The sequence below is a fragment of the Balearica regulorum genome, chromosome 26 (assembly GCF_011004875.1).
Source record: "Balearica regulorum gibbericeps isolate bBalReg1 chromosome 26, bBalReg1.pri, whole genome shotgun sequence".
Lineage (NCBI taxonomy): Eukaryota > Metazoa > Chordata > Aves > Gruiformes > Gruidae > Balearica > Balearica regulorum.
In genome coordinates this window covers 4,587,179-4,703,106 of record NC_046209.1, presented here as the reverse complement: position 1 = coordinate 4,703,106, position 115,928 = coordinate 4,587,179, and the positions used below count along the sequence as shown (strand labels likewise).

The 115,928-nt window shown below is 55.4% G+C and overlaps 8 protein-coding genes and 1 long non-coding RNA gene across 14 annotated transcripts; 3 read left to right on the top strand and 6 right to left on the bottom strand.

The window, feature by feature from the left end:
* Positions 1-15,395: 15,395 nt before the first annotated feature.
* Positions 15,396-19,962, bottom strand: LOC142605296 (uncharacterized). The gene is made up of 3 exons (XR_012838996.1): positions 18,615-19,962; positions 17,333-17,460; positions 15,396-15,753 (listed from the first exon to the last, which is right to left on the bottom strand). It is a non-coding gene; the product is annotated as an uncharacterized LOC142605296 (long non-coding RNA).
* Positions 19,963-22,873: 2,911 nt separating this feature from the next.
* On the bottom strand, positions 22,874-25,879 carry EBI3 (Epstein-Barr virus induced 3). Its single transcript, XM_075776376.1, has 7 exons — positions 25,780-25,879; positions 24,993-25,115; positions 24,227-24,451; positions 24,016-24,133; positions 23,756-23,928; positions 23,308-23,468; positions 22,874-23,187 (listed from the first exon to the last, which is right to left on the bottom strand). Exons 1-7 carry the CDS (start codon positions 25,820-25,822, stop codon positions 23,035-23,037), a joined length of 996 nt encoding a protein of 331 aa, XP_075632491.1. The 5' UTR covers positions 25,823-25,879; the 3' UTR covers positions 22,874-23,034.
* Positions 25,880-26,190: 311 nt separating this feature from the next.
* On the bottom strand, positions 26,191-35,272 carry ANKRD24 (ankyrin repeat domain 24). The gene is made up of 19 exons (XM_075776378.1): positions 35,222-35,272; positions 32,634-32,764; positions 32,457-32,545; positions 32,070-32,134; positions 31,785-31,842; positions 31,634-31,704; positions 31,285-31,391; positions 31,022-31,209; positions 30,417-30,445; positions 30,197-30,289; positions 29,576-29,680; positions 29,413-29,457; positions 29,194-29,292; positions 29,044-29,116; positions 28,802-28,923; positions 27,466-28,725; positions 26,856-26,993; positions 26,691-26,756; positions 26,191-26,488 (listed from the first exon to the last, which is right to left on the bottom strand). The coding sequence occupies exons 1-19, from the start codon at positions 35,255-35,257 to the stop codon at positions 26,411-26,413; spliced, it is 2,853 nt and encodes a 950-aa protein (XP_075632493.1). The 5' UTR covers positions 35,258-35,272; the 3' UTR covers positions 26,191-26,410.
* A 745-nt stretch (positions 35,273-36,017) lies between these two features.
* SIRT6 (sirtuin 6) lies at positions 36,018-43,057 on the top strand. Its single transcript, XM_075776375.1, has 8 exons — positions 36,018-36,175; positions 37,186-37,313; positions 37,682-37,864; positions 40,023-40,082; positions 40,395-40,490; positions 41,332-41,412; positions 41,771-41,894; positions 42,602-43,057. Exons 1-8 carry the CDS (start codon positions 36,110-36,112, stop codon positions 42,935-42,937), a joined length of 1,074 nt encoding a protein of 357 aa, XP_075632490.1. The 5' UTR covers positions 36,018-36,109; the 3' UTR covers positions 42,938-43,057.
* Positions 43,058-43,422: 365 nt separating this feature from the next.
* Positions 43,423-48,190, bottom strand: CREB3L3 (cAMP responsive element binding protein 3 like 3). 4 transcript variants are annotated; one of them, XM_075776372.1, is made up of 10 exons: positions 48,060-48,190; positions 46,622-46,746; positions 46,231-46,477; positions 45,599-45,714; positions 45,229-45,357; positions 45,046-45,152; positions 44,823-44,891; positions 44,625-44,709; positions 44,223-44,319; positions 43,423-44,151 (listed from the first exon to the last, which is right to left on the bottom strand). In XM_075776372.1, the coding sequence occupies exons 2-10, from the start codon at positions 46,742-46,744 to the stop codon at positions 43,808-43,810; spliced, it is 1,317 nt and encodes a 438-aa protein (XP_075632487.1). In that variant the 5' UTR covers positions 46,745-46,746; positions 48,060-48,190; the 3' UTR covers positions 43,423-43,807. The 4 variants fall into 4 exon arrangements, with proteins under 4 accessions (XP_075632487.1, XP_075632486.1, XP_075632489.1 ...); XM_075776371.1 differs by having other exon boundaries at positions 45,229-45,360; positions 48,060-48,174; XM_075776374.1 differs by having other exon boundaries at positions 45,229-45,360; positions 46,344-46,477; positions 48,060-48,174.
* A 1,289-nt stretch (positions 48,191-49,479) lies between these two features.
* On the top strand, positions 49,480-61,791 carry MAP2K2 (mitogen-activated protein kinase kinase 2). 2 transcript variants are annotated; one of them, XM_075776416.1, is made up of 11 exons: positions 49,480-49,662; positions 50,709-50,919; positions 52,369-52,515; positions 53,193-53,270; positions 53,719-53,770; positions 53,866-53,990; positions 55,383-55,596; positions 56,476-56,540; positions 57,376-57,437; positions 58,133-58,178; positions 59,593-61,791. In XM_075776416.1, the coding sequence occupies exons 1-11, from the start codon at positions 49,577-49,579 to the stop codon at positions 59,701-59,703; spliced, it is 1,197 nt and encodes a 398-aa protein (XP_075632531.1). In that variant the 5' UTR covers positions 49,480-49,576; the 3' UTR covers positions 59,704-61,791. The 2 variants fall into 2 exon arrangements, with proteins under 2 accessions (XP_075632531.1, XP_075632532.1); XM_075776417.1 differs by having other exon boundaries at positions 49,574-49,666.
* Positions 61,792-64,169: 2,378 nt separating this feature from the next.
* On the top strand, positions 64,170-85,382 carry ZBTB7A (zinc finger and BTB domain containing 7A). 2 transcript variants are annotated; one of them, XM_075776401.1, is made up of 3 exons: positions 64,170-64,300; positions 79,064-80,268; positions 84,124-85,382. In XM_075776401.1, exons 2-3 carry the CDS (start codon positions 79,079-79,081, stop codon positions 84,575-84,577), a joined length of 1,644 nt encoding a protein of 547 aa, XP_075632516.1. In that variant the 5' UTR covers positions 64,170-64,300; positions 79,064-79,078; the 3' UTR covers positions 84,578-85,382. The 2 variants fall into 2 exon arrangements, with proteins under 2 accessions (XP_075632516.1, XP_075632517.1); XM_075776402.1 differs by lacking the exon at positions 64,170-64,300 and adding an exon at positions 65,880-66,243.
* Positions 85,383-90,066: 4,684 nt separating this feature from the next.
* Positions 90,067-94,239, bottom strand: LOC142605294 (uncharacterized). Its single transcript, XM_075776656.1, has 4 exons — positions 91,457-94,239; positions 90,941-91,113; positions 90,335-90,843; positions 90,067-90,279 (listed from the first exon to the last, which is right to left on the bottom strand). Exons 1-4 carry the CDS (start codon positions 91,733-91,735, stop codon positions 90,131-90,133), a joined length of 1,110 nt encoding a protein of 369 aa, XP_075632771.1. The 5' UTR covers positions 91,736-94,239; the 3' UTR covers positions 90,067-90,130.
* Positions 94,240-94,360: 121 nt separating this feature from the next.
* On the bottom strand, positions 94,361-115,528 carry PIAS4 (protein inhibitor of activated STAT 4). Its single transcript, XM_075776503.1, has 11 exons — positions 115,379-115,528; positions 111,713-112,148; positions 106,284-106,368; positions 104,555-104,596; positions 104,049-104,139; positions 103,522-103,650; positions 103,329-103,434; positions 99,903-99,976; positions 99,581-99,741; positions 95,958-96,088; positions 94,361-95,076 (listed from the first exon to the last, which is right to left on the bottom strand). Exons 1-11 carry the CDS (start codon positions 115,403-115,405, stop codon positions 94,871-94,873), a joined length of 1,488 nt encoding a protein of 495 aa, XP_075632618.1. The 5' UTR covers positions 115,406-115,528; the 3' UTR covers positions 94,361-94,870.
* Positions 115,529-115,928: the final 400 nt, after the last annotated feature.

The following is a 115,928-nucleotide window of genomic DNA, read 5'->3' as shown; positions in this document are numbered from 1 at the left end:
TCCGGCTAATCACTAACAGGCATGGAAAAAACCCCTCACACACCAGAGGAGAACATAAACATCAATGTGATGTGCACAAGCTTATGAAGACAGGACTATGTGAAACACATGGTTCCATTTTAATAAATACTCTTACATTTCCAGTGCCTTTTTTTTTTTTTTTTTAATAACTTGTTACTGAGCTGTGAATAGCAGTGCTTGTTTTGTTGTTATTGTTGTGTTTTATGAGGACAATACCACGTCCATAGCCGCAGACATCAGATATTTTGGTGGGGAAGATAAGCTTCCGGCAAGAGCTCTTGGCTACTGCCCAGGTCTCTATTAACTCCTTCTGGGATTGCTCAGGGGTCTGACAGCTGGGGATGGGCAACAATGGAGTGGTCAAGAAAGCCCATATGCTCTGAAATATTTTATCTAATCTTCCTTTTTAAACAATTTCAGCCCCTACGGTTGGATTCTTCAAAGTCCTTCATGCTTTCTTTGTGCTCACAAGCAATTTCCTGACAGCCTTTGGTGTGCAGGGAAGAGGCTTGTCCACCCGGCTGAGACAAAAGAAGGTGGACGTGTGTAGCATAGAGGCCCCATATAACTCATAAATCTCTGTGAGCACTTGCCTCACTGAAATAGCGTTTGATCAACTGTGAGGGTGGATGGGGGAAAGTAATGGGGAAAAGATAAACTTTTCTCCTCATTCAAACATATGTAACTTCACTAACAGCCTCTGTAGCTACAGGGATGAAGTTTAGAAAGGCAAACTGACACAAGGCAGGACCAGTTGTGTGGGCAGGACTCAACCGCCTGAGCTGCAGCATGGGGGACTTGGTGTCTCCAGGTGTAAGAGTGGTTCTGCTTTGCTGTCCAACACAGCACTTGACATCTTCCTCCTCTACAGGTGTCCCACAGTTTATTGCAGGCACAGGCTAGGACCAGGTTCCTCTGAGCTGACTCCTGGATACCTAGAGACCATGCTGGGAAAGGGAATATGGCAGAAACACGGGCAGAGGCCAGTTCAATTAGTTGGATGAGCAATGAGCAATCTCTTAAACTGAAGGAGGGGAGATGGAGATGAGATCTGAGGAAGAAATTCTTCCCGGTGAGGGTGCTGAGGCCCTGGCACAGGGTGCCCAGAGAAGCTGTGGCTGCCCCTGGCTCCCTGGCAGTGGTCAAGGCCAGGTTGGATGGGGCTTTGGGCAAGCTGGGCTAGTGGAGGGTGTCCCTGCCCATGGCAGGGGGTTGGAACTGGATGGGCTGGGAGGTCCCTTCCAACCCAAACCAGGCTGGGATTCTATGATTGTATGTGCCAGAGTCCACAGCAAGGCAGCTAGAGACAATCCTGCTTGGCTCGTCCCAGTGAACCTTGATCACAAGGCTCAGGATAGTCAAGCCTCTTATTCTCCAAAGCAGAGGAGACACACCTTGTATCGCCTCTGTAGGGAGTCCAGGTCGTCTACTTTCAGGTCACTTGCTTTATCAGGATGTGAACTCTAGATGACATAAATGTATGGACTGTTTTTTGGGGAGGAAGGGAACTCAGCACACCAAAGTTCAGGATGGCTATTTGGGTACAAAGTCATGGGACTGGCCTCCTCTCCTCCTCCCACGCATCTGGCCATGCTGTGTTTGCCAACCTCCTCCATCACAGCAGCATTGTTTCCACTTCAAAAGCCCCACCAAATACAATCCAGCCTGCATGGGCCCTGGTCTACAGCAGAGTGTAAACAGGCAGACCTCCTTCCAGGCAGGGCCAGGAGGACAATTTGTGAAGACATCCCAGGGATAAGGAATCCTGCCTGAGGGCTAAAGCATCCATGGCTGGAGGGGTGGAACCCCAGAAAAGTCACATTCCCCGAAATGCTGTATTAATTGTTGTTGCTTTTAACACTGGGGCATGAAATATTGTCTTTCTGCACTGAGATTAGACAGGAGTTTGCAGATAAAGACCAAAAGGAGAAAGTGGTTATACTCGGTGGAGTAGGACCGTGGGACAGCCAGCCAGTAGCTTTACAAAGGTAAAAAGACAGACGCGCCACCAGCACAGCGGAAGAGGGAATGCAGGGTGCAGAGCCTCGCATATGCCTGATTACAGATTCCTGAACATCCCTCCTTGCCATTTCTTATTTAGCAGCCGGACTCCTACCGTGTGCCCGGGATTCCAGCTGCTTGGTGAAGTGAATGAGCATGGGCGTTCAACAGAAAGAAGTTGAATTCAAACTAGATCTAATCCTACTGCTCCCGGACTGTCTGAAACAGCTCTGCCAGGGGTTTTTAGAGGACCGTGGGTTAATTCTTCATAGTAAAGGCTGAATCCACTTTTCAAACTCTTTATTTATGTATATATATTTCTTGGGGAAAGGAATCAAATTAGGCAAAAAGTAAATATAACAGCATGATTTTAATCTTTCCCAGTGGGTGGATGAAACCTGGACTAACACAGAGAGAATATTCAGATGCCCAGAATATTCTTGGAGATTTCTGCACACTGCCATTCCACTGCGCGCATCTTCTGCAAGACCTTTCACCCCCACCCGCCTCTTTTTCTGCCAAATGCTTTGCACCAATCGTATAGTGTGTCTGCCCAAGTGAAAAAGGAGAAAAACCCCTCAATAAACACTCCTAAGGGTAGGAGCTAGAAAAGGACTCATGTCCTATCACAGCTCTGCTGACTTCTTTTGTATTTTACTGTGCTGCATCACCTCCAGCACTCGCTAGGCTGAGATATGCAACCCTCTCCTCCTGTGCTCCTTTTACAACTGAGCCCCACGCTCTCCCCCTTCTCTCTTCCCTCCCATGTTGGACAGTACTATGTTTATTTTGGTATTAACTAGAAAAGCCTGTTTTCTGCCGGCTGCAAGGAAAGAGGTTTGGTTGAATGAGAGGGAAGGGGATAAAGAGAGGAAAGCATACCTGTTAAATGGGGCGCACTGGGTCTCCTAGCCCTAAACATCATCCAAACACCATGGGCTGCTGTGCCACACTGGCATTTTGAGAGACCGCAGGCAATCTCAAGGGGAAATCAGCTTTTCCAGCTTTCACCAAAATCAGGAGGATTCTGCCCACTTCCTAGAACATTCCTGGAACTGAGGATTGCAGAGGTGCAGTTCTCCAAAGCCGTCACGTTCCATGTGGACAGCTGCCACGGCGTTGAGCTCAGGGCTGCGCTCTGCTCGGAGCCCAGGACTGCTTCCAAGCTCTTGGCCACTTCCCCACTCTGCTCGTTTGGATCTGCTGGGGTTAGTCTAAGCATTTCTCCCTCAGTGCTAGGGACAAAACACAGAAGTCCTGCCTTTTTTTCCAACGCGCCACTGTGACACGGCAAACCAGCTTGCGAGGGATGCACAGCAAGTCCCTTCACAGCTCGGTTAAGGAACCTGTTGTGGCTCAAGGAGCAGCAGCCACAGGTATTGCCGCCTTGCAATGACGCTACACAAACTCTGCAGTGGTGCACGCACACAATCGAGATGGCCGTTCCTGATCCAGCATGACTTCAATTTAAAATAACCCCGTCTTTAATAATTCACACAAGGAGAAGACATCCCGTTGCATATATTGGGAATTTATGAAATACGACAGATATAAATTACAGCCTGACACATCAAGATGTGTTCTGCATTTCTGTTGCTCTGTTGCGCGTACTTGTAGGCACAAATAGGCAGATAGAAAATTCATTCTGTGCCAGTTTGGGGTGCAGAAGGACTTGTTGCATCTATCCAAAATGTTACAAGGTGATCAAAAATTATTTTAGGGTCAATCTCTCTCTTCCTTTGCCGCTTCCACATCTCTTGCATTACTGCATTGGATTTCAGCTTCCATTTGAGCAGGGTCTGGCAGGCAGTTTGCACTCAGCCACTGCACTGTCTCCTTTTTTTATTTTCCTTGAGTCAGATGATGGAAAATTTCCAGCATTAACTCTAGGCACCTCTACCAACCCTGCCTGTAAGGCAACAAGAACATTTAACAGCCAGAGATAACCACAGCCCTGGGCAGGAGCAGAGCACACTAGACAATACGACAACCCTGAACAAAGCAAAGGAAGCTTTAGAAGAACATGTGGGAACAGGGGCCCATGGAAACCACCCTGACAAAGCAGCTGAATTGGCTTCATTTACAGAGTAAAAGCTTAGAAGGGACAAAATGCACTGGGAATCATCTCTCTCCACTTTATTAGTGTTTGATATGGTTCATAGCCTCAGAGAGAAACCACAGAAATACCTACCTACTGCAAGATGGATATGAAAGAAATTAAAAGGGTGAACACAGAGCAATTGTGAATGGGTTGGTGTGATGCCGGGAGAGGGAATCGGGACAATGACACTGCTGGAGGGATCAGAGGATCTTGACAGTTTCAGGTTCACATGCAATAGAGCAACCAAAATCCAGTTGGGTTTAGCGACTGGCTTGGACATCTCCCAGGAATCTCTGGTTTCCGGCAAGTTGGAAATAAAACAAACCATTCTCATGGTATTTAGCTTCTGCATTGAGACAAAACTAAGCAGCAAGGGAGCCTGAATTTGCTATTTGCATAGCAAGCGAGCAGTAGTTTTTCACAGCCCAAGAATGCTGCATTTCTGGTCAAAGCTTATGCCAGTTTTTGGACTATTTATTCTGACGCAAATTATCTATTCCAGCTACCGTGCTGACAGACTCAGTTATTCCCTAGAAGGAAAGGCTGGGATCAAACTCAGGCTGACCCATGGAGGCGATACTGAGAACACAAGACACAGAACCCCACTGCACGCAGCAGAGCTGAGGCATGCCAGAGAAATGGGAGAAGCTGGAGTCTGGGAAAACAGGGTAAGTCATGCCCACCAACCAGGAGTGAAAATAAACCTGATAGTAGCTACTAGCCGTGTGGCCACGACAGCCAGAAACCACCGATTTGGCCACATCTTGCCACTGCACAAAGTAGCTGTCAGACCTGGAAGAAGCGATAACATGAGCAACACATCTCTTCTGCCTGAAGTGTTGCCTTGCTTCATCCTCAGTTCGAGGTTGTCTTCTGATTGACTGCTCACGCTGGTTTTGGCTGGGATTAAGTTAATTTTCTTCATAGTAGCTCACTTATGTTTTGGATTTGTGACTACAACAGTGTTGATAACACACCAATGTTTTAGTTATTGCTGAACAGTGCGTACCCAGCATATCAAGGATGGATTTTTGGTTTTGTATGTGATAACCAGCCATGAGCACTGTTCAGTTCTTCACTTTCCCTGGAATTTCTAAAACACTGAGTCTGTCCAGTTGCAGTTCTAATCTCTTATCAGGACAAATTTTTAAAGTGGCATGGTTTGTTAATCTATGACTGTGGCCTTTCTTTTATTTCTGATATCACTGCTTCTGGTATTGTCGTGGTTTAACCCCAGCCGGCAGCTCAGCCCCACGCAGCCGCTCACTGATTCACCCCACGGTGGGATGGGGAGAGAATCGGAAGAGTGAGAAAACACATGGGTTGAGATAAAGACAGTTTAACAGGTAAAGCAAAAGCTGCGTGCGCAAGCAAAGCAAGACAAGGAATTCATTCCCACTTCCCATGGCAGGCAGGTGTTCAGCCATCCCCAGGAAAGCAGGGCTCCATCAGGCATAACAGTGACTTGGGAAGACAAACGCCATCACTCCGAACGTCCCCCGCTTCCTTCCTCGTCCCCTAGCTTTATACGCTGAGCATGACGCCATATGGTATGGGATATCCCTTTGGTCATTGGGGTCAGCTGTCCCGGCCGTGTCCCCTCCAACTCCTTGTGCACCGCCAGCCTCCTCGCTGGTGGGGTGGGGTGAGGAGCAGAAAAGGCCTTGGCTCTGTGTAAGCACTGCTCAGCAGGAACGAAAACATCTCTGTGCTGTCAACGCTGTTTCCAGCACAAATCCAAAACAGCCCCGTACCGGCTACTGTGAAGAAAATTAACTCTACCCCAGCCAAAACCAGCCCAGGTATCAACTGGCTCACAATGTAAAGTTAACAAGTGTTGGGTTTGCTCTCAAATTGATGGTCCTGCAGTTCCTGATGTTACATTGTTCTTATGAAAAGTCACTGTTCCAAACCTCTCCTGCCTGTGATCCATGCTGTGCACACCTGCACGTCCCAAAGTTATACAAGCCATTGGAGTTCTGTGTATTCACAAATGTTGTCTGGCACTGTCAACTGCAGCGTGATCCATCTGCTATTGACTTTGAGTCACTAATGGGTTTGGTGTTATACCCTTTTTCCCTTCTATACTGGAGTTATCCATCAAGTAAACCAGATCAGAGCGCTGCTCACTCTTTTGCACCGTTAATGTCCATCGGAGAGTTTCGTTTGCATCAATTCTAATGACTTTATTAAATGTCCTCCAGCAGTCACTGGTCTGCTGCCTAAGTCTGGTGTCTAAGGTTCAAGCCATTGTTTAAATTTCCTTCCATCGTCCCTAGACGGCAGTTCTGGCAATGCCTCTACCCATTGCCTTTCTTGACCTAGAGCACTGCTCTAAGTTGCTTCTAATTAAACAGAGTTGTGTTTAATTCAGCAATTGCTCAGCACCTGACAGGGCTTCGCCATTCAATATCTAGGCTCCAGCTCATCTTCATCATGTTTCACGGGTCACTTCACCCCCTAACGACCTGTTCCCAGCTAGAGAGCAACCCGCCCTCCTCAACGGCCAGCTGCAGGGTGGGAGGCTGCAGGGTAACGTGTCCAGACAGTCCTACAAGATGAGGAAATGGTGCTCCCAAGAGGTTCAGATGAGACACACCTTCAGAAATATGTATGAGCAAGACTAAGGTCATGATATATTGTACACCTTAGCAAAAGGCTGATGAAGGAAATTCTTGGCTCACACTTAAGGCACTTTTTCCAAAGCGTTTGTCACTGGCACTCCCATCAACACATATTCAGGGTGGAAAATCTCTCCAGCATATAAAACAACGCTGCCTCCCCTCTCTGTGTTTGTTGTTGTGGCTTGGTCTAATCCTTAAATAATCTCCTCCAGTGAGAGAAGCTTTTATTCAGCTTCTTTTATATATGGAGACCTCTATTCCAAGTGGAGTCCAGATCTTTCAGGAGGGAGAACTCATACTTGACTAACTTGTTTGGAAAAAAAGTAAAAGCTGTAACAGTCTTGGAAATTCTGAAATGCAATCACCACCCACACATATACACAGATGAACACATGCTCTGAACCTCCAATCTGCAGGAAAATAAAGAAATTTTGGAAATAGCACTGGCACTTCCCTTGGTGTCTTTAGTGAAAGCACAATTTTGTTTGAACCTGGTAAAAAAGAAATAAAAGAAAAAGACAGATATGAAAAAACAAGAGTAATAGGTACACAAAAATGACCACACTGAAATCCGCTGAGATCCTCTTACTGATGGCGACGAGATGCCATAGAGAAAGTGCAGAGGGATGATACCCAATGTCTCCTCAGTGCTTCTTTTTTCTAGAAAAAGTTAAATCTGTTCGTGGACCCTCTGAATCTGTAGGTTACACTATTTCCTTACTAAAACCAGCCTCATCCCATGTCCCAGTTGTGTTTTCAGAGCAGTCACCTCTACATTGACTAACAGATGCAATTAAAAACTGCTCAGAAATTATTTTCCAAAATCTCAGCTAAGGGATGGTTACTAATGGCAAAAAGAAACTCAACAGAAATTCGTTACTGGCACCACTCTAAATTCAACTAGGTCCTAGCTCACACATAGAAGGTTGCAGCAACTTGTAACCACAAAGAACAATTTCTGAGTTTCCTAAAATTTTACATTTTAGCTTCAGGAAGCCTGAAAGGAACATTAGAGCGGACAAAGCCCAGGTCTGAGGCCAAGCCACCCAAATTTGGACCTGACTGGACTGAGCTGACATATGTAGCCACATTAGAGGAGCAGAGCCAGTCCTGCAGCCATGTGCCCAAAAAGTCAAGGAAGTCTGTCAGCTTTTTGGGCTCCCTTCTTCTGCCCATGGCCACGTGCAGCACACCCTGGGTCGAGCAGCATGCAGAGCTGAGTGGGGTCCTTGCCCCTTTCCACTGCTTCTCCAGGGTCATCTTGGCCTGTAAGCAACTGAGGCTGCCACTAGAAGAGGGAAAATTCAGCTCAAAGTATGTCAAGACTGAAGGTGGGTGTTGTCAACTATTTCTCTGCTGAACTCCTTTCCAGAGATGTCTGTGCAGGTGAAGTGGGTCCTAAAGAGCTGTTAGCTCTGCTTTTTCTCTTGGTGGAACATTCTGTGCTCTTCCCATCCATCTTCTCTATTTTTCTGCCTTTTAATAAGTAGATGAGCTAATTCCTGCACTAGAAGGAAAAGCCTGGGTGGAAACCTTGCGTCACAGAGCGCTGAACAGAGCAGGAAGGGATGTGGCGTCATTCTTGCTGGTGCTGGACACCCCGTGTGACTTCATGGAGCTGTCCATGTGTTGGAGAAGACTCTGGCTGTGCACTTTAATTCCTCTTTAAATATCAAAACCAGATTAAACAAGCTGAGTCTCATGGCATCCATAAACCTAATCTTGTGAGGGCTGCAGAATTCTCCCGGTGCCCCAGGCAAGGGGCTCCAGGTCTGGTGAGCCCAGCCTTCTACCCAAAATGCACATCAGAATGAACCAAGCCCCAAGGCATTCATCCTCCATCGAGGCTGGGGCAATTACATTTCGATGTGCTGGGTTCAATTCAGAGAGGAAAGTATGCTACTAAAGCCACACAGCCCTTCTGCTCCTTTTGGGACTGAACCAAAAATGTACCTCCCCTCCCCCTGCATTTCCCCCCAACACACCTTTCCTTCCACTGGAACATAACCCCAAATAAGATGTTGGCCTGACATTAAAGTAAAATGTATAAATATTTTTAAAAAGAGAAGAATTCCTGCCTCTCTAACAGTTTGCTCCAACTAATAGGTTTCAGATGTCTCACATACTTCATTCATTCAGCCCCATTCAGTCTCCTAGGAGCCCCCGCTCTATTTATTAAACACAGCAATTGTGGAATGTTCAGCACTTACAGAATAAAACACACCATTTTTTATTTTTTTTTTTTCCAAAAAAGCATAATTAGAAAGCTTTGTGAGTGACCTAAAACTGTCATTCTGGTTCCAATCCCAGTGCCCACTTCAGCATTCTGCAGCTGTCCCAAACGCTGTGCCACAGCTTAACCCTTTCTGGATCATGCAAGCTCTCCAAAAACACATTTAATTTTTTTCCATCCTTAGCAGGATCATTTTGCTGCCTTCCCGGAGCACCTCCTTTTCACAGTGTTATTATTAAGCGTGTACTTTTGGACACTTGGCTCTCAAATACATCTTGTCTCTGCAGTCTCAGTAACTCTTCCCACTGCTGGATGCGAGAGTCAAGCCCTGAAGTCCTGCAGGATGCCAGTGCTAATTTCAGCAGCAAAGAGCTGGAGAACACGAGATCTTTCCTAGAGGGATTCAAATGGAAGCAGACATAATAGAAGAGCCATTTTTCATTACAATGCTGGCAGTAAGAGCAGAGGAGGATGTCTGGATGAGAAGCATTTTAGAGAAGCGATAGATGGACTTTGTTCCAGCAGAAGTAACCTGCCAGCACTGGGTGACTGGTCAGAATGGTTTGCTGGAGTCTGGCATTGTCCCAGCCCTTCTTTGGGGAGAGACACATGAAAAGCAGATCTTTCAGGGTATATGAGGCCCTGAGTCTGGGCTGCGAAAGTCTGGTGGGAGCCAGCAGCAGAGAAATGCTCTTTGCTGAAGGCCACATCCAGTTTCTGTGACCGATGCATTTCTGTCGGGGGTCTTGAGTGCACTAACAGGACTTCATGGCCCCCCACCAGCCTCACCTGGGCCCTCTGGACCAGGAGCTCCATTTCAGCTCAGTCCTGCCCGAGTCATGCTCAAGGTGAGCCTGTCTCCAGTTCTGTCACTGGTGGTCTGAAGTCCGGCAACCATCCCCACCTGGACCCTGGTGGGTGTGGACCCTGCCTGGACATCTGTGCTGTCCTTCTCGCCTACCAGCTCTCTGTACCTTAGGGAGCAGCCAACCCTCTCCCAAGCAATTTGGAGGTGCAGAGGAGGCAGGCTGAAGGGCAGAGCAAGAACCAGGACATGGGAAAGGAGTGAGCATGGCTGGGACGGAGCAAAGCACTCGGCTGAGACTCACTAGACATGGGAAGGCATCAGCAGTGACAAGGGGGCTGTAGGCACTGCCCTAGGAAGGACTCATGGCTATACAGCTTCTGGCTCTTGCTGTTGTCTCCAGACCCCGTGGGACAGAGCGGGATTTTGCCACACCATCAGCAAGACCTGGGGAAGGCAATATGTACAAAAGGATTTAGGATAGCTGCAGTCTCCTCTGCCTGCAAGTTGCTGCCTATGAATGTCCTTGCAGAACTGCGGAAACTGCCTCTCTGCTGTCCTTTGTGTGGCTGGAGGAGAATTCTTCATCCCTTCCATCCCTTTTTATGAGCTCTGATCATCGCATGCTGTGCCACTGCTCTGGGCTTTTCTTCCCCGCAGTGGCAGCAGTATTGCAGTAAAGCCGGGCCCTAACCAAACACATCATGGGAAGACTGACCTCTCCCCGAAGGTGTAATGATTCATTTTTCACCATTTTTTTGACTGAAGAGCTCCACACCCATGCCCACATGGGAGACCCCCTAGTTCATGGGAACTGCGCTGGTGTCACTGTTTCCACATTACTGCCCGCTTCAAAGCCCCCAGAATAAGTCTTGTCCCAGACACGTTCCCAAGGGAGTCATTGGTTTAGTCAGGATCCTTGATTATTAGTCCCACTGCAGGAGGTTATACAGGAATAGATGAATATTAGTGTGCTATAAAATTCACCAAATGTGCTGAGAATCACTTAATGCTTCATTACAGCATTCTCCATGGAAAGTACATCTGTCACAGCTCTCTACCTGGGTAGAAGGACAACTCCTTGCTCTGACCACTTCCAGTACTTTGCTGTACTTTTCACCGTCAGAAGGCAAAACACGCCTGGGAACCCTGGCTTCTGGAGTATTGCATATGCTCTGGCTTGCTCCCTGTCCATCTATCCTGTTTTAGGACTGCCTGGTAGCATCACATCAGCAAACCCTTCATTTCCCCCTCAGCCAGTCCCCTTCACATCATCTTGGAGTGTTCCTTTTCTGAAATTTCACGTGACTGTAAGTCAGATCTCACCTAACCACCACTTGCAGTCAACATAAAGGAATTAGCAGTCCAGATTAATTCTCTGGTGGGCTCAGAGCCTTCCAGAGGCACCCATTTCTACTTATAGAGTGTCCATGCACACCCAGGTGCCTAGCTAAGACTGGGATATCTCAGGTAGCGCCATGTATCGTGCTCTTCCCATCAGTACTCTTATCCCCATTAGATACTGTCTCCTTTCTCCGGGGCTTTGCCTATTTGCAAATAACTCCAGTGGGAGTTATGGTGTAACCTGAAGCAACTCGGTGTAGCTTTATGTGAGTGTAGCCATTGTCCCATGCTCACAGTAAACTCAATTAGCTCATGCTCTGAAAGGTGGAAGTAATGCCACTACTAAGTGCCACAGAAACTAAGCCCTGGAAGAATAAGCTAGGGCTTAAAGAGGTTAAGAAAGCCATAGAGTGCAACATCACTCTGAGGTCCCTGAGTGACAAGGATGGAAACACGCAGCTTGTGACCTGTGGCACGTTGCAGGGAAGAAGCAGCTGGAGTCATGGGTAGAGAGATGGCCTGGGGCTCAGAAGTATTTTCCTCTGGAGACTGGATGAGGCAGGAGAGCAGAGGGTTGGCTCTTTGCAGCTCAAGCCAGAGCAGGGAAGATGTTGCAGAAAGGGTCCTCTTTTAAAGTCAGCTCTCGAAGGACCCTCTTATTTCAGCAGTTCCTCCTCCCATGCTGAGGTAAGGACTGTGTGCAGGGAAGACGCTGGCATGGTTCGTAAGGCAGGTGGTTTCCAGACAGGTGAGATGCACAGACAGGACTGGGGGTAGTTCCCAGCTTCCTCCAGTCTTGTGTTTTTCCCTTCCCGGCTGCTCTGCCTCACTGCCACCAGGACTTGGGAGTCCTGCTCCTTCCAACAAAATGGACTGGAAAATATCAGTCTTTAAAGTCCAAGGTTCCCACACTCAGTTCTCTAGAGATCTTCTGGGGTTTCCACTGAAATTCGGGACCTTCTTAGCTTCCCAGAAGTGGGCTTGGCAGAGAGCTCCAAGAATCTGTCGCCACAGAGCACACAGGCATCTGTCAGAGCCTCCATGCCTGGGGCTCCAAAAGCTGTAGGAAACCCCTGACTAACTTAGGGATCTGAGAGTCTAGATTCAAGAATCTAGAACAGGAACCCATGGAGCAACCCAAAATTCCATCTTCCCATTTCAAAGTTGCTCTATCTTGAATTGTTCCCTGATGCTTCAGTGTCCACTCATCTATGTGTTCATGGCATAGCTACAGATCTCCTGGAGAGATGCCCAGTCCATGAGCTTGAACCAGTGCCCCTGCCCGAGCATCTGACCTTGTATTGGAAAAAACCCCTAAGGAAGATTCCCGCCCATTCCTGAAACTTGGTGCCTCTGGGACAACAATACTCTCCATCCCATTAGGGGTTCCCAGCCTGTTTTGTGAGGCTGGCTAAGCATCTGCTGGTGATTAAGGGTTTTGTCATTTGGAAAGAGCTGACAATTACCTCTAATTGTTCAAACTAGGTCAGGTTCTTCAGTACAAGTTTATGTGATGACTGTTGGCTGGGAATTAGGCTTCCAAACCCCAGTGGTGACTGGACAGCAGAATCCACCTCTCCTCTCTCGCATTCAGGAGAAAATTTCCTCCGATAAATAACAGGTCCTGGTCTCACAAGACTTAACCTGTGTGTGTCCCTGACCTCCTGAGTCAAGTTACCAACCATGCTTTTGTACAAACACTTCAGGTGTTTTGGAGTTCGCCTGTAGAATTACTGGTGAGAACAGATCACAGGCAGCAGGACCCAACAGACAAATGAAGAGCACACGCTTCCTTGTCAACAGGTAAATAGATGGAGAGGTTACGTGTAGCCTGGGCAGGCAGGACGGGAGGTTTCTGCCCAATTTGCTGAATGACTACATGTATCAGGTCTGACTGGGATGGAATTAACTTTCCCCGCAGCAGCCCTCTTAGTGCCGTGCTTTGTATTTGGAGCTAGAAGGGTGTTGATAACGCAGTGATGGTTTGGCCACTGCTGAGCAGTGCTCACAGCATCGAGACTGTTTCTCCAAACCTCCCTTGAGGGCCAAGAGGCTGGGGGTGGGCAAGAGTTTGGGAGGGGACATGGCCAGGACAGCTGACCCCATCTGACCAAAGAGATATGCCATGCCATACGACGTTGTGCTCAGCAATAAAAGCCAAGAAGCTGCTAACGGATCAGCGTTCAACCTCTGAGCACAGGAAAATACGGAAAAGAGTTTTTGCTGCACCCTTTCACTGGGCAGCCGTTGTTACACGTCATTTATCTGCAAGGGAGTCCTGAGCCCCAGCATTTCAGACATTTGTAAGTCTGAGATGACCACAAATCCCTTTGGGGATGAATGTGTGTGCCATGCAGATGTGACTACGAAAGCTCTGCACTGGGACACAGGACACGGACGCTCCGTTCTAAAGGTAAATCAGTTGATTGCACAAAAGAACACTATCTGTGCAGTGTTCTGCGCATACTCACATCTTCACATGAAATTTGGTACCTGGGGCCACAGGAGAAGAATCATCCATGAAACCAAAGTTGTCTCAAAGGATAGCACAGACTGGGGTATCACTTATATTAACCTGTGTGATTGGGTTACCTAGGCCTGGAAATCCCAATGCTTTACAAGATGTCTTTGACTTTCCAGGTAGATCCACCAAAGGACTCAGCACCACGCTGACCCTCAAGGATGCTGCTACCCAAGAGAACTCCCTCCTGCAAGCCTGCACCCCTGACCTGTGTGCCGTGCATGGAGGAGGTGATACCTCAGCATCCTGTGCAGGACAACAAGCCACAGACACTGCCAGTAGGAAAAGGCAAGGAGCAGGGTACGTCCCAGCTCTGTACCTGCCACTGGCTGACCCTCAGGTGTCAAAATGACATCAGTGCAGCACCACTGTCTGGGTCCCTGCGTCCCACACCTGCAGTAGCGGCAGGTCCTGCAGTGCTAGTCCTACCTAGTCTCCTTTGGCTGCACTATCCTGACTTGCTGAATGGACAGATCTTCCTGGTATCAAGCACAAACCAGGGAAATCTTCCACCCTGTTGGTCGCACAGGCTGTTTCGATGCTGTGGTTGCTTTTGAGGCAGCTTATCTGAGGCATTCCTGCTGTGCTTGTTGAGTTACAAGAGAGGTGGTGTCTTCAGAAGCTCCATACACTGCCCTGGGAACTGCAGAACAGGTCTAGTTCTCCAGAACTAGACAAGGGAGTGAAGGGGATTTCCAGGATGCTGGAGGAATTTCAAGGACACTTTTCTCATCAAACTTTCCATGTCAAAATTCCCAACTTGTTTGGAAACGTCCTTTGGGGCCTCAGGTGCAAGGTCAGAGCATGAAAACTGCAGTTTTAACCCCATGTGGGCAAAGGATACCTCATTCCTTTTTTTCAGAGGCTCCTGGTATCTATTGTCCTGGACGGGCTCTGATTTCCGGGAGCTGGGAACTTCTCTTGAGGTGAACAGTGACCATTTAACAGTTCTATTCGCTACAGGGGCCTTGTCAAGCTGCGTGCCCCCTTCTCCTGGGAAAAGAACTCCTGCACAGTAGGATGAGGGAACGGACAGCACAACATCACAGGGGAAGGGTGTTCCTTTGAAAAGCTATGAGCTTTTAGATGCTCCCAGTGCTCATTCAGGGCTCGACATGCCTGAAAAACCTCCTCAGGAACCTTCTGCACAAGAAAAAACACTGGAAGGTGGAGAGAGTTGCAAACCTGAAAGGCCGTTTGGGGCATTGCCTGTCCCAAGCTCTCTCCTCTTCTTTTTTCATTGATTGAGGAAAAGGAGTAATAACTGATAACCAGGTGCCAGCGCTGAACGCAAGGGAAACTCATTGATCCATTTCTAATTGTCATATGAGTGTGATGTTTACTATCCTGCTTGACTGAAAAGCTTTTACTCCATCTTGCTTTCAGACGTGAACAAAGTTCTTCCCAGAAAGGCTATGGCCATTAATTGATCACACTATAGTCTATGACTGTTCCCTCAGAACTCTGGCAGCCCCAGAGAAGTGTATAAGGAGTTCCTTCTACACTTACTCCCCTCAAAAGTCAAGCCGGTGATGCCATTGCGCACAACTGCAGCAACGGTCCAGCACAGGTATCTCATATCCACAGCCCAGGCAGTTTTTAGACAGGTTTTTGGCAATGCTGTCTGCAGAGAAGATTCCTTTGAAGACAGGAGCATGTCACACAAACCCCAACACAGAGCACAACCCCACTTAATGAGATAGTTAAAATGGTACAAACACAACTGGAAAATATGCTGCACTGAAAGGCCAGTATATTCAAATTCCTTCTCCCTAATTACATGTGATTGCTTTTTGGCAAGCGCTCAACCTGCCAGAGCAGTGAGGTTTTACAAACATTCACATAGGCATTAGATCATTGTTTGAATGAGTTATTGGCAGCCCAAATCTGAAGTAAAAACATAGTTTAAAGAAGACCATATTGAACTGGGTGAAGCCGTCTGCTTTCATGTCTCCTGATTGTCTCTGGACACCCAAGACCCCCTCTAGCTTCATGTCGCTCACATCACAACAGCATTCATGGGTACGGATGTCATGCGTTTGTGGTGTTCTGACAAAGACTTGTCACTTGCGCCAACAACAGGCTACAGATGGATTCCTTTGCCTTACTGTAGAGTAGAAATGACAGGTTGGAAATTTATGTTGTGTTTGGGGAGGACGCTGTGTGCACCCAATACTTGAGACGGCTCAGAGTACAAGCGGGGATGGGCAGCGACGACAAGCACGTGCTGATGTATGCTGGTGATCGCTATCTGCCCACATACACTTGCATTATACCAGTGGTATGACCACATTAACACTTAAGTCTTCTCCTTATTGCTAAATATAACGATGCACATATCCTCCAACATCACTCACCACTTTGAGGAGGATGATGGTGCACTTATGGGAAATATCACTGAAAGCAGATGTCATTGTTGGGAAAACAGATTGCTCTGTATCAGACCTTTCCACACGCAAGCATTGCCACAGATTCCAAAAGAGGCCTTTCCCCTCTGTATTTTAATAGAGTCTTTTTGCTTTGCTCTAGCGAAAGACATCAAGTCAGTACCAATGCCTTGAGAAAGCCACCCGAGGGAAGAGGATGGAGGACCCTGAGAGGAAGGAGATTGCAGATCCAGAGGACCAGACTGAACAAGGATAAGCTGACGTTGTACCAGAGCTGGCACCAGAAGAGCTTTGCAGCACAAGGCTTGGGCTCAAGCCTTTCTGTTTGCAGTGTCTGGTCTGTTCCACTACCAGTGCCTGCTGCTGTGATCAGGGCGTCCCTGCGCCACTCAGGAAGAATTAATGCCTGTTGCAGAGGCGAGTCTGCCCTCCACAACACTCAGGTGGTGCAGAGCTTAAGGAAAGCCGCTGGCAGCTTGGCTGGTGGATAAAAATACTCTGAGCTCTGGCAGCTGACCAGCCTGGAGTACTGCATGGTGCGGCCTTCCACCCCAGAGGCCCTTGCAGGACACCCTTGCCTTACATGTGCTTCCTAAATTAGATCTCCTGAGACCAACATCGGCTTTTTAAGAGGGAGGTGAGCTTGTTAGTAACCGACGTTATCCATTAAATGGGAATCAGCAGCTTTTATTAGACTACAAAGTGCTGTAAAAGGAAAAGAGGGAGGGTACAACATCATGAACCCACTCACCTCCCCAGTGGAGCCCCTTTGCCTGGCACGGGGGCGGGGGGTGCAGTCAGGCATTCTTGCAGGTTACCGTAATTGTTAAGTTACCTAATGCTGCTAAGTTACAGCAAACCCCAGACCAAACCCAGGAGTCTTGTGAAGGTGCAGGAAGACAGAGACAAGGTTTGTAAAGGGCAGCTCCCCAGTGGGCCCCTTCTCCTGAGGCCAGAGAAAGAAAAACCCCACACTGGAAAGGAACTATCTGAGGACTGCCAAGCTCTCCACCCAGGAAAGTCAGGGTATGCAGGCTCCTTTCTTACCAAATCATGGTTTTAGTTACACACTCCCTGTCTGCCACCAGCTGGGTTGCTGGCGTACAAAAAACCCAGCTAAATCACACGATGACATAGCAGCAAAAAAACCACACAGACTGTCACAGTGACCCTACTGATTCCCTTCGTGCAGGTCCCTTCCAGAACACGCTCAGGAATAATCTCCTACCAGTTAGAAAAGGATCTTATGAAACTTTGCTCCATGGTTTCATTGACTGAGAGGGTTAGTCTTGTACTTGCCTGTGTTCTCACGTTCCCAGAGAGCTGCCGTTCCAGCTATGGAGATACGATAACCGAGCACACACCAACTGCCTCAGGTCATCTTTCATGTAGGAGCATTGGCTGGACATTTTCAGTTTTGAAGCTGGTAGATGGTGAGAGAGACATAGGGGTCTGTTAGGACTGCCCGGTATTCCAAAAACTCAGCTTCCATACAGAAATTAATACAAGTGGTGTATTTTGGTTACAGAGAAAACTGCAGAAATAGAATCTGAATGTAAATGATGGAGAAACATCTGTGAAAGTTTTGAAAGCTGCCAGGCAACAATAAAAAACTGCCCTGCCAAGGACATTTTTTAATCAGAATCCAAATTCAAAGATTTCTTATTAAGAAGGTATGAAAACAAACAAAAACTACACATGATGTTCAGATGACAGGAACCATCCCGTAAAAGCTCTCATGAATTTGCCATCACATTTTAGAAAGAATGTGGAATTTATGCTGTTTTAAACTGATTTTTAGAACGCAAACCTTGTGTTGCAAGCAATGGTTTTATTAAGATCTGAATCAACAAAAAACTTAAAGCTCTTTTTGAACATTAACTAGTTCTACTCCAGCATCCTCTGAGGTATTAGTTGTTATCGTCATCCTAAAGATATGGAAATTTTGCAGCAATGCTGATGTCCTTCCTAAGGTCAGGCACTGATGCAAGTGACAGAGCGAAGAAGAAAAATAATTGGTCCTGGCTTTTAAGTATTAAGCAACTCTGCCTCCCTGAAATAAGTAGTATGATTTTTTTTTTTAATTGCTCAAACAGCAGAATCCACAAAATGCAAAGAAAATCAGGACTTGGGCTTTTGTCCCCATATGTATCATCAATTTTTGCCATTGCAAGACCTTGTAAACATGCATTCCCAATCTACACACATTACTGAAACAGTAGTTGCTCTAAACTGCACAGACTTCCCATCCCAGAGACCCAATTTCACTCCATACACTGCAGTATTAACTCAAAGGCTGTTTGACTTATACAATTGCACCAGGAAAGCCCAGGTGTTCAGCCCAGCCAGTTTGGTGTCTCTTGTAGTGCGCTTTGGATCACCGATGGACACACAAATGTCTGATTGTCAGCGTGAGGCCAAAGGGAGCTGACACTTTCCCAGAGAAAAATGCCTTTGCTGTGTGTTTGGAAGGTTACACAGCTGTAAGTCAGACACAGAAGGAGCGAAACCCTGGAGGGATTATTGCCTCAAACACACATGTGCTGTGGAAGGAAGCTCTCCTGTGGACTGACATACCATTAACTCCTGCTGGTGGGAGCCCATTCCTATGGCTGGAAACCCTTTACAGCCTCAAACCACTGGTTGCTTGTCCTGCAGATAACTCTTGTCTCATCTCTGACCTAGTGACTTGGCCTGGCTTGTATTTATTTTCTCATTTTATAAGAAACAGGCTCTTCTCTGAACTCATTATTGGTGGGAATACTGGCGTGGTGCGAGGCTGAGACCCACACTGTATAATATCAAATACTCGAGCGGGAGAACTGGGACTTTGTCCAACATGCCGTCTTGTCTTCCTGGGACAAAAATCTCTGCTCTACATGCTCCCAATCGTGCCATCAGCTGGAGCAAGATGGAACTTCACTGCATGCGATCAGTGAGCCCTTCTCCCAGATGCCCTTTAAGGACAGCCTGGGCTCAGACAAAGCCCGGTGAAGGTCCTGGGGCTCTCTGAAGGGCAGAAGGACACTGCCCAGGCCCCTCCAAAGGCTGGCGAAGGTGCCAAGGAACTCTGGAGGGCAGCAGGGCCCTGGCAAAGGACTTGGAGAGCTCTGGAGAGATGCGGGGCTCCTTGCGGGACCTGGCAAAGCGCGGTGAAAGTCGCAGCCCGGGTCCCTGGCAAAGCCCAGAGAAAGCCCTGGGACTTTTCTGGAGGGCAGGACAGCCCTGCCTGGGCTTCGGCTAAACACGGAAAAGGACCCAAGGAATTCTGAAGAGAAGCAGGGCTCCTTGCAGGTACCAGCAAAGTCCAGCAAAGGCCCTGAGGCTCTCTAGATGGAAGCCGGGCCATGCCTGTGCCCTGGCAAAGCCCGGTAAAAGCCCTGGGGTGCACTGGATGTCAGCAGGGCCTCCCGAGCACCCTGGAAAAGGGCTGCGCTGGGGTGAAGGCGCTTGTGGGGCTCTGCACCCGCTCTGCCACCTAACCCTCACCCAGCCCCTCGCCAGAGCCCCACTCCAAAACACAGATCCATGTCACGCAGCAGTGGCCAGGCCTGAAAGCTCTTGGTGGCCCTCACCTTCCCTCGCTTGGGGAAACGAGGAGGATCTGAGCAGGCTACAGATACCATCAGCAGGCAAGCCTAGATAGCATAGGGGATAAAAACTGCTCTGGGGCACAAAAAAATACCTCAGGATGGGGTTCTACGGGAACAAGAGAGATCCAAAAGGAGCTACAGAGGTAACATGGCTGTGGGTCACAAGGAAGAACTCAGCAGGCCTTGTGATGGAAGTAGGGAGGTCCTGAGGGAACAAAATGTGGCTCAGAGAAAAAAAGTGAGGGCTTCGGGAAGGAATCTGAGAGAACAGGAGTCCGAAGAGGGCTAACGCCAAGGACTACATGTCCTGAGGTGGTGTGCAGTGCTTTGGGGGACCCAAGGAGACCGGCCCGGCCGGCGGCTGCGCGGTGCTGCACTGCGCATGCGGGAGCCCGGCGACTGCGGGCCTGGCGCCGCCGGACACAGTGCGCATGCGTCGTACGGAGCGCCTACCATGCCGGACTGTGCTCCGCCGGTAGATGCTGCGCGCATGCGCACACCGCACAGCTGCGGCTCTGGCACCCAACCGCGGGAAGGCAGCGACCGGCACGGGCGGTCACATTGCGCATGCGCGAACAGCGCCCCCCGGCGGCCACACCGCGACGCCCCCGGGGCTTCGGCTGGGCTTAGCCGGGCTCTGCAGGCTGTCCTAACTCCCTACAGACAGCCCCAGGGCTTGGGCTGGGCTTAGCCAGGCTCTGCAGGCTGTCCTAACTCCCTACAGACAGCCCCAGGGCTTGGGCTGGGCTTAGCCGGGCTCTGCAGGCTGTCCTAACTCCCTACAGACAGCCCCAGGGCTTGGGCTGGGCTTAGCCGGGCTCTGCAGGCTGTCCTAACTCCCTACAGACAGCCCCAGGGCTTGGGCTGGGCTTAGCCGGGCTCTGCAGGCTGTCCTAACTCCCTACAGACAGCCCCAGGGCTTGGGCTGGGCTTAGCCGGGCTCTGCAGGCTGTCCTAACTCCCTACAGACAGCCCCAGGGCTTGGGCTGGGCTTAGCCGGGCTCTGCAGGCTGTCCTAACTCCCTACAGACAGCCCCAGGGCTTGGGCTGGGCTTAGCCAGGCTCTGCAGGCTGTCCTAACTCCCTACAGACAGCCCCGGGGCTTGGGCAAGGCTTAGCCAGTGTCTGCAGGCTGTCCTGCAGAGATCCCCGGGGCCTGGGCCGGGCTTTAACCATGGTCTGCAAACTGTCCTGCTGCCCTCCACAGTGCTGCAGGATTTTTTGCCACAGATTCTTTCTTTCCTCCTTTTCCTCCTCCTTCTGCATCATCTTCTCCTCTTCCCCCAAGACTTTCTTGCCAGCTGCAAGCAGCTCTGTGCTCCACGGTCTTCTCAAGATCTAAGGAAAACGCAGGACAGCAACGTCATTGTATCGGGACATCCCAGCACCACTTCCGTAGCTCCAGTTTAATTTCCCAATTAAATTCACATCACGGGACAGACCGACACCCATGTCCCTTCATTCTCCTCCACCTGATACGCTGCTGCACCCTGCCCACGGATGGGCGAGATGCTTTAGCGCTATGAACTGCTACGAAAAGGGAAAAGACACCAAAAAGCGCACGCTCAGACTCAGTCTTTGCTGGAACACCCCTTTCCCGTCAGGTCTGGGTAGACCCATCTGAGTCTGCAGATTGTGCAGCCTCCTCGGAAAACAGGGAAAATACTTCACCTTGGAAGTGATCTCTGCCGGGCACGGCAGAAGCGGAAGATGGGAAGCCACCTCATGCTGAACAGTCTCCTTACAGGCATTTCTTGCCCTTAGAGATGTATTCACTACGTGTCTTGCAACTGAAAAAGAAGAAAGAGAAGTCCTGTAACGCATCAAAGGAAAAGAACAAAAAGACCAATAAAAGTCCAAGTGATTTTCAGGCTGAAGGTTCTGAACAACGGTTATTGTCTCCTTTGGAAATTCAGTACCTACTCTTCAAACAACCCCCAAATCACCCATAGCATCTCCTGCCCCTCCTCACCCCTTTTCTTCTGGTCTCTGTCACTTCTAATGGCTGCTGGCAGAGCTCCCCTGCAATGAACAGGGACAAACGACTCCCAGGCACACGCATTTCTTCAAGAGCCACTTCCTTTGACCAGGACAGCCCCTCTCACCGCAGGCTGAAGGCGGCCATCAGCCGCACCACGTAATTTGGGAGCCCTAAGTCTGTGACTCAGCAGGATCGAAGTCTGGCGGAGAGTACTTCAGCAGGGACCCGCACGTACCCCGAGGAGCGCGAGACGTGGCAGGGAGGCTCCCGCTTGCCTTACCGACCGCAGGCATCAGCTCCACACAGCAAGAGCCAGCGTGCCCCCGCTGACCAGGTACGCTCTCAGGGGCAAACACCCTGTCCGCTGCTCCCTGCCAGACGCAGGCAGCGGTGTCTGCCTGTCTCCGAGCCCTTGGCCCAAGCCCCCCCCCCCAGCCCTCCCATGATTTTAGGGCCTAACCTGCTTGCCCTGCCGGGCATCCCCCAACCCAGCTACCTCCTCTCCCAGTCTGGGCCCCACGATCAGCCTGAGTCTCCCCACACCCCCCAGGAGCCCCTCCCGGCCTGCGGACCCCCTCTCAATCCATCAGGACCCCCCCAAGGCCCACCTCAGCCTGGGGACCCCTCCACAGCCATCAGGAACCTCTCCAAACTGCGAAACGCTGAAGATCCCCTCAGCTTGGGACCCCTCCACTGCGATCGGGGAACACCCCCCCCCAGCACCCCCGGCCTCTGTACACCCATCCACCCCCCTCAGCGACCAGAGAACCCCCCGCAGCTCACGTCCAACCCCCCCCACTCCGCCATGTCCGCACACTCCCCTCAGCCCCGCTGCGACCCACCGCCCGCCACTTCCTGCAAACAGCCCCGCCCTCCTCCACCGCTCATTGGTGAAATTGATCGCAGCCCGGCGAGCTCTCGTCTGCTACTGGCTATCTCTGCCGCCCGTCATCGAAGCTCCGCCCCGTGGCCTCTGTGCCGCCACTAAGAGCCCGCCCTCCCGCCGTGACCCGAAAGGAGGTTCCGGGGTTCAGCGTCGGGCCCCGGGCGGTCGCGGGGGGTGGCTGGGCCCTGGGGGCGTCCTGGGGACCGCGGAGAGGGGCCGCGGGGATCGTACGGGCCTGGAGCGGGCCAGTCTGGGCCGGGGGGGGCGGCCACAGACACCGGCTGAGGCCACAGACACCTCACAACCAGCAAAGGGACCGTCCCGTCGCCGGGGGCTGCCCGGCTGCTCCATGGCGGACTCAGGAAGGGGCCGGGGGTCAGAGCCGCAGGCCGGTTTATTGCCTGTTTCTGGCGGGTCCCCGTCCCCCCCCAGTGCTGGTGGCCCCACGCTGCTGGGGACAGAGCGCGGCTGGGGTCCCTCGGTGGGACAAGGGAGAGGAGCAGGGCGGGGAAGGGGACGCCGGCCCTGCTCTGCCTGTCATGGCTCCATCCAGGGCGTCCCCGAGGCCGGCAGGCTCCAGGCGCTGAACTCCCCGGCGTCTGCGAAGTCCTTGGCGGCCACCTGGATGTGGTGGAGGGTCCCGGGCCGCACCCCCATCAGGGTGTAAGACGTCTGCTCGTATGGCCCGATCTGGGGGGGTAGAGCGGGGTTAGGGGCACCCGTGGGCCGGGGGGGGCAGGACGCAGCCTTGCTCGGGGCGCGTCCCTCAGCCGTGCCTCAGTTTACCCCCGGTGGGAGGGTGGGCAGTACCGTTTGGGTGACAGAGCCCTCCCGGGCGTAGCGGATACGATACTTCAGCGGGAAGTACTCCGGGAAGGGCCAGGACCCTGGCGGGCTCCACTCCAGCAGCAGCTTCTTGGTCTCCCCAGGGATGGGCGAGACCCGCAGGTCCTCGGGGGGATCCGGCTTTACTAACGAAGCAGGGAGACAACGAAGGTGTGAGGTGCTGGCTGGGAGATCCGGCACGGGGCCGCTGGGGACAGCGACGCCGTGTCCGCCAGCCCCCGTTGACTGAGCTGTGCAATCCAGGCTGCAGAGGTGGCCTGAGACCCGGCAAATCATTACACTGATGTTTCTGCATCCCAATTAGGGGAGCAAACTGGAGGAGAAAGGCCCAAAGGAAGCCCCAGGGCTGGATTAGACCCAGGCTTGGGGGGTCTGCGGGGGGAGACGCGGGTGTCGTCCCAGCAGCACTCACTGATGTTCTCCAGGAGGAAGGGCAGGAGGCTGGAGGCAGCGCCCAGGGGGTTCACGGCCGTCACGTTCACCACGTAGGGGGTGAGGGAGAACATCTGCACATCCCCAAAGGAGCAGCTCCGCGGCCCCGTGCGGATGCACTCACCCGGCTCTGTGGCCCCCCAGACGCCGTGCCTGGGGCGGGGGGACAGAGGGGGGAGCTGGGTGAGGGACAGGCATGGCGGGGGGGGGCTTAGCTGGGGCTCGGGGCCCCTCACTGACCTGTACGTGGCCACGAAGTCGGTGTCCAGCAGCGGCTCGGGGGCCAGGACCCAGGAGCAGTTCACTGCCTGCGGGTAGCTGATGGCCCGGCACTCGACGGCAGGCAGTGCCGGGGGATCTGGGGCAGGGGACAGTCATCACCCCGCTGTGGCCTCCCCAGGGGACCCCCAGCCAGCAGCGGGGGCCGGGGCGGGGGGGCAGGGTCACTCACAGCCCAGCCGCAGGCAGATGGTGGCCCAGGTGTCACCGGTGCTGGGGTGGTGGCAGCTGTAGTGGCCCTCGTGGGCCAGGCTGGCGTTGGGGAGGGCCAGCCCCGGTGCAGGATACGTTCCCAGGACAGTCCCCCCCCGGCGCCACTCAACCGGCCCCCCCGCCGCGGCCGGGCACCGCAGCAGCACCTCGGTGCCCAGGGTGCCGTGCTGCAAGGTGCAGCGGCCTGGGGGGCCGTGACAGTGGGCATGGGCTGCACCCCCCGGCGCAGCCCCCCCGTTGCAGGGGGGTGAAGGGGACGTGCCGCGGCAGGGACAGGGAGTGGTAGGGGGTGACGCTGGCTCAGGAAGGGTCTGTGCCTCCCTGGGCTCCCCAACTCTGTTCCCTGGTGCCCCTCCCTCCCCGAAGCCCCCAGCCCCCATGTCCTTGGTCCCCTCATGTCCCCAGCCCCTCCAGTGTCCCTATACCTCTACCCTTAGATGCCCTGTAGTCCTGTCCTCGGTCCCCTCAGTGTCCCCAGTCCCCTCGGTGCCCCTATACCTCCATCCCTGCTCCCTCCATCTCCATGCCCAGCACTCCCAGTCTGCCCAGTCCTGCTGTCCCCAGTCCCCCCCACACCTCCATTCCGGACCCCCAGTCCCCCTGTCCCCAGCCCTCCCGTCCCCCCAGGTCCCCCCATACCTCCATCCCAGCTATCCCAGTCCCTCCATCCCTGGTCCCACATGCCCCCATACCGCTGTCCCCATCGTTCCCGTCCCCCCCCGTACCTCCGTCCCCGGTGCCGCCCGCCGTGCCGTTGTAGGGAACGGCGCAGGCAGGTGCCACAAACGCCATCACCCAAAGCCACTTCATGTCAGGGAGACTCAGCAGGACTGCCCGGTTCCAGGGACCTGTGGGGCAGGCAGGAGAGTCAAACCCCAGGGCAGGGGACAGCAGGGACACCATGGGCACACGTCACCAGGTGGTCCAGGGACATTGCCCTAAAGCCAGGGGTTCAAACCCATCTCTGGGCCACCCCACAGTGCCGTGCCTCAGTTTCCCCTCTGGCCTTGCTGCACAGCCTGGGGACAGGGGATGGTTTCTTGCTGCAATGGCCGGATCCTGCTGCCAGGAAGGAGGAGGGGGTGGAGGCTGGAGCGAAAGCACCCTGGTTTTCCACAGGGACCTGCGGCCGCCCCTCCGGTCCTGTGCCCACAATCAGGGTTTCGGGTCACTCTGGCCTTGGCCAGGGAAGGGGAATGGCCCCCACCTCCCAGGGCATCTGGGCAAGGACTGGCCCCCACAGAGACCTCCCAAAACCCAGCCTGGGGACCGAGCCGAGTTCCCCGCTGTGACCAAGCTCAGCACCGCAGGGACAGATCCTGCCCCTGTCATCGCCCACGCTGGCGGTGGGCTGGCTCGGCCCCAGGGTGGGGACATACCTGGCTTTCCCCATATCATGGGCCAGCGGCTCCCTGTAGTGCCCCCAGCCAGGCGCCGTGGGGCCACCGGTAGCCCCCGATACCCCCCTGTGCCCCCAGCCCCGTGGGGAGCCCTGTCCCCCGTGGTGCTCACCGCAGCGGGGCCAGGCGCCTGGGACCAGAGGCTCTGTCACCATCGGTGCGGGAAGCCGCAGCCCTGACCGGACCTCAGCCCACTTCCTCGCGCAGGAAACACCGTCCCCAGTGGGGACTCGCCGCCCAGCGTGGCTCCACAGGGATTCCTGTGCACGGGGCCTCTGCCTGCCCCGGACCCACAGGAAAGCGGTTTCGGCTCCAGCCAAGAGGGTTTCAACCTTTCCCACGCCACCACCCCGCTTCCTTCATGGTCACCCGCTCCCATCTGGGGACGTGGGGGCTGGAGGAGATGATGGCACCGATCCCCTACTGTCCCCAGCCCTGCCAACCTCCCCCGCAGCCCTCCACGTGCGTGTCCGTGTGGCCACCCTTGTCCCCCCCCAGAGACGAGCCGTCCCGTTGACGTGAGTATAAATACTTTATTGCTGCTGGGCTGGGGTGTGTGGGGCAGCGGGGGGGCCGGCACAGGCCCCCCAGGGCCGGGTGGGTGCAGGGGTGCGTGTGCCAGTGACAGGGTGCTGCCCAGAGAAGCAAAGGGGCACAGAGGGTGCTGTCACGGGCCTGGCCCCCCCAGCTGTCTCACTGGCCATGCCACCGACCCCCCGTGGCACTGCCGTGTTGGCAGGGGCTCATCTGCCCTGCTCCTGCAGCCGCTGCATCCGCAGGATCTGGCACAGGAGTCTCTGCACGTCCGCGTCCATGTGGCCCTGGGGTGGAGGGGACACGAGGGGGGACTGCGGAGGGGATGGCAGGGAGTCCCTGTGCCCAAGCGCCCCTGGGTTGGCGGTCCCTGGATCCAGCCCCTCGCTGCCTCCCACGCGGCTGCGGGCACCGATGCGTGGCTGGCTGGTGCCACGCTCCCCCACACTGATGTCCCCAATTCCCCCACCACCCGTGTCCCCATCTCACCTGCACCGCGTAGAGCAGGTGGCTCCGGTACAGCGTCACCACCTTGCTGTGCCGCATTTCTGTCTCCTGCAAGACAGCGAGCCGGTTGGTTTGAGCACGGGCCCGGGGGCTTGCGGAAGCCCAGAACCCACCAGACGATGGCCACAAGCCCCCCCCGGTACCCACCGCCAGCTTCTCCTCCAGCGCTCGGATCCTGGCCTGGAGCGCGGTAGTGTCGGGGGGTGACTGCGGTGGCCCCCGGGACTCAGGGAGGGCATTCAGGGCTTCCTTCAGCCTGAAGACCTCCTTGGAGAGCTCAGTGATCTGCACGGCGCACAGAGGTTACGGGGACCCCGCAGCCCCGCCTCCCCTGGGGTCCACCCACGGCTGTGCCCCCCCTGACCCCCCCGGGTGGGGGCAGAGCTGGGGCTCCCCCCCCACCCCCTTCTGCCCCCAGTTTCAGTCTCAGCTTAGGGAAGGAAAAAGGGGAACAGCAGGGAGAGCGGCAAGTCTGCACGCACAGTGTATGTGTGTCCGTGTTTGCACTTAGGTGTGCGAGCGTGCATGTGCAGGTGTGTGCAAGCACGTGCACTTGTGTGTGCACTTGCATATACCTGTATGCACATATATGCGTGTACGCGTGTGCACACATCTGTGTACACAAGCACGTGCATGTTTGCAAGCGCGTCCCTCCTGCGACCCGGCCAGCTCAGCTCAGCCGAGCAGACCCCAGGGCACCCCTTCCCTTGCCAGGAGCCCCTCACCACCCCCCTGACCCCTCCTCCCTGTCCCCTACCTTCCTGTCCCTGTCCCTGACCAGCCGGGCCGAGTCCTCAGCGTGGCCGTGGAGGTCCCGCAGCCGCCGCGCCTCGTCCTGCGCCTCCGCCAGCTGCTTCTGCGCGGCGGCCAGACGCTCCTCGGCTGCCTGCCGCTCGCTCTTCATGAAGAGCGCCTGGCGCTGCACCCGGAACACCTCCTCGCACGTCTTCTCGTGCCGCCGCGAGAGCTCGCCCAGCCGCTGGGCCAGCGCTGCCGCCTCGGCACGCAACCCCGCCTGCGCCGCCTCGTGCTCTCCTCGCGGCACCGCCGCCGCCAGCTCGGCCTCCAGCCGGGTGGCCTCGCGCTCCTTGGCCTCCGCCGCCGCCTCCAGCTGTGCCGCCCGCTCCCGCAGCGCCCGCGCCTGCTCCTCCAGTGCCGCCGTAGCCCGGGCGTGCTCCTCCCGCGGCACCCGGCCCTCCGCCTCCGCCTGCGCCTGCCGCAGCCGCGCCAGGGCCTCCTCGTGCTCCCGCCGCCCCACCGGCCGGGCGGCCAGCTGCTCCCGCAGGGTGCCCAGCTCGGCCTCCCTGCGACCCAGCGTCTCCCGCAGCTGCCCCAGCTGGGCCGTCACCTCCTCGTGCTGCCGCACCAGCTCCGCCACCCGTCGCTCCAACATCCCCGGCTCCGGCTCGGGGCCGCCCGCCGCTCGCCAGTCCCGCGCCTTGGCCTCCAGCTCCCGCCGCAGGGCCTCTGCCTCCGCCTCCGCCCGGCCGCAGCGCTCCAGCAAGGCTTCCTTCTCCCTCGACGCCTCCTCCAAGGAGGCCCCCAGGGAGGCCGTCGTCGCTTCCACGGCCTCCGCACCAGCCTCCAAACGGGCCTGCAGCTCCTTCACCCGCTGCTCCCGCTCCTCCAGCGCCGCCTGCGCCTGCCGCAGAGCTGCCCGGGCCTCCGCCAGCTCAGCACCGGCCTCCCGCTCGGCCGTGGAGGAGGAGGTCTGCGTGCGTGGCACCCGCAGCTCGCCCAGGGCCGCCTTGCACTCGCCCCAGGTCCAGGCTGGCTCCTCGGCAAGCTGCTGCACGGCGCTGCCCTCCCCAATTTGCTCCGGGGCTCGCTCCGAGGCACTGGTCTGCCCCTCCGGCTGCCCACCGGCCTCAGCCCTCGCATCCGTGCTCCGCGGTGGCTCCAAGCGCTGCGCCCGCAACCGTTCCAGCTCGCATTGGAGAGCGTTGTAGAGGCTGGCGGGCACGAAGTCCCCGGGGATGGATGGGTTGCTCTCATCCCGCTCGTAGTTTTCCAGCACCTGCAGAGGGGACGGTGAGGCCACCGGGGCCAGGGGACAGACACAGGGAGGGACAGACGGACAGACGGGGACTTGCCTGTATTTTCTCCCGCAGCTCCTTGTTCTGCACGGTGAGGGACTGCACCTGCCCCTGCAGCGTGGCCAGCAGCTCCTCGGCCGAGGGGCTCAGCGTCTTCTTGGAGAGCAGCAGCTCTGCTCCTGCGGGGTACAGGGACTCCGGTGCCATGCTCACCCACGCCCCCGCACCCCGCTGCGGGGTGCCACCTCCCCGAGGGCTGCCCAGCCCCACGGGTCCTTGGGAGGCCAGCAGGGCCCTACCTGGGAACTCAAGCGGGTCTCCCTCCTCGTCCTGCAGTGTCTCGATGTCGTAACTTGTGTTCTCCTTCTCGTTCTGGGGGGTGCAGAGTAGGGACCCTCAGCCCCCGTACACCCCAGCCACTGGCACTGCCAGCTGCTACCCGCACCTACCTCCAGTGAGGACAAGCGGCTCCGCAGAGCCTCCACCTCCTTGCCCAGCCGCTCCTTCTCACCATCCCGCACCGCCAGCCGCTCCTCCAGCTCCTGGATCTGTGGGGCAGGACACGGGCATGGGGTCACCTTTGCTCCCACCGCAGTCCCCGACAGCATCTCCAGCACCAGGACCCCTCAGAGAGCCGAGGCCACCCATGATCTCTTCGCTGGCCTCACCTGCTTCTCCATTGAGCGCCGGGAGCCCTCGTCCAGCTCTGCCCGCTATAAGGACACGGAGAGAAAACAGGGAGGGATAAATGCTGTCCCCAGCCCTCCCAGCCCCTCCGCTCCCTAAGGATGCGGTGGCATCTCCCCCCGCGGCCCTGCGGCTCGCTGGTACCTCCTGTCTCTGCTTCTCCTGCTGCTCCAAGCCCCGGATCTTCTGCAAGAACTGGGCCCGCTCCTGCCGCAGCCGTACAATCTCCTCGTAGGCGTCCCGGTCCTCCTGCAGATGAGCATCCACCAGGCCTCAGTGCAGGGCACTGCCAGCCCCCTCCTGCCCCACGGCTGGGGGGCTGCGGCAGGCTGACCCAGCCAGGCTCAGTGTTGGCTCTTTGGGCACCACGTCCCCCCACGGGCGAGCCACGCTCAGGGGCACACAGGGTGCTTTTTGACACCAGAGAGAGAAGGAAGGGCTCCAGCAGGGCACGGACCCCCCAACGCCAGCACAGCCCCCCAGGTGAGGGGTGTTTTGGGTCTGTGATGGGGAGAGAAAGGGTCTGATGGCCGACGGCAGGGGCTTGGGGCCTGGGGTGCTGCATGCACCCCAGGAGTGGGGACGAAGCCTCTGTTGCAGCTCAGGCCAGCCCCCGAGCGTTGCCTCCACTGCAGGGAGGAGGGTCCCCCCCCCACAGCCCCCCCACAGCCCCCGGGGTGGGCAAAGCTGGAGGACTTTGCCTGAGCAGGCCACGGCTCCGCTACCCCGCGCCGAACGTGGAGCTAAGGGGGACCCCTCCGTCACCTGGCTGGGGGTGCCCAGGGGAGGCAGAGGGGCTTTCCTCTTCCTCGGGGTGCTGTTCTTCTCTCTGACGGACGACTGGCTGGGCGAAGACGTCTGCGGAGACACCAGGGCAGAGGAGACATCGCGTCTAAAGTGGTCTCCCTCCTTCCTGACCCATCGCCGCCTCGGCGAGCCCCAGGGCCAGCCCCGATGCGAGGTGGGCAGCCAGGCAGGCCCTGACCTGGGACGTCTGCTCGGGTGACTCCTCTTCTGTGGGGCAGAGTGGGAGGAAAGAGAAATCGGGGAGGTTTAGAGGATCGTAGGGGTGGGCGCAGCAGGCAGAGCCCGCGTGGACGCAGGGGCACCTCTGAATGTGCTCACAGAGGGGTGGGCACTCGGGGTACACGCACACGTGTGTGCACAGAGGGGCACGTGTGCGCACAAGGGGCACACGCAGACAGACAAACATGGGGATATTTGTGGACGTGTAATTGCAGGGATGCGCACACGCGTGCAGGCATGTGGAGACACGTGCACACAGACATGCACACGCAGACACACGTATAAACACACTGGCTGATAGACACGTGTGAACATGTGTGTGCAAGACACTGAGACAGGCAAACGAGGCTCAGCACCACCTCCCAGCCCTCGGCTGGTGACAGGATGGGCGAAGGCACTCCTGGCGCGTGGGAAAAGGGGGCGCGTGATCCCCAGCCTTGCTCAGCCTCTTCCAGCCGTGGGTTAGACAGCCCTGCCCTGCCCCAAAGCACCCTGTAGGGTCAAACACCCCTGCGGGTCCATCCCCTACGGACAAGGAGCACCAGGGCGGCACGGCTGCCTTACCGCTGGCCCAGGACCGGCGCTGAGCAGCCTCTTGCAGGAAGTGCTGGATGAGAGCGTTGCCCGTGGCCAGGCTGTAGTGCGTGGCATCGTGACCTGTGGAGTCCACCACGGCCACCCGGGCACCGGCGTTGACGAGCACCTCCACCGTCTCCACGCTGCCGTTCTCGCAGGCCAGCATCAAGGCTGTCCTGAGCAGAACGGTGAGAGAAGAGGTGAGGGGGTCCATTCCCTTCCACCCCCAGTCCCCACCAGCGCAGACTCACCTCCCCTGCAGGTCCCGGCTGTTGACAGCCGCCCCGCGGTGCAGCAGGTACCGGCACAGCTCTGAGTGGCTCATCTTAGCAGCAAGGATCAGCGGTGTGAAGCCATCCTGGGCAAGGTCAGGTTGGGTGAGGCTGTGCAGACGAGGCTTGGATCTCCCCATGAGACAACCCGCTCCCGTTATCTCCAGATTTCCACATCCCACTCCACGGTGCGTTTCCGCCCCAGGAACCCCAGGTACTGCCAGCTGCCGCCTTCCGCCCCAGACGCTGCTGCGTTTCAGTGGCAGCCCCAGCCTGGCCCCTCGCTGCTCTGCACAGCGTTGCAGGGCGAGGAGCAGAGCGATCTCACCTTGTCCTTGATGTTCAAGGGAGCCTTGAAATCACAGAGGATCTCGGAGCACGAGATGCAGCCACTGACCGCTGCGGAGAAGGACAGAGGCTGAGCACTCCGCCTCCCGTGGGGACACGAGCAGGACGGAGCTGGCGCCGTCCCCACTCACCTGCGTGGTGCAGCGCTGTTCGGCCGCTGCCGTCGGCCACGTCCACGGGGCAGGAGGCCTGAGGGAGAGAGCCTGGGTTACAGGGGGACAGGGGACAGACAGACAGACTGCTTGAGTGGACGGGGCTCCTTGGCATGGTAGAGGGCCGAGCAGGTGCCGGGCAGAGCTGGGAACCACCGTGCCAACCAGCACCACTGGTGAGGGAAGGGAGATCAAGGACAGAGAGGACACCTCGCTGGCACAGCGCCCTCCCTCCTCGCAGCACCACGCTCCCAGCCCTGGTACCTGCAAGAGCTTGCTGACGCACTGCGGGTGGCCGTGCTTGGACGCCAGGTGCAGGGCAGTGTAACCTGGGGAGAGGGACAGGCGGACGGGTCAGAGAACAGACAATGGGGCTGTGACAGAGGGGACCGGCTGGGTGACAGACGGACGGAGGGGCACACAGGAGGATCTGCTGGGCCGGGGTGGATTGGGAATGGGACATCCCCAGGAGCACCAGCAGTCAGTGCTTGAGTCCCCGTAGGAATTTGGGACAATTTACAGCGCCCACAGGTGTGGCCATCACCTCTGTCCCCTCAACGCCTGCCGGCAGGGTGGGAACAACCAGGGAGCGCCGGTGGCCCTGGCTGGTCCATGGCATTAGCCGGGAGCGCGTGGCGGCCATGCCCTCACCCGAGCTATCCTTGGTCATGGCATCCACGCCGTGAGCCAGCATGGCTTCGAGGCAGTCCACGTTCCCCCGCATGGCGGCCAGGTGGAACCTGCAGCAAGACCAGGGGCTGTCAGACTCACGTCTCTGGCCCCCAGCCTCGTGTCCCTGGTGTCCCGGGGACGTGGGTCAGCACTTACGCAGATTTGCCCTCCGAGTCCAGCTTGGTGGGGACCAGGCCTTTGCGGACGAGGAGAGATGTCACCCTCCCGGCATCGTTGTAGTCCACAGCTTGTAGGAGCTTCTCGTCATTCTTGGTCCAGTCCTGGCTCTGCAGTGATGCCCACAGGAGGCTGTGATGGGTGTGCCATCCCCAGGGACAGGCAGGGTGCTGGGCTGGGTGGGGGTGCCTGTCCTCATCCCCATCCTTGCTATCTTCCACCCAGCTCTGTCCCTTGGGGTGGCCATCTCCGGGCCAACCCCCTTCCCGGGTGCTGTGGTGTCTGGCCCCCAGGTATGGCGGGTATGGAGGGATCCCCTTCAGCCCCCCATCCCCAGTCTGCAGCTCAGAGACCAGGAGATGTACGGAGCTGACCCAGTATAGCTGTGACCGGCCAGGATTTGGGAGCGAGCTGACACTGCCTGCTTGCCCCTGCCCCAGGATTTGCCCCTGCCACCCCAATGACCCTGATGATAAACACAGCCAGCACCCCTGAGGTGCCCCCTGAGCCCCATCTCTGCCCAGGTCTACCCACTGAGCCCCTTTCCAGCCCTGCCTTGCTCCCCCCCAAGGAAGAAACCAAGCCAGGGCGAGCAGAGTTGGCAGCAGGAGCAGGTCCCCCGGGATGGCTCCAGCCTCCCTGGGATCTATGGGGCACATCGCTGTCCCCCCGCCCGCACAGGATTGGGGCTGGATGGGGGGCTTAGTGACCCAGCGGTCCCACATGTCCCCATCCTGAGGGAGTGACCTGCAGCGGGACAGGACCAGCACGGAAAGCCCTGGGCTCACCCTGCAACCCGTGACGACAAACCCGAGCTCGCTGCGGCCGCGGCGGCAGGAAATGGATGTCACCTTTCGGGAGCTGCCTGCATCCTGCCCCTCACCAGCCTGGTGCCCAGTGCCAGGCATGGGGCCCCTGCCGCTGTGCCCGCCTGGTGCCCCTGCAAGCCCCTCCAGCCCTGCGAGGCCGGGGGATCCCGTCTGGGGAATAAACCAGTCTCCCAGGGTTACAGGGCAAACTGGGAGGGTGGTGCCCACTCCCCCCCCCCCTCCTTGTCATGCAAGGACAAAGCAGGTTGGAGAGGACGCAACCGAGCCCCGGGACGGGAATGGGGATGGAGGGGGTCCAGGTGGGGTGGGGGTGACACGGCTTACCCCAGAGGACGGGACCAAAGGGGACCGGAGATGGAGGACAGGGACGTACCGCGAAGGAGGCAGCGGCACAGAGGCAGATCTGCTTCATGGTGTTGAGGAGGAGGTGGCGGGCAGCCATGCATCCCTTGCCCCCCGCCTGGGCGAGGGCAGGCTGGGGCTCCAGGCCGTGGACCCCAGACCCCAGCTCGGTCCAGCATCGCTGCCCGGGTGGAGGCCGGGTCCTGCCGCAGTGGGAGCCGGGATCCGCCTCCCTCCATCCCTCCGTCCCTCCTTCTTTCCCTCCTTCCCTCCCTCCTCAGCATCCAGAGCTCCAGACGTCCCTGCATCCCTGCCACCACCGAGCAGGGACCAAGGTCCCAGTTTGAGACCAGCACCCAGGCTGCTTCCAGTTAAACTGGGAGGGGTTGGGGGGGGGGGGGGGCAGCTTTCCCACCCCATGCTCAAGGTGAGGCAGCAATGCACCCCCAAACCAAGGGGATGAGCATCCTCCTGCCACCCAGATCCTGCTCCCCGAGGAGGGGGATGTGGGACCCCCTGCCCTGCCCTGGGGGGCACAGACTTACCTCCCTCCCCAGCCCTGGGCCAAGGGAGGGGCAGGACCCCTTGCCTGCATCTCAGGGGCTCGGGAGTCTCCCCTCAAGGAGGGAACCCCAAAATGCAAAGGGTCCCTGGGCAGCTGTGCTGGAAGAGCCCCGGGGGGGCAGGACAGCAGGAGCTTCTCACCCCTCATCTCTCACAGAAGTGTCCAGGGCAGCGTGGGGAAACTGAGGCACAGAGCACCCTGAGCAGGGCAGGCCCTCAGAGTCCACGTGGGGGGCTACAACTGTGTCCATGTGTCCCCAACCATGTGGTCCTAGTGCACATGTCCACCCGGTGCTGCCATGGGCACTGGGGACAGCACTGTCACCCTCTGCCCGGTGCAGAGGATGGTGAGAGCCTGCGGCACTGTGCCAGGCTGGTGCTGAATAATTGAGCAGCGTCGACATGCTGGCTCCTCCGGCTGTGGCAGCTGGCAAGCTGGCAGCCATCCCCAGGGAGGGGACAGAGGGAGGACCTGGGACCCGCTTCCCTCTCCCTGGCGCTGCCTTTTTTCCCCTTTGCTCTGCCCCCTCCCAACGATGGTGCTGGGAGCACCCTTAGGTGCACAGGAGCTTGATCCCACCGGCCAGGGTAGCAGTGCTGACCTCCATGGGGCCACTGCCCCCGTGGTGAGCAGCCACCCCACGTCCCAGGGCAGGTCCCCATGTCCCTGTGACACTGGGGACATCCTGGGGAAGATCCCCATGTCCTCACGTCCCTGTGAAACTTGGGTCATCCCAAAGCAGGTCCCTGTGTCCCTGTGGACATCCCGTGTCCCCACAGACATCCCGGGGCAGGTCCCTGTGTCCCCACGTCCCTGGGGATGGCACTCACGTCTGCCTTCTTGAACTTGGCCTTCAGGCTCTTCATGGTGGCTCCAGCCTCAGCCCTGTGGCACCTGGACGGGGGACGGCCGTGTCCGAGGGTCTCTCCCCCACCAAGATCAGTTCAGCCACCCCCAGACCTGCCGCTCCCGGAGCCCCGTCCTCGCCTGCCGCATCTCGGCACCAGCTGCGACGCCCGGAGCGGGGGACACCAGACACGAGGGAGTTGGGTTACGGCCTGGCTGCGGCTGCGGTTACAGCTGGCAGCGCTGGGCAGCCGGGGGGGGGGGAACTCCGGCGGGACCAGCCCCGTTTGGGGAGGGGATCTGCTTGCACCCCTGAAATGCCCAGGGAGAGGGAGGTGAGGGGCCAGGCCCAGAGCCGGGGCTGGGGGCAACAGGCCCTGGCCCTCTCGGGTGTCTGGGGGGGGGCAGCGTGGGGCAGGCAACGTGGGGCACGGCTGGGCCCTGACCTTGTGTGGCACCCCCTGACCTTGTGTGGCACCCCGTGACCTTGTGTGGCACCCCCTGACCTTGTGTGGCACCCCCTGACCTTGCCAGCACCCCTGCCCTGGCCTTGCCGGCCTGGTCCCCCCCTGCCCTGCCCTGGCACCTCCTGTCCTTGCAGACAGCCCCTGTCCTTCCTGCCCTCCCCTGCCCTGGCACCCCCAGCCCTGGCACCCCCCTTATCCCAGCCCTGGGCGGGCAGTCGAGGCCTGAGCAAGGTGAGGGCAACCGCCCCCCCACCTTCACCCTTCTCGCCCGGCACAAAGATGGCGGCGGCGGCGCCCTCCCCGGGGTGTGTCCGCCCGCCTGTCCCGCCCGCCGCGGCCTCTCTGCGCGTTTCCGCCCGTCCGCGGGGCTGGCAACAATGCGCGCTCCGGCGGCCGGGGCGGGCCATGGCGGTGAATTACGCGGCCGGGCTCTCGCCGTACTCGGACAAGGGCAAGTGCGGCCTCCCCGAGGTGAGCGCGGCGCGGCGGGATCCCGGCCCCACCCGGGGCCTGCTCCGGCCTGGCGGGTTTCCATGGCAACCGGGGCCTCAACCCCGTGGGTGTCTCCCGTGGGGAGCCCGGCACCAGGGACCCCTTTGTGTGTCCCCGGGCCCACGCACGGCTCCTCCCGTGGCTTCCCCAGCCCCATGGCTCCCTCGGTGCGTGTCCCCAGCCCACCCCGTGGCTCCCTCCTTGTCGTTGTCCTCCAGGCCCGGCACCATCCCCCTGTTCCATGCCCCCCCCAGAGGGGCTCCCAGCCGTATGGGGACCCTTTGTGTTCCCCAGCGGGGGGGTCCCCGCGGTGGGTGCGAGGGGTCTGTCCCGGGTACCGCGGGGGTGATCCCAGCCCCACACCCCCAGCAGTACTCGGGAAGCTTAAAACAGATTTTGGGGTGAGGGGACAGGGACACGCAGGGGCCTGTGCTCGGTCTCTGTCCCCAGGAGATCAGGCTGGAAAAACATCTCACAGAAACAAAATCCTGTGCCCATGCCAGAAAGCCGGGTGGGCGCACGGTCCCGTCCAGCCACAGCGTCCCCGTGTCCCCCACCTCCACGGCTTCCCACGCAGCTCACCGTCCCTCGGCCCTGTCCCGTCCGCAGAGCCGGTGGCTGCGCTGGTGACAGCTGGAGTTGAGCGCACATGGGGTGACACCGGGTTTGCTCCTGGCGTCCCGCTGCCCGGCAGTGCCCTGGAGCCCGGCCGCTTCTTGGGTATCAGCTGCCTGTCAGTGAGAGCAATAAATACCCTCATCTGCGTTAGGTGCTTTAAGCCCTTACCCTGCACAGAGATGGTTTCTACAATGCTGTTTCTCTCTGATTAAATGCTGTTATCATTAAGAAATGTGAAATTTTCTTTCCCGCTCGCAGTTTTTGTCATGGATAGGAAAGAGTTGTGGTTTCCTGGGTCTTTGTGCCAGGAGGGGTGTAGGATCTATCCCGGCATCTCTCCATTCCCACGATGGTTTGTCTCTTCCGCTCAGATTTTTGACCCGCCGGAGGAACTGGAGAGGAAGGTGCGGGAGCTGGCAGACTTGATCAGGAGTTCCTCCAACGTGGTGTTTCACACGGGGGCTGGAATCAGCACCGCCTCGGGGATTCCCGACTTCAGGTAAGGAGGGTGGGCAGCAGGCGAGGGGTTGGGAGGACGGCACCTCCTCCGAGTCCATCTCGCATCTTGTAAAGCTCTGGACTGTGCTCCCTGCCACCCCAGCCGGACCTACTTCATCCCTCCTGTCTGGTCCCGGATCCAGCTGAAAATACCCTTTCCCTCTTGCACGCCCGCGTGATGTTAAGATGTACCCATAGAAGCCCGACATGCGCTCTGCTTGCATCAACAACAGAAATCGCTGGTGATCCAGGACCTTCGTTTAGCAGTGCCTTGCTCACCCTCCGTTGATAGGGCTTGTGGTGTATTTTCACCCGTCTTCTGAGATCCTGAGCTCTCAATTCTCACTCTTTCTGTCCCCATTGCTGCAGGGGGCCCAATGGTGTCTGGACTATGGAAGAGAAGGGGCTCTCCCCAAAATTCGACACCACTTTTGAGAATGCCAGACCCTCCAAGACTCACATGGCGCTGCTGGGGCTGCAGAGAGTCGGCATCCTGAAATTCCTGGTCAGCCAGAACGTGGACGGCCTTCACGTGCGTTCAGGATTCCCACGGTACTGCCTCTCTGCCCTGTCTCTGGGTCCCTCGTGCCTTTCCCCGTGGCTGTTCTTGCTGCCCAATTAACACGGCCTCGCGTGCAAACCTTTGATGCTGGGGCTTGATTTCCAAGGCTGGCTTGGAAGCTGTCTGCCCGCTGATATTGGGAGTGGAAACTGGGATGTGCTGGCGTGGGAAGGGGTGCATCAATCAGCTTGAATTTAGAGCAGAGAGGTTACGGCAATAATTCAGTGGGCGATGAAATTCAGTCAGCCTCAGTCGATGCTCTCTAGATGTACACCGAGAAGTCAGAGAGGTGAACGGACAGGAGAGAGGATGAGAACATCTGAAACTGCTCCTGCAGAGACGCGTGTTACCCTGTTTTACCAGTGTTGCTGGAGCTATCTCGGAACACTGCGTTGTTTTACAGTTTGCTTAAATTGAATTTTGTGAGAGAAAATAAAGGCGGTGCTTCCCCGGTGATGAAACCACGTCTGAGCCCAAGATAGCCTTGAAAAGTATTTTGCCCCTCAATAAATTTGCAAGACTGCAAGGGCAGCAAGACAGAGAGAAAGTCCCGCAGTTGGAACTGGTCTGACTTACTGGCTGTGATCTCTGATTTCCTCGCCCGCTGCGATGAGGTCAGGGATCCCGCGTAGCCGTGTTCCCTCCGCGGGGTGCTGCAACGTGTGGGAGCTGAGGGTACAAGATCCCCGCTCCCTGCGTGGGTGGGGACTGAAGTGCATTTAGCAGCTCAGTGGCCGTTTCGAAGATGTCCTCAAAGGAACCTGCCTTTCCATTAGCACTTGCGGCAACAGGGAAAACTTCAAGAAACTTCAGCCTGTCATAAAACCCATTTCCAGCACTTAAAAACCAGCGAGTGATTGTCTGGTGAGGCAAACTGCTTGGAGCTGTCTGGAAAGGAAAAGGAGAGCAGCCGAATTCAAGTAGGAAAATAAAAGGAAGGGAGTTGGGATGAGAATGAGGAGCGTGAATGGGACCTTGGAGAAGATGTGTCTCACAAATGTCTTCAGCCATCACGGGCTGAGCAGAGAGCTGCCTCCAGGGGGTATTGCCTGTTATTAAAAGCCCTGAGTCCTGGTTCTTGCTCCTAGCACCACGTTTGCCTTTTTAAACTAAACAACCATGTGAAAAAGAATAGGAAATAATGACCAGAACTCAGCTGTGCTCCCTGCAGCCTGGTGCCACTGGCTCCCGCTCTGGTTTAGCACAGGTCTTCCGCCCAAGCGAAGCACGTGCTTAAGTAAACGTCGCTGAACTGGGGCCAAAATGGGGGAAATCGAGTCAGTCCTGTCTCCATCTGCCCTGGAGGAGGTTCCCAGTCACCGTGGGGCTCATAGGAACGTAAGAAGAGCGTGGTCTTGTTTTCTTCTAGCTCCTGTGCTTTGGGGTTCGTGCTGAGCTCGAGGGGAGTTTTAGTCAAAAACAAGTGGCAAAGGGCTGGGATCATGCAAGGGCAGAGAGAAACCCTGAGTGCTGAGAAGAGCAAAGATCCAGGTTACAGGCACCGGGATTTCAGGCTGGGTCAGAGCCGGGGTTAGAGGTGGTGCATTTAAAATTAAAAAGCCAGGACATGCTGTCCCTCGCCTTAGTCCCAACTGTGGTGGCCATAGCATGGTGTTTTCATGATGGAGATAAAACCATGGTGCCTCTCGCCGGGACCTGAACATGTCCTCTGGGTCTCCCCTGCCCCCGCGAGAGGGACAGCTCTGCCCAGACTCCCTTTGAACAGTATTTTTGTGTTAAACGCACAAAGCGGTGCTCAGTGTGCCATAGTTTTGTCAGCGCCCGCTTGCCCTGCGCGCGATGACCACGCTCGGCACGGGGAAGCCCCCACACTCGATGGACAGACCGACGATCTTGTCTGCGGGACCAGCTGCCTCCCTGCAGCAAGGCCAGGTCGTTTTGGGGCACCCAGTGCCCCCAGAACCTGCCTGACGCTGGTGCTTTGCTCTGACGCAGCCATATTTCTCTATACCTAATATAATTCCCCGCAATGCTGCCCCTGTGTTGGGGCACTGTCCCCAGGCCATGGCAGAGGGTCCCTGCCACCCCACGTCAGCCAGCAGAGCGGGGAGGGGGGTTTGGGCAGCTGTCCCTGTTGCCCCCGGGCTCTCCACCCTTTCCCAGCTCCCGTTTTTTTCCCCCCCGCAGGGACAAGTTGGCTGAGCTCCATGGGAACATGTTTGTGGAAGAGTGCGTGAAATGTGGCAAGTACGTGAGCCCTGAGCTTGGGGAGGGGGGCAGCGGGGTGGGGGCTTTGTTGCTGTCACTGGGGAACGATGGAGACCCTGCATGTGCCGTGGGCTGGCTGGCTGGTAGGTCACTAGCACCGTGGGGTCACATACAGGTCTCTCCATGTGGATCCTAAACCCTGTCAAGTGGTGGAAAATGAACATGCTGGGAATTCTCTGTTGTCTGGGAGGATTTTGGCAAATCCTGTGCCCTGTCGGGGTGGGGTGGAGGGGGCATTTCACAACGGGTGCCACTTCCCCGCGTGTTTGAACGGCACCGTTTCTCTCGCAGGCAGTACGTGCGGGACGCGGTCGTGGGCAGCATGGGGCTGAAGCCAACGGGCAGGCTGTGCAGCGTCACCAAAGCCCGAGGGCTGCGAGCCTGCAGGTACGTCTGCTGGGACGCTGGATGGGGGCTCCCCAGGGGATGTGGGGTGACAGGGACCCGTTCACCCCAACGACTGGCTCTGACGTGCGGGCTTGGCTTTGCTGGGCTGAGCTGACAGTCCCTCTGGTTCAGGTGAAGCAGAGGGTGTAGGGGAGATCTCTGGAGGCCCAAGTGGGAGGCCAGCACCCACGTCTCCAAGGAGTCCCAGCCTCCTCGGGGTGGGGCAGTCTCCCCACACGATAATCTGAGCATGTCCTGGTACTGGAGAGTGCCCTGCTGTGGGACAGCTGCTCTGGAGACCCCCTTCCCCTCCAGCAGGACCCGGCCGCTGCCCTGCCCTGGTGCTGCTTGCCTTTGGTAGGGAAGCGTAGACAGTGTTTCCAGCTCTGCAGCTGGAGGTCCCCTGAGGAGATCTGGCATCCCTACACGTTCCACGTGCCCCTCGTGCTTCCTCACCGGGCCCAGCCCAGCTGCTTTTCTCATCCAAGCCGGCTGCAGAGCCAGCAGCGCAGAGCCGGGGGCTCCGGGCGGTGGGGCAGAGCTCTGCTGGCTCAGCACTGACGCTGGGGAGTGAAAGGCGCGTCCCAGCTCTGAGCTGGGACAGCAAAACATTTGTGGCATTGCAGCACCAGCCGCAAAATCCCTCATGCAGGTGAATTCTGTGCCTTCCCTCGCCTGCCAGTGAGTCCCCCCCGGCTTGTCTGGGCTCTCTCTGTCCCTTCGCAGTGCTGGGCCAGGGAGGGTGGGCCAGGATCTGGGTCACTGTCCCCCCTCCCGGGGCAGCTCTGCTGCCTGTTCCCACCTGGCAGGGGAAACCGTGGTCCTTATATGTGTTTTCTAGAGGGAAGTTAAGAGACACCATTCTGGACTGGGAAGATTCCCTGCCTGACCGTGACCTGACGCTGGCGGACGAAGCCTGCAGGTACTGTGCTTGGGCTCTTCACGTCGTGGCGGCTGCTGGCGCCTGCGGCTCACGGTGCCCTGGGAGGCTGCCCGGGCTCCCCGTCCCCTGCCCGCACCGCCGTGGCCCTCGGGCTGACCCTGCCCGGCTTTGTTTGTCGTGTGTTGTGCCCTGCAGCCCTGAGGCTGTACCCACAGCGCAGCAACGCCCAGCCCTCTCCCCAGAAAAGCGGCCAAGAGAAACCACTGCAAATTCTGGCCGCAGCTTTGCTTCCCGGCTGGGAAACCTGTAGAGTCCACACTGGAGCAGAGTAGGAGAAGCAGCCTGCAAATAGCCACGGCTTTTTCTCTGCCCTGGATGTTTTGTCTCCTCCTTGCAGGAAAGCTGATCTCTCCATCACTCTGGGGACCTCTCTGCAGATCAAACCCAGTGGCAACCTCCCACTGATCACGAAGAAGAGAGGAGGGAAGCTGGTCATAGTCAACCTACAAGCAACCAAACACGTGAGTGAGAGCGTCCTCGCCGCTCCGTGCTGCTCCCCTCCCCTTGCGTCACTTGTTTCAGCCCCATCGCAGGTTAGTCCCTGCACACCGTCCCCTCCCAGGTGGCCAGATAGGTGATTGGCCTGGCTTAGCAAGCAAACAGGCTGGGCTTCCCTCGGTGGAGGCCTTAAACCTGCAGCTCCCAAGAAACACCTAGAAATGGAAGGTAACTCTTAAGAGCAGAATAAAACCTCAGCCCAAAGCCTGATGAATTATAGTCCGATGAAATAACTGCGCACACGTAACCCGTACCGCGGGGCTCACGTTCAGCCCTGGTTTTGGTGCCCTAATTGTCCAAAATCTTCTGAACAACCAGAGCTGGGGGGTTTCTGGGATGTCATTAGAGCTCCCTTGTCCCTGTCCCACTCTGACCTGGGCTCGCTAGCCTGGCTCTGCATCCGTTTCCCTGTCCCTGGGCTGTGTTTCAAGGTGGGACTGCCTGCGCACACCCTGATCGAGCCCTGTCAGCCCGCGGTGTAGTGCCAGACAGGGTCAGGGGCTCAGTTCATGTTCCGCCAGGGATGATGTCTCAGGGACGGGAGCCCTGGAGCCCACGTGCAGCTGAGCCATCACCCTGTCCCTGTCCCCACGCGCTCCCTGGGAGGGGACATTTGTCCCCGCACACGGTGTTTGTCCCCTAACGCCATGCTTGCCCTCGCTTGCCCTAGGACAGACAGGCCGACCTACGCATCCACGCCTATGTCGATGATGTCATGACGAAGCTGATGAAGCACTTGGGGCTGGAGGTACCAGAGTGGACGGGGCCGGTGGTGGTGGAAAGCGCTGAGCTCACCAAGCCCGAACAGCTCTTCAAATTTGAGCCCGGGGCTCGCGGGCTGCTGAAGGAGGAGCCCCTCTCCCAGCACAACGGCACGGGGGGGCTCTGCCCTGACCTTGGGACCACGCTGGTGGAGCGCCGTGACAGTCTGAAGCAGGAGTGTCCCAGCCCGGACACGGGGCCAACGACGGTGAAGAAGATGAAGGTGGAGCCTCTCCTCACCTGACCCAGACTGTTCCCTGTCTGTCTAGACACTCGTCTGTGCCGCTTTTCCTACCGACTTTTTTTTATATCCCTTAAACATTGTCCCTTTTTTTATGTAAGTATTAAATACACTTGAATTGCCTGTGTCGGGGGCGGCTGTACCCACCGGCCCTGGAGGGGTGTTGTCTGTTTGAGACGGACCGAGCATCTAATTCCTTCTCTGTGAGGAGATGGTTGTGGCGTCCAGCGGACCACGGAGGGACGAGGGTGCTCAGTGCTGGGACGGTGACGCAGGGGGATCGTTGGGGAAGCGGAAGGGAAGGGGACTGGCCTGGTGCAGGGCTGGGAGCTGTGGGATGGTGCCCCCGTCCCCGCTGCTGTCCCCTCTGCCACGTTCCCAGCTCCGCTGGACCCTGGTTGCCTCATGGCAGCTGGGCTTGAGCTATCCCTGGCCCAAGGGTCTTTAAAACCTTGTGGATCACCCCATATTAAACTAAAACAAGTGGATTTTTTTCCAAAATACCTTTTATTTAGAGATGAAAATAAAGCTTAAAAATAAAAAACAAAACAAAACAAAACCAACCAGTTGCACCATCACTAGCCAACCAGCCCAGGGCCCCTACAGTTCCCTCCTCCCCCATCTTGAGCGACCCCACGTCCCTTCCGCAACTCCTGCTGCACCCAGGGGGCAGGAGCAGCCCCTTCCTTCCCAGTAAGGCCAACAGGGAACTGGTCTCATCTTCCCAGTTCACAGATATAAGCAAAGCCACGTGGGTCCAGCATCTGCCTGTGCCTGGAGGCAGATCCTGGGGGGGCCACCCCGAGGGCTTGTCCCGTAGGGGATGAGGTGCTGAGCCACCCCATCGCATCCCCTGTGGTCCCTGGGTGCTGCTCAAAGCTCCTCAGCCGGCTCCAGCACCGTGGGCCTGCTGCGGTCAGCCTTGCTCCAAGCCAGCGACGCCAGGCCGTGGTGCGGTGCGGCGCCATCCCCAGACACGATGTCGGCTCCGTCCCCGTGGCTCAGCCCTTCCGAGGCAAGCGGCTGCGTGCTGTTACGGGGGGAGACTTTGTCTGGGCGTGGGGTGAACGTGCGGCCGCTGAAGGCTTCGTGCAGGGTCTCGGGGGCTTCGGCCAGGTGCTCCGGCCACAGCGGCTCCGGGGGCTTCTCGTCCCTGGCTTGGGGCTGCGTGTAAGCCACGCGAGAGGCGGCCGCGTTGTGCAGGGACCTGGAGAAAACTGAGCGCGAAGGAGGGTCAGGGCCCACTCGGTGCCCTGAGCTCCCGGAGCAGCCATGGCGCGGCCCTCACCTCGCACGGGTCCGAAGTCGCCGTCTGCCTTGGCCTTGCTGGGGGCGAAGGGGCTGATGGAGGGGAAGACGATGAGCGTGAAAGAGAGCAGCAGGACCTGGGGGCAGAGGGGAGGACGTCACCGTGCGCAGCGTGGGGGGGGACGAGGTTCTGGGACACAGCTCCCAGAGAGGGGGCTGGTGGCAGAGCCGGGGCTGCGTCCCTCTGTCCCTCCCGGTGCGCGTGCCCCTGCCAGCATGCGTGCATCCATCCGTCCCTTCATCCATCCATCCTTGGAGCATTATCCCTCTGCCCTAGCACATGTCCATCCTTCCATCCACCCCTGCCAGCGCGTCTCCGTGGGTCTGAGCCTCCCTCCCTGGAAGCAAGGAGGCCGTGGGGGGGTTTGGGGGCTCCACGCACCGCAATGCACGTTCCTGTCTGCGCTGCCTTGTTGCTTGACTGTACCACTAGGGCCTGGAGCTTCTTCAGCTGCTCCAGGAGGGACCTGGGGACACAGAGCCCATGGGCACCCCCAAGCTCCTCCTGCCCTAAGGGTGGGGGGAGCCCCAGCCCCATCCTGCCCCCCCCTTGTCCCCATTCTGCCCAGGGAACACCTACGAGTTCTGCTTCTCCAGGTGCAGGACTTTCCTCTGCAGCTCCTGGTTCTGGGCCGTGCACGCCGACATCCTGGGGGACAGGGAGAGGGAGGCGAGGTGGGGGGGATGGCTGGGGGGGCTGGCAAGGAGCCGCACACCCATCACTGCCAGCCGGGTGCCCCCAGGGTGCCTGGGGCGAGGGTCGGTGTGCGGCCGTGCCCAGAGCAGGGGCTCGGGGGCCGTACCGGCTCTCCAGCCCGTCGATATACTCCTTCTTCTTCTTGCGGCTCTCCTGAGCTGACTGCTTGTTCCTGATCTTCCGACGGATCTTCTTCAGCACCCGCTCCTCGTACTGAGGGAGACGGGAGAGGGGGTCAGGACCGCTGGGGCTGGGACTCTCCACCCTCCCCAGGTGTGGTGGGACCCACCTTGGTGAGGGGCAGCTGCGTGGGCAGGGACACCCCCTCCTTTGCCAGCAGCTTCTTCTCGTCCTCCGTCAGCACCAGCTCCTGGCCCTGGCCCTGGCTCTGCCTCAGCAGGGAGCTGGGCACCTGTGGCTGCTGCGGGACCGCGGGTGGGTGACGGCCCTGGGCAGCGGGGTCACCCCACGCCTGACCCCAGGGACCACGGTGCGGGGATGAGGATGGGATCGTGGTCCAGGAGGGGACAGGGATGGGACCGCGGTGTGGGAAAAGGGACAGGGGTGGGGCCGGGGCCGGGAATGGGGAGGGGATCGTCGTCCAGGAAGGGACGAGGCTGGGGACAAGGAGGGATGGGGACACCGGGGTGGGGACTCACGGCATCGGAGCTGCCCGAGAGCAGCAGGTCCTTCACGGTGAGGGTGCAGGACGCGGGCGGGGAGACCACGGGCAGGTCCTGGCTCTCCTCCAGGAAGAAGCCGGGGTGCCACATGTCTGGGTGAGGGGAGAGCGGAGGCTGTCAGCGGCCTGTGTCCCCTCTGTCCCCAGTGTCCCCAGTGCAGGACCTTCACCCTTGCCAGGGCTACGGTGACTTGCTGCCACCTACCAGTCCAGTGGCCCCAGACTCTGTCCCCCCAAACCGTCCCTCTGGTCCTGCCCCAGCCCCCCTCCAAACACCCTGCACCACTCAGCCCACCTCGGCACCCCCAGTCCCCCCAAACCTCCCTCCTCTTCCAGTCTCCCCCACCAACACCAGTCTGCCCCATTCACCCCAGTTCCCAGGCTCTCCCCGCTTCCCCACCAGCTTCCCCCCAGGTCCTCCAGACCTCCCAGTTCTCCCCAGTCTGCCCAGTTCCCTCCAGTCCCCCCAGCTCCCCTAATTTCTTCACTATCCCCAACAGGCCCCAGCCCCCCCTGTCCCCCTCAGCTCCCCCGTGTCCCCAGTCCCCCCCCCCAGTCCCTCCAGTGTCCCCAGTCCGGTCCTTTGCCCGGTCTCTCCCTGTGGCTCACCCAGGTCGATGGAGACCTCGGGGTGCAGGACCCCGGCTCCCCCCGGGAGGGGCAGAGCCCGGCAGGGGTTGCTGTAAGGGTACAGGACCTCGCTGGGACCCCTGTCACAGCACCTGGGGGGGCTGTCGGAGGGGGGGTCCTCGGAGACCCCGCTGTCACTGGTGGCCGGGGACCAGCCAGGAGAGTCCGACGCCGAGTCCCCGGAGCCCAGGATGGAGCTGAGGAAGTCCTCACTGTCCTGGGCACGCTGCGGGGACACGGGCGATCGTCACCATGGGGTGCCCATCACCCCGGGGTGCCCACGGGGGGTGCCCGTGCGGCGGGGTGTCCCGGCTGCCAGGCAAGGCGTGGGGATGGGGCTGTCCTGCCAGACCCAGGGATGAGGTCTCACCCTGTCCTCGTGCCAGGCGCCCGGCGGCGTCCCCAGCTCCACACCATGGAGGATCCCATCCTGGCGGTCGAAGAGGAGGTCCAGCAGGTCGAGGCTGTCGAGGCTGCCCACGCCAGAGGCCATGGCTGCGAGGTGACAGGGTCAGGTCCCGAACCCGGTCCCCACGATTGCCTCCCAACTTACCCCCCAACAAGGGGCACCCCGAATCGTGGGGTGGGCGTGGGGCTGCTGAGGGGGAGTGGGGAGCAGGTTTGGGCATGGGCACACGTGTGCGGGACCGTGGAGAGGTGTACCTACACGCGTGTGCACGTGTGTGACCGTGTGGATGTGCGCACGGCTGGATGCGCACATGGCCACGCTGACACACGCGCGTGCAAAGCTGTGCATCTGTGCAGCCACATGACCGTGCAAGGTGCGCGCGTGTGCCCACGCAGACATGGGTGTGTGAACACGGACACACGCACGTGCCGGCACCTGTGTGTGAGCACATGTGGGCACATCTGGCAAAGCCCTACGTGCACGCGTGCGGGAGGGAGAGCACGGGCATGCAGGGCCTCAGGGGCACGGCAGTGGTGCCCCCCTCCACCTCCTTCCGGCAGCTGAAACTCCCAAATCCTCTATTTTTTCACCCGAGAGAACTGTGCAGCCACGGGCTCCCTGCAGGCACCCAGCCCCACCGTGCCCCCCAAGCGCAGGAGCGGGACGAGCACCCAGAGCCGAGGGCTGGGTCAGCTCCGCCGTCCAGCCCTGTTCCATGTGCGTGACCGCTCCAGCAGATCAGGTTAATCATTTTGGGTGGCAAGCGAAGGGGGAGGAGACTGCTGCCACCGGCCGGCCCCAAGGAGGGGACTCAGCCCCGCTCTGCCACTGCCACCCCAGGCGCTGCTCAAGACGGCGGACTCGGAGAAAACCAACGGGCCAACTGACTGGTTGCCCAACTGGCCGATCAGCTGACTGACAACCCAACTAACTGACCAGCTGACCAACCAGTTGACCAACTGACCAACTGGTTGACCAGCCAAACCAATGAACCGATCAAGAAACAGACCAAATGGTCAAACAGTTGGCCAACTGACCAACAGATTGACTGATCTGATGCCCAGCCCACTGACCAACTGACTGACCAGTCTACTCTCTGCTTAATTGATCAACCAACCCACTACCTGACTACCCACCCACCACTCAACCCACCACCCAACTACCCAACCCACTCCACCCAACCAATCACTCAACTGCCCTTCCTGACCCATTAAGCGCCGATTCAAGTGTCCCTTAAGCCAGGTTTGGGGATGGTTGTTGTTACCATGATGTTTTGGCTGGCCAACCCAGGCTTTATTGCACCCCGTCCTTCATCCTCAGTCCTTCCAGTGAGCCCTGATGGCCCCGTAGGACCATCAGGTAGAGGGACCCCACTGAGCACCAGCAGCCAAGGACATACCTGTGTGAGATCTCACTTCCACGGACCCGTCCTGTCTTCTGAATCTCCTCAGTGCACAGGGGGTAAGATGAACACCAAGCTCGGCCACCTCCTCCTTCGTGGTGCCCTGACCCAAGTGGCAAAGTTTAAACTCCAACTACACAGAAATAACGTCCTGGATTGCAAAATCTCCCGTCCCTGATTGGGGATGGCGGTGAGCGACAGCAGGGCCGCCCCGGGGATGGACCTGCTCCGCTCCGTCACTCATTAGCCAAATGTTTTTGTCCTCCTCCGCCGAGCGGGGCAGGAGGGGCCCGGGGCTGGTGAGCGAAGTCCGGGCGCTGCTGCTGGCCGTGAACTTTCACCTATTTTTCGGGATGATTTCCCTTTTTTTCAGACAAGCGTATTGTCGTTGATGACATTTTATAGGTGTTGAGAACAACATCTGGTGCAGACATTGACTTGGACTCTACCAGTTACGGCTTCCTCCACAGCAACCCTTGTTCCCCCTGCTCCCCGTGGGCAGGGCTGGCCCGGACACCGGGGTTCTGCCGCCCGCCCGCCGCTGCCCGCACCCCTCTGCGCCTCCGTTTCCCCCACAGCTGCCTCAGGGGGGGCCGAACACACTACGGTTTGCCGGGGGTTCACCCCCCTCACCGCCATGCCGTCAGGGCGTCACCCCGATGCGCGTCACCCGTGTCGCCCTCCGGATGAGCCGGACGCCTCGTGATCCCCCGCGTGCCCGTGGGGCGGTGTGGGGCGGTGTGGGGTGGTGTGGGACCGGGCCGGGTGAGTCAGACGGCGTGTGGCCGAGGCGTGGCGGGGGACAAGGCCGCGTCCCGCTCCCTGACGCTCGACGCCCTCCGGCCGTGCGGCAGCCCTGTGAGGGCAGCTTGCCGCTCCCCGGTTTATGGCCCGGCGGTGGAGACGGGAGCCCCTGGAACCGAGCAAAGGGCACCGGCCCGCCCGGCGCCACGGGGCTGCTAATTGCCCGGCTTCGTTAAGGGTCTCGAGCGCGCCCCGGGCCTGCTGCCTGGGGTTCAGGTGGGAGGGTGGTGCGGGCAGGCGGTGGGCTGGGCAGAGCAGGGCAGGACAGGCAGGGGCTGGGCAGGACAGGCAGGGGCTGGGGGGGGGCTCCTGCTCGTGGGGTCGCTAATTACTGACAAGGCAATTAGCGCCCGCTCCCTCAGCGCGAGGGAAGGGCTGCCCGCTGCCTCCTCCTCACCCAGGCCCCGCCCCCTCACCCAGGCCCCGCCCCCTCACCCAGGGCCGCCCGCCCCAGCCCCGCCCTTCCCTCAGCCAGCTCTCGCGAGACTCCTCGTCCCCGCCCTCTTCGCCCGCCACTCTCAGACCCCGCCCCTTCTTCTTCCACCCCCCCCTCAAAAACCCCGCCCCTCCCGCGCGTCCCCGCGCCATGCGGCCGCGCCCCCGATAGGCCCCCGCGCGGCCACGCCCCCCTTCTAGCCCCGCCCCCGCGCGCCCCCGCGCCGCGCGGCCGCGCCCCCCGCTAGGCCCCGCAGGCGCGGCCCGGCCCGGCCATGCCGGCCAAGAGGAAGCCGGTGCTGCCGGCCCTCAACATCGCCCCCAGCGCTGCCGAGGGGCCGAGCCCCGACGGCTCCGCCGAGTGAGTGAGTGGCGGCGGGGTCCGCCCAGCCTGACGCCGTTGCCGGGGTTCGGGGCCTGAGGGACAGCGGGCCTGAGGAGAGGGGGGGGGCCCAAGGCAGGGCTGGGGGGGCCCAGCCCGGGGGTGTCGGGGGGAGTGGGGTGCTGGGGGTGGGAGGGTGGCAGGGACGGCAGAGGAGCCTGGGGGAAGGTCTGGGCGCAGCTCGGGCCTGGGGTGCGTGGGGCCCGGGCCTGGGTGCGCAGGCCGGGGCTGGGCTGGGGGCCCTGGGCCTGGGGTGAGGGGGCGGATTTGGGGGGGCGGTCAGCGCTCGGCGGGATGGGATGGGATGGGATGGGATGGGATGTGCGGGGCCGAGGCTGGTGGAGAGGGAGGGGAGCACGGGTCGAGCGTGGCATGGGGGTGCTGAGGGGTGAACCCATCCCAACGCATCGCCCTGGGTGGGAGCGGGTGGTCCGGGGTGGGCAGCAACTGGGGGAGAGCAGCTGGAGCCTGCGCGGGCGGCGGGAGCTCAGCAGCAGGTGCTGGGGGTGCACAGGCACCCCTTTGTGCTCCAGGGGTTTGGGGGATGGCGGGGGGGATGTGACGGAGCGAGGGGCTGCTGGACACCTCGCAAAGCCCTTCTCGTGTTTCGCAGTGAAACCCAAGCTTGGCTTCCCGTGTCGGGAGAGGGAGAGGCGGCTGGTGCTGCCTTTCTCCGTGCGGCCTCTTTAAGGGTTGCAGGATTTTCCCTACTCCTTGGCTTTCCCAAAACAGCTGACTGCACTAAAGCTCCTCTCCAGAGGAGATGTGCGTGTTGGGCAGATATTGCACCATGGGTCTCGCTGTCGGTGTGACCCTGTCAGCACCGGAGCTGAGCCCTGCCTCTCTCCAGAGCTTTGCTTTAGTCTTGTTGCTCTATCAGGGGCTGAGTGCGTGTCAGATGATGGTTTTCAGTTATTTCCCTCCACTTCCCTAAAAAAACCCCAAAAAACAAACCACCCCTCTTTCTCTGGTGCTGCCCTTGCAGTCTCCTGATGGCCCCTCCTGTCTCCTCCTCCCTTCTCCAGGGCAAACCTGGTGGACCTTCAGAAGAAGCTTGAGGAATTGGAGCTGGACGAGCAGCAGAAGAAGCGCCTGGAAGCTTTTCTCACACAGAAAGCCAAAGTGGGCGAGCTGAAGGACGATGACTTTGAGAGGATCTCCGAATTGGGGGCCGGCAATGGCGGTGTGGTCACCAAAGTGCAGCACAAACCCTCAGGGCTCGTTATGGCACGGAAGGTAATGGGGGAGTCGTGCTGGAGAGCGTCTGGCGCTCGCCCCGGCTCTAGGAGAGCTGGTTTCGGTTGGGATCTCTCTGCAGTGACCCATCTGCCCCCTAACCGCCTCGCCTGGGTCAGGACCGCGGCCCCAGCTGCTCCCAGCTAGGTTTTAGGTGGAACCTCTCCTGCTTTGGCGCTGTGAGCGACCTGGCCGCTCTGCCTGTCTCTGGGTCCCCTGGGAGAGGCCACGCTCTCTGCGACACGTCCCTGGGGTTTAGAGCGCCTGGTGTGAAAACATAAGTTTGTTCTTTTTTTTCCAGTGAAGCTGTTTTTTAATGAACTCGGCTAAACTGGGTGGAAGCAGATCTCTTGAGGATCCTAGGTCATGGCTAACGAGGACTGGAAATGGCGGGTGGAGGGACGGGTGGCTGTTCCTCCATAAACAGGAGTTTGATGCACATGTTTCTCGCCTCTCACCACCCGCTTAACAGATCCCCAAGGTAGTTTCAAGCAGCCGTGACATCAGTTCATCTCAAATGTGGGCTTATAGGCGACGTCTTTTACTCTGGTGCCCTGTAATAGAAAACCCTCATCTGCCTATTAGGAAAGGCAGTGCTCGGCGAGGACGGCGCAACCACCTGTCTGGAGGACGTCTTCCTTGGACCTCATCCGCTCTTGGGATGGTTTAATGGGTCTCCATGAGCAAATCCGCTTCTCTAGGTGGCTTCGCTCAGAGCTGAGTTCTCAGAGTCTTCCAGGGCATTCGATTTAATGGGTGTCACTGGGTGGTTTTGAGGTTGATGGGAGCTCCCTGTTCAGAAACCGAAGCGAAGGCGAGCTGCAGCACTGCTGTCCTTCCTGCAGAGACCAGCCTTTGCAGGTCTGCGGGAAGGACAGATGTCCCTGGGGTTGGGTGTCCTAGAGCTTACAGTGACACTGGCTCTTTTTTCTGACCTGCCATTGTATTTTCTAGCCTCTGGCTCCCCTACCCACAGCTGTGTTAACTGACCGCGAGGAGCCCAAGGAATAAAGCAACTGCTCTTTCACATGCAGAATCTTCATGAATTTATTTTTTTTTATTTTTTTTTTTTTCCTTTCTGTGGTTTCCTTGATATCAGAGCACCTCTTCTTACAACACCTACAGAACTTGTGAAAATGTTCCTGTCTGCTGAGTCAGATCTGCATCAAACTTCTGACTTGTCTTTCCGCTCTGTATCCCTGCGATCTCCGCCTGTTACATGGCTGGCAGTTGCTTCAGTCGCTAACAGGCTGCACGGGGCTCTACCTCTCCTTTATCCTTAATGTCAGTCTGCAAATGGTAAAAAGTCTTCAAGGGAAGCTCTGCTTTGATGTAAACTTTGTTTCTTTCCAACACTCAGGACTTGCTCACATGGTTCCTGTAAGTTGTTTTTTCTTTTCCAGGCGTTACACCTTGAATATTTTTTTTTTTCTCTTTCTTTCTTGGCAGCTGATTCATTTAGAAATCAAACCGGCCATCAGAAATCAGATTATCCGAGAGCTGCAGGTGCTGCATGAGTGTAATTCCCCATATATCGTGGGGTTCTATGGAGCTTTCTACAGCGATGGAGAGATTTCCATCTGCATGGAGCACATGGTGAGTCCCTGCTCCTCCTCTGCAAACTGCTGCTCGCAGGACTGTTCTAAATCACGTCTCCCTGGGCCTCGAAACTGCGGGTGAAACAGGGTGCTGGCAGCTGGGACGGCTCCTTGCTCTGGCTGCAGCAAGGCCACTCTGCTCCTGGGAGGAGCTGCAGGCAGGAGCTGCCTGCTTAGGCATCGAAATGACAGAGAGATCAACTTTTTGGAAAGCGGAAGCGGAGGTCTGGGGGTTGGCCAAACGGAAATGTTGTAAACCTGCTGCTCTACGGAGCTCGCTGTGAAGCACGACGTGCGTTCTCTGTTGTCTCTGGCAGAGAATAGTGTTGTCGCTCCTCTGGATCAGTGCTGACAGCATCATCTTTGCATTCCCCTCTGGGGGAAAGGAAGCTGAGAACTAGTAGCAAGAAGTAGAGCTGATAGAAGATAGCATTAAAGCAGTTTTCAGTGAGAAGCTTGAGCTCTGATCACCAGATATCTTTTTTTTTTTTTTTTTTTACCCCTGCTGTAAAAGGAGCGTGCTTGATGCCCAGTTGGTGCAGACAGCTGAGCTGGGATGTTGCGTACTGCTCATATACCGCTCGCCCTCCCTGGGCATGCTTGTCTGTAGAGCCAGCTGCTCTGTTTTCCTGCTGAGGATTGGCGTGTTGATCGCTTCGATGTTCTTTATTTTAGGATGGTGGCTCTCTGGATCAAGTGTTGAAAGAAGCCAAAAGAATTCCCGAGGAAATCTTGGGGAAAGTCAGTATAGCGGTGAGTTACAGTCGCTCTTCAGGCTTCTGGGAAGGATTTTCTGGGCACAGTTTGGGAATAATGCTTGTGTTGCCTGAGGAAGCTTTCTTTGTTTCCCCACGTGCACTTCCCTGTCCTGACCTAGGGCAAGAGGAGGTGGTGTGTGCGAGAGGGGAGGGGGGAAGCATATTCCCAACCGCTTTCCATAGCTCCGACCCCTTGCGCTGCGCTGGCTGGTGTTGCCTTCTCCCGGAGAAGATTTGGGAGAAGCTTTCTCGGGCGGTAAACTCAAGATCTGCGATTGACGTGGTGATAAATTGCAAACCCTGAAACACGTGGACACTGCGGGGTGGCTTTCCTCACCAAGCTGCAGCGTGGCGGCACCCGGAGTTTATGCAACGTGTCCTGCCAAATGGAGAGCACTTCCCTTCCCAGCTCTGATCTCATCCTGCCTTTGGTTTCCTTCTAGGTTCTGAGAGGCTTGGCGTATCTGAGAGAGAAGCACCAAATCATGCACAGAGGTGAGAGGAGGAACCTAAAAATAACTGCCTGCGGTACAGGGGCCCTGTGTTTTACCTAGAGTGGTGTTTACGCTCTTCTCTCTTCCTGTTGTCAGATGTGAAGCCTTCTAACATCCTCGTTAATTCTCGAGGAGAAATTAAGCTGTGTGATTTCGGAGTCAGCGGCCAACTCATTGACTCCATGGCAAATTCTTTTGTGGGAACTCGGTCCTACATGTCTGTAAGTTCCTTTCAACTTTCCCTCTGGGTTTTTTTCTTTTTTCCAATTTAGGTTCAACTCAGCTCTTACAGAATCAACGTGTAGAGTCCATTTCACTCACGGTTTTGCTCTGTGTTTCCATCCTCACCCGGACTGCCCTGTCCCTTGTTCGCATCGGGGGTGAGCCCCGTGCGTCAAGGCACCGTGCTGTGCGGAGAAGCAGACACCTCCACGTCCTCTTGAGGAGTTGGGGTCCTGTTGGCTCCAACCTGTGCCTGGATAGCAGTGGAAGTGCAGAAACTTGCAAAGACATTTCAGATCTTACAAATACTTCCATATTTTTATTTTGGCAAGTGTTTGTGGGTTCAAAAAAAAATCTTTCTGTGTACGAAGCTCCGTCCATGAAACTGAGTGCAGAGGGGACGCAGATGCTGGTACGCTCGCCTCCTCCCGCTCTGACTGCGTGCGCTCGCTGGCAGAATGGGAGTAAAACCAGTCAGGGGCAGGAGAGGTTTGGTGGAGGCTAAGGGGGAATTAAAGCCAGAGTGAACTGCAGGAAGAGCTGGCTGTGCCTCTCCTTTAAATGAGAATAATCATCGTTGTTGGCTCATCTGCAGATAAAGTGGTGTCCACGACAATAAAATTCCCTCCTGGCTGGCTCCGAGTCCCCAGGACCTGCTGGCTGAAAGGCAGAGCCGGGGGGGGAGGGTCTTCTCCCCGCACCGTGTGTGGTCGTGGCTGGGGACGAGCTGGTGGGTTAGTAGGGAAGCTGTCAGGCTACGCTTCTGTGCTTCGGTCTGAGCTGCTCTCGTATTTTGGGAATGGTTATTCCAGTACAGTTATAGTTAGACGGTGGCTATTTAAAAGTAATATCTCCTTTGCACTCAGCCACTGGGTCTGCACAGCTGACTCAAAGCTGCCAGTATGGATGACTTGCATTTGATTTAAATTTTTTTTTTATATATATATTTCTTTAAATTTTTCTTTCAATGGTGAGAGCCCAGAGTAGATTTTCTGCTCCTCAGATTCCTCTTGGGTGTTAACAGGAACGAGTGTGTGTGAGGGGGGAACCAAACAAGGTTAATAAGTCGAGTTCATTAGACCTTGGTGTACAGAGAACTCGATTCCTACTGCGTACTCTGGACTCCTAAGTGTAAGCAGCTGTAAACGCTGCTCCACTGTAGCTGTTGATCAGATGTATACAAGTGCTTTACGTTTGCACGTGATCTTTCTTTTGCATCCCCTTTGCACATGATCCCTGTGGGACAGACCTTTCCCTGGAGGGATGAAGAGCTGAGATGGAAAGGCTGTCAGGATATCGAGTCTTGTCTATTTAATTTCAGTGCGTGATATTTATGACTTCACATCGATTCAGAATATCAATACGTATGTTTCTGGGATCTTTCCTTCCAGCCCGAGCGGTTGCAGGGCACCCACTACTCGGTCCAGTCCGACATCTGGAGCATGGGTCTGTCGTTAGTGGAGCTGTCTATCGGAAGGTACCCAATCCCCCCGCCAGACTCCAAGGAACTGGAAGCAATATTTGGCCGTCCTGTGGTAGACGGGGCAGAGGGAGAATCTCACAGCATCTCGCCGCGGGCCAGGCCCCCAGGACGCCCCGTCAGTGGTAGGGGCTGTCGTATACATTGGAAACAACGTGCAGACGTGGGGGAGAAGGGGTCGGGTTTTGTTCGGTCCGGCTGGGTTAGCCAAAGGTCGTTTTGGATGAGGTTGTGGAGGGGAGTCGAGTGCTTGTAGGGAGGCCCCTCTCTGCCGAGCAGCTGGAGCAATGTCAATGCTCCGGCAGAATCCACTCTACCGTGGAGGTTTGATTCCTAATGAGCACCGGCGGGAGGCTGGTCTTGCACAGGGAGGTGAGGAGATGGCTCTTGGGATGCCAACCAGGGTCTCTTAAGATTTTTAAGAGCTCAGTTTATCTGCCTTTAGATCCCGCTGTGTCCCACGAGAAGGCTCGAGTCACGCAGCAAAGCACCCCGTGCTGGGGACGTCATAGGCTGTTGGCACTTGGACCCCTTGGAGGAGATCCTTTGAGGGACACCGTCACAGCCCGCGTGGCTCCTCAGGCTCTGCCCATGCTCCCAACAGGTTCCTTGCAAGCTGGGGACAGCTTTTTGGGAACGGCTTTGCTGGGAGCTCTCGTAGAAGCGCCAAACTGGCACGGGTGTTTGAAGGAGGCTCCGCTTGAGCCATTTGCTTGGAAGCAGAAGGCTCTAGAAGTGCTGCCAGCCTGCCACAGCAGATGGTCTGGTACTATGCTCCAAGCTAAGAAATAAATCTGGACTATAGGCACGATGAAAGAAATCTGAAATTTTGGAATGTGTTTTGGTTATTTTTTTTATTTTTTTTTTAATCTCGAGTCAGTTCCCAAGTGGGTTGCCTCTGCCTCTCCCAGCAAAAGTCCCACACATGCTTTTCACACGAAATGAAGCCCTTCGCTGTCCCTGAACAGCCTCTCACCGCTGTTTTTGTCATCTTAACCATGCAGGCCATGGGATGGACAGCCGGCCTGCGATGGCCATCTTTGAACTGCTGGATTATATAGTTAATGAGGTGGGTATTTCTTTACCGTTGGCTCTGCTGGGCTTCTCTGAGGTACCACAGTGTCGTGTCCGCCCTGCTGAGTCAGGGTGGGCTCCAGAACTTTTGCTTTAACGGGCTTTTGGATAGCCCCTCTGAGCTGCCCTAATGTCCTTTCCTTCTTCCTCCATTCCCTCTTCCCATCTCTTTGTATTGCAAAAGCATCTCTGGTTTTGAAGTAAGGCTCTGCGGGGGGGAAGTTCATAAATCCTTGAAAGAGGAGAGCGGTGAGGGGAGCTCTTGAGCTCTGTAACGACCAGCTCCTCTGCGCAGATGCTGAGGTCGCGCACGTTTTCTCTGATGATGCCCTTTGGACGAGGGTGACCAGTGCTAAATTCCCAGGCTGAAATGTCCTACCAGACTTGCAAGGTTGGGTCCATCCCACCAGCAAGTGGAAAGAGCGGTTTCCCCTTCCGAGGCGATGGGAGCTGACCCCCCAGTTATCATTTCCGGATTGGCTTCGTCCGCCGTGGGCGTTGCCAGGGCTGGGATTTGCGAGGTTGGATCCTGAACTGTCACGCTGCAGTTTCGGTCTCCGGAGTTTTGGCAGTGATTCAGCCTGGGGTCCCCCCAGCCGCACGCGGTGCTGGGGCAGCAGTTTGCTGCCAGCCTCGTGATGTGCTGAGAAATGGCAGGGAGCAGTTCCCTGGCTGCAAAGGACAGCTTGGAGGAGGAGGATGGCTGTAGGGCACAGCTTTTCTGCAGCTCATCAAAGACTGGAGGTGCCACTGATTGGGTGGGTTTTGGGGGTTTTTTTTGACCCATTAACACACAGTGATGCAGAAAACCCTTCTCCTTTTCTCTGCAGCCACCTCCCAAGCTACCGAATGGAGTTTTCACGCAAGATTTCCAGGAGTTTGTAAATAAATGGTAAGGATTCCTGCTTATGGCTGAAGGTGGAGGCCTGTACCGTGCTCCCTGACAGCTCTGCAAGGCTGCCTGCCGCTCCACCCAAAACGTTGAGCGTAACGCAGTATTCTCCACGCTCTGTAGGTGATCCCTCCCTGGCTGCAGTGTCATCCTGCATTGTGCTGGGAACTCCTGCCTTGGAAAGGGATGGAATAAAAGCGGTTTATTTGTGGTGACGCTCAGCGGTATCGCAGCACCTTCTAAATATGAGCCTGGCAGGGGGATGGTGGAGCAGATTGCCGGGGCTGTGAGTCACGCCACAGCCTCGTAGGCACCAGGCGTGCACCATCGACTTCCAGACCTTCCCATGCAGTGGGGGGGACACCTGAAGATGCTGTCGCAGCTCCCGTTAAATCACAGAGATTGGGCATTACAAAAATCACTAACGCCTGCCAAACGTTGGGTCCTCCTTCTCCATTTGCGGGGCGCAGTTCGTCCACACGGTCTAGAAGAGACGGATCCTGCAGCTCTCGCTAGGAGCTGGGCTGTTGGAGATGATGTTTCCGAGCCGTTTCCGTGCTGCCAGGCTCCTGGGGAAAGCAGCCGGGAGGCCAAGTGGCTTTCGGTGAAGCCGGAGACCTCTTCGGCTAGATAACCGGTTTCCCACAAGAAAATGTCTCAGCGTTGGTTTTGCTCTCTTGTTCTTCTCATTTCAGCTTAATTAAAAATCCAGCAGAACGGGCAGATCTGAAGATGCTGATGGTAAGTGCGGAGAGTAATTTTCTTTCTGCAGTGGGATTGCGCTGGATCTGCAAACTCCTGCCCCGTCCCTCTGTGCTTCTCTTGCTCAAAAGGCTGGAAGCTCCCAGGCTGAGCTTAAGATGAGCTAAATAGAGCCCGGGAGTGACTCACCTTTGATTCAAAGGCAGCGATCGTATCTAACCCATGCGGAGCCTGGGATGGGAACCACCCGGCTGTCCCGGGTCTGCGGAGGTGCCTGGGACAAACATTTGCCTCCTGAGTTGGGCAGACGAACGTATGGGCTGAATGTGAGCTGGCGATGTGCGCTCGCAGCCCAGAAAGCCAACCGTGTCCTGGGCCGCATCCGAAGCGGCGTGACCAGCAGGTCGAGGGAGGGGATTCTCCTCCTCTACTTTGGTGAGACTACCTGGAGTACTGCGTCCAGCTCTGGGGTTCCCAGCATAAGACAGATGTGGACTTGCTCAAGCCACGAAGATGATCCGAGGGCTGGAGCGCTTCTGCTGTGGAGACAGGCTGAGAGAGTTGGGGTTGTTCAGCCTGGAGAAGAGAAGGCTCTGGGCTTAGAGCCCCTTCCAGTCCCTGCAGGGGCTCCAGGAAAGCTGGAGAGGGGCTGGTGACAAGGGCAGGGAGTGACAGGACAAGGGGGAATGGCCTGAAGCTGCAGGAGGGGAGATGGGGATGAGATCTGAGGCAGAAATTCTTGCCTGTGAGGGTGCTGAGGCCCTGGCACAGGGTGCCCAGAGAAGCTGTGGCTGCCCCTGGCTCCCTGGCAGTGTTCAAGGCCAGGTTGGATGGGGCTTCGGGCAACCTGGGCTAGTGGAGGGTGTCCCTGCCCATGGCAGGGGTGGCACTGGATGGGCTGGGAGGTCCCTTCCAACCCACAGCAGTCTGTGAGCCCAGTTTAACCACGCTGACCTCAGCTTTCCCCCTTGCATCGGGCAGAGCCCCTGAGCTACGTCCGGGTGCTCCCGCACAGCCCTTGCGAAGGAGGTGGCCTGTGGCCCCCTGCCCCTGTGCGAAGCTTGTCCTGTCCTGCCTGTGCTTCTCCGTTACCTTCTGCCCCTGGGGGAGCAGGGTTTGCTGTGCAGGGGCAAGCGAGGACCCCGGGGAGCTGCAGCATCTTCCTCTGCCTGCCCGTACGGAGCAGCGTTTTGGTCTGGGGGCCGCGCAGGCTCTGCTCTTCTTTAAACCTTCCTTACTCCCGTGCCTGTGTTGACTACGTGGCTTAAAAACCACAGGGCTACAAGAACCAAATGCTATCTCAAAATCTGCTTTCGCTACCTGAGAGCAGCCTGAGCCGTCGCACCAGGATCTTCTTGCTTCTCCGGGGTCTAGCCCAACAGAACGGGGTCGGGTTTTGGGAGCCGGGGAGCAGCCGGCGATGCTCCTAATCCTTTTTTCCCTTCGCTTTCAGAGTCACACCTTCATCAAACGCTCCGAAGTGGAGGAGGTGGATTTCGCCGGCTGGCTGTGCAAAACGCTGCGGTTGAACCAGCCCAGCACGCCCACCCGCGCTGCCATGTGAGGGCCGAGCCGACCGCCTGGTGTCAGTACATCTGCCTCTGTCACCATTTCCTCCCCTTCAGTAAATGACAGAACTGCCCTCCTTCCTTCTCCCCGGCCCCTTCTCGCCTCGCGTCCCAGCGGCAAAGCACCGTCCCCTCAGAAGCGTCTCTTATCGGCCGACCCCCAGCCAAAGCAGGGTTGGTTTCTTTTGATGTGGGGGTGTTCCAGGCCTCTGCTCCAGCTCTGGAGCTCCTGACACTTGGGAAATGTGGTGCTGCTTATGTTAATTTTTCTTTTTTTTTTTTGTTTTTTTTTTTTTGAAACATGTTCACTTGGGTTTAAAAAAAAAAAAAAAAGAAAAGAACGGGGTGTGTGTGTGCACGCTTGCATGTGTGTGTGTGAGACGGTGGACCTGCACGGCAGATGTTTTTGCCTCCTCCCTGGTTTTCACGTGGGCTCCGGGGCGGAGAAATCGGTGGGGCCAGGAATGGAGAAACCCTATCTAGGGTGGCCCAAAACGGTGTCACCGTCTTGCCCGGGGCGGCCGGGGACGAGGTGGGCACCCTGCCGATGTGGGCAGGAGCTCTGCGGGGTGATTTACGGCTGAGCCAGAGAAGACCGTAGCGGTGAGCTCCCTTCTAGCCAGTCCCCGGGTGGAGGAGAGGAGAGATTTGTGTTTTTCTTTCTTTTCTTTTGAAACGGTTGGTTTTTTTTAAAGCCTCTTCTTGCTGCGCACTGGATATTTAGCGAAGGGTCTTGATGGGTTGAGCGCAGGCCGAGCTCTCGGCTGGCGGTGGGAGCTGCGGGGTGGGCGCCTGAGCGGCGTTCCCAGGACTGCGGCCCCTCCACCCCTGGGTGCCAGGGGGAGAGCACGGCCTTCCCTTCCCCGGCTCCTGCCCGAGCAGAGAGGTTGGGGGGTTGGAGCCCGGTTGCCCACCGTGGTCAGGGCAGAGCCGGGCTAACCCGGGACTGGGGTCCCTCTCCTGACCCCACCATCTCCTGGGGAAGGGTGAAACCCCTCCAGGCTGCCGGTTTTCCCTCTCCAGCTCCTCTCGCCCATCCCAGGAGCGGCCTCGGCCATCGTGGCTGTAGCAGAGCCCCGGGGCCCCCCGTTGGAGCCCCCCCGCTCCCCTCACCGCACCGGGTGCCTGGGCTGGGCGTCGCAGGGAGGGGATGAACCCACCCAGCGAGACCCGCGTTGTGCCGAGGCCCACGCGTTTTCCAAAGGCCACCTGCGGCCTGACGGTCCCTCCCTGCCCCGCACCTCCCCGTCGTGTCCCCTCCTGCCCGGGAAGGACCTCGCAAAGGTGCTGTGGGGGCTGAGCCCCGGTGGAGTGGCCGGATCCGTCCCCGCCGGCACCGGTTGTGCAGTGGGGATGGCGGCTCCCCGCTGTCACCTCCCTTTCCGCCACATTTGTGGATTTTCAGGTGATTCGCTCCCCCGTCCCCCCCCCCCCCCCCCACATGGGAGTCTGTGGTCCCCAAGCCCCCCCTACGAGGAGATGATTTTTGGAAGCTTGGTAGGATTTTTCTTTTTGTGTTTTCCATCTTTTCGGGCTGGGTTTTGGTTTTTTTTTTTTTGCCCCGTTGGGCTGGCGGCTGACATCCCCTCTGCCTGTGCTCGGGTCCCGCCATGACAGCCCCCCCCCAGAAGTAAGCTCCCTGATTTGGTAACCCCAAACTCCTCGTACCTTTTCCTTTCCCCTTCCCCAGCAAAGGGCGAAGGCGCTGCCCTGCTTGGGGCAAGCGCCGGGGGGCGGCTGCGTCGTCGTCCCCCCACCACCAAGGCAAACCCCGGGGGGAGACCCCAAATTTGGGGGGGGGGGGTGTGTGTCTGTGCTTGCTGGCTCAGCTCATGCGTGGGCAAAGCACCCTGGAGCCGCGGGGGTGCTCGTCGTTACGGTTTTAATTGAAATGGGAGATGGGGAACGGGGACAGTTCATAAAGCTTTAGGATATTTTCAGTTGGTTTTGGTGCTGGGTTTTGGAGGAGGAGGAGAAAGCGTATCGAGCGTTTTGTTGGTGCAATTTTTATTTTTTTTTTTTTTAACTCGGTATTTTCATCATGGGGGGGGAAAAAAAAAAAAATAAATGGCACTTTACATTTACAGGCCTTTTCTCTTCTTGGTTGTGCCCCGAGTGGCTTTAACCTCTGCAGAGATGGAACCCCGACGTCACTGACCGTGCTTGGGGACGAGGCCGTGCCGGTGGCTCTCGCCACGCTGCCCATCGGCTGCCTCCAGAGGAAGCAGGCGATGATGGAATTATCTTGGCACGAGGCAGCCCCGGCCGGACAGGATGCGAGGTCTGAGCACGAGGTCCGAGCACGGTGCGATGCCTGAAATCCCGCCCCAGGGGAGTCGGGGTCGGCTCTGAAATACTTGGGGGGAAATAGTTGCAGCTTTTAAATATTTGGGGTGAAAAGAAGCAGGGAGAGGTGAAGCTGGGCTCTGCCAGCCCGAGGCAGCCTTAACCAAATCTGTATCATGCCCAGAATTGAAAATTAACTTTATTTTGCAGAGTTCTTGTGCCGTTAGCCGTGCCAGGGCTCTGGGGAGGTGACGCTGAGCACCCATCTTGCTGCTGGGTCGTGTCGTCCCCCCCCATGGGGTCCCTGATGCAAAGCTCCTGCGGTGGCACTTTGGGGGGGGGGGGGGGGGGGGTGTCCTGGCTTTGCTTCTCGTGGTGCTGTGGGGTCCCCCGGGGGTCTGGGTGGTCCTGCAGAGACCAGGATAAACTCACTGCACCCATGGGAGCCGCAGCAGGTTTCGGTGATGGTGGCTGCGCATCTCGGTGGGGGTCCCGCGGGGTCCCTGGGCCCGGCACGAGCACAGCCCCTGTGGCAGGGTGGGGTTTTGGGGTGCAGGGAGGAAGGAAGGGGCCCAGGCAGGGCTGGAGGAAGGGGTACCCCCAGCCCCGCGGCTTTTGGTGGGACGGGATGGGGGGGGTTGGGGTCTTGCGCCCCCCCCCCCCCCCCGACATATGTAGGTGCTCTCCGTGTCTGTGTTGTAGGTGGTTTTGGGGTGACCCCGGTGTGGGGAGGACCTTTGGGGGGGCCGGAGGGGCCATGCTGGGGCTTCATCTCTAGGCGGGGGGGCTCTGGGCGTGCCCCCGGCTGCGGCGGGGGAAAACGAAAGCAGCCGGCGACCGGGCGGCTGCCGGCGCGTGGCAGGGCCCAGCCCTGGGGTGCAGCCTGGGCCCCCCCCCCTCCCCCCAGCACCCACCCCATCCCCCTGCACCCCCCCTCCTGCCCCCCCCCCCCCCCCCCGTCTGTGTGTGGTGTTCCCCCCTCAGTCCCCACTGCCAGCCGGGTTTCCCCGTCCTGCCTCAGTTTCCCCACCTGCAGAACAGGGTAATGAGACCAACCCCCGCCCCCCCCGAAAACCCTCTGGGCCCCCCCAGGGCTCCCACTGGCTGGGGGCGGGGGGGGGAGGTGGGGGGTGAGGGGCCTCTCTGAGGGGCTGAGCTGGGTTATTTAAGGAAAAAAAGGGGAGAAATGGGGAAATCCCAGGGGTGCTGGGCTGCCGGGCTGGAGCAGAGGCCCCTGGGAGCCCCGGGGGGGTCTGTTGATCAAAGGCGTTTCTTTTCTTTCTGTCTCTTCCTTTAATTTTTTTAATTTTTTTTTTTAAATTATTATTAATTCAAAATCTTCCCTAAAATCTTGCCGGGCTGGGTGCCCCACGGCAGCCGGCGTTCCGTGCGGATGAACCTGGCAACCCGCAGGGAACCGTTCTGAAGGGGCTGTTCACTCTGGAGCGTAATGGTGGGTGTTTAGAAGTGATCCGCCGCTCTGGTCGTGGGTGGGGGACGACAACGATGACAACCCCGGGGTGGGGGGGTGGTGGTGGTGGTGGCTCTGGCGGGTTTGTCCTGTCCCCTGTCCCTGCCCCGCTGGCTCCCAGCCCACCGCTGACCTTGGCACCGTCCCCTTCCCAGCGTGGGCGGGTGGGGGGGGGTCAGGGGACAGTGGGGGGATCCTGAGGGACATGGCGGGGGGGGGGGGGAGGAGGGGTGACGTGCTGGGGTGATGGCTGGGGGAGGAGGCGGGTGACACGGGTGGGTTTGGGATCGTGGGGAGGTGCCCTATGGGGTGACACGGCGGGGAGATAGCTTCTGGGGTGACACGGGTGGGTGCGGGGAGGTGGCCCGGGGGGGGGGTGTGTGTGTGTGTGTGACACGGCGAGACCCGGGGAGGAGCCCCGTGGGGTGACAGGCGGGGGGGGGGGGGGGTGACACGGGTGACGGGGCCGCGGGGAGCGGCCCACACCGCGCGGGGCAGGGGCCGAGGGGCCCCGGGGGGGCTCTTAAAGGGCCCTCGCGCCCTCCGCCCTCCCCACGCCAGGAACCGCGCGCTGCGGGGGGCGCCCCCCCCCCGGCTGGGAGGCTGCGCCCCGAGGCGGCGGGTGCGCGGGGGGGGGCGGCGGGCGGGCGGGGGGGGGGGCGGCGCGCGGCCCCTTTAAGAGCGGGGCGGCCCCGGCCGGAGCAGGAAGGAGCCGCATACGGGCCTCGGCGAGCAGCTCCCGCGGGGCGGCCAGAGCCTGCTCCGCCCGCACGGCTCGGCCCGGCTCGGCACGGCGCGGCCCGCTCCGCTCGCTCGGACCGCTCGGCCCCCGCCCGGTACGGAACGGGGGGGGGGGGAACGGGAGGGGGGGGGGGGGTGTGGGCGGGCGGGGGTCGGGTCCGAGCGGGGCGAGGGGGGGGGAAATGGAGGCCCGACCCTTCCCCCCCCCCCCCCAGTGCTGTCCCCGGGGGGGGTGTGAGAGGAGGGGGGTCGGGGGGGTCTTCGGGTCGGGGGGGGCCGGGCCGGGCCGGGGCAGCTGCCCCCCCCCCTTTCCCCCCCCCCCCCCCCCGCCTGCATACGTTGTACTTGGCCGGGCCGTGTTGGGGGGGTCGCGGAGGGGGGGAAGGGCCCTGCGGGGAGGGGGGGGGCGCGGCGCGGTGGCTCCTGGGAGTTGTAGTCCGGCGTCCGCGCCGCGCCGCAGGTGCGAGAGGGGGCGCGGACTACGTTTCCCTGCTTACCCCTCGCGCGCGGCGAGTGGGAGGCGTGTTGATGGGCAGCGGGCGGGGCCAATCGGGGCGCGCCCTCCGCCCCGCGTGCCCGCCCGCCGCCGCCCGGCCCAATGGCGGGCGGGGTGCGGGGTGGCCGAGGACAGGCGCGGCGGGGCCTGCGCTGCTTCCCCCGGGCGGGCCCGCGCCCCCGGCCCCGGCCTCGGCCCCGGGAGCGGGCCCGGCCCGGCCCGGCCTGCCCCGCACTGCCCTGCCTTGCCCTGCCCGAGGGGGCCCGGGCGGCGGCCGCGGGGCCCGGACCTCGCCCGGGCGCCCCCCGCCCCCTCCCCCGCCCGGCCTCCATTGGCGCGGCCCGCCCGGGGGAAGGGGTGGGGTCGTGGCGCCCGGCCAAGGCTCCCTGTGGGCCCCGCCGCCAGCGGGCTGCGGGGGGGCGGCCCGGCCCGGCCCGACCCGACCCGGCGAGGGGGAGGGGGCCCGGCTGTTGGGTGGGGTCCCCCGGGGCGTGTGTCCTGCCAGCCCGGCCGCGGCTGGGCCGACCCGTGCGGGGGCGCCGGACCGGGCCGCTCCCTCCGTCCCTTCCCCGCCGGGGCTTCCCCCTCCCGTCCCCGAGCACCCCAAGGTCGTCACCGCGGGGAGCCGGCCTGCCGGCTGTCCCCGGCTCCGTTCTCTGGGGTGTTTGTTGTTGGGGTGGGTTTTTTTGGGGTTTGTTTTTTCCCCCCACCCTCACCCCTTCCTTATCTCCCCCCGGCCGGCTCCGCACCCACCCCCGTGCGCAGAGGGGGGGAGAGGGAGGTCGGGCAGCCGGCGGCCGTTCGCAGCGATAATCCCCCCCTCCCCTCGGTGGTTGGGGCCCTGACAGCCGCCGGCTGGGCCCTGCGCAGAGGGCTGCCCTGGGAGAGCCGGGCCGGATAAGCCTCTGTCCCCGCCGCTGGACCTGCGCAGCAGCCAAGGCCGGCGAGCTGCCGCCGAGGTTGGCGTGAGGGGCAGCATCCCTTGCTGACGGCGAAGGGGAGGCCTCTCTGCTTGGCCAAGGTTGCGACGCTTCCTTGGCTTTACCGTCCCCGTCCGTCCGTCCCCCATCTCAAGGCTCTTGAGTTTGAGGCGTTGGTTCGGAATCGAGCCTTCAGGTACCCGAAGCTCCTGAGATAGAGCTGAAGGTTACCACCGGCTTCCCCGGGGATCGCTGTGGTTGCGAGGCCGATGGCAGGGGACAGAGTCCCGGGCAGATTGCTGCGGTGACCATGGTCTGAAACCGGAGGCGAGCTGGTTGCTGCCTGGGGAAAGGGCTTTGTTGCTTGAGCCGTTTCAGTAGCGCGGGGGAAAAGCTCTCGGAGTAGGACTCCCGGCACCTGGGGCTTCCTTTTAGCAGAACTTTTAAATCCCGACGTTCTCACGTTGAAAACAACGGTTCCTGTCGTGCACCGGCCACCGATGTGACCGCTCGTACCTCATGCGGCTCTCCCGTGTTCTCAGCCGGCCTCCTGGAGACCCTCTTACTTGCAGGGCAGCGGGAGGCTGGGCAGCAAAAGTTTCTCTCGGCTCAAGGACTCTTGGTAAGAGTTTGCTGCTGGTCTCAGTTCAAGATTAGCCGTGTTCCTTGTGCTGTTAATTGTCCTGGCTATCGAAACCATAACTTCTTATATAAGTACTTTATAGGCACGGGTAGAGAAGGTCTCTGCCTGGAAGAATTTACAACCTAATGAGGGTTGAAGTGTGCAAGCGTAGCAGCGGAGCTAAAAGGTCATCCCGTCATTTTAAAAAGTGTTGGTTTGTTGGGGTTGTTTTGTTTTGTTTTGTTTTTTTAAGGAAACGTTTTATTTCTGAATGTTTCTGCTGGTCCTGGTTGGAAATTGTAGCATTTGGGCACTTCTGGAGGCTGATCAGGAAGAGATGGGCTAGCTTAATTCCGATGGTTTGCTGGAGATGTTGTATTTAAACAACTTTTTAAAAAAAAAAAAAAAAAAAAGAGACGGAGCGAAACTGAGCAGTTTATTAGAGAGGAGCCATTCTTGTTTAATATTCATTCTGGCCCCTGTTTAGGCTTGTTCTGGTGAAAGAGGGAGTGAAGAGGCGCAACCCAAACATGGGTGAGATGGTGGGATTTTTCCACCGAGCCTTAATTGCGTTAGTAGCTCAGGGGAGGGTTTTGTAAGGCATGAGCTCGTAATAAATTTGGTGGTGAATGAAAGTAGTTTTTCGTTTTCTGCTGACCTGCAGCTCTTCTTAGGTCCTTAATTTTATTTTTTTTTAATTTATTTTTTGCTCATTTGTGCATCTTGTCGCATTGTGGTAGCGGGTCCGACGATGATCTTTAGTCGTGTCGTGGGCTTGGTAAGGAGCTCTGCTCTCTAGATGTGCTGCGCCAGCCACGGCTGGGTGGAATTAATTTGGCACGGTGTCCGTGGTGGGTTCGCTTTGCGTTTTGTGAATTTTAAAGCAGAATTGAAAACTACGGTTGTTTTTTCCCCGGCTTGAGAATTAGGATATCGGCACGGGACGCAAATCAGGGAAGAAATTTTGCTTGTATCGAGGCGCTGCGAAGGTTTGGTTTACTCGGGACCTCGTTTGGGGGATAAGGTGCTGCCCGAGTGCTGGGTTTTAACTCCGTGGAATCGAGTCCCCCCTGCAGGTGTCCAACCTAAAAATTGTGGGGGAGCCTGTGAAATTCCTGGTCTGCATTTGAGACGGAGCCTAAATACTTGAGAACTGTGGTTTAACCTTGATTAAAACTGGCACTTGAGGGGTTTTTCCCAGTCTCAGGATGCTGCATTTATTGAAAGAGAAGACTTCTGTGGCAAACAATTAGAGTCCTGCTCGTTATCTTGGATAGTCAAAGCAATAAACAGTTGCTCTCAACCAGCCTTAACCTCAAATTTGAAGAGACTGGTTTCAATCTGTAATTAAAAGTCTTTTGATGAGCAAATCTCGGGGAAAGGGGGAAAGACAGTCGGTCTGTAGGAGAAGCATTTGTACCCAATCCCGTGACCCTTTGATCCAGACTGGTGCGTGTTTGCGTTCGGTGCTGCTTCCTGATTCGCGCGAGCCGCTTAGCCGCACGTCCGTCCCGATACCTGTGCCTGGAGCATCCCGCCGGTCCCGGAGGAGCTCCGGTAGGACGTCAGAGCGGGAGTAAACGAGGTCAGACAAGCATCGGGATCCTCTGCGAGTATCCAGGGACAATTGTTTCTCGCCCAGCTCCCTGGCCGTATCGTCTTCCCTCTGCGCACAGTTTCAGTTTCCCTGCCTCCCCGGTGTCATTGCTGGGCTCCTGTAGCAGAGTCCGGACGTGACTTCCACGGTGCGAACGGAGCTAAAGTTGTTCTGTGCCTCGAATCGCGGTGAGGCCCCCTCCCCCTCGGAGACCCAGCCGTCTGAGGGACTTGTAAATCGTCCTGCGAGATCTCGGGCAGCAGCCCCAGGCTGCAGGTGGAAGGAAAATACAGGGATCAGCGTCCTCTCCTAATGTGACAAGGTGCGAGAAACTGGAAACTGGTGCGAGCTGCCCCGTGGCTGCAGGTGGGAGCCAAGGCCACATCGGTGAGATGAGCCGCAGATCCCCTGGCAATCAGCGGCTTTCCGATGCCGTTGCTTCGCAGATCCCTTAAAAAATGCGTACGGCTGGACCGTCGGGAGCGCGATCTCCCTGACGACAGCCTTGCTGTCTCAAATACTTTTCACCGATCTCCTCGAAGCCGTGCACAGATCCGTGCGGGAGCCCAGGCAGAAGCACACGGCGCAGGCGCTTGCTGGGTGGTTTCTTTGCCTGCGAAGGGTTAGCACCTCTGGGACCGTTTTCCTCCCGCTTGCCACCCCTGCGGTTCTGTAATGCCCATCTGAAACTGTGCGAGATCCTCTCCCTGCTGCGGGAAGGACTGCTGCCTTGCTTTTTTTCACAGCAGAGGATGCTTCTAGGCATCCCAGCGCTGCGTTTTAACTCCCTCTTGCCTGCTGTTAAACTGCAGCTCTGCGCCCTATTTCCTTCCTGGTTCGTGTACCTACTTATTTCCCACCGGCAAACTGGAAACCAGTGAGTAGATTTCTTTTTTTGTTGTTGTTGTTTTGGGTTTGGTTTTTTTTTTGTTGTTTGTTTGCTTGAGTGCCTACCCAACACAGAGCTGGGCAAGCATCGAAGGAAGGCTTGTAGTTACAGGTTGCTGCTCTCTAGTTACTCGGAGCCTCTTGCCCCAACAGGCAGAGTACATGCGGTACCGGTTCAACGTTCCTTCCCTTCATCCCTGTGCTGCGCTGAGGAGGGAAGGAAAAGAGCTTCATGGCAGGACAGCATTGCCGGGGATGAAGCGTGTGGCATGCTCGCTCTCAGGACTCGCTTTTGTACGTCGCGTGAAGTCGAGAATGGCGAGACGAGCTCTCTGTTTATCCACAAAATAGGAATTACATAAGGGACTGCCCTGCCCGGTACGCTCTGCTTTGTCAGTAAACTCCAATCTTATTCTTTATTTTATTTTTTTTTTTTTTCCCCTCCCCTTCCTGCTGTGGAAAAGACAACCGGTCTTTGAGGTGCCATTTGAGGCGATTAGATTAATGCGAGACCTCCGACGTGGAACGCTGAAGGCAGGGGGAGCGGGCAGGAAACGTCAGGCTCGTCGGAGGGGGAGGACGCGGAGGCTGCGAAGGGGAACGAAACCTGTGACATGGCTGCGGGGTGGGAGAGGGGCGGGTTGGTTTTTGGGGCTTGGGGGTAGCTGGGCTGGAGAGCCGGGTGTGCAGGGAGCAGGTCAGGAAACGGATGGGTGCTGGGGATCTGCGGGAATGGGGGGATTTGGGATTTGGGTGGTTCTTAGGGTTCTCTTGGTTTAGGAGCCAGAGAGAAGCTGTGACGGGGCGGAGGGAACGTGGCGTGAAGGGGGCAGGTGCTGTCCGCCTTTCTTGGGGAATACACCCGTGGTGACGTGGGGGGATTTTGGCCAGAGCGGGGAGCGCAGGATTTGGCCTCTTGCTGGTCTGTGGTCATGCCTGGTCTCTGAAGCGGGGGAAGGTGTAAAAATACAACCCGCAGAAGCTCTTGTCTTCATCCAGCCGCGAGCGGCTGGGACATGCCGGTGGTCCCGCAGCCCCCGCTCAGCCCCCGTGTTTTGCCAAGCAGTGGGTTAAAGCTGGCGGCGGCTTCGTTTCTTCGTGACGAGTCTTCGGTCGCTCCCTTTGGCGAAGGGGCTGAACGTTGCCTTTTTGGCAGCTTATTTCTGCGTGGATCTCGGTGCCTCCAGGCTTACGGAGGTTTTCGGTTGAAAAAGAAACCTTCCCCTTCCGTACATGCTCTCTTCCTAGGCCGGGGCGGGTTGTTTAACCAGGATTGAAACAGAGTTTTGTGTTTTGTGGGTTTTTTTCCCCTTGGCGTGTAACTTCTGAGGCTTTCTGACGTATTTGGGAGAACTAGGGGCTGGACAGGCAAGGGCTTGGTCTTCTGCAGGATCTCCCAAAAACCCTGCCGTGGTTTTGCAGGGAGCTGCTCTGTTGGTGTACGGCAACAGCGGAGCTACGTGGGAGAAAACCCGTCGGAGGGCTGCGGCAACAGGCGTGTGGGCACACTCGGGCTTGGCTTTTGAAGAGTTCGTTTCAGCAGCAAAACAAGCAGCTTCCATTAACGCAAGGGTGACCGGCCTTCCCGGCGCCGTAAACCGTGCTCCGATGTTTTCAGGAGGCTGAGGGCTGCGTGCGTAGGCTGCCGGGCTCAGCTGAGGAGAGGAGGGAGACCTGGGAGCAACTTGTACGCAGCCTTGCCGGAGCGAAGGTGGGTTCGTAGCGGGGCAGCTCTCGGCCTCCTCGGTGGATGGTGGCTTGTTTCTTCTCGGTGCGGAGAAATTCCTGTTACCTGGTGGCTGTTGGTGCTGCTCAGTGACAGTCCCGGAACGCAGACCTCGTGCGATGGAGCCAGGACCGTCACGTTGGGAAACCCCAAGGCAGAGCAACGGTGCCGGTGATGGAGGGGGCTTCTGGCACAAAAGTAAAGCCCCGCACGCACCAAAGTTCAAGGGACGCGCGCTGGCTTTGGGGCTGTGACTACACGGGCTTGAACCATGGCACATTCCTGCTGGATTAAATACGGTCTCTGATGACAAAGGAGAAAATTGGCAAGGAGGTCTGGGTGGAGTAACCAGTTCAAGCTAACCTTGCAACATAAGAGAAGTTTTAGTACGTCCTGGTTGTTGCTGTCAGCGGTGAAAAGGGCCACGTCTTCATTGGCGTGGGACGGTTTTGGAGGGGCGGCAGGTTGGGGAGGCTCTGCGCCGTGCCGTGGCCGCCTCTTTCGGATGTGCCATAACAGGTCCGGCGGAGGCTGGGCCCGCGGTGCTTCGCCACGTGATGCGGCGGGCGGGAGCCTTCTGTCGGGGTCTAAGTCGACTTCTGGTTTTTGCCAGTAGCTGATGCTGCAGCGGAAACCGAACTTCCCCGTGCGCTGTGCGAGGCCGTGCCGTGCCCTGGAAGGAAATCCCTTCCCAGTTAGTGACATCGGTCGGGATCTGCAGTGTCGCAGAGTGTGACGTTTGGTCATCCCTCGTCTGTTTTCTTAATTGGGGAAGTTAGCTACCAGCGTCTTTAGAGATAGAGCCTCACTGTGCCTCTTCTCTGGGTGATGAATGCCATTAGGTTTACGTGAAAGCCATAGACCGGGGAGATGCAGAGCGCTTCCCCGCCTTCCCAAGCACTCGGCACGGGTCGGGAGCGGGCCCCGCGCGCTGCCGCAGGTGACTTTCCCTTTGCTGGGTTTGGTTTAATTCTCCTGGTCAGCATTGTAACCTTCTCTGTGTTGCGGTTGTGCTTTTAGAGGTCGGAGTTTGGATCGAAATACGGAGCCTGAGTGGGGGAGGCAAGGAGGGAAGCGGGGATGGGATTGCCGAAGGGTCGGTCAATTGGCCAGACCCTGGGTTTGGTGCTCAAGCTGGTAGTTGTGAGCCCTGTCCTCAGTGGCGCTTGTCCTTTCGCTGCCCACGCAACTAGAAAAAAGCCGCATCTGGCACGTGCGTTCTCTTCTGGACCAATGCGTGAAAAGCACTGAAATTCAAGCAGTTTTGGAAAACGAAGAGCAGCAAGCCCTTTTCTTCCTGGTGCGCTCCGGAGCAGTGTCCCTAATGACTTCCTCTAGCGTGGCGAGGAATCCCGGACCTCTAGCATCTCGTTGACAGGACCACGTAGACCAGCTCCACCTGGGCAGCCGTTATCTCCCTGCTCCGTCATGGTCCCACCGCCTCTTCTGCCGTTTGCTTTGCAACCCGCTGCTGGGATTCGGGAGCCCCAGTTCCAGTTGCTCTTGCTCTGGTTCTGGCTCGGCACGAGCGGTCGCTGTTACACCGCCGAGGTGTCTTGGTGAAGTTCGCCTTCGCTTCTTCCCATTGCTGACACAGTGGTAAGGGCTGGGAGGGGAGGAGGGACAGTTTTGAATACTGGAAAGATTATAAATGGGTTGAGGTGTAAAATTCTCTTGGGGATACCTTCGGTCGGCTGCCATGGTTTGCCTGAGGAAGCAGGGAGATTGCTGAATTAGCCCCAAAACCTGTCTGTCCAGGAGCTGCTAGGCCACGTCTCACCTTGATGAGAGGTTTGGTGGTCGTCCCTTCGTAGCCCAGTTTGATATCCGAGCTGAAACACTGGCGTAACGTGGGCTTGGGACTTCTTCATCCGAATTCTTCAATGCAGCTCTTCCAGCCCGATTTAGATGCTCTGCCAAATATATCAGACCTACGCAGGCTCTTCTGAATGAGCACAGGATGCAGCCGTTCCTGAGCGAGGAAATGGCTGGCGTCTGGGGGAGGGTTGTCCTTGCTCCACCGGCTCGGCAGATCTGCCCCTTTTGGCCAGCCCGAGGAGAGGAGAGCACCACGACAAAGCCAACTCCTGGCACCGCTCCTACCTCTGAGGTGCTCTCCTGTGGGAGGGGATTGTTAGTATTATTAGTTTTTTCATACGAGGGAAAAATCAAGGTTCTTTATTACTTGTGGTCGTTAAAGTTCCCACGATGCTCGTTGAGGGTCCGAGGGGCGTTCAATTCCATCCGCGCTTCAATGGGAGCAATTACCAGATATTCTTCCTACCAGAGTTCCCTTGGCAGCGGTTGCAGGATGTGGGATTCTCCTTTCCTGTCTGAACTTCTCCGCTGCTAAATCGTTGTGCGTCCTGCCCCAGAGACTGTTGTTTCTGCGGTGCATTGGGTGTTTCTTCCCTGTCGATAGGCGGCTCGTAAAGTCCTTTGGCTCTTGTAAGATGACGGATGTGGTGTTGATCCGTGCTGAAGGATGGGCGGTTGATGTATCTGCAGGTTTTGGGGTAGATTTCCTTTTACGTTGGGCAGCTGCTGGTATGAAACAGTCCTAGAACGAGGGCTGACTCTGTGCTGGAGCTTCCTGTGCTGCCCAGGCATATATTTCTAGACAGTAGGGAGAGGCAAACCTCCCTGGCAGGTCGGACCTGGCAGTGGCAAGGAAAGCCCCAGCTGTTTTGCTTACCTGATAGTGGTGCGAGTTCATCGAGTTGGACTGAAACGAAGGCTGGTTGCCGTAACTGAGGAGCTCGGGCTACCTTGTTGGATATTGTCGCTCCATCTCGGTTATTTTTTCCTACTTCACGTTAAATTTGAGACGTTGAAGCGGGATGCTCGGAAAGCTCTGATGTTGGGAAGGATCAGAACAAAAGAACCACCCCGCTTTGAGGAACCAGTGGTAGTTTTGATCCGGTTGTGTGATCAGGAGCCCAGTGCCTGTTTGGGAGCCGACTGATTCCTCATGATGTGGTCCGTCTCGTTCCTCAGATGAGCCTTCGTATCGTGAATGCAGCGCTGCGGTAACAGAGACCCGGCATTGAGAGCTGGGGAGTAAGATGCTTCCCAGAGTCGGTGCCTTCAGACCGGGGTTTGTAGGGGGCTGGAGGGGATGTCCGTTTGCGGAAAACAGAGCCACATTGTCCACCAAGAGGCCACAGATCTTTGCAGGGTGCTTGTTCCGCTCTGATCTCTTCACTTCAATAGCTGCATGATCTTGGTCATGCCATATGTGTCCTCTGGTGTTTTACCCCAGATTGCGATGTCCCGTCAAGATACGAGAAAGCGTGAATTCACTCTTTTTGCCATTGATGGCTGAAATTACCTGCTAAGCGCAAAAGACTTCTCCCCATTTCATTATTGAAAATTTAGCTTTATTAAAAGCACGCTGACTTTTTTTTTTTTTAAATCTTAATTTTTTTCATACAACACAGTTTGCTTCTGTTGATGTGCAGGGTCTTCCTCTCAAGAACATGCATCTGTTTTGCAGGTCCACATAATTCGGATAGTTTGGCACTAAACTGCCGACAGCGCATTCCTTTTAGAGAGCAGTTGAATTTTAACAGCACCGTAGAGTGGTTGAAATAGTGATTTCTCCCAAGCAGGCAAAGCACCCTCCTTCATTTCCTCCTGCCTACCATCTTCCCACCTTTTTGGCTTTATGCTGCTGCGTGCAAGGTGTGTTTCCCGAGGCCTCTGCATAGTTTAGGGTGGATCCTGGGCAGAAGGAGACTTGCTTGGGCTTGTCCTTGGGGTGTTGCAGAGCTTGGTGTCAGCAGAGATGATGGCTCACGCTCCAAATGGCCGGAGAGCTGCGTTTTTTTATCTCGAGGGATCCAAGCTTGCAGATGGGTCCATGCAGCTGGAAGAAGGAAGAGGGGAACTGGGATGATCGTTCCCTAAATATAAAGCGAAGAGACAAGGGCTTGTATTGTGTGACCTATAATTGGGGTGAGCTATTCATAGGGAAAAAATGCCCATTTCTCCAGTCGGTGGTGAGCGAGGGCTAGGATAATGTTTGGGCCTTGGGCAGCAAACCACTGACTTTGGTTTTGACTTTTTTTTTTTTTTTTTTTAATATAGCAACATTATTTTAATAATTCTTCTCCAGCACACAGCAGGGCTGCTGTAAAATCTGCCCTGACACTGTCATACGCGCCTTTCCTCTAAGAAACCGGGCATAGCAACTTGTGATCTCCATTTCTTGGGTGCTTTGAGCCACAAGAAGCCAAATAACCACGTGCCGTAGCCCAAAACGCAGTTATTCCCAGGAAACCTTACATTGTGGATTGCAGCAGTGCCCTAAAGCCATTTCGCCTGGTGCTGGGTGGAAAAGGCGATGATAATTTTCCCTTTCTGCCCGGAGCGGGTGCGTAGTATTGCTCAAGCTTCTCATCTGTGCTGCTGGAGTGGGTGGCACCTCTGTGGGAGAGGAGAGCCCTGCCTTTGGAAAGCGATTTGGGATCTTTTCCGGATGAAGAACACGTTGAAAACATTCGCTGTTACCAGCTAACCAGGTGTGACTTAGCTCTTACACCCGATACCTGCATATTTCAGAGCCCTTTTAAGCTGCTCAGGTTCCTCTGTTCGCCCAGCTAAATTTTAAAGAAACGCAAAGAAGCAAAAGAAAAAGGGGGAAAAAAAAAAAACCCCAACAAACCCAACACAACCCACTGAGGTTACGTGGAAAACTAGTAATTAAGCAGTGTTTTGTCAGCGCTTTTGGTTGTGATCCCATCTTAATGTGGTCGTCTCATTTGAATGTAAATGTCAAATTCCAGGACTCCTGTAGGAAAGCGATTGGGTGACAATCCCGCCGGACTCAAGGTGAAAAAAGTGCAAGCTCAGGGGTTTTGGTTAACGCTCTGTTCTGCTTTTTTGCAGTTTGTCGCGTAGGTCTGAAAGGAGCGAGTTGATAACTCGAGGTTAAGAAAAATAACCTTTTAGCGTTGAGGAGCAGCATCAAACTACAGTCGGCCTCGGTGCAAAACCAGTCGGATGTGGAACAGCCGAGAGCGCCACGAGCAGCGTCTCGGGGAGGCAGAGGGCTTCCCTTGCTCGCACGTGTGTTCAGCAGCTCTTCTCGCACACAAAAAATGACTTTTTTTTTTTTTTTTTTTTTTTTTCCTGCTGTGTTTGTGTCGGACTGACCTGGGGAGCCGAGGATAGCCGAAGTTAGCTTGCGTTGGTGTTTTGGAAATGCAGAGCGGGCTCAGCGCCGATGAAAGCAGAGATAGCCGAGTGGTTAGGGATGCGCGTTTTTGTTACGCCAGGTTTGTAAATCAGGTTTATAAATAAATTCGAGAGCTCTGGTATTGTTGTAAACCCTCTCTTTCAAATGGGACGTATTTTAAGTTGACGGTGCCCCCTCAGCTGCTACGAGTTATACGGGAGGGCGATTTCCTAACTTTTCAAAAGCAGCCGCTTTGGGGTGAAATGTGGCATCTTTGCAAGCCCGCAGAGACGCGCAGTCTGGGACAAGAAGCGTATAATGCCTTTTCGGCGGTCGGAGGGTGTAGAGAGAGAAAAGAGCTGCCTGGGAAATTTAGGTCAGTAGTTGAAGCTCCCCCTTGGTGGCCCATTCAGGCCTTATTCTTGCCAAGGAAGGGACTAGCTGGCGGTCGCGTCAGCGGCTTTCGTCGCTCGTCACCTGGCCGTCAGGACCTTTCCCAGGGGATTTCACCCATCCCACCGCCGCGGTGTCGCGCCCTGTGCCTGTACCGCAGGAAGGTGGTGGGGGTTTGTGTAGAGGTGGAAGACTGTCTCTTGTTACTAAGCCTCAGGCGTTCGTACTCTGGCTGTTCAGGCCCCTGAAAAGGGAGCAGGGTGTGATTTTAATTTTTTTGGTTTTTTTTTTTAAGGGCTGAGTCTCTGGTTGTGGCTCAAGTGTCGGGGTGCTGAAGCCGTTCCTTGGGGGGCTCAGGGCAGCCCGTTTGCCCCTCGATATTCTCGGCCGCCGCAGATGGAGGGACACAAAGGGCGTGTTGTGCAAGGAGAATGAGTTGCAAAGTTGTACAACTTTCCATGCCAGCCCTCGGCAGTCTCATGACCCTGCAGCCGTTCCCACACTGTCCGGCTGATTGTCCTGGCCCCCTGGCCGGGGTGTGTGTGTGTGGGGGGGGTAACCTCGCCTGCACGGCCCGACTCGCTCCCCCAGGCCCCCTTGCTCCCCGGAGCCGGGCACTGCAGCCGACAAAGCCCGGTTGTGTGGGTGATGAAGCTTGGCTGCCCAGAAGACTATTGCCTGAAGCTTCAAAATGCTTCGTGCAGCTCAAATTCTCTTTGGGAGAGGGGAGAAGCTTCCTAAAGCATCTGATCTATGGCGGGGGGGGGGGGCATAGTGTCGTTTGCAGGGCCAGGAGGCGTTGAGGGGAGGGCAGAGTATCAGACCCGCTTTTCTGGGGAGCGATGTGCCGTGGTGGCTCAGATTGGGGGGGTTTGGGGAGCTCTGGGGGTACCCTGGTGGGAACGGGGCAAGCGATGCTGAGGCAGCGGAGGCCTCCCCTGTTGTAGTTGGGGGGGGGGGGGGGGGTGTCCCTTGGACCCCCTGCGGATGCAGAGATGTGGTGACCTTGCCCAAGGTCACACCTGGAGCCGGTGCCTGAGTTCGGAGCGGTGCAGGTTTTCCCCTTCCCCAAGCTACGCTCAGCCATCACACAGCCTTTTCCTCCCTAGCAAGGACCTTTTCTTTAAAAGAAACCAAACAAACTGTGAAATCAACTTCAAGTTCAAATCCTGCCGCTGCAGGAGCCCAGGAGGCGGCTCTGGAGTCGGGTCTCTCGGGAAGCAGCCTTGCTTCGGTGCCTGCCCTCGCGCTGGCTGCCCTGTGCATCCAGCCCGGATCTTCTGGGATCTTTTCTCTGTATAAAACAAGAAGGTGCAGGAATTCCTTTCCCCCCCTACCCTTGGATTAATGAAGGTTTTTGTAAAAATAAGAAAATAGGAAGAACTACTGAGAAATCTACTAGCCAGCCCAGAACAGGGGTGGGGGCGGTGTGTGTGTGTGTGCCGGGAAGCGAGCGTTGTTTTGCAACCTGGTTGCTAGATCCCCGTGCTATAACGCGGTGCTGGGAGTTGCTTCCTGTATAATTACTTCTGTTCTGGATGTGCTCCTGACTCATCCATCGTCGTCCCCCCCCCATTGCACGGGGCAAGCCACTTCCCGTCGTGCCTCGGTTTCCCCACCCGTAAACTGAGGCCTTTGATACTTGTGCTTGTTCCAAGGTGTTTTGTGAAAGAAATGATTTCTGTGGGGGTATGCTGCGCGTTGTGTTAGGCCCTAAGAATCCAGCGTTTGGGGCGGCAGGAGGAACATATCGATTTATGGGCAGACAGCATCTCTGCAGCAAGGAGTACAGGGGTTTGCTGCTTGAGAGAGGAGAAAAATGTTATTCCCAATTTTGGGGATCAGAAGGCTGGGCCTGGGAGAATTAAGGGGCTCGTTCAGGGCAGGCAGCGTGCTGAAGCCAGGCAGGTTTTGTTCTTGCTTGCGTTCGGCCCCGGTGCACCTCTCCCGGCGAAGGGAGATCCCTTCCAAACGGAGGTGAGCCAGCGCCGGGCTGCTCGATTCGCTCTGGCTTTTTCAGCCTTTGAGGAGAGGACGCCTTTAATGTCAAGGGGATCTGTTTCTGTTGTGCTAGCGCATCGGGAGTGACTTATTTATCTTTTCCCACACAAACCCTTGGCATTGGAAAGATCTGCTGCTTTGCTGAAGCCTTTCTGAGACGCGAGGGGCTGGTGCCAGGTCTGCAGCCGGCACTTTGTGAGCCCGATCTCCTCTCCGGCCACTGCCGAGGCTCCCGTTCCTGGGGAAGGTGCAGTGGGTGCCTTGGGTTTAAGGGTTTAAGCTCGGCTCTTTGTAAAACACCCTTAGCAGCAGGCTGGGGTGGTCAGTGTTCCCGCACGCCGGAGCCCTCGAGCGCTGAGCTTGCTGCTGTGCCCTTTCCAGAGGACGCTCGCTGCCAGCGCCCTGTCCGCATCTTTCTGAGAGCGTCTGCAGACCCTGGGACCCCGGGGACGAGCGATGGGCACGGTTTTCCCAGCGATTACGTGATGGTATCGGGAGTTTGGCTGGGCAGAGCGAGGCTGAATGAGCAGGAGACCTTTCCAGTGGAAGCGGTGGGGCTGGGATACACTCCCAGAGGTGGACTGGAGTCCACTGGTGAGGCTCACACCGCTGTAGCCCAACGCCAGGCACGCCTGCCCGCTCAGTCCAGATGCTGCCTGGGTGTATTAACCCTGGTCCTTGCCAAGGCTTGCTAGCTCTGGCCCAGATCCGTGCTAATTCAGCTGTTCTTCCAGACTCTAGCTTGAGAGCACCCGGGCTGCGTTCCTCCTCCTCCTTCCCAGAGTAAAGGTAAGCACGGGTCCGTCCTCGCCTGCTGACGGAGGCATGTCTTGGATGCCGGGCAGGACGGCGGACTCGACGGTGATGCGGAGAGGCGCAGAGGACGCGTGAGCCGATAGCTAGCGCTTGTCGCAGAGCACGCTGGCGTCGGTGGACGGGTACCTGCCGCGCGTTGGGAGTTTGCCCGCGCGCGATGTGATGCCTCCGAGCAGCCGAGGCCCCTGTGACTCATTGCGCTTTCCTTCTTCTCTCGTAGCCTTTTGCATCGAAGATGGCGGGTGGCGTGGACGGCCCCATAGGGATCCCGTTCCCCGATCACAGCACCGACATCCTCAGCAGTCTGAATGAGCAGAGAAACAACGGGCTGTTGTGCGACGTGGTCATCTTGGTGGAAGGCCAGGAGTTCCCCACCCACCGCTCCGTCCTGGCGGCGTGCAGCCAGTACTTCAAGAAGCTCTTCACCTCAGGGTTAGTGGTGGACCAGCAAAACGTGTATGAGATAGACTTTGTGAGTGCGGACGCCTTGTCGGCTCTGCTGGAGTTCGCTTACACCGCGACCCTTACTGTCAGCACTTCAAATGTCAGTGACATCCTCAATGCCGCCACACTGCTGGAGATCCCGGCGGTAAGGGATGTTTGCACGGATCTCCTGGACAGGAAGATTCTGGCCAAAAATGACCAGATGGATACAGTAGATCAAATTGATCAAAGGAACCATCTCAGAGCAAAAGAGTACCTGGAGTTCTTCCAGAGCAACCCCGTCAATGGCCACCAAGGCAGCTTTCCGTGGACCAACCCAGAGTTGAGAGACCTTCAGAGACTGAACTTCCGAGGCCAAGAGGAGGAGGAGGAGCCGGACTGCAATGGCCTAGACTTCTACTCGCAAGCCCCCCTAAACGAAAGACCAAAGGCGAATGACTGTGATCCTGACAGCAACCCGGCCATGTGGCTGGACAGAGAGGAGGAGGAGGCGACTCCTGGCTCCTTGTTTTCACCTTCTCAGAACGGACATTACAGCGGCCGTGGCCTGCCCACACCGGGAGAAGAGGAGGGGACCCCGGGGGGGAGTCTGGACCAGCAGGAAGCCGGCGACTCCCCCAGCTTCGTTCCTGCTGGAGCGGAGACGGAGGATGATGCGAGGGAGGTGGATAACTTGGCTGCTAGCACCCTGCTGCAGCAAATGATGAATTCTGTGGGGAGACAGCAGCTCGGGGAGGACGACCGAAAGGATGACGATGGGGTCGTGGATTATTACTTGAAATATTTCAGCAGTTCGAACGAGGGCGACGTCTATCCGTCCTGGTCCCAGAAGGTGGAGAAGAAGATCAGGGCAAAAGCATTCCAAAAGTGCCCCATCTGCGAGAAGGTGATCCAGGGGGCCGGCAAGCTGCCGCGCCACATCCGCACCCACACCGGGGAGAAGCCCTACGAGTGCAACATCTGCAAAGTCCGGTTCACCAGGTAAGGAGCGGGCGGACGCTGAAGGAGAGGGGGCTGTCACACAAAACCGGCTCTTGGCTTTCCCCGGGGGTCGGCGCGGGGCCGGTCTCGTGCAATTTTATCTACCCTGCTTGATTAATTTCCATCTTAACAGGTGAGTTGGCTACAAAGGCCAGAGTTTTCCAGAGAGACGAGCAATTTTGGGGTCTGACTCTTGAGATATCTCAAGGGGCCTGTCTTGATATCCAGTACCACACCATCCCGGTGTCCTGAATTGCCGAGCTCTACTGGAAACCTGGCTGGACCCGGGCTTCTGTGGAGGCCAGTTAGCCTGGTTGATGAAATGAAGCTGCAGCCCTTGGCATTTCCATCGTGGTCGAGGAGCCCGGGGTTGAGGCAAGGGTTGGGGAGTCGTTTAGAAATGGGTCCGTGGGATGACCGAAGTGCCGGTGGTTGGGTTGGGAGGAGGTTGGACCCCACGCTGCTTGTGTCCTCTTTTGGCAAACTGTGATGGGCCGAGTGATGGCCGCCCCCACCAGCAACACGAACCCCGGTGCCTTGGTTCGGCTCCCCGGGGGCGTTCGCCTCTGCGCTGTTTCTAATCAGGGTTCCTCCGCTCCTTCCCTCCGCCGTGGGAATGCTGAAGAAAGGGGATATTGTTTGGATTCCTCCGGTTCACTCGAGTCCACGCGTCGCAGCGCCGCCTCCTCTCGCTGGTCTCTGCGGCTGCGATGGCCGAGCTGGGGCGGGGGTCTCACCCCGGTCCCCCCCGGCCCTGCCGAGGGACTGCGTGGGCTGCCTGGCAGAGGAGCCGGGCTGCCCGCCCTGCCTGCTCTCTGCCTGCTGAAATATTCCCAGCTTGGCAAATGCCGACTGCTTTGCTTCCCGGCAGCCTCTTCCTTGGCGGGGGGGGGTGGGTGTTGTCCATGGGGCTGCTCCCCGCCCTGGGCAGCCCGTGGACGTGGCAAGTGGCTCTGGCGTGAAGCCGATGGAGCAGGGACGTGGGCAGGAGGCCGTATCCTGCCCCACGGCGCTACCAGCCCCCTCCCCATGGCCGGGGCCGCACCCAGCACCACGTTGGATAACTGAGGAATGCAGATAATGGCGGGGGCAGGATGCCAGCCCTCTGCCGCTCCCCCCGCACCCGGCCCTGCGCGGCTGGGCTCTGCGACGCGGCACCTCCCTGCCCCGTGCCGGATCTGCCCCGCGTGTGCCGGGGGCCCCTGGGTGCTGCGCACACACCCCTGTGCAGAATCCGGCCGCCGCACCTGAACGGTCCAAGGTCCTCGCGTGGCCGGGCGCTGGAGGATGCGTCAGCCGCCATCTCGCAGAAACGCGGCGGCACTGGGGGTGGCGGCGAGGGGGAGAGAGATGAGGGGAGGCGTGGGGCTTTTTTGGAGAGGAGGAGGTCGGCGGGATAGTGCCCCCCATCGCTTTTCGATACCATCCTCCTCCTGTGGGTTTTGATGGAGACCTGCTCCTGGGCGGACCCGGCGCTGCGGGGAACGGGGTGAAAACTCTCTCCCAGCCCCTATAAACAAGTCCCTTCACAGCAGACCCGGGTAGTGCTATTTTCCAGCCAAATTACATCCTCCTGCTTCTTCCCACTGCCGGAATTTGGGCACAGAGAACGGGGATGGGGACGGGGAGCTGCGCTCGCCCTCGCCGTGCCCCAGCGTGTGTCTCACCGCATGGCGGCTGCCCGACTCGACCCGGGCATTCGCACCTGCCGTGGAGAATCTCCCTTGAAGCTGCTGCTCGTGATGGCAGCCGCTTTCCAGCTCCCTCTGCCCGTGGCTGCCTCCCAGGGTGCGCCCGCCTCGTCCCCCCGCACGGCCTGCCCCGGGCTGCGGCAGGGCGAAATAAACTCCAGCTCCTGGCCCGGGTCTCCTGCTTCTCCCCAAGCACCTGAGCTGTGCTCAAAGCCTTATCTCAGAGGCTCCCGATGTAAAAAATGGATGCAAACCTGACCAAGCGCTCCATCATCCTTATTTCCCCCTCCATTTTATTATTCTTTTGCATTCCTTCCCCATGCCTTCCTTCCCCCATCCTCATCCTGTCAAGTGACAGCGTGTTTGAAAACAAATCTCCCCGTGTCATTAAAAATTCCCTGTATCGCAGTCGGCTGGGGAAGCCTGCTTAGGGAAGGAGTCCCTGCTCTTGAAGGAAATTTGGGGGTAAAGGCAGGAGAACGAGCTGGGACTGTTTTGCAGGGGGGGTTTCCCTGCCACCCCCTCGCTGGGAGGGGACCGGAGCCCGTTGGGTTACACCGATTTTTGCTCACTTGCGCTTCCTGGTTCCTCTGCGTTCTCAGGGGGAGGAGTGGCGATGCGGCTCTAATAATCTTCTGAAAGAAAGGCTGAGTGATTTGATAAAAATTATCAATACTTATAAAATTTTCTAAATTACAAAAAATTGTTTTTAAAAAGCTGTTTTGATGCGCTGCTGCGTGCCACGGTGTTTAAAGCAAGGCCCACCTTCCCAGCCCCTTCGGGAGCCGCGTTAAAACCAGAGGTGGACGAGTCCTTGGTGGTTTGATCCTTCCTTTAAGGTTTGGCGCTTGCTGGGGCCTCCCGGTGCCAGAATTTCCCCCCGTGGGTGCCGGTAACGGCGACTGCGCCACGATGGCACGTGCGGGGCTGGGGCCTGCCTTTGCCGCGCAGGAGAGCAGAGAGGGGTCGGATCCGCTTGGCGAGGGGCGAGCGGTTCCCTTGCCCTCTGCCCGGGCAGGGACGGTGCTCCTCGCCGCCTGCGCCACCCCGCCACGCGCTTCGTGCCTGATTTTTTTTTTTTTTCCTCCAGGAAGAAGCGAGACGCCGCGGCTCACGTGGCCTTGTTGGCCCCCGGCCCGGCTGCTGCAACTGCCTTCCCCTGGCTCTGGCAAACTGCGGCTGCGCGGGCCCTGCCAGGAGCCAGCCGGCCCCGTACCGGGCGATGCTCGGCCCCGTGGCGGTGCTCAGCCCCGTACCGGGCGATGCTCGGCCCTGTGGCGGTGCTCAGCCCCGTACCGGGCGATGCTCAGCCCCGGACTGGGCGATGCTCGGCCCCATGCCAATGCTCAGCCCTGTACTGGGCGATGCTCAGCCCCATACCGGGTGATGCTCAGCCCCGTACTGGATGATGCTCGGCCCCATGGCAGTGCTCAGCCCCGTACTGGATGATGCTCGGCCCCGTACCGGGTGATGCTCAGCCCTGTGCCGATGCTCAGCCCTGTACGGGGTGATGCTTGGCCGCATGCTGATGCTCAACCCTGTACCAGTGCTCCACCCCATCCTGGGCAGCGCTCAGCTCTGTACTGGTGCTCAGCCTCATACTGGGCAATGCTCAGCCCCATACCGATGCTCGACCCTGTACTGGTGCTCAGCCTTGTACTGGGTGATGCTCAGCCCCATAATGGGCGATGCTCAGCCCCGTACCGGTGCTCGGCCCCGTACCGGGTGATGCTCAGCCCCGTACTGGATGATGCTCGGCCCCGTACCGGGTGATGCTCAGCCCTGTGCCGATGCTCAGCCCTGTACGGGGTGATGCTTGACCCCGTACCGGTGCTCAGCCCCGTAGTGGGCGATGCTCAGCCCCGTACTGGTGCTCAGCCCCGTAGTGGGCGATGCTCAGCCCCGTACTGGTGCTCAGCCCCGTAGTGGGCGATGCTGAGCCCCGTAGTGGGCGATGCTCAGCCCTGTACTGGTGCTCAGCCCCGTAGTGGGCGATGCTGAGCCCCGTAGTGGGCAATGCTCAGCCCCGTACTGGTGCTCAGCCCCGTAGTGGGCGATGCTCAGCCCCGTACCGGTGCTCAGCCCCGTACCGGGCAGAAGGGACGGAGGCAGACCCCCCCCCCGGCTGACCTGCCCCCCTCGCTGTGCTTTCTCTCCCGCGCAGGCAGGACAAGCTGAAGGTTCACATGAGGAAGCACACCGGGGAGAAGCCGTACTTGTGCCAGCAATGCGGCGCCGCTTTCGCTCACAACTACGACTTGAAGAACCACATGCGCGTCCACACCGGCCTGCGGCCCTACCAGTGCGACAGCTGCTTCAAGACTTTCGTCCGCTCCGACCACTTGCACAGGCACCTTAAAAAAGATGGATGCAACGGTATTCCATCCAGGAGGGGCCGTAAACCCCGGGTGAGAGATGCCGGGGGTTTGCCTACCACCCCTACGGGGAACCCTGAAGATGGAAGTTTTCAAGCCGGTGGGGAGAGCCAAGAATCAGAGGACACCCTGCAGAGGAACGGCCAGGAGCAGCAGCACTTTGAGGATAATTCAAATAATGAAGCGTCAGGATTGAATGTAGCAGGAGGGTCGTCTGAGGGTAACACGCAAGGACTCTCCTAAACCAAAAAAAAAAACCAACAAAAACAAAAAAAAAAAAAAAAAACAACAAAGTGTCACAAAATCTAGTTAGTACTTTTCCTCCGATTTTTCTCTTTAAAGATGTTTCTCTCCCTTTTTTTAAAAAAAAAAAACAGAAAAAAATATATATATATATTATGTTTCCAATCTTCCCATCGTAAGCAGGGCTCCCCCGAGGATCCCTCGGTAGCCAAGGACCTTTTCTTGGAAAGGCGGACGCTAGGAAGCGCGGGGTGGGGATGGAAAGTGGCTCTGTCGCATGGAAAAGAGCTTCCATGTAAATCCAAAGCTTTATTTTGTGTCCAAACACACGTTAAAAAACAAAAAAAAAAAACCTATTTCAGAGAGAGATCTATTTAAGAAAAAAAAAAAAAAGCAAAAATAGAAAAAAAAAAAAAGTGGTAGGAGTGGAAGGGCTCTTTCAGGGCGGGCGGTACACGGTGCCTCGGAGGGCCGGGGGGAGCGGGGCCAGCCTTCCCCCCCCGCCGCTTTTTGGGAAGTTGAAGCTCCAGCGGCGCGAGACGCTCGCTCCCTGCCGCTGCCCAGAGCTGCGCCCGCTCCTGCCAGGGAGCTCGGGGGCGGCTTTTTTTGGGGTGAGGGGGCTGGCTCCTTCCCACCAGCCCCGGTGCAAAGCCGACTTTGCCGGAGAGGGGAATCGAGGGCAGCGGCTCGGTGTAGAAAATTGGTGAAAATTGCCTAGAATTGCCTAAAATTGCCTAATCGTGTGAGCGGAGCACCAGGATTTTGCAGGGTTGCTGGCGGCAGCGGGTGTCGGACACCCCAGGGCGGGGGGACACCCGGGGGCTGGGGGGGGGACACACAAGACACCGGCGCAGCTGATGCTGCCGCCAGCGGATAACGCTGTCCCCGTGTCCATCCCCGTGTCCGTCCCCGTGTCCGTCCCCACGCCCGTGTCCCCACCCCGGGGTGCCCGTCCCATCCCGGGAAGGGGAAGCGCAGCCCCCCCCCCCCCCTCCCCCCCAACCTTCCCCCCCCCAGTATATTTTCGGCACTGGGTCGGCGCAGCAGTGGTCCCGCACGCCCCGAAAAAAAAAAAAATGCCTAAAAATGGCAAATTCCTTTTAAAAAAGGTTATTTGAGGTCTCCCTTAAAGGGGAAGGAGGCCTTTGGGCGAGGGGGAGAGGTGAGCTGCAGCGGCCCCAGCTCCCCCCGCCCCGTTCCCAAAATATATATATATATATATATATATAGAGATGCTCTATGGCTCTAGAGGCGGGTATATAACCCTCGGGGTTAGCAGAGGATGATGAGAAAAGGCACCTTTCAGCTGGTCACCTGTTTTCTAAATGCACATTTTTAAATGAAAAAGAGATTTTTTTAAGCCCTTTTATTTTGAAAGCACTTTTTAGATTCTCTTCCTTTTTTTTTTCTTTTTTCTTTTTTTTTTTTTCCTTTTTTCTTTTTTTTTTCCTTTTGGTGTTTTTTTGTTTTTTCTTTTTTTTTTTTTTTTACTTTCAAAGCAAGAGCAGGTTTGGCCGAATGTACTTTGGAGAGGGAGTGAGAGGGGAGTGTGTGCTGGGGGGGGGGAGGGCTGAGTGGTGGGGTTGGGGGAGAGATGGATGTTTATTTAATGCAGAAAAAGCAATAAAAAATAAAAAAAAAGATGATAAAAAAATAAAAAAAAACAAACAAAGAAGTCTTAGCACTTTGCGATGGAACGGGTACTTTGAGATCACTTTATCTTAATTTAAAAAGCAAAAGCAAAACATGTTTACAAGTCAAAACCAACTTCTACGGAAAAAATATTATTAAAAAAAAAAAATCCTAAATTTATTTTTGTAAGAAAAAAAAATGTGTATATATATATATATATTTAAAAAAAACAAAAACAAAAAAAAAACCACAAAAAAAAAAAAACCAAAACCAAACCATAGGCAGAATCCAAGTTATATTTCATGGAGTAATAAAAGCCGCAAGGTGTCCGATGGGAGGAAGGATGCTAATTAGGTTCTGTGACATGCCCCGACACCAGACCCTCCGAAGTCCTTGCACTTCGCCAATGGAAAGAAAAAAAAAAAACAAAAAACAAAAAACCCAACGACAACAACAACAAAACAACCACGGAAGCTTGAATTTTAGGCAGGAATCATGGGGGTTTGGTTTGGGTTTGTGTATTGTTCATTTCTCCCCACACCCCTTTATTTTTTATTTTTTATTTTAAATTTTTTGGGGTTTTTTTTTCTCAATGTTTTCTAGCCAGTGCTAGTCCAGCTGTCTCCCCCTGCCCACCCCACCTCCCCCCTCCCTCCATGGGCTTTGCATCCCTCCCGCTCCGCTCGCCCTGGGCAGGAAAATTCAGATCCGGGCATCGAATCCTCCTGGGAAGATGCTGGAGGGACCCGAATCCCGTCCGGCAGCGGGGCGGGGGGGGCTGCGGCAGATTGAAACCCCCCCCAAACCGATGCCCCCCCATGGGCTGAACCTCTGCGTAGCACTGGCTAATTCTGGCATATGCAAAAAAAAACAAAAAAACACACACACACAAAAAAAAACAAGCGTGGATTTGTAAATAGACACTTACTTGAGGTTCTTTATTGTAATCGGAGTTGTGGTATCTCTTTTCTAGTTTGTGTTAATTTTTTTTTCCCCTGGTTTTTTTGGTTTTTTTTTTTTTTCCTGCCCCCCCCCCCCAGTTCCTCGCTGCTGCTTTTCTTTCTCCTCCCTCCCCCCCCCGCCCACCCCAGTCCTTGGGAAGTTTTGGGGGGGGGGGTGTGTCTGGGGAAATGGCAAAAAAAAAAAAAAAGATAAAAGGAATAAAAAAAGAAAAAAAGGGGGAGAAAAAAGGAAAAAAAAAAAAAAAGAGGAAAATGGCACAAAAAGGAAGAGGAGAGAGAATTAGTCTCAGGATTCCCCATGGCAAGAGCGGCCCCACGCCTGCGACGGCCCCGCGGCCCCAGCGGACACCCCCAGCCCCCCCCGGCCCGTCCTGGCAACACTTTAGCACACTTTGAGTTTGCACTATTAAAAAAAAAACCAACAAAACCCAACAAAACCCAACAAAAACGCAGGAAAAAAAAATAAATAAAAGCAAAAAAAAAAAAAAATAACAACCCCAAACTCACCAGGTTTGTCCCCGTCCCGCAGCCGTCGCCTGCCTTAACCCCCAGCTCCCACCCCCGGCCCGTAGCTCAGCGTCCAGGTGGGGTTGGGGTTTTTTTTTTTGGGGGGGGGGGGGGGGGGGTGGTTGGGTTATTTTTGTGTTTGTTATCATTATTTTTTGTGATTTTTTTTTTATTTCTTTTTTTTTTTTTTTTTTTAATTCAGGTTGTGATAAAGTGTTGCCAAAGATACTGCTGAGTTATGCTGGGTTGGGGGGGAAAAAAATAAAAAAATAAATAATGATAATAAGCGGAGAATAACCCGAAGGGGAGGGTCAGGCTGAAAAAGGAAAAATTAAGGGGTTTGGTACAAAAGAGGAAAAAAAAAATCATGTGGCGCCCCCCCCCCCCCCCCCCAGTATAAGGGCAGTGGGGGGACTGGGGGGGCTCAGCCCGGGGGGGTCCCCCCCAAAAAGCACCTGCTGAGGGTGGGGGCGGCCGGGGTCAGTTGGGGGCTGAGGGGGGGCAAAGGGGGGGGGGGGCAAAGGGGCTTCATCCCCTCCCGGGGGCTGGGGGGGGGCAGCTCCTTCCTCCCCCCGCGCTGCTTGTAAAGATGCTGCATCCAGCCCCCCCCCCCCTTCCCCGGGGGCTGGGGGGTCCCGGCCCCCCCCCGGCCTGGGCAGTGTTGGGGGGGGGTCGTTCTTCTGCAGGAAAAGGGCTGATTTCTCCCCCCCCCCCCCCCAAATTTGCCTTCAGCACCCACCGGTTAGTGCCCCCCCCCCCCCCCCCCCCCCAGCCCTTTGGGGTGAGGGTCCCGCCGGCAGCTGGGACCCCCCCCCCCCACCCCGAGGCCTGATTCGACTATTTAAAAAGAAAATAAGGAAAAAAAAAAAATTATATATATAGCGCTATATATATATCGTATCTATTTATATTTTCGATTTATTATGAAGAGTTTTATTTAAATAAAGAGGAACACTTTTTAAAAAAAAACAAATGGCCGCAGCGGCACAGGACGGAACTTTCTTAAGGTTGGGGTGGGGTGGGGGGGGTTGTACCGAGTCGCAAAATGCTGCGTTTAAAATTGTGTTTTTGAAAAATTCTATATATATATATATATATATATACACACACACACACCGAGAGCTTAAACTTCTCCTGGGGCGGGGGGGGGACGCGTGAGCCCGAGCTCTGCCCAGGAACCCAGCGAGGATGCTCGAGATGGGGCCACTTCTATTTCATTATTTTTTTTTTTTTTATTTCCCCCCCTTTTGGTTTTGTTTTTTGTTTTGTTTTGTTGTTGTTTTTTTTTTTTTTCTCTGCGTCTTTATATATAATCTATTAAAGAGATTCTCTATCTGAAGCACTCGCAAGGTTTCAGCGGTTTTTATGTGTAAACTACTTTTGTGGTATATTTGGGTAAAAGGAGCGAGGCAAGGAAAAAAAGAAAAAAAAAAAAACCAAGAAAAAACACACACAAAAAAAAAAAGCACAGAAAAGACATTCCATAGATTGTAACTTTGATAGTTCTTTATAAAGTGTGGGAGATGAGGAAAAAAAAATAAAAATTAAAATAATAAAAATTGCACTTTGGGGGGGGGGGGCTTTAAAAAAAAAAAAAAAAGAAAATAAACTATATATTAAAAATACACCCGCAGCCGTTTGGTCTTCTTGGGAGGCGGAAAAGCTTATCGAGGGCACCAGCCCTGCGGGGGGGGAAGGGGGGTCCCCACTATTTTGGGCTGGTGTACGATGGTTGGGGTTGGGGTGGGTTTTTTGGGGGTTGGTTGTTTTTTTTTCTCTCTTTTGGGTGGTTTGGAGACGCGGCGGGAGCCCCCGGGGGTTGGGGGGGGGTTAACCCTGGTTTGGGGGGGTCCAGGGCTGCGGGGGGGGGGGTGTGTCAGTCCCAACCTGTCACCGTGCCTCAGTTTCCCCAAACAGAACCACCCACCCCCCTCGCAAAGCCGAGTGCCCCCTCCCAGTCTGCCCAGTACCCCCAGCAGCTCGGCCCCGTTAAGCCGCTGGGGTGGGGGGCACGGGGGGGGCCACGGGGCCCTAATCCCGTTTGGGCACAGATTAGGGCCGGGGCAAACGCCGGCACCCAGATGGCCGCGGTTTAAGGAGCCTCCGGGGCTGAGGTTTGGGGTACGCCCCCCCCCCCCGGCCCCCCCAGGCTGCGATGGGGGCGGGGACCAGCTGCAAACGGGGAAACTGAGGCAGACGGGGACGGGGGGGGGCGGGGAACGGACACGCAGGTGGCGCCGAGGGGACGCCGGGATCCCCGAAATCCTGCTGCCGCCCCGTGTCGGAGCGAGACCCAGCCTGGCCTCCAGCCACCCCCCACCCCCCCCGGGCCCCCCCGAAGGGCACGGCCGCCGTTAACGGATTAATTTGTGTCATAAGCTTCCTAGTTTTCGGGAGCGCGAAGAGCTTTGGGGGTTTTATCTCCCGGGATTTAGTGGGCGACTCGTCTTTCTTAGCGAGACGCCCTAATGCCACTTAACACCTGGGAGCCGCGATTTTCATTAGGGGCGTCAGGGACAATTAGTAAGAAAATAATTAGGGCAGGGGGCCTGCCGCTGGAGGGGTTAAGCCCCATATGGGCCTGGGCCTGCGGGGGGGGGGGTCGGGGGGACCCCCCCGCCATGGGTGACACCGCTGGGAGGTGGCTGGCCACGATGGGGGGACGTGGGGCAGTAGGTCCCCTCCTGGGGGCACCCTGTGAGCCCAGGGAGATTGGGGGGGGGTCCCGGGAGGGTCCCCTCAGGGGGACGTGTAGCCCAGGAACGTTCAGGGGTCACTGGTGATGGGGGGGGGATGCACACACAACCCCTTGGCGTGAGCGGAGGGAGGGGACACGGCAGGTGACATCCAGAGTGGGCCTGAGCGGGTCCTGCTTGGAGCTGCCCCCACATTTTGGGGGGCCCCATGGGGGCGGCCCCCCAGCCCTGGGGGGAGGCTACAGGAAGGGGGGCCGGGGAAGGAGGGGGCCGGGGCCACGGGGAGCGGGGACCCGGCCCCAGGCCCAGCGTGCCCGCTCGGGCAGGCAGCGGTGGGGGGCTGCGGGCAGGACGAGGGGGGGCAGCGCAGGCAGGGCGAGGGGGGGGGGCGGGGGGCGCCGGGGGGCAGCAGGGGCAGCAGCAGCCGAGGCCGTACAGGGCGTAGGGGTGGTAGTAGCCGACGTTCACCCTGCGAGGGGAAACAGAGCACCCGGGGTCAGCCCTGAGCCCCAAACCGCCCTGCGACACCCCCCCCCCCCCGCATCCCCCCCCAAAACCCCGCTCACCTGCGGACGCGCCGCCGGGCTCGCCGGCGATGGTAGTCGCCTTTGGCGAAATCCTCCATGTTGGCAGGGTGGATGGCCCAGAAGTGGCCTTTGCCGTTGTCGCTGCGGCCGGCTTTGACGAAGCACTCGTTAAGGGAGAGGTTGTGGCGGACGCTGTTGCGCCAGCTCTTCTCCTGGACCGAGAGGCACCGTCAGCCAGCCCGCGCCTGCCACGGCCCCACCGCGCCCGCCCCAGGCACCGCCGGGACATCAGTAGGCACCAGAGTGAACGGCACCCGACCCGCCTGGAGAAACCAGCTCCTGGCACCACTTGAAGTTGTCCTGAGATCCAGATGCCGGCAGACGCGTTTTCCGGGTGGATTGGGGTCAGCAGAGACACTTCGAGTCAAGCCCTGCCCTGTCCCCCACCTGATGCCAGCATCCCGAGCTCCGCTCCCAGTTTGCCCACCCCAACCACCAAAACCGGGGGAAAAAAATCCCAGGAAACGGGTCCGTTCCGGCATCGCAGCCCCTCACCTTGTTCTTGAAGTAGGGGTAGTTGTCCATGATCCACTGGTAGATGTCGGAGAGCAGCAGCTTCTTCTCCGGGGAGGAGAGGATGGCGGTGGAGATGAGGGCGATGTAGGACTGCGATGGCTTGTCCCCGGGGTCCGGCGGGCGCCGGGGGGCTGGCGGGGGGGTCCGGCCGGGGGGAGAGGGGCTGCGGGGTGCCCCGTCCCCCCGCTCCGACAGCAGGTACTCGATGGTGAAGGAGGCCCCGGGTGGGTGCCGTCCCCCGGGCACCGCGTCCCCCATGGTCCCCGCGCCGTGACCAGCCGGAGGGGAGACCTCCCGGCCCAGCCTGGTAATTAGTGCAGATTACAGGGTTTGCTAATTGTGTTTTCACAAACGGGCTGCCTTCGCAAAGCGGGCTGTTTATCTGGCAAAGCCCCGGGTTTAGCGGGATTTGGACCTTTAAGCCTCATAAATAAAATGATTAATCCGCTGGAGGTGGAGGAATTCGAAGTGGCACCGAGGTGCCCGCGGGGACGGGGCCCCTGCGCCCACCACGCTCTCGGCACCCCAGTTCCCAGGGGGGACCCCGGGGGGGGGCTGCCCCATGCACAGACAGGCCCCCCCAGCTCATTTTGGGGTGAGGAGGGACCCCAGAGAGAAATCCCACCAAGCTGACACCGAATTAAATGTAAATCTTTCTTTTTATTTAACAAACACTATAATTTGAACTTTGAAGAATGTGTACTGAGGGAAAGAAAAATAATTTTCTTTTTGTTTTTTCTCTTCTCTTTACAAAAAAAAGAAAAAAACAGGATATAAGAAAAAACATATGTACAGGAAGAGCTGGCCAACTCAAACAGAAAGCAGTAACAGAAGCATGATGTTTCCAAACAGTGGCTTGGCCTGGAAAATTTAAAAGCAATTAAATTAGAATACAAATATTAGAAAAAACTGGACTCTAAAGCTACTGTGCAGCCAGGGATGCGAGCCACAGAACTTTATACAGTAAAACTTAATTTTTGAGCTCTACCCAGGTTTTTTATTTTTTTTGTGTTTTAATCCCCTTTCCCACCCCCGCCCCCGTTTAAACCTGAAAACATATTGCTTACACGCAAACAGAAGAAAAAAAGAGAAGAAAAAGTAAAGTCTTGTGTCATACAAATAAGAGTTTCTCTGTGGAAGCAAGGCTGGAAACAGCGGAAGAGCGAACGAGATGCGGCTGCCTCCCTGCCTGCTGCCCGCTCCCCCCTGCCCATCCCTGCCTGCGCCGGCCGGGACACCCTCCCAAGGCGCCTGGGGAGAAACCGTGGGGGGTTCTTTAATCCCCCCCCCCCCGCCTTTTGCCTTCAAGTTCTCGTTTTCTGAGACAAAATGCAGAAGGGCAGGAAGGGCCGGGAGCGAGGGGCGCTCCCTCCACCAGTGCCCGCAGCCCGATGCGGAGCCCAGTGCCCTCCCGCGCTGGGCCGGGGATTCGGGGATCCTACACCACACGCGGGAGAGACGGGGGAGAATTTGGAGGGGAAACCTCCAAACGTGCCAGGTCGAAGCTTCCTGCTCAACAGCATTTAGAGGATAATTCTTTGCTTTCTTCCTAGCTGCTTTTGGGCAAGTCACTAACAAGGATTTAAAATCGTTCTGGGTGGACCTTGGTGGCTTTTCTTATGACACGAGATTGGCTGCGCTTCGTTTTTTCTCAAAGCGCCGTCGCTTTGGTTCTGCCACTTCGCTGCCGTTGCCGCCCCCTTCCCCCCAACGCCCCAGACTGCCGGGAGGCGAGGGCTGAAGGGTTTGGGGTGCAGGGACACCCCTGCACCGGGCTCAGGCAGTGCCCGGTGACACCAGGAGCCCCTTGCCCAGAGCTCGGGGGTCTCGGCGCAACGCGGCCGGACGCTGCTCAGGCGGCAGGAACACCCCGACGTTGGGCACGGGGACATCGCTCCTGCTTGCCACCCATCCCGTGGGCACGGCCAGGGGCAGAGGCACAGGCCAGCTTCCTCCTTGCAACGTTTATTCTCAGCTAACACGTGAGAAAAGTCAGCGAGGTCCAAAGCAAAAGAGAGTTCAGAGGCGTTAGCGGGAACAGCAGAGCTGCTGACGCAAAGTTAATTACAAAAATTCCCTAAGACAAAGTCAAAAAGGTTACCATTTGGAAACTCAAAAGCAACAACGTTTTGCCATCAAGAGCATAGCAGTAGCTTTGGGTCTGGGACCAAAGTCTTGAACAGAGAAGTGGAAAGTCCAGAGGCTGTTAACACGTGGTCGCAGGGCTCCACGCATCGTCCCTCGGCTCTGTCCTCAACACCCTGCCAACAGTGCCGCCAGCAGCGCCGGTGCCGGGCCGCACGCTGGTTCGTGACTGAAAGAAACCTGAATTGGAGTTTACCGAGGTAGTTGGCTAGAAACTGAGATTCCCCCACCTGGCATTTTCTCGAAGGCCCAAGCATCCCTCGCCCCCCCCACCCCGCTCCTCCTCACGTGCCAGGTGTCCAGCTGTCCTGCAGGTCACTGCCACCGCCTCCAGAAACAAAGCCTTCTCAAAGAAAAGGGAATGCGCAGCCCTTTTAAGTCTTCAAAAACACCAAGTTATTGCACTTCAAAAATACAACAGATTTGTGGTTCGAGCCCTCCCCGCCCTCCCCATGGCTTCTGCTCAACTAAAACGATTCACTACGCACAATTTCTACATTACCTTCGGATTAGGTTAAAAGATTCAAAACGTGTCTCTTTACATGAGGTGCAGAGCTGCTGGAGCTCCTATCTAGAACAGTGCGATTTCAATCGTACGTCTCTTCCCTTTCACCCCGTGCCCCCCGTCCCCACCCCTAAAAATCCCCTCTATGCTTGCTGGGTTATACAAACCTCCCTCACCCTCCCACCCCTCTCCTCTCCCTCTCCCCCCCACCCCCCCCCCCCCCCCAACTTCCCTCCCCGCCCCGGACTCACACGTCCAGCAAAAACTTTAGATTAATTAAGGAATGGTTATTTAACAAGACAATAAAAATGCACACAGCTTTGGAGATGCACGGGAGTTAGATGTCCTGTAGATCTGCAGGTGAACTCCACCGATTCCAACCGTCCTGGCGAAGGGCAGCAGAGACCAGCGAGCTGCGGATTCTGACTGCCTGGCTTAAGACACTTTCCTTACTTCAGACTCCAGTTCAGGGTCAGGCTTTGAGTGGGGTCGTTTTCCAACCAAGAAGCAGCTCAATGGTTTGTTTTTCGTTTGCGGTTGTGGGTTTTGTTGGTTTGTTTTTTTTTTTTTTTTCTTTCTCTTCTTTTTCTCTCATTTTAATGATTAATTTGGAATAGGAAAGTCAAAGGAGATCAGGGAGGAAGGGAGATGAGGTGGGAGAGGACATTCTCCCCCTCCTCCAGTTTAATAAGCACCAGAGTATTCAAGTCTGTCCGTTCTGAGATTCAGAGCTGCTTCCGCAGTCAGCAGGCAGAAACTAAACCTTTCTCATAAGAGCAGCGTCGTTTTGGTTGGGGTCCCTCATCATCGTCATCTTCTTCCTCATCTTCCTCCTCCTCTTCCTCCGATGATGAGCTGTCCAGTGTTAAATCCACAACATCGGCAGTGGCCTTGCCGTTCTCACCGTTACCGTTTGGAGTGGGCAACAGCCCATTCACATCCGAAGAACCTGGAAGAGAAGACTCATTAAGACACTTAACGCCCCTTTTAGGGAATGCTCCAATACTCAGTCTCTCATGGCTGCGTGGTACGTAAAACAGAATAATTTCAGTGGGAAGGGACCTACAACGACCATCTGGTCCAACTGCCTGACCAGAAGTTAAAGCCTGTTGTTAAGGGCATTGTCCAAATGCCTCTTACGCACCGACAGGCTTGGGGCATCGACCGCCTCTCCAGGAAGCCTGTCCCAGGGTCTGACCACCCTCTCGGGAAAGAAACGGTCCCTCGTGTCCAGTCTAAAAGGCAAAGGTGCGTGAAACAAACTCTGCCTAAAAAAAAAAGAGCTGATGCCACAAACCCGATGTTCGCTCTGGGGTCAGAACTTAGTGCCCAACGGCATCTGCCCAAGACCCGGGAACGGGCTCGGCCAAAGCGAGAAGTTACGCAGCAACACCGCCCAGCCTGTCGCCATCACCACTGCCAGAGGGACCCGGCCTCGCGTGGGCTGCCCAACAGTTTTCTAGGGAAAATCCTCTTTTCCCACAAAAGTAGTCCAGTGCTATTCCGGGCTGGTCATGCCGGTGGCATTCGGGGGTCGTTGCAGAGGCGCATCTACTAACAAACTTGTTTGACGCCGTACTGGCAGCCACCCAGCTTTGCGGAATAATCCATTTGGGCCAGGCTCTCCTCCGCAGGGATGCGATGCACCCTGGCGATGTCGCTCGTTTCTGGAGAGGCTGAAAACGAAGAGGCTAACCAGAGGAAGCTCTCTCAGAGCCAAACTCGTGTTAAGGTATCACACAGCTTTTCCCAAGCCAGCTGGGGAAGTCTAGTTTTGCAATTTGTGCGAATCTACGGTCATTTAAAGTCTTCAGCGCCAGAGATACTCACCTAGAACTAATATTGGACACTGAGGGCTGCAGCTCCGCTCTTTCTCAGCTCTGATGGGACACCAGGAGCCATCCACCAGGTACTCTATTTCATCTGCATCTTCGCATTCTGTCAGGATCTTTGACAGGAGCCTGGACAGGAGAAAAGATGCCATCTATTAAGCTCGAGGCAATCAGCAGGATGCATTTAGTGATGGGCCATCAACCTGGATCTTCACCTTAAAGAGCCCTAAATTTAAAAGAAATTTGTGTTAGAAAGCTGCCAAACAGACAGTCCTTGCAGTACAGGGCTTGTTTTATTTCCCATAACACAAGTACAGGTTCTGACAGCGCAAGCCATCCTCGTCCTTTCTGACAACGTACCTAAACTGTGAACTAACGTTTTAATCATGTGCAATTAAAAGACAGCCTTGCCTCTTCACCCAGTTTCCCAAGTCTGCGGTACCGCTTCCAGACAAGACGTCTGATGCCCCATCTAGAGCTACGTCAGGGCTGATGCAGGTACATTCACACCAAGGCAAGAACAAAATATCCAGTGACATTAGGAAATAAGCAATCCAACAAGCAGCACTTCTGTCCAATTTTTATTTTCCAAAGCCTCCGCAGCAGCCACCAAAACAATACAGACAGCTTCCTTCAACAGCAAAAAAAAGACATGTTCACCACTGAAAACAGACCCAGTGTGGACACCTCGATGGCAGTCATCTCTTGTTGCAGAGACACTAACCAGAATGAAGCCCTTGCTCTGGCTCATTGTGTCTCAGAAACCGGGCACTGGCTTTATTCTGCTATGTCCCACCATTTGCCTGGGATGGTTACTTGGACACACTATCGGAACCACTGTTCGGCAAAGCCTTACTGACTTCTGGATTTGAGCATCTCCTTTCAGTATAAAGGAGAACCAATAGCAAAAATCTTACAAGCTCAAGAAGACTATTTGTGGCACATCTATGGGAGAAAGTTTCTGCTTTCTCCCAGCTCGAGTAGAAAACGTGTTTCCACAGACAGTCCTGTCATCCAGCAGAGCAACCACCAAGGCTGCAATTCCAAAAAAGCTGACAAGGCCCAGAGGATCTTAGACCCGACCAACCGCCTCCCTCCTCAGGAGCCTACACCCCTTTTTTGACTAAACACCCAGCTGTGACTGCCAGGTTCCCTCCAGCTTACTTTCAGGGAGGTCTGAAGACTACCTTCATCCAACAGAACCAGCACTGAAACTCAATCTTGAGCACTGCAGAGCAGGGAGAAAGAAATCTGCCGAGCCTTCACCAGTGATGACCTCCTCCTCCTCGAGGGACACCTGCATTGCTGACCCATGGAGGTTCCACAGTCCAACCCCTCGTACCTTCCCCTTCAATCTCAGCAGCCTCGTTAGAGATCTCAAAGGAACTGGATTTTCCTGTTGGTGTTGGCCAGAAGACAAAGCAAACTTATGCCTAGGCTGCTTCAGACTGTCTAAAAAGCCACAGCTCCTGGATCAAATCAGTACCTACAAACACAGCAACGCTCAGTATATTATCAACCTGGCCCTGGGAATATACCACCCAGGCAGAGACTCGTCTGCTCACTTCTTTGCCTCGTGTGCCAAGAGCTGGATGCACCTGAACAATTTCTCTCTAAACTCTCCCTACTTTTGAAGGAATCTGCGTTAGAGGTCAATTATAGAAGCCGCGAGGGTGGAGATCATTTTCCAGAAGCCAACAACCATACATCTTGCTCCACCAGTCCTCAGGGTTGCGCTCAGTTTGGCTAGCACCGCTACGGATGTCGGTGGTCCCAGTCATAAAACAGGCTCCCTGCATTTTGAGGCAGCAAAGCTTCATCTGAGGGGTGGGTGGAGATCACTGTTCCCATGAACTCATTCCTTGTTCTTTCCTTTACTCTTGGACAAAAGCCAGGCAATTTATCACGCTCTTCTCTTGAGGTAGCCTCTGGAACCCATATTTCTGGAGCTGACAAGCATCGTCGCCAGCTTTCTGGCTCGCCTCAGGTGGCCCCTGCTGTCAGCCTAGCTCGTTCTGCATTTGCATACAGGACTCTGTCCACTGGGTCTGCAACAAGGAGAGGGAGATCTCCTGTTTTGTAGGGTAATCCCCTTGGCACACAAGTACATTTTTGAGCTTTCCGGTATCAAACCTCACTCAGACATCGCCTCCAAAGTGTTCTTGTACTGCTGAACGGTAGCACAGTTAAGCTCTTCTAGCTTACGCTGAGCCCTCTGCTCCTCTCGTTGGTAAAAAGACAGGCTAAGGTAAACTAACCTTAGTCCAGAGATGTGGGAAACACCATTCCCATATGAACTGAAAACCAGATGACAAGTTGAGTGCCAAGTCTAAAGCAACCTTTCCCCAATTCACGGCCGGAGAACTCTTGGCAGGGCTCGGGGTATGCATTTCTTGCCTCACCCTTTTCCAAATGCTGTTTGGAATTTACTTTGCTTTAATCCCCTCCTGTGCTTTTACAGCAACGATGCCACATTCAAAATGAGACAGCAGAAAGAGAACATCCCTCATGTAGGAGACAGGGGCTGCCTCGCTGGGAACACTGAGAATCGGGATGCTGGTGTGGCTCTGTCCTTCTGGCCCACTACGGGGCAGGCAGCAGCCCCAGGACGCAGCCAGAGCCAAACGCGTGGCTGGCGCAGACCTTTGCCGTCCTTCACCAACCCACTCTAAACTCGCTGTACCAAAAGCCAGGTCCCTCTCAGCGTACCCCATCTGCCTGCCAAGTGCAATGGTGTCCCCTCTCACACCAAGGGAGCTGGTGACACCCTGCAGGGAGCCCCCAGGGCCCACTGAGCACCCCAAGGTCCTGCTGCACAGGCTCAGCCTGCTAGCAGGCCCAGCCACCACTGGGTGTCCCCAGAGGAACCAGGGCGGGGCCCAGGCGGATCCACAAAACCTTCAGCCTGGACAATACATCCAAAGCATTTGAATTCTGTCCCTCCAGTGCATCAGAACCTGCTGGTTTTTTCCCCCCTCTAGGTATGCAATACACAGAAACAATCCCTCCTGAGGCATCCTTCCCATCCCTGACACTAAGATATTCACAGTGGTCACAGAAATCGTACTGGAACAGTCACATGGACTGTACAAAAGTCTTTCCACATACTGCATCTGTACCTCTGTCTCAGGGGGGTGTATGTTGCACGACGTTCAGTTTAATAGCTGGCAGAGAAGATCCCCCAATCACATTTACAGCATGCCAAGAATTGCTCGTGAGCTGATGAGCACCTCACACCAACAAGAAAAGAGGAAGATGTTTCCTATTAAAAAAAAAATCACCTTATCGGGTGCCTATAAAGTGGTTTATTCCATGCAGCATGATATCGGTCAACCAAGGTGGCTAGTTGGGCAGGTTCATCAGCCTGATGAAAAGAGTGAGGCAGTAAATGCTCAATTCTCAAAATGTTTTAGGGTAATCCAAAAATTAAGAACGACAGACAAACAGTCAAGCCTTGCTCTAACACACCAAGACAATTAAGTCAGAATATTATGCCCCAGCAGAATAAGCTTCCAACTTTGTTTTGAGGTGAACTTCAATCAGATGCACAGAGCAAAAGACAAGATGCTGCACCCAGCAGAGAAAAAGAAAGGGGTTGAGGACAGAAGCGTACGTACTCACCCGTCAATAATTAGCTGGTCGTAGGGTGCCGGTTTGTCACACACGGGGCACATCCACGTAGGCTTTTTCTCATTCATCTGTAGGTAGAAGACTGCATCAAAGCACTGCAGATGTGCACAGGTCTCCGCCCGGCATGGGACAGACAGCCGCATCTTCACTAGCTGTTGAACCAAAGAGCAGAAGATCAGCGATAAAACCCGCCCAAGGCATCACCAGACAGTTCTCCTCCTAAGCAAAAAGATTCGTTAGCTTGCAAAGCTGGTCTGGCAGTAGAATAGAGTTTCTTGACAAAACAAGATTAAAATATATTGCAAAGACTTACCGGACAGATAAGAGAGACACGAACACCCGTAGTAGCAATTTCACTGTCTGGATCCAAGCGTAGCTTCTCTTTTACTGCAGTAAGAGTAGAGGGCACAAAATTTAACAGATGCAAACTCAAACTTTGGAAACAACGTGTAGCACAGGTCAAGAAGCTCACTGACAGCCTGTGGCTGCGCGTGAGTCACGTTCCCCACAGACGACAACCTCTGCCAGTCAGGGACAGAGGACACCGGAGACAGAAAGCTGTTGTACTGGACCAGGCTTGCGCAACCTGCGGACCTCAGCAGAGACACTGCTTGGCTAGCCAAAAACCTTGTGCATGATGAGGCAGTTCATGGTCTACAGACCAGCTGGAGTACTTTTTGGCCAGCCACGACCACGTTCTCTTACGGAACCCCCATCCCAACGACTCAGGTCTCCCAGCCAAACAGCACTGCTGCCTCTCATCCAAGCAGACCAAATGAAGGAGGCGGGATGGACTTAGGTGTTGGGGTGAGGGCAACTGTCCGCGTGCTATCTGCTAGCTACACTGTTAATGCTCTCTTAGCAAGCCTTCCACCTCGTATTTACAAATGGTAGGCTGGGCAGCTGGGGTACATAGAGGAAATCCCACTGCTGACCAGCTTTTTCACGTTAATATTACACCAAGGCAGCCAACCAGGAGTTAATTTCTCTCCCTTTGGAGGGGACTGAGACACCCACATGCCTGGACTTCCCGTAGGAAAGGAAAGAGCAGATGGATAGAGCTCTAGCACATGGCAAGACTTCTGGAACAAAGTCAGGTTAGGCTTATTTGGTCTTTAGCATAAGCCTGATGGATTTTATTCCCTTCCGAGGTCAGTGGCAATAGGACAGGGTTAACTGCCTCCCTCTGCCCCGTGAAATTCAGAGAAAGTCCCCCCAGAAATGAGCAAACATGGGATACAGTCAAATTGACAGGAAACCAACCACATCCCATTATTTCCCCATCAAATAAACCAGTCTCCTCTTCAGGCTACTGAGCTGTAACTCTTCAGCTTATATGCTGGCCAGCTCATTTATTGCAGCAAACTGTTTCACAGGAACCGCACACAGACCCAGAGATACCAGAGCAGACAGCTCAAAGAGCAAGGCAGCCATGCAAAAACAGTCACAAGCAGCGATGCAGAGTATATTTGTAAAGAATCAGACATTAGGAAAGGAGGTAGAGAATCCTGCCCCCGCTGCTGCATCCTGAAAGGAAAACCCAGAGGAGCTGCAGGCAAACCAAGAAGAGCAGCAGACGCGCAGGTCCCACATCAAGGCGCGGAATCAACACAAAAAAATTAGCTTTAAACTACTGCACAACTCCTGAAGAGTAGCTGCTGCTAACACTGCTGTCTGAAAAGGCCTTTGACACTTCCATCACCATTTTTCTTTGGAACAAGTCAACCATTTATTTTGACCTTTTCAGATCATAACAAGATGTCTCCAGACAACGAGCCTCCATGCAGTTTTGCAACACACAGCTCTAATTAGAGAGTGACTTCTCAGATGTGAAATTCCCACGAGATTACAAGATTTGGTGTTGTTTTCTTCACATTAGGAGACTTTTCAGCCAAGCTTAATTTTTCATAGTGTTCTTTGTAAGAGCATTCTCTGTACATCAATTACTATGATACATGGGAAGGAGAAATGGGCATTTTCTAGGACCTCCTGATTAGAATCAAGCTGGTTTAAGACTGCTTTTGGATCTACGGCCACGTATGTAAGCATCTCTGTTTTCAGACAACGTTCCTATACTAAAGTCAGCAGAAGCATACGCAAAGGAAGATGAGTCAGCCCTGAGATGCAACCGATGTCAAAAGTAGCTTTAGTGAGTACTGAGGGATATTGCAATGAACGTGAAATGGAATCATTTGCAGAACAGACCAGAGCTATAAAAGCAAAGTTTACTTGTGCTTGCCAGTTTGAGATGTCCAAACAACTTCCAAGCAGTAACAGGCCAAAGGAAGCAAAACAAGGCAACGTTCCTATTTAGTTAAGGCCACCAAATCTCTGCCCCAAAGTCCAGCCAAAGCCGTTAGTTATCACATTCAGTAGAACTGGATGCACACGCTTGTTACCGAGCGGAAAAGGGAAGACAGCTGCTTTCAGAACCTCTGCCTGCCACTCCTGGATTGAGAGCCCATCCTGCAAGTGCTCGCTTTAAAGGGAACGGCATATGCTGCTGAGCCTGGTTTCAAGAAGTGTCAGAGAAGAATGAGAGTATCCTCTGCAGTTTAGGACAACTCAAGAGCCAGTCTCTGCTCAATTCATTTAAGGTTCTGCTGAACAGCAAAAAAAAAAAAAAAAAAGGAGCACAGCCAGTGCCCTGGGCTTCTGAGGATGACAGATATTTAACAAATGGAAATTTTCCTTTCTTATGTCAATAGGCAAGTGCTGGCTGTCAGAGTGGTCTAATATGATCAAGACGGCCCTGGACATTCTTTGGTGTGGCACACAGATATGGAAGCAGAAATGCTGCACTTAGCATGAAGATCAAAAGTTTGGCTGAAGCAGCAGCGTGCCCCGCAGTGTGCATTAGGTGTCTGAAGACTGGACATGCCTGAAATTGTCATCTCCACTACGAATGACAATCTATCTTCAAGATTATGTTTCTGATGAGTTGTCCATGACTTGAATAGTATGTTTTAAAGACCATCACAATCCATGGCGCTAGTTTTCCCATGCAGAACTAAATAGTAAGAACACTCTCTCCAGTAACATTAAATAACTGGAAATCCTCCAGACCCTCATGAGCTGCAAGTCAGATTCTACCTTGGAAAGGTAGTTTCCCCTCATTTTCAATAATGTTTTGCATTTGCCTCATACCATGATGATTTACCTGAGTGGTCTAGGATAAGCATCGCTCGGGATCATCTCTTCTCTGAAGCTCTCAACGCATATGAAAGTGCTGGTGGTGAAATCCCACTGCCAGCCCCTAGGGTTCACGGGCAGCAGGACATTTTCACCAGGATCCCTTGCTCCAGAAATCTCCTTTGGAAATAGTGCGGGTCAAGGCCGAGGTGCTGCGGTAATGTTCGTCAGCTCATAATTAGGTGAAGGCATGAAGCCATTCGCATCAGAACGACACTGGCCCTCAGCGGCACTCACCACGATACGACCTGGGGACAAATTCTAAATCCAACTAAAGTGATTCAGAGTTTCTGCAGAGCCAGGAGAAACACGCGCTGCAGAAGCGCTGCACTTGCACACAGATTTGGGGCAATTTCACACGACTGACATGCAGCTTAGCAAATCTGTTCAAATAAAAAGTGTTTTTATACAACTGGAGGAAAGACATCATATAAAGCTTGGCAGCTGTTCCCAAGCATGTTTCTAGTAGCCTGGCTATGAGGAACGCTGCAGCCTGACAGGCACACAGCAGACCTCCCTGAGCCACCTCATAAGCAAACATACTCACCAAGTGCTTTGCAGAGTTCTGGATGTTTGATCCCAATGGTTTTCAATCTCTGCAGCAGCTCCGCTGAGGTCATCTGCCGCACCAAGTACAGCCCCACGGAATAGCTCTAGGGAGAGAAGGAAGGGAAGGAATGAGTGAGGCTGCTCTTTTGCACTTGTTCGTGCCGCTCTGTGTGATTTCCTTCGGCACGTACCTTCCCATAATTCCCCCAGGTAACGGTGATACGATTGGTCGCTGCGGACAAGTACATGAGATGGGTAAGGTTGATGGGACGACAGGGCCTTTTAGGTTCCACTCCAGGTTTGTTTGATGGATAGTAGCCCTGAGGCAGAAAGATTAAATACATTTTTGTTTTGGTGGGTTTTATTGGTTTTTTTTTTTTTTTTTTTTTTTTTTTTTTTTTTTTTTTTACTGAAGATGCTTTCATGTGGGCACATCTATTCATCAGCTTCACTAAATTCTACTCACCCACAGTTTTCAAGGAGGGGGTAGAAGGGAGGTGAACAGTCAGACCAAGCGCAAAGTAAAAAGGAGCGAGTCTTTTTGCAAGAACAGTTTATTAACAACATAGCTAATCCATTAGAAAATTAGCTTTAAACTAAGCAGTGCACTTTTATACTCTGGCTTCTTGTCTGCATTCATCAGGAAAACAATTTCTTTCTAAATTACACAAATCCTCCCAAAGTTGCAATGTCACACCTCCTGGCTGAGCTGACTTACCGGCACTGAGCAGTAACTATGATTCACTTTCACTGCAATGTTCGGAGGGTACTGATCCTCCTGAGGAGAACTAGTGTCTGTGTAACAGATTCTGTAAAGAAACGACACGTCTCTCAATATCCCCATGCTGTTTGCACGTTCAAAGCCCTCTGCACATCAACAGCTACCAGCAGCCAACCATCACCACACCAACCCATGCTCCCTCATCTGGCCAAAGCAAAGCCAATTCCACTTGGCTCTCCCAGATCAGATGCAGGCTTGATACTTGGGCAGCAAAATCTGACACACTGTTGTTTTCTACCGCAACTCTAACTCAAGCAATGCGTGTAGGAAGAGTTTAGAAAGTAGAGTTTAAGGTGCTTGCGTTAGGCACGTGAACAAACAACTTACTGCAAGTTATCTTTGTAGCTACGAAAACCACACTGAAAGTTACTATCTTTTGGTAGCGCATTCCCTCCTCCACTGTTCCGCACCTGATGTTAAATCAACCCCATGCACAGACTTACCTTAGCACAACCTGAACCGATTTCACACCAGGTTGCAACTCCCTAGTAAATTCAAGAAGAAACAGAAACTTCACATTAATTATTTAAAAAAAACCCAAACAAAACCACCCCAAAACAACCAAAATCAGCTGTCGCTTTTGCCAGACTCAAGAGTTTTAGTTCTTTTTTTATATAAAACCTTTAAAGAATTACTTTACAGAATTTTATTTAAATTGTACAGTTTCCTCTGCAAATATCAGTGGTTCCATAATGTTTTGGGTTTGGTTCCTCCCCCCCTCCCCAGCCTTTCTGTGGGTTTTCAAAACTGTAAAAGTTTTGGGTGAAAGATATCAATTTGCCTGGCATCCTTTTGCTGATTTGTAAGCATTTTCAAAAACTAGGTTTTAAGGTCAGGTCTACCTGACAGTGTTCTTTGAAGACTCCCTTTGTTCAATTATTCAGCTAAAGGTGTTCATGCAAACCAAGGAACCGAGTGTTATGGCACCAGCAGAACAGCTTTTAGTATCGCTAACTTCAGCAGTACTATTCATAACAGGATTTCAGCTGGTATCAGGAAAGCAACATATCCCAGAACAAGGGTATTTTATTCAGAGTCTTTACACACAGGTGTAAAACATACTCTAATTTGTGCACAAGACACAAGGCATTAGATAAGATCCAAAATGGGTCTTGATTTTAGGGGTGGAGGGGATGGAACCTCAGTTCAGCGGACAGACAGGTGCCGATGTGGCAGTTTGAGATCTGGGGGAACATATCTGGATACCACCCGCAAGCCGCGGAAGCAGATGGACCTGCACCGAGTGATCACTCTAGACTCTCACTGAAACCCCTGCTATAAAATATTTAAGTTGTGTTACTGACAGTGAAAGTTCTCTCACAAATCTGAATATATGGAGAAAAGAGCATCAAGAATCAGCTACAACACGTGTAGTCTTTTATCACCCTTAAAGACTTCCGTGGAATATCATTTCCTTTCTGTTAAGTCTTCAAACAGCTTCCCCTGCACTGCTTCTCTTGACCTACTGGGATCACAACAGTCATCAAGCACTGCATATTCAAGAAACATCATCTTTCTCCGACTCTATGATAACAGTATAATTTTACTGTGAAGAGAAATATTTAAAGGCTTTACGCTTTGTTTTGGAGGACCTCTTCTGCATCATTGTCCTCGTATGGCAGCAAGGACCAAGGGAGCAGGTCAGCAAAAGAGGAAGCCTTACTGCCTGCACTGACATCTCTTGGGCGTTTCATTGTTTGAATCAAAAGTTGCATCGTGACAGAGGTCAGGGTAAATCCTAATCGGTGCAAGATGTTTTCTTATGCAGTTACTATAGCATCCTTTACAACAAGGACGCTTTCTTTCAGATGCAAACAGCGTTACACATACAGCTTTTGAACTTTCGATGCAAAGAAAAATCTGCAAATATTCACAACACAAGCTCAGCAGAGAATTTAGGTCATCGACAATTTCATACTGCTTTTCCTGCCCAAAGGTACTATTCAAAAGGAAGATTAGAGGAGCAGAAGTGAAACTTAGGGACTTAAATGGGTAAAATTGTACCTCCCACCTCCCCCAAAGCTATTTGCTTTACAGGAGAAGTAGCCTGTCTGCTAACGTCCTCAAACAAACTGTGCTTCCTTGCAGAGAACAAAACCTTCCACGGAGAGGGAACACAGAGGAATTATACAGCTACGTTTTTTCAAACTGTTAACACTCAATGAGAAGTACCTGGAATTTCTGATCAACTCCACTTGTCTTGGTGTTAATGCAAAAATGCACGGACTTTCCTGAAGCTTCTCATTATTCTGCGGAACTGAAGAGGAAAAAAAAGACTGTACATCAAACTGATAATATCTAGCTCTTCATACATTGCTTAGCACAAGGTGATTTTTTTATCTTCTGAGCTATGCTTACTTCTAAGTCTTCTTTTCTCCCATAGAGAACTCCAATTATCATGCATTTTGGTAAATCTACCGTTGATTACAGCTTTGCTCATTTATTGCTTGCCTGTTTTGCTAGTTAGCACACTAACAGTACACAATGGATTTGGACCCACTTTTTTTTTTTTCCCTTCCTTTCTTTCTTTTTCCTCCCCTCAAATAAGCAATAAGCCAACAATCCTATGTTCATATAAGAACAAGCCATGAGTGGCATCACAGTGTGGAGACTAGAACTGAAAGAAGCATAAGAAGAGACCTATACATGACACGAAAGCATGAAACCACCAGACTGATCAGACTGATTCTAGAAAAGAAAGGAAACAACAACAAAAAGATCAGCTTAGATAATAAAAAAAAGCATCACAAAAAACAGCTAAGAGACAAAACACAACTGACAAACACACAACCTTGAGGGTGCATTTATAGGTAGGGTGTTACAGTAGTCCGCTTTCAGAAACACTTAAACGAGAACCCAGCATTAATTGTGGCCTTTTATCTATTGACAATTTTAAGATCAAATGCACTTCACGTGGTTAAAATGAAGCCCGAGATGTGGAAAACATGTTATGACTTCCGTTGGTACCTTTGATTAAATTCAAACACGTCAAGTTTTATTGTCAGTACATGTTTCCAACTGAAGTCGAGGCCCTGAGCTGGTGAAAGTCACAGGATAAACACAAAGAACAGGAAGTGATAAACCAGTTTTTTTTTTTTAATTTCTTTTTAGCAAAAAATGCGTGTTTTTCTTTGCATCACTTCAATTGCTAAGTTTATTCAAAGCCAACATATCAGAATTTGAGAAGTAGGAAAGTGTGCTTTACTGTCTATGAATAAGATGAGATGAAAGAAGGATAAAACCTCAGCAGCTCTAAGATCTTGGAAGACACGGTGACAATCTGAGTCACCAACTACGGATATTTCCCTTTGGTAATTCAGCTTTAAAAATGCAAAAAGGGTTTTCAGAAATAATAAAAAGGTATCTTTATGGACTTTTAATTTAATTCTAGTTTCCATCCAAATGTCTCTTGACCAAAACAACCATCCAGAAACAAAGCATTTCATACAGACTGGTATTTTTATAATGTGATGAACGATAACAACAACAAAAAAAATCATTTTACTATTGTTGCTTAAGTAACTGTCTATAGACACGCTGTCCCTGATTATTGACCTACACAAAGACAAAGCAAACCTGATTAGAAAGGCTGAGAAGCTGTTCATGTTTTATTTTGCATTTATATCAGCTCACCCTTCTTTTACAAAAAAAAGGGCCTGGCTGCTCCAAGCAGGCTGCCCATGGCACTGACCGGCACCGTTAGAGGATGCCATCAGTGACAGAAGTCAAAACCTGTGAAGTAGCCAACAAATTTGCTATCACCTCTCCACCAAAATTTTTTAGCATCAAAACCAGCACACAACTCAGCTCCTTGACTTGTAAAACAGCTGCTGGGATCAATTTATTTTAACAGTTCACAATAGCAGGAAATCAATTTTTTAAGACTGAGCTCAATCAGCAATCCTCAGAACGAGTCAAGACATAAAACTTCCAAAACGTCTTGGCACATTGTACTCAAGACTTTAGCCCAAGGTAATTGCAGTGGATTCCCACCCCGAGAAGCCAACCTCATCTGCAGCTCTCCGTCTGGCAGGCCAGACCACGCCATGCAAAATGAGGCCTGCATTGATTTCTGGGTTTTAGGGTTTCCCTGCAACAAGGGGATTTTTGGTTTCTTTTTTTTTTTAAATGTAACATTCCTGACTATTATACTTACTGGTCAAACTTGCCAAAGGCATTATATACTCCCAGGAAAGACAGATCATACTGTCATCACCATGGCTAGAGATCATAGGATCATAGAATGGTTTGGGTTGGAAGGGACCTCAAAGATCATCTAGTCCCAACCCCCTGCCATGGGCAGGGACACCCTCCACTAGCCCAGGTTGCCCAAAGCCTCATCCAACTAGATCCCGAAGGTAGATCAGGTAGAGACGAGCTGCTGGCAGGAGGCTTCTGTAGGCCTGAGGAGCTTGTTGTGAGTCCTCATTCACATCCCTACACCTCCAAAACAGCCCACCTCGGGGCACAATATGTAGGTGGCTTTTCTTCTTTCCTCCTGGGCTATTGGAACTACTCTGGACTGAAGGTCATTTGCGTTCATGCAGGGGCCTGGGGAGACAGGGCAAGTTGACAGTATGACATCTTTTATTTTTGTAAGCGGCAGAAGCACTCATTTTAATGCATACCACAGTTTGTTTAGGTGGATATAGCAACAATTCAAGCGCATGCTTTTGCTGGGATTCCTTGGAGATGGCTCAACACAGTGGTGTTTGCTCTGCCATCAGAGGAAGGTGGCTGCCTTTGCCACAAAATTGGTGGCCCTGTTTACAGCGACTGAAGTCCGGCTTCAGAGGAGGAGGGGGCTGGAGCAGCAGTTTTACTACTTGCACATGAGAGAAGAGCCACGCCACCGCTGCAAGGCAGGTATTATCAAAGGGAAAAAAACCCAAACAAGTCCTGTTTACATTGACAGCAGCAGGACCTCCCAGCCTACATGGCCTTCTGCTCCCACAGCTGTACCACAAGATCTCCTCTGGCATGCCTCCAGAAGACCAGAAGCCTCAGTATCTCCAGCGAGTACAGGCTGTCACAGCTAACATTCAGAACAAAACAATCATTCAGAATTCCTTACAGCACACTATTACTGTCAAAAACTATATCGACACTGCTTTTACCCAAAAAGGTGCCAGAGGATAAGTTCACGTATCAGCAAGGTGCTCAGATACCCCAGAGCTCACACATGTACCCTGCCTGTTAGCTACTTAAAATACAATGCAGGAAAGATATTAGTATTCATTCTCTCTAAAAAGGTATCTGATCAATCTTAATTTTAAGCCTTATCTACTCAAGAGATTTGCAGCAATTTCAGTAAATTAGAAGCATTCTTTCATGTTGACATCCTTAGACCAAAGGAGAAAGCTGTGGCAGAAGCTGTTTTCACCTAGATAACTCAGATGCTAAACTCAGTACTTCAGTGGACTGGAATTGTGTGTGCAGTTACCAAATGCGAGATATTAGCTGGTTCACAGTGGAGCTAATCTATCTGCTTTTAGCTGAAGCCACCTTTGTCTACAAGTATAATAGTAATGTGATAGTTCTTCAGGGACTCTGCTTGCCTACAGACCAAATTAGGCATTGCCCACCTCACCTTTGATGTCAAGGCAATCATCTCAAAGAGGCAAAAGAGCCTTTTCATTAATAAAGATGCTTCCAACTGAAGTCCGGAACATATAAATTAAGCTTCCCCTATTCCCACCATGGCTGTATGCTTAAAATGCCTCTTTTGTAGCCTCGGGAAATGGGAAACTACAACAGCAGCTGGGTATTTCTAAATGGATCCGAGATCTTAAATCTCTTTCAGGTACTTCCACGTTACGAGTTTCTGAGGCTGACAAGGAGCTTATGCTCAGTCCAAACACAGAAAGTGAAATCTGGGCAACAAAGCATGAACTGACGCCGCTTCCGTACGGAAAAACACTCAATTTTCCTCAGAGTGCTTTGTTTTATCATCCTTCCACACTAAGCAGAGCCTCATACAAGCATAACTTCTAACGTCAGAAGTTATTCCAGCACCCGGCTGTTCCAGGTTGCAATGGGGAGCAGTTTATATTCATGCAGTGTTGAAATAACCCGTTTTACAGAGAAACAAATGCTCCTTTATTCACATCGGCATAGGCAGAAGGAATTACAGTTGCAGGTCACCAGGTTGGGGAAAATTAAACAAGTGTCTAGAAGATGTCGTTAGGTTCTGAACAGCCGACTGGGACAATGAAGACTGAACATCTGTTCATACCCAGCTACTCACCACCAATCCCCCACGGTTAACCAGAAAACACTCTCATCAAAAGGGAAAATTAGTCAAATATGCTTTAGGGAATGAGCTGACCCAAGGGAGGTGTTGGCTAACAGAGGTGAGATACTCAATTTAATGAAACCTCAGTTCTGATCTGATGTAGAAAACATAATGTCAACTTTTAACAAAATCTGTTAATCGAACTATATCCAGGTTCCTCTCCTCTCTCTGGATGTTTCCACATTTTGGAAATTCATTTTCCCCTCAAAATACTACGTTTGCATTCCTGACTAACAAACACCACTCCACATTTAAGACTGAACTAACCCATTCCCCAAACAGCATTTAAAATGTTTTAGCTTTACACTGGCAGTCACCCTTCGACTGTTTAAACGGTCCCAGCGCTAACATATTTAATGCCTCCAAACGAAGATGAAAATTACATAAAGTCTAATGAATTAGTCTTTTTTTTTTTTCCACCTGCACAACCATATCTTCATCTATCTTTTTTTTCCCTCCAATCCACATCAAACATTTTTTTCTGCAAAGACAGACCAGCTTCCCAAGTTCTAGGTTCATTTAGTAGCGAACCCTGATTATTGACTTCGTAAGACACTGCTCAGCAGACTACGATACTGCTCTGTATACACTGCCTTCACTGCAAGGACATGATATTTAACATCCATGACAACACTCTTTGTTTCTCAAAATTAAAAGAATGAAAAAATCAGTCTCCTAGCCCCAGGGTGGGAAAAAGCACTTCTTCCAGTTTTCCTAGTTGCCCCTCAGAATACGTACAAGTAACTGTGACAAGCACCAAAAAAAAAAAAAAAAAATCAGAAATACTGTTTGATGTGTGTACCACCCTCTTTCATCCATAGGAGGCTTTAGGTCAGGTATTTTAAGCACTGAAAAAATAGCTTTAATGTAGAATATGCCAGTATATTTGTTTAGCACAGGTGCGACACCAACACAGAAAGATTTTCATCAATATACTGCCAAATTACGGAGATCGAAGGCACATTATGATTCACAGCAAAAGACACTGCAACATGCAACACAGCAGCATTTCCAAGGAAGGATATGAAAGCTACAGCCAAACAAGACAGGCTTTCAAATTACATCTCAAAAAGTGACCACGCTCCTGTTCTAAGGCAAGGGGAAAAAAACAGATATAAATATTCTTCTCTAAAGCCTAAGGCTGAGGGGAGAGAGGAAGGTATCCACAACCACGTTAATCAGTCTCTCTGTCATACAACTTCACAGAACCTTGAAAACACCATCACCTTTTTGACACTTAAACCTGTTTCACTTTTCTCTCCCAGACCGAGTCCATCATACGTGCGCCAGCGTACTGAAAACTCACCCAATTCTGTTGGCTTCAACAGTTCATCCAGGGTTGTATAGAAGGGAAGTTTCACCAGCCGAACTTCAGGCTTCGCAACTTTGGGTGGCAACCTTCCCAGTCCGTTAAGGTATTTCCCATAGAGCGCAGGATAGTCAATATTAGTAGTGGAGATAGAAGTCCGAGCAACGGTGCTCCCACGGTCGTACGACGAATGTATGGAGAGTGCCTCGGGAGACCGGTGCTGCTGTGGCTGAGGCTGCGTGACTTCAGAGCTCTTCTTGGCGTAGCGAGTCTCATAGAGCTCCTTAATCTTCTTGAAAACTTCAGGGCTGCAGTCAAATTGGACCAATTGCAATGCTCTGGTGACTAGTTCATGTTTAAGTCCGCTTTTACTCCTGCCAACAAAACCCAGCAACATCTGAAGATCTGAGACTCGGAAACTCATCACCATGTTCTAGGGGATAAAAAATTAAAAATGTTCTTACAGTTATAAAAAGGCAAAGCGTCAGTTCGCGCTATACTCTATCACCGGAATCCAAAATACTAAGAAATCCTTATAAGACAGACACCAAACCTTCTGTTCAAATCAGCTGTTATTCACCTGATTAGCATCCCATTTCTTAGGGACTTGTTTGAGCAAGGCAAACACAGAAGAGACCATCAATTGAAATTGACCACCAAAATCAGAGAAACACCATGACAGTCAATGAATTACTCAAAAATCATTTGTGATAAATGCTAAGCGTCCTCAAGGCATTTTGACTGGAAGCAAGAGCAACCACAAAGGAAAACATCTCTAACAGCAGGCCCCACACAGGAAAGAAGCACATTAACTCCTTTACCACAGAGGTTCAAAGCATCCAAACTTCCCAGGCACCTTTGGGTAAGAGAGCTACATTAAAAACTTCATCTAAAACGTTATCGGCATTAGGCAAAGGAAGAACACGAACGAGAACTGTATATTATCTGTATGGGCAAAACCCCCTCCAGAATCCTTCCTACCTACACAGGATCTTTAAAAAACATCATGCCTTTTAGACCATGGAAAGATATTAAAAGACTATTAGAGAAAGCAATACGTTCCCATGAGAACAATGCCTCCAAACTCTATTTGGGTGTTTTGCCAAGCGCTCCCGCGTGATCACAGCAGTAGCTGCCTTTGCTGCTGCATTGCTATTATCGATTTCAGTGTTTTGATAAGCAGTAAAAAACTATCTCCGTCTTCAAAAATTTACTCTCTTGCTCCTGTGGAAACTCAGAAGGCCTGTAACCGTCAGCAGATTCAAAGACCATACTACACTATACAGCAACTTTCCCTCAGACTAAGATCTAGAAATTATTTCTGTTAAAACCACTGTAAGAGTCTGGTGAGATTGATGTTTCAGTTCTCTCATGACAAAGCCACATTATGAATGCGCAAGACAAGCTTATCAAGTACGTGTTTTTGAATATTCAAGCTGCCCTGAAAATATACTCGATAGGTACCCACACAAATTCACTCAATATCCTTCCTGGTTTGTGGAAAACACAGGAATTCCAGAAGAAACCCCAGCTGTCCCACAGTTAAAAACCCAGAAGCAGAGACCCAGCAGGTCTCTCTTTCCCAGCTGATACTCCAACCCTTGTTTGTGGATTAAATAATAACAATAATAATAATTAAAAAAAAGCATAAAAGACAGATTTCTGTGGCAGTAGCCTTGTAATCTCCTGGAATAAAACAGATAAGGATATTTTTTTTAAATTAAGAAAGCTACTGCTGACTCCAGAAACATTTAACCACCACTTTTGCATGTATGGGAATTAGACTATACAGAAAATGTCATTTTATTTTCTCCTTTTTTCATGAAACCTGTCATTTAATCTGGAAGCCCCAAAAACATTAAACAAATGTCACTGGTTGTAGTTAAAATTTTTGGCAGTTGTGGTGTGTCCCAAAACACCTTTGATGAGAGGAAAACGAGGAGAGAAAGGATGTTTAATTACTAGAAAGTCAGGATTCAAGAGATCTGGATTTATATTGCTGCTTCACTAGATACCATCCGTGCGACCTTGGAGAAATCTAGTTTCTGCGTCTGTTTTCTCCAAAACGGAGAGCATATTGTCCTCTCTGAGGCACTTGGAGGATAGATAGCATATTTGCAAAGATAAATACATCAAGGCGGTATAAACGCTTCAACAGTGTGGTACCAGGGAAGTCGCAGCACTCACTGCTTCTACACCGCTGGTCACTTGGGACTGTTGGTGTATAAAGCAGAGTTTGAGCTGACGGTCTTCTGCAGTTTACATTTAGAAGGATTTAAGATCCAGAGGAACGACCAGATTTGAGCAGTAACAGAAGAACAAGCTTCAGACAAAGAAAACCTGTCACTGAGGCTTGGACCTGCACGACAGAACGAGCAGTAGAGAGATCACATTAATGCTAAAGCCTACTCCTCCCAGCAAGGAAGCCTTGCACAGAGCTCAACAAACACCCGCGTACGAGAGCGACCATGACGCCTGGGAAGCACACCTCCTCTGCAGGGGTCTTGGGCTCAGCTCATGACACCGAGATGAACCCAAGAGCAGGGAGAGGCAGTGCCTCCTAAAACAAGCCTCTCCAAATCTTATTTTTGCAGGAATCTAGCCACATCCTTGCTGGTGAGCTGATCCTGCAGGCGCTAAACATTTTCCATCCATTGGCGATGCTCAGTACCACCCTTAGCACCAGCTTCCCCCATGGTGCTGTTGGGTGAAGCCAGCTCAAGGGCCGCCAGCCCGTCCTCTGCGCTGCCACGCGCCAACAGCGGACATGGAGAAGTCCCAGCTCCCAGAGAGGTGCCAGCGAATGGGAACCCAGAGGGAAAAGGAGAGACCCACAGCAGAGCGGGGGCTCTTTCAACCAGAAGGCCCGATAGGGCATACAGGACACCTTGGAAGCACAACGCATCTTCAGGCATGTTTGTTGCGAAGACACGACACTTCACCCCACCGCAGAAGAGCCTCAGAGGCTGCCCCAGGCCCCTCCACCATGGAAAGACAGGGGCTCTGCCCCAACACCCCCAGCGCCGGGCACTGCTCGTCCCACCGCCATCCCCCCAAGCCACGGCGAGACGGGTGAAACCGGCCGAGGTCACTGCGAGGGCTCCCGAGCCCTCCGCCCGCCGGGCCCGGCTGGACAGCTCCGCTCCGCGCCCCGCCGGCCGCGCCCCCAAACCGGCCACAGGCAGCCCAGGGCAGGCCGCCGAGGAGCAACCGGGCACCGGGCACGAATGGGCCGGGGCACCGCGGGGAGGAGGCAGAAAGGCCCGGGGAGCAGGGGAAGGAGCTCTGCCGGGTAGCGGGGGGAAGCCACCTGCGCTAATTAATCACTAGGAATTAACTGCGGGGGAGGCCGGGGCCCGACCCAGCGACCAGGGACAGGCCTAGGGGCGGCCGGCTGCCCGGGGCTGCGAGCCGAGCCAGGCCAGGCCCGGGGTCCAGCGGGGGCCGCGGCCAGGCTCGGAGGCCGGGGCGGGGCAGCCCCTGAGGTAAAAGGGGGGGGGGGGGGCGGGGGGGGGACGGTCCCGGGGCGCCGCCCCCCCTCCAGCTCTCGCCGCAGGGACGAGCACCAAAGCCGTGCCGCCCACCCGCGGTCCCCACGCCGGGTGCCACCCTGCCCGGCCCGACCCAGGCCCCGCCGGTGGGGTGGGGGCACGGCTCACTCACTTTCGCCTCCACCAGCTCCGCCGCCATCTTGGCCTCCAGCGTCCACCGCGCCGGGAGCCGCCGCCGAGTCACGTGACGCCCGCGAGCGGGGGAGGGGCCGCGAGAGGCACGCGCTGCCCAATCCACGCGCGCGCTCTTCTCCCCGCGGGCCGCGGCCTCTCCGCGCAGGCGCAGTAACCCCGCCTCGCCCGGCACCGCCTTCCCGGGCCAGCTTAAAGGGACAGCGCCCCGCTAAACCTAACGGGGGGCGGGGAGAAGAAAGAAAAAAAAAAAAAAAAGAAAAAGAAAAAGAAAAAAGGTTGGGGACCCGAGATAGAGCGGCTGGAGAGGTCCCACCGCAGCGAGCAAGAGATTGAGAGCGACCGGGCCGGTGGCGGCGGTATCCCCCTGGGAGCGATGTGTGGTGCCTCCAAAATGGCGGCAGGTGGATGCCCGGGCCAGGCCCTGCTGTGCCCTGTGTCGGCCTGGGTCAGCCCCGGGGGCTTCTCCCGAGGCCCTGCTTCCTTCTGCCGACCCCTCCGCCGCCCCAGAGCACAGCCGGGCCCTGCTC

Excerpts from the sequence above, each read along its gene's own strand:
- ZBTB7A (XM_075776401.1), top strand. The coding sequence starts at position 79,079 with ATGGCGGGTGGCGTGGACGGCCCCATAGGGATCCCGTTCCCCGATCAC. Across the intron at positions 80,269-84,123 it reads TGCAAAGTCCGGTTCACCAG|GCAGGACAAGCTGAAGGTTC; the intron begins GTAAGGAGCGGG and ends TCTCCCGCGCAG.
- PIAS4 (XM_075776503.1), bottom strand. The coding sequence starts at position 115,405 with ATGGCGGCGGAGCTGGTGGAGGCGAAA. Across the intron at positions 103,435-103,521 it reads CCTGGGGGAATTATGGGAAG|AGCTATTCCGTGGGGCTGTA; the intron begins GTACGTGCCGAA and ends TTCTCTCCCTAG. Across the intron at positions 96,089-99,580 it reads GACCAGCTAATTATTGACGG|GCTCCTGTCAAAGATCCTGA; the intron begins GTGAGTACGTAC and ends TCTCCTGTCCAG.
- MAP2K2 (XM_075776416.1), top strand. The coding sequence starts at position 49,577 with ATGCCGGCCAAGAGGAAGCCGGTGCTGCCGGCCCTCAACATCGCCCCC. Across the intron at positions 50,920-52,368 it reads GGCTCGTTATGGCACGGAAG|CTGATTCATTTAGAAATCAA; the intron begins GTAATGGGGGAG and ends CTTTCTTGGCAG. Across the intron at positions 56,541-57,375 it reads TGGATTATATAGTTAATGAG|CCACCTCCCAAGCTACCGAA; the intron begins GTGGGTATTTCT and ends TTTTCTCTGCAG.
- EBI3 (XM_075776376.1), bottom strand. The coding sequence starts at position 25,822 with ATGGTGACAGAGCCTCTGGTCCCAGGCGCCTGGCCCCGCTGCG. Across the intron at positions 25,116-25,779 it reads AGGCGCCTGGCCCCGCTGCG|GTCCCTGGAACCGGGCAGTC; the intron begins GTGAGCACCACG and ends CCTGCCCCACAG. Across the intron at positions 23,929-24,015 it reads GACTTCGTGGCCACGTACAG|GCACGGCGTCTGGGGGGCCA; the intron begins GTCAGTGAGGGG and ends CCCCCGCCCCAG.
- LOC142605294 (XM_075776656.1), bottom strand. The coding sequence starts at position 91,735 with ATGGGGGACGCGGTGCCCGGGGGACGGCACCCACCCGGGGCCTCCTTC. Across the intron at positions 91,114-91,456 it reads ACCCCTACTTCAAGAACAAG|GAGAAGAGCTGGCGCAACAG; the intron begins GTGAGGGGCTGC and ends CTCTCGGTCCAG. Across the intron at positions 90,280-90,334 it reads CTACTGCCCCACGTCCCCCC|CCCCCCCCCCGCAGGCCCAG; the intron begins ATCGTGGCCAGC and ends GGTCCCCCCGAC.
- ANKRD24 (XM_075776378.1), bottom strand. The coding sequence starts at position 35,257 with ATGAAGAGCCTGAAGGCCAAGTTCAAGAAGGCAGAC. Across the intron at positions 30,446-31,021 it reads GCGCCGGTCCTGGGCCAGCG|AAGAGGAGTCACCCGAGCAG; the intron begins GTAAGGCAGCCG and ends TCTGCCCCACAG. Across the intron at positions 28,924-29,043 it reads AGACCCGCTTGAGTTCCCAG|GAGCAGAGCTGCTGCTCTCC; the intron begins GTAGGGCCCTGC and ends TGTACCCCGCAG.
- CREB3L3 (XM_075776371.1), bottom strand. The coding sequence starts at position 46,744 with ATGGCCTCTGGCGTGGGCAGCCTCGACAGCCTCGACCTGCTGGACCTC. Across the intron at positions 45,153-45,228 it reads CGCAGCTGCCCCTCACCAAG|TACGAGGAGCGGGTGCTGAA; the intron begins GTGGGTCCCACC and ends CGTCTCCCTCAG. Across the intron at positions 44,152-44,222 it reads CGACTTCGGACCCGTGCGAG|TTTTCTCCAGGTCCCTGCAC; the intron begins GTGAGGGCCGCG and ends CTTCGCGCTCAG.
- SIRT6 (XM_075776375.1), top strand. The coding sequence starts at position 36,110 with ATGGCGGTGAATTACGCGGCCGGGCTCTCGCCGTACTCGGACAAGGGC. Across the intron at positions 40,083-40,394 it reads GAGTGCGTGAAATGTGGCAA|GCAGTACGTGCGGGACGCGG; the intron begins GTACGTGAGCCC and ends TTTCTCTCGCAG. Across the intron at positions 41,895-42,601 it reads ACCTACAAGCAACCAAACAC|GACAGACAGGCCGACCTACG; the intron begins GTGAGTGAGAGC and ends CGCTTGCCCTAG.